The sequence below is a fragment of the Sus scrofa genome, chromosome 13, assembly GCF_000003025.6.
Source record: "Sus scrofa isolate TJ Tabasco breed Duroc chromosome 13, Sscrofa11.1, whole genome shotgun sequence".
NCBI classification, from domain to species: Eukaryota; Metazoa; Chordata; class Mammalia; order Artiodactyla; family Suidae; genus Sus; species Sus scrofa.
Window position 1 is genome coordinate 179,806,561 of NC_010455.5, and position 144,179 is coordinate 179,950,739.

At 37.9% G+C, this 144,179-nt stretch overlaps 1 protein-coding gene across 4 annotated transcripts; it reads right to left on the reverse strand.

Moving 5' to 3' along the window:
- Positions 16,171 to 109,666, reverse strand: NRIP1 (nuclear receptor interacting protein 1). Of its 4 annotated transcripts, XM_021070818.1 has the most exons (4): positions 108,324 to 109,666; positions 89,580 to 89,661; positions 35,958 to 36,149; positions 16,171 to 24,629 (listed from the first exon to the last, which is right to left on the reverse strand). In XM_021070818.1, the coding sequence occupies exon 4, from the start codon at positions 24,315 to 24,317 to the stop codon at positions 20,847 to 20,849; it is 3,471 nt and encodes a 1,156-aa protein (XP_020926477.1). In that variant the 5' UTR covers positions 24,318 to 24,629; positions 35,958 to 36,149; positions 89,580 to 89,661; positions 108,324 to 109,666; the 3' UTR covers positions 16,171 to 20,846. The 4 variants fall into 4 exon arrangements, with proteins under 4 accessions (XP_020926477.1, XP_020926478.1, XP_013837989.2 ...); XM_021070819.1 differs by lacking the exon at positions 35,958 to 36,149; XM_013982535.2 differs by lacking the exons at positions 35,958 to 36,149; positions 108,324 to 109,666 and adding an exon at positions 107,330 to 107,658.

Below are 144,179 nucleotides of genomic sequence, written 5' to 3' on the forward strand. Positions count from 1 at the left end.
CTGTACTTCCCCATGGAAGATAGTTAAGGAACAGAGTTTGGGGCATTAACAGAAACTCTTTTGTGTTTCATGTATTTCCTAGGCGGCAACTAGTGATATATAATTTTCCCAGAGCTGCTGTAACAAATCACCACAAACTTTGTGGTCTGAATTTGCAGTAATTTACTTTCTCACTGTTCTGGAAACCAGAAGTCCAAAATCAGTTTCACTGGGCCAGAATTAGGGTGGGAGAACCACAGTCCCTTCAGAGGCTTGAGGGGAGAATCTGCTCCTTGCTCCTTCCAGCACCCAGTAGCTGCTGGCATACCTTGGCTTGTGGCTCCATCACTCTAAATCCTGCCTCCTCAGTCACATTGCCTTTTCTTCTTTCTGCATCAAGTTTCGCCTCAGGCTCTCACTTGTAAGCACTCTTGTGATTGTATTTCATATCCCTTTGGATAATCTGTGATAATCTTCCCATCTCAAATACCTCAATTTGACCGTATCTGAAAATTCTATTTTTGCCAGATAAGTGAACATTCATAGTTTCCAGGGATTAAAATAGATGGATATAGGGGGCTATATTTAGCCTACCATAAGTGGTGAATGCATTGCTTTCTTGGAAACACATTTCTTCTGGTGTACAGGGGAAATCAAAGGTGAGAGGTGTAAACTGTAACAGAAAGAACCATTCTAAAAAAAAAACTTATGCTGACTCTGTGATTCAGAAGTCAAGGCAGAAAGAGGCGGTTCTGTAAAGTTTGGATCTTGGAACACTTTTCCATAAAAACAATGAAGCTTAAGACAGTCTTGATAGCAGTGAACGACATAAAGATAATTCAGTGTAACTGAGGCAACTTGAGGTTTACTTTTATCTTCTTAAAATCTACTCTATGGAAATCATAGGAAAAGTAAAACTCAAAATATGTGTGCAAAGATGTTTTTTGGCAACATTATATATCATAGCATGACAAAAAGTTTTGAGGATGAGTTCTCTTGTAGCACAGTGGGAATCCAGCACTGTCATTGCCCTGGCTTGGGTTGCTGCTGTGGGGCTGATTTGACTCCTGCAGCCACCAAAAAAAAAAAAAAAAAAAAAAAAAGGAAAAGAAAAGAAAAGAAAAAGAGGTTTGGAGAAAGAACCTTAAATAAGCAACAATATAGATGGATTTTTGTAAGTTAGAGAATAGCTACATAATGGAATGCCATTTAGACATATTATGTTGATGTAAAAATTGGTAAAGACATGAGAAAATGTGCATATGGAATTTAAGCAAAATAAATCATGACAACCCATGTTTTGCTTGTGCACCTGTAATTTGTGCAGGTCTCATTTCGGAAAGCTTCCCTCTATTCCACTTGGCATTGGCTGTAGCAGCTCAGAGACGGGAATCATCCAAAGGTTCACTTACTCATATGTTCAACAATCGATGCACTTGTTCAGAACACCTACACATAGGCTCTCCGTGTGACTGAGGCTTCCCCTCCTGGGTTCCCAGGGCCAGTGTCCTAAAAATGAGAGCCAGGCAGAAGCTGTATCATCATTTATACTCCTAGAAGCCATGTGACATCCTTTTCACCACAGTCTATTGATCAAGGCAGTTGTAAGCCCTGGCCCATGATAGGTGGAGGGAGAATAAGACTCTATGTGTTGATGGAGAGGCAAGGTTCTGGCGCTAGAAAATATTTGGGACCATTTAGGGAAATATAGTCTGCCACATAAAGACATAAACTCTGTACAGAACCTAATCCCAACAATGTTAAATGTTAAGCACAGATACATAATTATTAGCAGATTAGAAGACAGTACTAATAGCATTTCATGTTCATAGAGATAACTAACAGTATTTACATCTTGGTGGTAGAATTACAGGTGATTTTTTTTCTTTGTGTATTTTGAGTTCCCCATAAATTGTATGAGTAGGTATAATTGTTATGATTGAAAATATCAACAGATGTACGTTTTAGAAAAGAGAGTTTGTGAATAGCACTTTACACAATATTTTCATATATAATAAATCATGAAATTCTAGCAATAATCCAGTGGGCAAGGAGTACTAAACAAATTTTCAGGCCAAAAATAGGAGACTAATACAAATTCATGCTAGTTGGTGGTGGATCTGTATTTCATATTCTAGGCTTTTGACTCCAAAGTCTTGTTTCCACTGTACCATAGTTCCCATGGTTTCTCCTTTAAAATAAGTTCAAAATTGGAGTTCCCGTCGTGGCACAATGGTTAATGAATCCGACTAGGAACCATGAGGTTGCGGGTCCATCCCTGGCCTTGCTCAGTGGGTTGGGGATCCGGCGTTGCCGTGAGCTGTGGTGTGGGTCGCAGACTCGGCTTGGATCCCGCGTTGCTGTGGCTCCGGCAAAGGCCGGCAGCTACAGCTCCGATTCAGCCCCTAGCCTGGGAACCTCCATATGCCGAGGGTGCAGCCCTAGAAAAGGCAAAAAGACAAAAATAAATAAATAAACAAAATAAAATAAAATGAGTTCAAAATTGCAGTTAGTATACTTATAACCTCTAGAGGAGGATCTCTTGGACCATTTTCGGGCCTCTCATGGCCACAGTGATAAAAAGATGGTTCCTCCTTGTCCTCTCTAGGCCATTTTTTTTTTCCTTCTTTTTCGGCCATGTTTATGTCATGCAGAAGTTCCTGGTCCAGGGATCAAAGCCATGCCACAGCAGTGACAATGCTGGATCCTTAACTACTGAGCCACCAGGGAACTCCTGTTTGCCATCTCTTGTGCTCTAGAGGTAAGTATTAGGAAGAGACAATTTTTTTTTTAATGTAATGTGGTCATTATTTTACTTAATCATTGATTTTAAAGTTGGTGGTAAGTTTAAATTCATATTGCATGGGAGTTCCCACTGTGGCTCAATGGTTAACAAACCCGACTAGGATCCATGAGGATGCAGGTTCAATCCCTGGCCTCGCTCAGTGGGTTAAGGATCCGGCTTTGCCATGAGCTGTGGTGTAGATCTCAGACACGGCTCGGATCCTGCCTTGTTGTGGCTGTTGGTGTAGCCTGGCAGCTATAGCTCCGATTCAGACCCTAGCTTGGGAACTTCCATATGCCACAGGTGTGGCACTAAAAAGCAAAATAAACAATTAAATAAAAATAAATTTACATTGTAAATATACCATTTTTAATTTTCATTTGAATTATAGTAAATAAATCTATAAGGGCCCAGACACCAGTATTATAATGAACACATTTACACGTGTGGATGGTGACATATCTGCAAGTCAATTTGACCACAGAGTCCCTAGAATACATAGGCAGAAGTATATTTTCTTACATTAGAAGATAGTAAACTGTGGTCCTGGAAGGATGGATGCATATGCCAGGCCTCTGAGACTCTTGCTACCCACCCAAATCATTTGCCCTATGAAAGAGGCCTGGCTATCACATTGGCATGCATTGACCACACAAATTTATCCCAGTGGGGCTGTGCACAGCGGGCCCTTTTTCAGTACAGAAGGCTAATATTATCTCATTGTTAACGGTCAGGAAGAGGTAAAATTAAAAGCCCTTGAGAAGCTTCTGAAAACTTTAAGAGAAAAAAGAAAGGGGAAGGCAGGGGTTGGGATGGGGACTTGCAAGAATTCTCCTGCAGTAGGAAACATAAGCAGGACTACAGGGAAGATTTTGGATCCTGTTGCCTGCAGGCTCAGATAGCACAGATAGAGACTGGCTGTGTCTTGATCTTCGCCGTGGTGATGCTGAAACCAGACAGATGAGAGGAAAAGAAGCCGGAATGAATTTTCCAAGGACATCAGTCTCTGAAAGGAAGAGGAAGAGTTCCTGGGGATGGACGAATAAAGGAATACCTGGTTCTAAGAGCAGGTCATAAATAACCAAAGGATTTTAATAAAGTGGGTGCTGCTAACCCAAATCTGGGGAAGGAAGCTGTCCATTTAGCAAAGAATTCAAGAGCGATTAAATCAATTTGGAATAATCTAAACCAAAATTGTCTTCTCAGTTGAAATTTGTTTTAGGATGTGTTTAGGAGTTCCCTGCTTAGCTCAGTGGTTAACAAATTTGACTAGTATTCGTGAGGATGCAGGTTCGATCCCTGCCCTCGGTCAGTGGATTAAGGATCCTCTTTGCCATGAGCAGTGGTATAGGTTCCAGATACGGCTCAGATCCTGCACTGTTGTGGCTGTGGCATAGGCCGGCAGCTACAGCTCCCATTAGATCCCTAGCCTGGGAATGTCCAAGTGCCACAGGTGGAGCTCTAAAAAGACAAAGAAAAAAATGTGTTTAGGTTCAAATGGAATAATCAATTTTGGTAAGAGAAAAGCTTTAAACATATAAACAAACTAAAACAATGAAAGTCAATAAATATTACATGGATAGTTGTTACTTAACACCACAAGTGAACATCTCCCTGTTGTTATACTGAGCTGATGTGAAAAAAATCTCACCCTTTTTTTCTTTGTCTTTTTTTTGTCTTTTCTGGGGCTGCACCCATGGCATGTGGAGGTTCCCAGGCTAGGGGTCGAATTGGAGCTGTAGCTGCTGGCCTATGCCAGCAACACAGGATCCGAGCCTCATCTGAGACCTACACCACAGATCACAGCAACGCCAGATCCTTAACCCACTGAGCAAGGCCAGGGATTGAACCCACAACCTCATGGTTCCTAGTCAGACTTGTTTCCACTGCACCAGGATGGGAACTCCTCATCCTTTTTCTTTTTGAATCCTTCAGGATCAGCAATGCCAACTCTACCAGCACATATTAGGCTTCATGTTCAGACTCCAATCATCTTCCTAGAGTAAGCTTGTAGAGCTTGTTGTAAATCTAAACCTTTCTCCTCAGACTAGTAAATATTGTTTGAGCCCTTAAGGTTTCATTAATTTTAGCTTCTAGCCTATGGTCCATAGTCTGAGGAGGAAAAGAAAACATTAAAATATAATCAAATTAAAGTTAGTGATCAGAAGATCTATACTTAGGCAAATTGAATATTAAAAGTAGATAATACTGGAGTTCCCCTTGTGGCTCAGTGGTTAACGAACCTGACTAGTAACCATGAGGACACAGGTTTGATTCCTGGCCTTGTTCAGTAGGTTAAGGATCTGGCGTTGCTCTGAAGTGTGGTGTAGGTCACATATGGGGCTTAGATCCAGCATTGCTGAGGCTGTGGTGTAGGCCGGCAATTGTAGCTCCAATTCCACCCCTAGCCTGGGAACCTCCATATGCTTCAGGTGTGGCCCTAAAAGCACAAAGGACCACAAAAACAAAGTAAATATTACTGAATGTTCATCAATGATTCTGATTCTTTTTTTCCTAGGTATACCATACACGTAGTTAAATTTCTCACTCTCTTGAGACTCTCTTGAAGTTAAGCAGACCAATGCTTTTGTGGTTTTAATGTAAGGAGGCATTAAGTCTTTTAAAAGCCAGTGTTGGAGTTCCCATCGTGGCTCAGTGGAAACAAATCTGACTAGTATCCATGAGGATGCAGGTTCAATCCCTGGCCTTGCTCAGTGGGTTAAGGATCTGGCGTTGCTGTGAGCTGTGGCGTAGGTCACAGATGAGGCTCAGATCTGGTGTTGCTGTGGCTGTGGTGTAGGCAAGCAGCTCCAGCTCCAATTCGACCCATAGCCTGGGAAGGTCCATATGCCACGAGTGTGGCCCTAAAAAGCAAAAAAAAAAAAAAAAAGCCAGTGTTCAACTCACCATGTTCTTTCCCCTCTCCCAAGGAGACCAGTGACACTGCCAGGTAGTAGAGGCACCAGCACTCTGGATGAGCAATGACCATGAACACAGCCCACTGCCAAGTGAAGCTGGATATATAGCAAGAATACGAAACAAACCTCTGTGGTTTTCGGTCATTGAGAGTTTAGGGTTGTTTGATAACTGCAACATAAGGTGACCTAACCTGTTTAATACATCCAATGAAATTGATGGGCTTGAAATTGATGATAAAGAATTTCTTAAGCACGAGAGTTGTGAGAAACATAAGTTACTAGAAGAGTAAGCTCTGCCCTCTGAAAAAAATATATCCAAAAAAAAAAAAAAAAAAAAGAAAGAAAGAAAGGGAGTTCTCACTGTGGCTCAGTGGATTACGAACCTGACTAGGATCCAAGAGAATGCAAGTTTGATCCCTGGCCTCACTCAATGGGTTAAGGATCTGGCGTTGCTATGAGTTGTGGTGTAGGTCACAGACATGGCTTGGATCTGGCGTTGCTGTGGCTCTGGTGTAGGCTGGCAGCTGTAACTCCAACCCCTTGCTTGGGAACTTCCATATGCAACAGGTGCAGCCCTAAAAAGAAAAAATAAAAAAAGAAGTAAGAAATAAAATGAAAAGGATCATATAAAAGTATATCCAAATCCAGAGTTCCTGCCGTTGGCACAGTGGGTTAAGAATCCAACTGCAGCAGCTGGTTTGTGTTCTTGGGGAGCTGCAGGTTCGATCCCCAGCTTGGTGCAGTGGGGCAGTAGGTTAAAGGATCCGGCATTACTGCAGCTGCGGCTCAGGACACAACTATGGCTCAGACTCAGTTTCTGGCCTGGGAACTTCCATCTGCTACAGGTGTGACCTTAAAAAAAAATCAAAATTGTAGTTCCCCTATAATTCAGAAGGTTAAGGATCCAGTATTGTCACTGCCGTGGCACCAGTTCAATCCCTGGCCCAGGAGCTTCCACATGCTGCAGATGGTCCCCCCAAATTAAAATTAATTGAAATATATATCCAAATTTTAAAAATTTTAATAAAAGAAAAAAATGAAAAGAAAAATTTCACATAAAAACCATCACACTGAGTTCCCATTGTGGCTCACTGGTTAACGAACCCTACTAGTATCCACGGGGACGCAGGTTCGATCCCTGGCCTTGCTCCGTGGGTTAAGGATCCTGCATGGCCGTGAGCTGTGATGTAGGTTGTAGATGCAGCTTGGATGCAGCTCATATCCTGCCTTGCTGTGGCTGTGGCATAGGCTGGTGGCTACAGCTCAGATTTGACCCCTAGCCCGGGAACCTCCATGTGCTGCCAGTGTGCCCCTAAAAATACAAAAAGACAAGAAAAAAAACCCTCACGCGAATGTTTATAGCAGCTTTATTCATAATAATCAAAACCTGAAAGCAACCAAGATGTCTTTCAATAGGTGACTTGATAAACAAAATGTGATACATACACACACAATGGACTATTACTTAGTGATAAAAAGAAATTCGCTATCAAGCTTCAGAGAGATATAAACCTTAAATTTTATTGCTAAGTGAAAGAAGCCAATCCGAAAAGACTACAAACATGCCTTATGGTTCCAATTATGTGACATTTTGGAAAGGGAAAAACTGTGGCAACAAACTGATCAGTGGTTGCCAGGAGCTGGAAAGAGGTAGGGGTGAGAGCAGAGCTGGACGAAAGGGATGAATAGGAACTCAGGGAATTTTTAGGGCAGTAAATCTATTATGAGATTCTCATTGTGGATACATGTTATTACACATTTGCCAAAACTCATATAGTGCAAAGAACGAAGCTCCATATAAACTAGGGACTTTAGTTAAAATAATGTATCAATATTGGTTCATCAAGTGTAAGAAATGTACTGCACTAATGCAAGATGCTAATAATGTGGGAGGAGAGTGGGGTGATGTGGAGATGTATGGGGGAGCTCTGTTCTTTCTACTCAATTTTTCTATAAATCTGAAGCTAATCAAAAAATTAATTAAAAAAAGCATAAGAAAAAACAAAGAATAATTTTCCTAGGTTAAATACCAAAGAGCCATTTCAAATTTTACAAACTGAATAAGTGGTGGCAAGTTTTGCATTGAGATTGGTCTGTCTGTTGTGTTAACTGTGAAGCATTTGATGGCAAGAGGGGATGTGAGTCAAAATATTATCCCAGGGAGGATATGAAAAAAAATTACACAATACTCCTGGAGAAAAGAAAATAGGTTACAGAGTTCCCATCACGGCTCAGCTGTTAATGTAACTGATTAATATCCATGAGGACATGGGTTTGATCGCTGGCCTTGCTCAGTGGGTTAAGGATCTGGTATTGCCATGAGCTGTAGTGAAGGTCACAGAAGGGGCTGGGATCTTGTATTGCTGTGGCTGTGGTGTAGACTGGTGGATGGCAGCTGCAGATCTGATTCAGCCCCTAGCCTGGGAAGCTTCATATGCTGCAGGTGCAGCCCTTAAAAAAAAAAAAAAAAAAAAAAAAAGAGAGAGAGAAAGAAAAGAAAATAGATTTAGGTAAATTAAGTTGTATAGGAAGGAAGAAAAGAGTCTTTCAAAATAGCATGAAATTTAGTTTACAGGGCCAAAAATATGTCATCTGATGGTTAGAAATGATGCAGCACACTGTTACTTAAGCAGGTGGGCCTGAAGGAATGTGGCTTTGAGTCCATTTATTTGTTGATCAGAAATAAGTAGGAGGGATCCATTTTGGGAATGGCAGCATGAATCTCAGCAGAACCACTCCCCGGCAGAACAACTAACTAGCAAAATTATTTTAAAAAATACTCTGAAAATATTCCTCAAGGCACACAGCAAATGAAGAAAGACTATGTAAGAAAACCTATTAAATCTTGCTAGGAAGAGGGAGAGTCTGTGGCATTTGAGGCATGGCCCACTTACTCCTTCTCCTACCACCAAAGCTTAGTATGAGGGAAGGTCCATTCAGGTTGGATGTGGCTGAGAAAATGAGGATCCCTGTTCCCAGAATCCACTTCAGGGTGTCAGTATCTCCTTGGAAGGACCAAATCAGCAGCTTTTCTCATCCTCTGCAAAGCCTGTGCAACAGAGGCTACAGTTGACTGAAAAATATGCACAACCTAAAAACTGAGAATTATGTCTTATTCAGTGGGCTTGCTGAGGACATGGGCCTGGGAGGCAGCCCCTCAGATAGCTCTGAGGAACTGGTCTGAAGAGGTAAGGGAGTGGATATATAGGTGTTTTTGCAAAAAGACCAGGGAGTTGGAACATTAAAAAGGTTAGTGTTGATGAAAGAAAACTAGATATCTCAAGGTAATGAATTTAGTGATTTGCTAGGAATAGGAAGATGCAAGAATCTGGGCTCATTTAAATTGTTCCTTTGATATATCCCTTAATTCTCTAGGGCAGGATCCTGTTTTTCTCCATCCTGAATCCCCCCAGCAGTGGCTGCCAGCTTGATGGCTGCAGGCTGCAAAATCCTTTGATTACCGAAATGGCAGGCAATATTTTTTGTCCACATTACACTCCAGGAGAGTGCCACAGAAAGACAAGGGCTTTCTTCCTTTACTGAGCTTCCTGTCTAAGGGAAGATAATCCATCGATCCCAAGTGTGGCAGAGAATATTGGGCTTTGATTACTCTGGCCCCAGCTCATTCACACGGTAGAGTTTCTCCACTGGGAATGATAAACTGAGAAGACCCAAATCTATCACCCCACCCAGTACTTGGCTTGTAGGGAAAAAAAAAAAAAAAAGAAAGAAAGAAAAACAGGGGCTAGAGCAATGCAGCAGTGGCTCAGAAATTTTGCCCAGAGGATGAGACAGTCCATAACAACAGAGAGCTCTGAAGCTTTGCCTTCTTTTAGAACAAGGTGTGAGGAATTTTAAAGCTAGAATGTTCTTGGAAACAACAAAGATCTTGGTGAGAAGCATGTGAGTGGAGGATGGTAACCCCATGAGAACAGTATGCTAAACCACAGGTCAGCTAGTTTACTAGAGGAACCCAAAAAAGAGCTAAGGGCCCTCCTGGGAACAGAGCAAATCTCAATGACTGGCCTCAAAAACTACTCTTGCAAAAGGGTCCAAATTATTGGGTCAGACTGTGGGAATATTTATGTCCAGGGCATTATTAAAAAAAAAAAAAGGTAACGAGCAGACGATTAGTGGAGCCTAAGAGCTGGGTGTGACACCAAAACAGGCAGACAGCTTACCAGAAAATCAAGGAAAGAGAGAGCCGAAGAGGGCCCTGCTAAAACCAATGCTGTCCCAGGGTGACTGTGTTGGAAGAAATTAAAGAAGACCTAACTACAAGGAAAGACACTACATTCACAGATTGGAAGATTTCTTTTTGTTGAAATGGCAATACCCAGCCCCAGCAAATCTACACAAATTCAACATAATCCCAATCAAGATCCTAGCAATCATTTCTGCAGAAACTGATGACCTTACTCTAAAAGTAAATTTAAGAAACAATATACAAACCAATCTTGAAAAAGAAAAAGAAATTTAGAAGACTACACTTCCTGATTTCAAAAATGTCTACAAAGCTATAGTAATCAAGATGGTATGGTATTGGCTAGGATAATCATATATATCTAGGGGAGAAAATTGACAGTCCGGAAATGAATCCTCTTACCTACAATCAATTGACTTTATATCCTCATAATGCAGGTGTAGCAATATCTAAACCAAATTTTATTTTATTTTTTTATTTTTTATTTTTATTTTTTTGTCTTTTTGCCTTTTCTAGGCCCGCTCCCACAGCATATGGAGGTTCCCAGGCTAGGGGTCTAATCGGAGCTGTAGTCGCCGGCCTACGCCAGAGCCACAGCAACGCGGGATCCGAGCCATTTCTGCAACCTACACCACAGCTCATGGCAACGCCGGATTCTTAACCCACTGAGTAAGGCCAGGGATCGAACCCACAACCTCATGGTTCCTCGTCGGATTCGTTAACCACTGAGCCACGACGGGAACTCCCAAACCAAATTTTAATTGGCTGTCCATCCTGTTTTTGCTGAATGATCACAACTACAGAGTTCATAGCACAATTATTCGTAACAGTGAAGAACGAAAGCAACCCAAATATCCATCAACTGGGAAAACATGTTGTACAAAAATGATGGGAAATTATTCAGCAAAAAGAAAGAAATGGTCCATGCTACAACATGGATGAACCTTGAAAACATTAAGGTAAAATAAATAAAACCATTCCCCAAAAATGACATATTGCAAGATTTTATTATATTAAATGTCCAGAATATGTAAATCTATAAACAGAAACAATATTAGTTATCCAGTGACTCCATGAATAAGTTGAGAAATAAAATACTTCCAGCCACCTTTGAAGGTGAGCTGACCTGGTGAGCCCTGAGGGAACCCAGGAAGGAAACAAGGAACACTTACCATCCTGTAGCCATCCGACTGCAACTGCAACCACTGCCTATGAGCCCTAAGGATGTGAAAGCACAGGATACTGGGCCCAGATAGCTAAGGTGCATATCACAGAATGATTTCAGTGAGCCCAGACCTTGGCATCTTACCGTACATAGAAAAGCACTGAATTCCTTAACTTGAGATAACCTCTGCTGCAAAACTCCTATATATCCTAGCTCCCCCCTCTTGCCTCCCTGGAGAAGTTTCCTTGGAATTACTTCAGATGCCACCTCCAGGGCTTGAAGTCCTAAAAATGTCTGCCAATTAAAACATAACTCTCAACTTTTAGGTTGTGAATATTTTTTTTAGTCCACAATACTAAAAACCACTGCATTTGTACACCTTAGATAAGTTTTACATTATGTGAATTATTACTCCATAAATCTATTTTGTTAAGAAAAAGAAAGAATGAAAGAGAGAGAGAAGAAAGAGGAAAAGGACGATGGAAGGAAGGGAGGGAGGATGAAATAAAGGAAGAAAGAGGAGAGAAAGCCAGCAATCTTGTAAGCAGGGTAATGTGTTTGTGCCCTGATTTCACTCAGTGGTGACCCGAAACAGCCACGAAGTACTATATGGTCCCATTCGCCTAATGGCATCAGTGCCACTGCTATTTCGGAAAGTTATGCTTTGACTATTCAAGACCCTTGGCTTCTGGAAACTTTTCTTGCATTACTATCAGTTACAATTTGGAGCAGAAGCGAGTCCTGGAATACAACTCTTGCATGATCAGCTCAGCATTAATACTGTTGTGTTCATTTAAGGCCAGTGGGTAAATGAGCATGACGTTTTGATGGTGTGTGAGGTTGCTATTTGTTTAGGTTTTAGGGGAAATGGCGTCTAATCACTCTGTAATGTTTCATATCCCAGATCTATAAGTCTACAACCTTCCCCACAGAGAAAGAGATGCTAGAAAACAAACAAACACAAACCTCATTTTAAATGTCCAGACGATGGAGTTCCCATTGTGGCTCAGCGGTAACAGCCTAACTAGTATTCAGGAGGATGCAGGTTCAATCCCTGGCTGCACTCAGTAGGTTAAGGATCCAGCATTGCATTGTGGTGTTGGTCACAGATACGGCTGGGATTCTGCGTTGCTGTGGCTGTGGCTGTGGCCAGTAGCTATAGCTCTGATTTGAACCCTAGCTTGGGAACTTTCAGATGTCACAGGTGAGGCCCTAAAAAGCAAAATATAAAAATAAAAAATCCAGACTTACAAGAAACTCCTTACCTGTGATGAGGGTACTGTGTATGATTATTTTCTATTAATGTATCTAAGGTTAGAAGCCTTGATTTGCTTAGGCTAGAAAGGAGCTCATTGGAAGAGAACAGCCTAGGGAGGGCTCTCTCTTCCCTTGCAAAACTAGGGACACTGTGCTTCAGACTTCTCGGTCTTCCTTGTGTATGTATCTAGCTCTTTCCACCATCTCTCTAATTACATGTTTTATGTGATTAAATGTCCCCTTTATTTGAGAAAGACAGCCTTGAAGCCAGAGGCTTCCATCTGTTTCTTCCCCATGGCCTTAGATCAGGCAGAAATCATGAGTCATGTTTATCAGTCTTACTTGGCTGGAGAAAGGAACCATTCCTTCCCCACTGAAATTAATCTCCTCATCCTGAATATGCTCTATATTTGGTTTTTCCACTGCCATTTGGGCATACAATAAGAGCAATCTCATCTAAGACTTTATTCTTTCCCTTGGGGGTTGGGAACAGGAAATGTGTTTTTTTCTGGACAAAAAAAAAAAAAAAAATGCAATGGTTAAAAAAAGGTTTATTAGATTATTTTTGTTATCAGATTAAAATGAAATTATATCTCTCAGCCCAGTTCCACACATATGAGATGAGCTTCTGTAATCATATCGATTGAACACACTTCTATTATATACCAGTTGAATCCCTGAACATTTGTATTACTTTTCTGATACTCTTAGAAACTGGTGATTTAGTCTTCTGAATAAGTAGCCACTCTTCAAAACCCGCTGATGAAAGTGACTACACGTGCCAGTGGACTAGTTCGTATGCAGCACTGGTCTCTTGCAATTCCACACCCACAGAGACCCAGATTTCCTTAAGGATTGAAATAGCCTAATGCTAATCCTGCTCCTACCCTGGTGAGGGTCTTATCATCAAGGAGTTGTGCCATACTCACCAAAAGAACATGTTCTGCCTGGCTTTGAATCTAGCTGGTTGAGAAGAACATATTCCTGATGGGCAGGAGAGGCCATGGGTTCTTGCCTCCAGCCTATCTCTGCCAGGTAGTGTTTGGGAAGGTTGGTAGCTTCCTTCCAAAGGCAAAAGTTCTAAGATGCTCCTTGTATTTGTAGGAAGATATGGTACAAGTAATCAGACCTTCATTGGCAAAACCCATAAAGTTTCTTGTCATTCTGAAGAACTAGCTCCTCTTATCAGGAATTTCTCAGTTGATAGCATCTCTGTAGGATATTAGCGATACATACAGATGGGAGAATGCCTGGGTTGGTCTACAGAGAGCCCTAGGGCTAGAGGTGGCCTGGGAGAATGGGGATTGCCTCAGGGAAATGGATGTGTCCCTAACCTTGTAAGCTACTTTATTTCCCAGACCAGGAAAAGGGAGGCAGCCTTTCATTTTTTGTGTATGGAGAAATCACCTTTCATTTATTCCTTGATTGGGTGTACCTGTACTGAGTAACTGCACACACACACACACACACACCCGTGTGTGTGTGTGTGTGTGTGTGTGTGTATCAGGGTTTGGACACACATTTCTCAGCTTTAGAAGGAATACAAGGTATGTTGTTAACCACTTTAAAGAGTGCAATAACAGAGGTCTATGCAAAGCATGGTGGGCCTGGCCGAGGACTGAAGAACACACTGCCTGGAGGAATCCAGGAGAGAGGGTTTCTTTGAGAAGGTAATACTTGTTAGGTTTGAAAGATAAATACAAGTTTACAAGGCTAAGAATGGGCATGAGAGGGCACGAGAAGGAAGAAGTATTTAAGGCAGAGAATGTCACATGGTTGAAGGCACCGATGCCAAGAAGGCAGATGTGCTCAGGAGACTGTGAATTCTTACTGGGAAGATTTGAACACTAGAATGATCGGTGGTGATGGGCAGAAAGGTGTTAGATGGTAGGAGAACACGTCAAAAATGGGAGAATGCTTCAAAAATGTGAAAACGCAGGAAGGGCCAGAAATCAAAGGGTACACTAGGCTAGCTGCCACATCCAACCCCGTGCTCTGAGGATTTGCAGCTTATGGAAGCATTAGCTACAATGGCTGCTAGAGGAACCTTCTCAGACTTCAGGGAAATCTGTAGTTTTCTAATTACAAGAAAGTCATCTCACTGTTCTATCCTTCCCATTTCAAATCAATTAGCTAAGGGAAAGTACCATCTCAGACGATACACCTACACTGAAGGTCTATTCTGGGGCCCTCTCGGTGTAGCTTTCAAAAACTACAGGCTATGAAACCCACACAGTGCTAGACCGTTTCTTCTTCCAGATGTGATCTCAGAAAGTGAGCACATTATCAGCAAAAGGTTGCAAAATGGACAGTACAAAAAGATTGCAAACTTTTCTTAGAGTTGAGAGGACCTACCGAACGATGTTTGTCAAAAGCAAAGGCTGGAAAATAGAAGGTTGTCGAGGTCTTTGTTAGTAAAAAGGCTGTAAAAAGACTGGAATGACTACAGAAGTGCACTATTTTAAAATTTGGTTGTTGCTAGAAAGGTTTATGTAGTCACTTTTAGACACAAATGTGGGCATCACAGGTACAGCAGGACTTCTCAAGTTATGGGATTTTAGTTTTATTTCCAATTATTCTGCTATCAGCTAAAGAGTACAGTAACTCTTTTTTTCAGGGCAGGGTTCTTTGACTTACTTATGAAGATGGCTTCTTTTAAAATGTTGTAAATATAATTGTGCCACCCATTTAGAGAAAAGTTGTAGTAAATTAATGTTAAATGATGCCAATAGATTCCTCTACCCAACATTTAAAAGCTGCATCAGAAACTTCTCCAAGTTCGATGGAACAAATGAAAATGGCATGCTTAACTTTTAAAAACTATTTTCTATAACCAAACATATCACAGTTTACTGATAGCAGTGGCAGGAATTTTTTTTTTTTTTCAAAATTCTTTGTAAAGGAGATTCCCACATTAACACACTTGAAATAGGACTTGGCATAGCATAGGTGATCATAATCTGACTTGATTAAAGACTTTCCATATTAAAGACATTGGCATTAACTTAGAGTCAGGAAGAATTACTAACTGGTGGTTTTCTTCTTAAAAGTCCCTCAGACAATTTATTACATGATATGCTTGCTATGCTATTTTTCACCATATAAATGACAAACAAAACACAATGTGGCTGTGCCTTACGGTTCTGATAAGGGTCTATACAGACAGCACGGCATAGCTTTTCAATATTTTCATCATGTAGAACAGCTGTATGTATTTCTATCACCTGGAATTTTTTTAGACAATGTTTATAAACTTGTTAGGAGAGAAACTGCAAAGATTTCAGACTTTAATTTGAAATGTTAACAGGCCTATTTTATTATTTATTTACTTATTTTCTTTGTAGTGCACCCACGGCTCATGGAGGTTCCCAGACTAGGCGTCGAATCGGAGCTGTAGTGCCGGCCTATACCACAGTCACAGCAACGCCAGATCCTTAACCCACTGAGTGAGGCCAGGGATCGAACCTGCGTCCTCATGGATGCTAGTCAGATTTGTTTCCTCTGGGCCACAACGGGAACTCCAACAGGCCTGTTTTAATAGCAGAAAACAAACTGATCTTCCCACTAAATTACTATTCATATATATTTGTAAAAATAAAATCCCCCAGGCCATCAGTTCACAAGGATGGAGTTTTTTTTTTTTTTTTTCCTTTTTCTAAATAAATTGGTCTCTATTACTTACTACGTATGCTCATTGCTTATCCTTCTCAACTACTCATTACCTACACGTGTTTAGCATATATTTACACACACACATTCATTTTTGCAAAATGATTGAAGATCTTTGTTCCTTTATTTAAAAGAAATTTAATACCCATTGAAACTTGGATTAAAACCTAATAAAATCTTATCTTAAAACAAGTTTATATCAAACCGACTTTATTTTTGAACACTGTACAAACTTTTTCCCATTTAAAAAATCCGTAATTATTAACGAAATGCAAATTAAAACTACAATGAGGTATCACCTCACACGGGTCAGAATGGCCATCATCAAAAGGTCTATGAACAATAAATGCTGGAGAGGGTGTGGAGAAAAGGCAATCCTCCTACACTGTTGGTGGGAATGTAAATTGGTACAATCACTATGGGAAACGTATGGAGGTTCCTCAAAAAACTAAAAACAGAACTACTATATGATCCATCAATCCCAACCCTGGGCATATATCCTGAAAAAAATCATAATTTGAAAAGATACATGCACCCCCATGTTCACTGCAGCACTATTTACAACAGCCAAGACATGGAAGCTATCTAAATGTCCATCCACAGAGGAATGGATAAAGATGAGGTGTATATATATATGAATACTAGCCCAAAAAAGAAATAATGCCATTTGTAGCAACATAGACTTAAGAGATTATCACACTAAATCAGTCAGACTGAAGGACAAATATCACATGGTATCACTTGTATGTGGAATCTAAAAAAAAAAAAAAAAAAAGATACAAATAAACTTATTTACAAAACAGAAACAGACTCACAGACTTTTTTAAAGACAACCTTATAGTTACCAAAGGGAAAGGCTGGGGCGAGAGGAATGGATTGGGAGTTTGGGATTGGCACATGCACAGTATTGCCTATTGAATGGAGGGATGGCCAACAGGGACTGGTGTACAGCATAGGAAACTGTACTTAATATTCAATAATAACCTACATCTGAAAAAGAATGGATACGTGCTTATTTATAAGTGAATTACTTTGTTGTACAACAGAAACCAACACAACATTGCAGATCAACTATACTTCAACAAAATTTTTAAAAAAGAAAAAAAAAAAAAACCCATGAGGACCACAGCATCATGTATCCATGTGTAAAAATCCATGTTACACACCAAGCAACAGAATCAGGGCTACATAGGACAGGCTGTCTTTGAGCCATGTGTCAGTTGCCCTGCTCCATGAAACACTAACGCACTAGCCACCTTCTTTTTTCATCTTTTTGAGAAGGGCAAGGCACTCTTGAAGACTTGTTATTTGCATGACCAGAGGCTTTTATGTTTATGAAAACCTGAAAACAGGAGGCCCACAAAATAACAGTCATTTCAAACCAGAGATGATGCATTTTTTTTCCTCATTTATTCAAATTCACTGCAGGAAGTAAACACTAAAAGATTAAAAAACAAAACAAAAAATTCACACTGCAGTATGTACAGTTTCATGACATCACATGAAGAAATTAAATTTCTAATAAAAATGACAAATTATATTACTGAGCAGATCGCATCAAAATTGGTTGTGTAAACCCCAGAATTCATACCATGAATGGTAATGCGCCTCTATTCCAGGATACTGGAATACTCCTGGTATATTATTATGTTTCCAATGGGAGTAAAAAATTCATGAAAGTAGTTGTGTGAACCCTTTATGTTGAAAAGTGGTTGACTTGATTTAAAAAGTTTTAAGACCCTTGAATTCAAAGCACATTCTTTCACAAAGCTTAAACCACAGAAGTCATGTCCAGAAATGGAATACTGTTGTGTTGGGATGAACATCTGATCTGACTTAAGACATTTTGCCAAATGCACAGATGCACAGGGTCCCCCATGCACTTTTCATGCAGCAGGTAATCACAACTTAAATAAAAGGTTTATTCTATACATTTGTCCAGACTTGCAACTGTATACATACATGCACAATTTTTAAACCTGTCCGATTATATTTACACTTATACATGGAATATACACAAACCAAAGAGATTAAAAGGCTTTTCTGTTGTATTAGAACAATACAAAATATGTGTTTTTTTTCATTAAGGAAATCACTATTTACATCACCTTTAAAAACCAATTTTAACATCTTCATGTAACAAGTCAATATATATATATATATACATATTATATATATATATATAAAATATATACTCTCACCAGTTTACTCCTCTGTAAGATGCAGCAGAGAATAAACAGGTAATGCTACCTTACTGATGTCAATGAGAGCTGTAGTACCCTTTCACAAATGACTTTCTTAGGAAGAAATTGTCTAGATATCTAAAATAGTCTTGAAAATGTGTATATGTGCATCCTTGTATCTACATACGCATAAATGAAGTGAATTTATGGATGTATGCCCTTTCTCACCGCTCTTCTTTAAAACTGTACTAAATCCAAATTGGGGACACTCTCTAGTAAGTCAGAACAGCTGTCTTTGTGGTCATGTTTATTTACGTATGGCATAGCTTCATTTCTTTAACAGTGGACAACAATAACAACAAAAACAACCAACTGACCAAAGAAACAAAAAGATAGTAATGCTGGCCCTTAATGTTCTTTTTCCTGACCTAAAGTTCACTTCCATGTAAAGGCCCATAATCCCCTAACTGAGGGGGAGATATCACTACTTTTAACCTAGGATATTCCTAAGACTCCAGACCTTTCACAATGGCAGAAAAAAAAAAAAAATGCCTTGTTTAAAAGCTTCTTTATTTAGTGTAGACAGTAAGATTGTCACAGAGTAAAGATGAGAGGGAGGTGAATTTCTTCACTGGCCAGTGGAATTTTCATTTCAAAATCAGCATATGCCTTCATCTCTTCAGGATGTAGCATGATATTCACTCCTATTATTTTATAATATGTCCAGTCACTATTTACAAATCATTTTGAGAAAAAATAATGATTCCGGGTTTTAGATCATATTAGGAAATAACACCCATTTTCAATATAAAAATCTTAGAAACAACTTCAAGTAGAACAATTTCAAATAGATTTCCTTCTAATTAATAGTTGATTATACAACAATTTTTTGATAGGTCAGTTGCTAACCTGGTTTACAGTTAAAACCAAAAACATCTGGTGAATGAACTGTGGATTGTAAAAACTGAACTGAAAAACTTGATCTTGTTTCAACATAAAAACATCATGTGGCTCAATAGCATATTAAGTTTTTCCAAGAAAAACCAATGGTTATTTTTAATCACTATTTCAAAATCACAGATCCGATGGAGTGACTGTGTATAATTCTGTCATGTATATGTGCCCTCTGTATTTGTTTGTTTAGTTGAGTTTAGTGTCTTTCTTGGGTTTGAAATAAATGTTTTCATCTTTGTCAGCACTGTTCTGAGGACAAGGATTTTAATAGAAGTTAAGGATGTATTCGGGAGGAGTTTCCAAACCATCCTGGAATCACCTGAGTTTGGTAAGTGGCCCTGTTAGTCCATCCCTAAGGCTAATTAAGTAGATGTTACTCATTAGAACACATAAATAATCACAGATTTTCCTGAGATGTTGAGCCAGGTATGAAAGTTGTCCCCTTCACCCAATTTTTTTTTTTGTCATAAAAAGTATTCTGAACCCGATTTCCAAAGACATAACAGTAATATACGAAGTACAATATTGCAAATTTTGAGTTGATGTGTGACTATACTGGGGAAAATATAGGCATCAAATAGTTTGTTTACAATCCTGTGTTCTGAGAAAAGTCAGGCAATGGTTTTCAAATTTCAGAGTGCAGAAGAAACACCTAGGGAGTGTGTTAAGATGCAGAAGGAAGATTCCCAGGTCCACTTAGCAGAGATTCTTGTTCTGTGTAGATCTGAGATGCTGCCTAGGAATCTGCATTTTAAAACTAGTGCTCCAGATGATTCTAACGCAGGTAGTCTGAGTCCAGCTTTATTAAGAAACCCTGGTCACAAGACTCACAGGTACCACAGAAATGGTGAGAAGTAGCTTTTATAAGAGATGGTGAAAACTGTCCAAAGAAAAGCCATTTTGCTTCTGTTAAAAACAACTTATTTCTACTATTCAGGAAACCACCTGAAGATAAATGCTAACTCTCCTAATTCTGCAAAAGGAGGAATATTAATTTAGTAAAGTAGTTAAAATACAAAAATGGAAATCTGCCTTTTTTTAAGATCTATCAAACTTCCATCAATTGTAATCAATTTTTTACTAAGTAGTACAAGGTTTAAAGAAATATAGTGTATTGAAAAGGACTGGGGTGGAGCAGACACATTAGGGAATCATAAAACCCCTTCCAAGAGTTAAAAATAATTTTTTCTTTAGCAAAAGTGAAAAATGTAAGCATATTTTTCCTAATTTATGTTTGAACTGAATTGAGAAATAAATCCGAACTAGGTTTTTTAATTGAACTAGGTTCAACAATTATCTTTAAAGAGTTATTATTTAATAAATTGGCCTTAAAAAAAAATGTGTTGTGTAGGCTGACTTCTGAAAAGCAAAATAAAATACCCTAATAAAGGCAGCAATGCATTAATCCACTGTGGATGAAGATTTACATTTTAATGTATGCCTGTTATCTGTGATTAAAAAAAGGATATCATTCATAGGCTACTCACAGTTGTTGTCTGATGCATACAAAGTGTTAAACAACCACTGGCTAGTTCAGCAGCTTCCTCATGACATCTAACGTAAAGCAAAAAGTAGTATGCATATTTAAACATCACCAGGAACCAAGACTTTTCAAAATGAGAAAGTTTCAATTATACCATGCTTTTCTCAAATCATGCGCTTATTTATACAGATCTCAAGTTCAAACTCATTTAGTTTTTAAAAAGATCCAAAGATGGACGGCAGGTACATTTTATTCTGATTCCTTTTTTATTGTTAGCATGTTTCCCAGAAGTCCATAAACTTCTCCATTTGCGCTGTGTGGGCGAGAGGCATTATTTCCCATATGGCTATTATAAGGGCTTCTTAAATTAAAGAAAGAAGCTTTAGTTTCTGCAGCAGGGAGTAACTCTTCTTTGATTGTAACCTGTGAGATGTTTTCAGCAGAGGAAGGCTCCCTCCAAACGTCCTTGTCTTGTGTTTCTCGACTGGTAACAGAATTGCCTCCTTTCTGGAGCATGTAATACAGTATTGGGTTAGTTTTGGTCAGTCTTGGAGAGTCTTTTTCATACTCATTCTTTTCCGCGTCTGTGATAACCCACTTAATGGGTCTCTTCTCACTGGGCATGGAACACCCGTTCACAAGCCCAGATTCTGGTCTGGACCCTGTGCAGCCCAAGTGCTCAGGGAAAGGAGGACTCAGGGGAGTTTTGACTCCTCCTGGGTATGGAAATGTCCTGCTGTCCATGCAACTGCTGGGCTGAGCGGCACTGTACATCAGTCCATTTAAAGAAGAAATGCTGAATTCAGGCTTGCTGTTGGTCACACTGTTTTTGCATCCTTTCTTTTTACTGTCACCGACAGAGTTACTCCGATGCTGGGACAAATCTCTCACACAGTTTTCTGAGAGAAGCAGCTGTTTCAAAACGTTGAAGCTTTTGCTCTCTCTGGCCCAACTCCTGTGTTCACTTTCGCTGGGTGAACTATGACTGCCAGGGTATTTCAAGTCAAGCTCATTTCTGCTAAGCTTCAGCTCTTGCTGGTTAAGCAAGGACCCATACAGCACCTCCGGAGCACTGTGACTGCCTGCAGCATCGACTATGTTATTTTTCATCTTTTTAAATGGATTTTCTAACGGCTCAGTATAAAGCTTCCTTTTCTTAGGGACCATGCAAAGATTCTTTGATTCCAAAAGTGTCAGTTCACTGTTTCTGTGACTGCCGTCCAGGTCATCAGCCGGGTAGCTCTCTTGATTTTGTCTCAGCAAGCGACTTAGCAGACCGTTCTTTGAGAAAGAAAAATCCTGAGGTGAAGCGGGCTCCGATTTCAAGTCCTCGGGAGCTGGTAAGGCAGCTGCGCCTCTCTGCACGGGAGGAGCCATCCCTAAGAATGGGGCGCCCTGAGCATCGGGGCTCGAGTGCACATCCGGGGTGTGCGCGTGGAAGTCGTCGCAAGGCTCAGATTTTATTTTCACCATCAATATTTGTTCACTTAAAGCTCGGTCTGTATGTTCCTGAGTACTTCCCTCCCTTAAGGGAATCTTCTCTTTCTTCTCCATCTTCCCTTTGTTGGAGTTTCCCAGCAGCAACTGGAGGACAGTGCGCCTTTCAAGCAGATTTTCTATTTCGGAACCAGAAAGTCCGGGCTCAGGGCCGGCTGAGTGGCTGCCGAATGCTTTATTTTCTTCAGCTGGGTTTGTTTTATTTGCGAGCAGAGGGCTACCGAGTCTCTCCATCACACCTGTAGGTTTATCCGTGTTGACGCTTAGCAGCTGTTTACTGGGTCTCTGCTCTTCCCCTGACATGGAAGACTGCATGCCACACTGCGCTAAATTTTTTAACAGCTTGCTGGCACTGAACGTGGCAGAGTTTTGTGCACCTTCGTTTTGGACTGGTTTCTCTCCTTGCAAGTCTTTGCTCTTTGTAAGGTCCATCAAGCGGTTGGAGGTGGCATTTGTTGGCTTTTCAGACGGAGGGCCACAGGCATACGGTGGGGAATTCCATCTAATGACCAAAGAATGCTGGGAAAGGTTGATGGGAGACTCGGCTTTGGCCGATGCAAGTAGGGGTGGAGTGCTCACTGGCGTCGTCCTGTTGGTACCCGGGCTTTCAATGACAGAGGTCCGAGCATAGTTCTGTGTGCTGAACTTTGTCACATCACTGTGGACTTCCTGAGGGCTGTTGTTTCTTTCTACATTTTCTTCATTCTTATGGCCGAGGAGCAGCTGAAGAAGGGTCACTTTCTGGTGTGAATTTAGCCTAGAATTCTTTGAGGTATCTTGATCTTCTTTGTTATCTACTTCGGGGACTTTGGGATCCCAAGTGTTTAGTAAGGACTGAGTTAAGTTATCTAGAGAAACAGGCTGGTCAGGTTCTGGCTTTTCGGTTCGGTGCTTGCAAGACAAGTCTATGGGCACACAGTTGGAATAAGAGCTTTCATCACCACTGCTATCATCTGTAAAACTGGGATTGTTATCTGAGTAGTCATCAATAGTTGTAGGTGTACTGCTCTCCTCAAAAATGCTTCCTCTCTCACTGTGACTGTGTCCGTTCATTGGCTTAGGTATGGTCTGGCTTTTAAGAAGATGTAAAAGCAAACTATTATTAGCAGCTTGTTTGATATTGTTTCTTTCCAGTGAATTCTTATAGCCTGCATTTTTGGGGGAAGAAGGAACGAGACCCATTGGACTTTGAAATGTTGTACTTTTGCTAGCCATTAATTTGTTTGATGATGTTCTTGCCTGGCCATTAAGATGGCCTGACACTCCTTTGGAGACCTGGAAACTGCCCACATCCTTCTGGCCATTTTCCTGTAATCTGGCCATAGCAGCAAGTCTTTCACTCGCTGCCTGATTTGCATTTTGTGTTTTTAAAGCATGTTCTCGAGAATACTGCTGTAAATGGGCTTCGCTTGAAAGGAGTAATGCTAATTGGCTACAAGCAACACTGGGTTTGGGTGAAGTGGCAGGACTAGCCCTTTTTTCCACCATGCTTGCAACAGCTTGTAATCTTGCAGCGCATGACAAAGGTTCACTCAGGACCTTTGTTCCACTTTGTCCAACATGATGAGGTGACTCTACGAACCTCTCTCTGATGAGGTTTTTAGTTACGTCAGGGAGATTTGTATCAGGCTTTTGATCTTTAGCTTTACTTTTCTTCAACAATGTTTTTAAGTGACTTGACGCAACACCGTAGCACCTTAAATCTTTCTCCACTTTTAAAGAATCATGACTGAGGGCATACCCTTGCTCCTTGAGGCTCTGCCTAATTTGTTGTGACAGAGCAACAGTCTGCAGCCTAGAGCTGAATGACTGAAGCAAAGAGGCCAGTAATGTGCTATCCTGTTTGCCTTTAGGCACATTGTCAACCATGCCAGCCAGCAAAGCCTCCTTCTTTACGTTTAAATTGACGATGGAATCAGACAGCCTCTTCCGCTTCGCTGCATTCCAGTCCTCAGAAGACTGCAATAGCCTGGCTTTTTTGAGATGCAGCATGCCAGATCCCTGATATGTGTGTGTATTGAGAACTGGACCATTACTTTGACAGGTGGGAAATGCATTACCGGAAATGTTAAAGTTCTGATCTTCTTCATTACGCCCAGCAGACTTTTTGTCGACGGCAGTACCTGATCCCTCTGCTGCCTGATGCATTAGTAATCCTTCTAGGTAAGTTAAAACAATAGAATCCTGGTGCACATCAGAGCCAAGCTCTTCTCCATGAGTCATGTTCAATAGAAGTGTTCACAAGGGCTTGGTTTCTATTCACTTTGAAGAATGGTTTTTTTTTTGGGTGAATGAGATGTAATGTTAATAAGTGAGTGTCAGTTTATCACCTTCCATAGTAATTAGACAGAGGTGTACTGTTACATTCCGACCAGGATTCCTGCTGGCAGTGGCGAGATAAATGGCAGGCCGACCCCAGTGCAGTCCGACCATAGAGCTGATCAACTCCCAAGTAAGAAGCAGCAGCAGAATCCTTAGTGAATACACTGCTTCTTCTTCATCTTTTGTTCCCCAATAAATGCAAATATCAGTGTTCTAGAAAAATTAAAGAAAAAAATAGTTAAGGAGGTGAAGAATTAGAATTGTACTCTGATATGTGAAAGCAAAACAATCTAGCGCTTGTAAGCTGATATGCGTATATATACCCACATGCAATGTACATATTTATGCATTATAGATGCTTCTTCAGTAATTTATTTTATTGCCATTCCTATTAAATTGGAAATCTCTACTGGAAATCTTATGGATTAATTAATTTCATATCGTGAAAAGGATCCAATCAGAGAAAATACTTTAATGTTATACAACTGTCTTCCAAAGCCCATTAAGTTTTTGAATTTTCATAAACATCTTTCTGCAAAGTGATGTGATGCTAAGTCGTCTCCCTATAGCACTGCAGCTGTACAAGGGGCTAGTTCTAGCTTCCTTACATTACTCAGAGCTTATGAAGGAACAAGAGGAAAAAGGAGAAGAGATCCATGTGACATGGACTCATCTAATGAGTTGGATGTGAGGTTGAGGCCGACACAACGCTTCTGACATCATCCTCTAAACATCAGCCATCCCCAAAAGAATTTGGAGAATTTCTGTTTTCAAAGAATTGGAAGCCCTAACAAGTGTAAGATTCTTCTGAAGGGGCATGCAAACTGTGATAGTCTTAGTTAATACACATTTACATAAAATCACAGGCTTATTCACCCATAGTTCTTACCGAGACTTATTAAAAACAAAACCCATTTAGGTCGAGCAAAGTTTGAATGCGTCTGTCTTAAAATTCTTACATCTGTGCTCCATGTAGAACTTGTAAAATAAGGTGCACTCCTAGCAGATGCAGAATACAGGTTACAGATAAGCCTACCATCCTAAGTTTCTAGAATGTTCCTAATATAAAATACTCCTCCCCCTGCCCATGCTATTTCTTTGAGTATGACCTTGTTATCAATAATTACAGATAAATTAAAATATTATGTGATTTGAAAAAAATTTAAAGGATTTAAAAATAAAAGTCATTATTTAAAAAATGTTTTTGGGTACTGCATTAATTTTTGGTTTAGAAAATGTGGTTAGTATAGAGCACATAAAACTATAATAGCAGAAACTGACAGAACATTATAAATCAACTATAATAGAAGTAAAATCTTAAAAAAACCTATAACTATACATATATATATATATATACACACACACACATACTAAGTCATCATATCATCCTGTAGAAAAGTTGGCAAGAAACAAATTTAGAAGAGATTTGAAGAGAAATTCAAAGTTCAAATGGTTATTTCTCATTAACCTCTTTGAAAAGAATATTCTATAAACAAAACCAATTATATGAGGCAAGAAAGAGCTTTTCATAGAAACTCTTTTTTTTTTTTTTTTTTTTTTTTGTCTTTTTGCCTTTTCTAGGGCTGCTCCTGTAGCATATGGAGGTTCTGAGGCTAGGGGTCTAATCAGAGCTGTAGGTGCCGGCCTACACCAGAGCCACAGCAACTCGGGCTACGAGCTTCATCTGCAACCTACACCACAGCTCACGGCAATGCTGGATCCTCAACCCACTGAGCAAGGCCAGGGATCGAACCCAAAACCTCATGGTTCCTCGTCGGGTTCGTTAACCACTGAGCCATGACGGGAACTCCGAAACTCATTTTTTAATAAGATCAACCTGTAACTCAAAGATAGTAGTTACTGAAAAGCTATTCTAGGTGCACTCCCCTGGGGTGCAGGTAGGCAACACCTACCACCATTCTAGCAGAAAATTGGAATACCTCAGAAAGCAGAAATTCCGAGACTACTTAAGGCTGGAATTCACTCAGACTCTACTATTACAAACTCTTCAGGGAACTAGGTGTGCCAAATTTCCTCAGGTAACTTCCTTTACTGTTTCTTAAACAACTAATGTGGGAGAAATCACTAACAATTCTTCCTATCTCTCTTGCTTTTTCAGTTCTATAGTACAGAATTTAACTGAGAGATTTAGGGGGGGAAAAAAAGAAAAGAAAAAGAGACATAATACTTGGATATGGTACAGCTCACTGGAACCTACAGGTATTAGTGCATAATGTAAAATGTTACCATTGCTTAATAGAGGCTTTTTAGGGTTAAACTCATTTGATTTGAAGCTAGTATTAACCTGACTCATTTTCTTTTAGTGGAAAGACAACCACATTATTTTTGAATCACCAACATATAGTTGGCTGACTTGATTTTAAATACTTACTACTTAAGAATGTTATCGGGCGTTGCCTACTACCTGAGCACAGTCCATTACAAATCCTAAATGCCAACATACAGTTAAGAATTAGGCTTCTTATCTATACATAGAACATCCATATGACCCCATAATCCCACTCTTGGGCATATATCCGGACAAAACTCTACTTAAAAGAGACACATGCACCTGCATGTTCATTGCAGCACTATTCACAATAGCCAGGACATGGAAATAACCCAAATGTCCATCAACAGATGATTGGATTCGGAAGATGTGGTATATATACACAATGGAATACTACTCAGCCATAAAAAGAATGACATAATGCCATTTGCAGCAACATGGATGGAACTAGAGACTTTCATACTGAGTGAAATGAGCCAGAAAGACAAAGACAAATACCATATGATATCACTTATAACTGGAATCTAATATCCAGCACAAATGAACATCTCCACAGAAAAGGAAATCATGGACTTGGAAAATAAACTTGTGGATGCCTAATGGGAGAGGGAGGGAGTGGGAGGGATCAGGAGCTTGGGGTTATCAGACACAACTTAGAATAGATTTACAAGGAGATCCTGCTGAGTAGCATTGAGAACTATGTCTAGATACTCATGTTGCAAGAGAACAAAGGGTGGGGAAAAAAAAATGTAATGTATACATGTAAGGATAACTTGATCCCCTTGCTGTACAGTGGGAAAAAAAAAAAAAAAAAAAAAAAGGGTGGTAACAACAATAAAAAAAAAAAAAGAATTAGGCTTCTTTAGAGATCTGCAAGCAATATATTTAAAAACTGGAATATTTTATAAAATACTCTGGTTCACTGGCTTGTCAGTGAATTTACTGGTTTATTTGTAACTTCAACAATGATTTTGTTAGAGCTTGTATATACATGTCTATTTAAACATACTCAACATTCTCTTCAAAAACAAAATAAGGAAGAGACTTGACTTGTATGCAAATACTTATTAAGTGACTTCTCTGGAAAGAGAACAGAATTATACCAAAATATGTAAGGGGAACCAAAGGGGAGGTAAAAGTACTGAGGAGGAAGGAAAAAAAAAAAAAAAGGAAAGAAAAAAAAACGCAAGTGAACGCCTTACAAATTTTACAACTCTCATGAGGTTTAGAAGCAAAAATTTGGTTTAGAAACTAAAATACATTATATTAGGAGATTCTGCTGTGCAGCAGGTTAAGGAGTCAGTTGTCTCTGCAGTAGCTCAGGATCAATCATTGGCCCAGTGAAATGGGTTAAGGATCTGGTGTTGCTGCAGCTGTGGGTCAGAAGTAAGCCCTGGCCCAGGAACTTCCATATAAATATGAATGAATGAATGAGGAAAAAAAAAAAAAAAACCTACCCGGTGATAAAATAAAAATTGAGCAATGTTTATTTCCAGTTAGTTGTCATTTTTATAGGGTGATTCCACAAAATTCTTAGAAAAAAATTTTCTGATTTGAACAAAAATTTAGTGTAACATTTATTATACCAAGAAATGACTTGAATTTGCTTTTGATATTATCATTCTAATTCAAAATCAGCTCTTTATAATTTTAATGAATTCACTTAACTCTCAGTATACCAAGAAAAACAGCCACCATCATTTACCACCTGGGTCCAATGAACATTTATTATCATTTAAGTCAACTTATTCATACATAATAATTTATGAATAATAACAATTTGCATAATAATAAAGGGATAATGTAAAATATCTTCACTAGAATTTTTAGTAAGAATTTACACATAGCAAACCCAATTCTTTCTTTTCTTTTCTTTTTTTTGGCTTTTTAGGGCTGCACCTGCGGCTTATGGAGGTTCTCAGTTCTCAGGCTAAGGGCTGAATCAGAGCTGTAGCTGCTGGCCTAGTGGGATCCGAGCCAAGCCCTGTCTGCGACCTACACCACAGCTCACGGCAACACCGGATCCTTAAACTCACTGAGCAAGGCCAGGGATGGAACCTGCATCCTCATGTATACTAGTCAGATTCAGTTCTTCAGCACCACAACAGGAACTCTGCAAACCCAATTCTGAATTCCATATTTCCCTGGTTTTGAAGGACAACACACCTGAAATGGTCAGGGCACTCTGGAACTGAGAGTTTAACTACTGGAAATACCTTGTAAATACCAATTCCAGATTTCAAGTACATATCTAAGAGGTTCTAGCTTAATCATCACTTTTAAGTTTTCTTTTTGCGGCTGTAGAAATCAAAATGTATTACTTTGCAAAACTTTGACAGCTCAAAATTATATTGAAGAAAGAAGGACAGAAATCTTCCTTGTTACATAACTACAAAGTATTTTTTACTTTTAGATTTATTAATGCCCACTGCAGTGATCAATCTAATGAATTATTTCCATGTCATCTGTTTTCTTCTAATGCCTTCTATTACACACCAGCATACAGTATTCTGTCCACTTATGAACTGTTTCAAAAAAATTGGGGGGTGTCAACATCATAAAAGAAGAAAGAACACTGTCATATATTCTTTGAGCAAAACAGGGCAGGCAAATTTCTTGTCACAAAATACTGAGTGATAAAGTACTTCCTATTAAGCAACTGGAGCAAAATAGTCTATCTCCTTCGTGCCTTTAAAACTATAAAGTTACGATAACTATATGAAGTGATGGATATGTGAAATAACCTTACCTTGGTAATCATTTTGCAAATCACATCATCATATTATACATTGTAAACTTAGTGTTACATGTCAATTACATCTCAATTAGGCTGGGTGAAAAAGAACTATGTTTTCCGATTACTGGTTCTTGAGCTTGAAAAATTCATCTAGGATATTGTCATCTGATGACAATGGTCTGAGGTGTTGCTTGCACAATCAATGTCATCATCATCAATCCTATCTAGAATGCTACTATCAGTCTCTGCATTTATCTGCTGATTCATCTAACTGAAGCATCTTCCAATGCCAACTTTCTTCTCTTTATTTTTATGGATGCACCTGTGGCATATGGAAGTTCCTGGGTCAGGGACTGAATCCAAGCCACAGCTGTGACCTATCCCACAGCTGCGGCAACATAAGATCCTTTTTAATCCACTGTACTGGGTATGGACCCCTTGCCTCCTCGGTGACCCAAGCTGCTCCAGTGGGATTCTTATCCCACTGTGTCACAGCGGGAACTCTGTCTTCTCTTTAACATTAGGGGTGGAAAATAAAAAATACTGAATTCTCTACCATGTTTACTAAAAACTTAAAACAAAATAGAAAGACTATTGTCTCCAGACATTTTCTTTTTACATTCTTGAAAGATAATACCAGTATTTATGGGTTATGATATTAGGAAACTTAAGATGATACAATAATGATGACTTATTTCACTACTGCATTATCCTCCTAGGCACTTTCATTATCTTCCTCTGGCTTATTCTTTTCATCTTTAATTTACGCAGTTGGAAATAAATGATTAATTAATTCCAAAAAAGTGATAAAGGGCAAAATGGTGAAAAGATACAGAAAAATAAGATCACTAAGATTCCATAATGTATGTTTGATTTATAAAAAGTTCCAATGATCACATATGGTAATAGCAAGACACAATGCTTTTTTCAATTAAAAATACATTCATTGAAACTTTAAAAAAGAATAAAAGTCATGTAACATCCTTTCTAAAAAACAAAACTGGGTCCAAAGAATCCTGACAGTATATCAAGGATCAATGCATTTCAGGTTAATTTAATAAAATTCATGGACAAACACTTTACAGTTAATTATAGATGAAGTCTTCCTTTTATTAATTTAAAATTGTTTATAACCATAAAATTATTGTTTAAATTTGATAAAATTGAGATTTTCCTTGTCTAATACCATGTAATAAAAAATTATTGCTGTGGCAGGAAAGAATTATTAAAAATAATAATAAAATTAAATTAAACCATAAAAGAATTCTGTAGAATCTTGACCATATGCATAGATTTGGGCTAAGATTCAAGATTCAATACACAATCTAGTTTAATATCTGGTAAAATGCTTGAATTAGAATATATATTCTAATAATATATATATTCATATAATATAAATACATAAAACATTTTCTAAGAATTTATAAAATAAAAATATCAACATAATTTCATAACTTTAATTTAGAGCTTTAATCATAAAAGACAGTTGTGAATAATTCACATTATTAACACAGTTCCCAACCAGGTGTTACTATTTCCATTGCATTGTGTTTTACACTCCCTAGATGGTAATAGTTTATTAAGCAAAGGGAAAGTTCACTGAATTTTTAAACACTTTTAAAAATTTTTAGCTGTGCCTGGGGTATGCGGATATTCCCGGGCCAGGGATTGAACCCACATCACAGCAGCGACCTGAGGCACAGCAGTGACAACACAGGATCCTTAACCTGCTGTGCCATCAGGGAACTTCCTTTAAATGCTTTTGAAAATGGTAAAATCTTGGATAAATGAAGGATGTATCTAACAGGATTCTTATATGTAGGATTACATCTGGTTGAAAATAGATAAATAATGAGAAGGTCTTGGCTGTTTTTAAGGAAAAGATCTTAAAATCAAATTCTCCATTAAAAACATTTCAATGACTAAACATTATTAAGTCCCTTTGTATGCCATTTAAATGATGTCTAATGAATACCTCATGACTTCCAACTGCTTCCATGAAATTCCCAATTTCTCCTGCATTATCAAGTAATGCTTGAGTACCGAATTTAAATTAAATGTATTTCTGAATCGGCACTTTGGATTCTTGGCTCTGGTCAGTCAAAACAGCAGAAGTTAACTGAAAGGCTACTCCTATTGGACAATATTATCTACATTTTTCTGTAGATGACTGGGGGGGTGCTTTTCATGCAAAAGGAAAGACAAACATTTAAGATGTTTCAGTAAGCATTCAAAGAAAATTCCAAAGTCCTAATTATTGAAACTTTTACTTAAGCAATACAAATCCAAGTAAATAATTCAGAGAACTTGTTGTTCTCTTAGGTGAGACTCTGAAAGTTTTAAGAGTTGAAAAGGGAATAAAAACCCAAGAAAAATTTATCAAGAAAATATAACATCAAACATTTATGCAAATGGATGAGATTAGCTTTCGAAACCAAGGGCCAGTGAAAAATTAGAATATATAAAACCCAATGCTTAATGTCACAGAACAAAAAAGGAAAAGTGAAATTTCAGGTAACAGTCCTGGGGCTTCATTGAAAAGTGAAGACTACAATGATTCCTCCATTAAAAGTTAGTTTTTGAAAAAAAATTAACCATTCAATTGTTGCCACTTCATAGCTGGGAATAATATAAGCACAGTAAAGGAGGAGCCTTAGGATTTCATTTATTAGAAAATATTTCCAACTACTTGAAAAAAAATAAGTATATGTACTTTGATATAATTTAAATTCCAAGATATTAATTTTCTTTGCAGTTTTATCTATCAAAAGATGGATGTATGGTTGTATCATTTGATGGGTGCCAAGAAAATAAACTTACCTAAAAAAACAATGCTCAATGGAGAGCCTCAACATTTAAAATTAGACCACAAGAGCTTCTTGCTCTCTCCCAAGGGTTCTCATTTTAGATGTAAATACTCTTAAGAGATGGGTAGCAGAAGCTACTGACATTGCAGCAAGTAAAACAGCTGCCCAGACTGTTCTCCACTGCGACCTGAGGGACTTACACATTTTTGCCCAAGGCCAAATTTTCTCCTACCTTCCAGGTCCATCAGCTTTAACTTGCTGTCAGCTGCTTCCACAGGAGTAAGAGTTTCACTCACATTCCCAAGCAAGAGACTCACTAGGAGACACGAGTGCTTGACGGACTGAGCGTTCAACAGAAGGACATAGGTATCTGAGGACCTCTTCAACTCTAACACTTTATTTCTATGATTCCAAGTAACTTATAAAATTGTAGTTGATAAAAACGACAAGCATTTTAACCAAAAAGATGATATGCTGTCACAAAGGTGTGGAGATATCCCTGACCAATATATTTTATAGTCTTCTTACTGAATTCTAGGGGAAGGAAATTATTTTTAAACAGCCATACAACCTACCCATCCATTCCCCCAAAGTTATTTTATCTTCACTACTTTCATTACTGGAGTCACAAAATTTCAAACAGATGTTTACTTAAAAGCTAAATAGAAGCTTATATTCAAACTGGAGCTTTTGCTTATCTCTTGATGACTGTATACCAAACACAATGGGAGAGTAAAGACTTCAAACCCTTGATAACACAGATCAATGCATGAGAAAGGTAAAATAATTGTCCCCTATAAATGATTCAGGGAAGTGAAGAGCCCCTCTGTTCTGAATTATCCTCACGAGGCTTATGTCTATGAATCAGATTCAACAAATCCACTATTCATTTTCTTCTGTCTCCATAGTTTATATAAAAATTTAATTTATAATCAAAATTAAGATTATAACTTAAGAGATTTTAAATTAAAAACATTCACCAAATCAAAGCAGCTAGAGAAAGAGCTTAACTGACAATATCTGTTCCAAAATAGAAGCCCTCCATGGACGCTGTACTGTATTATCTTGAAAACATAGAAACTAGAATTTTTTTTTTTTTTTGTCTTTTTCGTCTTTTCTAGAGCCACACCCACAGCATATGGAGGTTCCCAGGATAGGGGTCTAATTGGAGCTATAGCCGCCAGCCTACACCAGAGCCACAGCAACGTGGGATCCGAGACGCATCTGCGACCTACACCACAGGTCATGTCAACGCCAGATCCTTAACCCCCAGTTGAGGCCAGGGATCAAACCTGCAACCCCATGGATCCTAGTCGGACTTGCTAACCACTAAGCCACGATGGGAACTCTTTGAAACTAGAATATTTTTAAGTAAAATTAATTCTAACTAATTTTTTAAAATTCAGGAAGATAGTTATTATATGTTAAAGAGTACATGTGATATTTATTGAACATTAATATTAATGTCTGCTCACTCTTTCAGTTAAACAATAGTTTCTCTGGAGAAACATAAAACTAACATTATTTGGTGGCACATAAGTGTGGAAAGAAAGGTCTAAGTATAAAACCCACAGTATAGCTTCTCCTAACTTTTCCAATAGCTCTTCAAAGTAACTGGTGCTTTCTATCAGTCTTGAGAAGCATAATATTTTCCAATCTCCATATATTTTCATATTCCAAACTATGAAATATAATGGAGAATGGCACTTTCTTCTCCTGGAATTGTTGGAATATCTATAGTACGTGTGTGTGTGTATGTGTGTGTATGCATATATATATATATATATGAACATCCTTTGAGACTGGAGTATAAATCCTATTAAATCCAACTACGTTTTTCCCATCCCCAAAATAGATTTGACATACAGACCTAAGCACAAGGTCAAGGTCACAGATCACTAAAAAAGATTACCAACAGAACTGATGAAACAGCTGGCATTAGATCAAAGCTCCTGGGGTTTTTAGTATACTTACTAGACACACTGCATTTACTCACAGGGTACACCCTGTTCTTAAAATGTTCCCCATCTTTGAGGACAAGATCTTCATGTACTTTTTTTTACAAAGTACGTTCTATTAAGAATGTTGCATTAGATCAAAGAGTAGGATAGAAAATCAGTGTATATATGTTTCAGAATCATGAGTTGTGTATGTCTGTAGGCCTGCATATTTATTTATTCATTTGTTCTAACTGATCCTTGCCAAGTGACAATTCTGAAATCAATTTAACTTGCAGGTTCCTGACTCAACCATGCTCCCCAACACTTCCAAGCCTTTGTACCACTTAAAATAGGAATTGTCTATTTTTTAGTATCTTGGGTCACTTCTTCCCAAATCCATAGATTTAAGTGCTAAAAATAGGTTGAATCAGAAAAATTTTACAATGCATCCTAATCTTCTGCAATAATTTTCAAAGTATACATATAGGAAGAAACTCTGCTTATCAATAAGAGCAACAAAGTGATTCTTAATGGAGTTTATTATTCAACAGTGTAATTATCTAACAAAACCATGCCTTTTGTTTCAGCTGTTCAAACAATATATTGAATTTATCTTAAATTACGTTTATAAAGTCAAGAGTTATGTGGTGAATGTCCTTACTGAAGCATTCTGACCAAGAAATTATTTTTAAGGATACATAAAATACTGTTGGGGTAAATGTGTAATATAAAAGCTTTCCTTGTTAAATCAAGCATCACACCTGCTGTAGCTTTATATAATTTTCAAATTATGATACATGTATATGCACCCATTATCAGTTTTTCATTTTGCAAAATTATTTTTGATCACTTAAATAGGTTTGAATGAAATACCAGAATTGTCCTATCCTAGAATGTCCACTAATTTCTCAATTACCAAGGAAAAGGGAAAAACAAATAAATTAAGTATCAGTGAAAACTGAACTTCCACAATTCTCTGGTGGTCTGGTGGGTTAAGGATCTGGCATCAGTGCTGTGGCTTGGGTCAGTGCTGTGGCTTGGGTCAGTGCTGTGGTGGGACTTAGATCCCTGGCCTGGGAAACTTGCACATGCTGTGGGCGTGCCTCCCCCTCCCCCAGCCAAAAAAAAAAGGGGGAAGAAAAGGAACTTTTTTTACCAGGCAGAAGCAGACCATGAGTATAACAAAATTATCAGTAATGGGCATCAATTCATACATCAAACTTTGATCACAAAACCTATAGATATATTTTCTATTTTAAACAGAATTACTTATAAAATATATTTTATATACAAAGTCTATTTAGAGGAATCATTTATCACTTAATTAATAATTATGTTCTTTAGGTGCTGCCTAGGTAAAAGTGCTGCCTTGCTTTGTGAACTCTGACTTGACTTGCCAAAAATGGTAAAATTATCATGACATCATGCTTCCTGGAACAGCCCAGAACACAAAGCTTTCTAGATTGAGGATTTTAGTCAGTCTGTGGCAGAGAATATCACTTACAGACCCTATCCATGGACAGAGAGAAGAGTGGTCACAGTGTAAAGGGAAGAAGCCAAGGAACCCCATTGGTTCCCACCCCAAGGGATTAATGAGCAAAACAATAAGAAAATGCACACTGTACCTGAAGAATTTCTATGTCTTCAAATAGTAACATGTAACATTAAAATACATTTTTCAACTAGGGAGATGAAGCTACTGGCACACCACTGGTAGGCTACTCACTTTAAATGGTTTCATTTTGACTGTGAAACTGCCACCCATACCTCTCTATAACGTCTCCTTTGCTCATCAGTATACACGGCAAATGTCTGAAGTAAAAACCTCAGGAACTGTAGCCAGTAACTGCCCATCTGAGACAGGCTGTGCTGCTGTCCAGGTCTCGGGCATACTCAGTCCAGGAGCAGGGAGAGTCCGCGTGATTTGCCTCGGCACCTGATACTCAGATACAGATTGGGCTGCGGGGTAGAAAGGAGGCTTTAGAAGAGGCTCTATGGGCTGGAGAAGAAGCAGGAAGAACAGTGCTGGTAACATAGGTCAGTGTCTTTCTGACTTCACTTTACTGGACTAAAAATGCTTCCGGGTAATTTTTACTTTGGCAACTGAGATCATTAGAAACAACTACTACTACCTACTATGAACGTTATTTAATAAAATTAAAACATTTTAACATCAAAAATTTAAATACTTTAGCTTTGTGAGAATCTCCGTTATATACATCATTCCTTCTCTCCTTCTCTCTCCCTTTCTCTCTTTCTCTCCTTTTCTCTCCCTTCTCTCTCCCTTCTTCTCTTCCTTTCTTTCTTTCTGTTTTTCTTTCTTTCTTTCTTTCTTTCTTTCTTTCTTTCTTTCTTTCTTTCTTTCTTTCTTTCTTCCTTCCTTCCTTCCTTCCTTTCTTTCCTTTCTTTCTCTTTTCCTTCCCTTTCCTCTTTCCTTTCCTTTTTAGATAAAAAAGATATAGGGACTGGCACATATATGCCATACCTCTCTGTTTGTTCAATTCCACCATCACTTAAGTTCTTATATCAATATTTACTCTATATTTTGCTTTATTATTTTGGTACTTACTGTGCTTTCAATTATAGCATTTATATAAAATGAATAATGTGTTTTATATTTAAATCCTTGCCATTACACATGAGGATATGACTAAGACATAACCATGGGAAAAATAATGTGACGTAGAATAAAAAGAATAAAAAGTTCTTGACAGAACTTTCTGCTCAGTGTCCTTCTCCCCTTTCACCCACACAATCCTTACCATCATCATCACTTGATAAAATATATCAGAGTTAAAAATGCATCATATAACAATGCTCCATTTGCTGATAATCAAGCTCAAGGAATAAAATCTTTTACAGTCTGTAAGTCTCAGCTGAGGACTCACCCCTTCCCTCCTTGGGCAGCCTTCCCTGAACTATGCAGGCTGGGGACCTGCAGGACTCCCCAGCACTACTCAGTACATCTTTCAATCATCTCATTACAAAACTGCATTTTGCGCCGTTTATGCGTGGCCCTCAACTAGAGTGTAAAGCTCTTCTGGGCAAGGAGTCCACCTCTGTTGTCTTATATCCCAGCACCTGGCAGGGATCACATTCCCAGTAAAACATGCAACAAGTCAAACACTTAGAGGTTCAGACAATGAGGGGTAAGCTGTCATAATTCTAAGGTACCTTAAGATTTAAAACAATATGATAGTGCCATTTGTAATGTTTGGTTTCAAATCTAAGACCTCCTTTGTCCCTCTAAATATAAACTCACAAAAAAATTACAAAATCAAAGAGTAATAAAGTATTTTATCCTACACAGGAAGTTCTCTGGATTTGAAAAACATGTGACTAGTATTCCCGTTAGAAAAACACAAGATTTTATAGCATTCTTGCATTTTTCTAACAGAATACCTGTCACACATGCAATAAAATTGGGTCATGATGATTGTTGTACAACTATAAATTTTGTAATAAAATTCATTGAGTAATAAAAAAAGAAAAACACAAGATTTAAATACTTTCAAGAAGATCTTTATTTTAACATCTCTTTGTTAAAACGTGATCATTTTTCACTTAATTTCCTCTGATCAGTGTCTTCCTGGCCAAGGTTTTAAGATGTAATATGCTTATGGACTATAGATAAGAATGAGCAAAGGTTTCAAAATGCTGGTATCATAAAGCTTTCCACCATATCCCTCTCTCAAACTACTCACTCTATAGGAAGTTGAATAAAACCTATTTAACATTAAAATATTTCATTGTTAAATTTTCTTATGATGGAGCTGTATTTAAGAAATGAGGTAGCACATTGAAAGATTTAATCCCTAAGATCAGACAAATCAAATTCATCCTTAAAAGGCTTTAGGAATTAACTTTGAAATGTACAGTAATCACAGCTGAGAAATTATTTCTCAATGTCCATTTGAAAAAAAAAAAAAAGTCAATCACTGAAGTAGATAATAATCATTTACCAAGCAACTTGAACCCTTTAAGTTGTGTGATAAAGATGAAAGCAAATTGGTCAAAGCTATCCTTAGGGTGATCTTTTTCCTGTGAACCTCTATTTGCTGAAGAGCGTCAAGTATGAGCTTTCACTGTGTTTGGCTAAATAAAAACAATCTCCTGCCATAAAGTGATTCTATTAGAATGTGTAAAAGTGATCAAATTACTTTTAAAAGCCTTTAAACCTGAAAATCTGAAAACCAATTCAACAAAAACAAACATTATCCAAGCAGGTCTTGAATACTGATGTGGAAGAGTCAGCATGCCATTGTCCTGGCTGTCCTGCTTCCACGTCTGCAGCCGCTGTTTGGAGCAATAATATCAAGGAGATGTACTCCTCTGACCTGCACTGAACTGAAAGCTAAGCTTCAGGTTCCCTCTTGTTTTACAGCAGGGTATCAAACCTAAATAATGTTTCTCAGGTCTGAGGGGCTAAGAGGTCATGTGGGTCCAGAAAATAGCTAACTTTGATAAAATTTTTAAAACATTTTTCTAAAATATACAGTAAGACACTCTTCAACATTTGTTAAAAACACATCATACTATACTCCAAAAGCTATTCAGGCATTTATTTTAAAGGTATTACACTACCAAATCGAATGTCCTTGTCTTTCATAAAATGTTGTGGGGTTTTGGGACATTTTATTCACTTGGACTAATGACTTTTTTTGAAAGCAAAACTAACAAATATTCTTGCCTCCATCATACTGGGAAGGTAAATTTATAGAACTTATGTAAAAGTGGTAAAGCAGCTGGTTTTTATGAAGGGAAACTTATTTTTCTATAATGATTCTATGACTAGCTATCACTTTCCTAATAGCAAATAGAGTCTATAAACATAATAGGACCAATTTAAGGTTAGGAGAGAGTTGAAAGGTCATCTGCCTAACCAATCATCCCATCTGATGCTTAAACGTCTTTAATAACCTATTTGCTAACACTGGTTGTCTAGTTTATTTCTCAAAACCTCTGGTAACTATGTATTATAGGAATCAGATGGCTCTGGGTTCAATTTCTGGCTCTTTCACTTACCAACCGTTTGACTTTGGGCAAGTTAACCACTTTTGAAAGTTTTATTCGTAAATGTTCAAGAACCAATACCTAGTTCACAGAGCCACTGTGAGGAATAACAATGAAAATGTCACAGTCCTCATATGGCACTTGGCACAAAGCGGGTGCTCAAGAAAGATTAGTCGTTATTCAGATAATCATTCTGTGTTTACACAACTGCAATAGTAAGAAATTCTTCCCAGCACTGGGCTATAATCTGTCTCCTTTATTCTGATCATTTGTCTTTTTGGGGGGGCCAAAAAAAACAAGGCTAATCCCTCAACTATCCTTCAAACACTAGAAACATTATTCCACTAAGTCTATCACCTTGTTAAGGTCTGGATAAGACAGTGACCTTCCATGGTTGAAGGAGTCTAGCGAAGGGCAAACAAAGGAAGACACATGCATGTGGGTGCCAGTCTACAAAGAGGCAGTTCTTCACATATTCTTGACTGGCCAAGGTAGTGTATGTAAGCTCCTGGGAGCTCTCCACCACAGACCGTTGACTGCTACTGAGTTTACTACACGTTAAAAAGGGCCAGCTTTTCCCCAGGTGCTTTCAGCCATATGTCCTCCTCAAATGAAATATCACTATATATTTTTTTTTGTTGCTTTTTTTTTTTTCTTTTTGATTCTCCTTCTGGGGTTGGCTAATACTCTATTACCTCACAAAGGTTCACATTTTAACAAACAAGCAATTGAGCGACTGGTTAACTGGCCAGTTAAGTGGCTCATCCGAAACCAATTTAGGGTCTTCCGAGTTCCAGCCATTCCTATTAGTTTAAATAACAGGTAAGCAAACACTTCTGTAGCACCTGGAGAACTCTGGCTTACTTTGCCTACTCTAAAAACCTCTATCTGTTGTCTTTTATTTTTCCTAGAAAGGTCACAGAGCATACTAGTTAGAAGAACAGTCTTTGGATTCCTGACTCTGCAATCTGTCAGTGGGTGACTCTGATCAAGCTACATTTTCTGGGGCTCTGTTTCTTTAGCTGCAAACTTGAAATCATAATTGTATCTACCTCATCAAGCTATTGTATTAAATGAATTATGCCTGGCATTTTCTTAATGTTAACTATTCTATAGACAGAGAACCAGACTAGAGGAGTTTCTCAAAAAATTTTTCTTCACTTTCCAGTCACTCTGCATAAAGCTCCTTGAGAGCAGGGATTGTCTTTGGTTTTTGTGTCTCTATACCTGATAGTTTAGAGGCACTCAAAATTATCTGTTAAATGTTCAACGTGTTCTATATATAGCCTGAAAAACTAAACAAACAAACAAAAAACAAAAAAAAAAACCCTCTGGATCTGCAGTTTAATAACTTAGCTAATTATTGAATTTTCTAAGATATGTTTACTTAAACCAAAGAGTAATTTCATGTACAAAAGATGCCCATCATTTTTTCCTTCCTTAGACTTTCTTCATAAAGAATCTGTTCCCTGATCACTAGCCTAAGGGGAATGGAGCACTTCGGGAATTTGACCAAACTGGACCAATTCATTTCCTCTCCTGGGGTATGTGATTCAAAGAGACTGAAAACCTTCATTTCCAGGTTGTCTTAATGAGGCCACATTTCACAGATTAATATACAGAGGAGTGAGTATCCTGAGAGGAAGGAATGAAGTAGGTGCAGAGAGAGAGGCAGTGATGAGAAAGGCAAAAAAGGAAGAGAGAGAGGAGACAGCAAAGGGCTGATGAATGGTTTTCCAGTTTCAAGGAAATGCAATGCACTCCTACCACTGGGTCCTGAAGCACCTGCTACATGCCTCTAATAAATCTTCCTGCACTTGAGCTTTGTGGAATAGGCTTATAACCTATGCAACTGTAGCATCGATAAGATACTGCAGAAACACCCTGTAAGACAAACTATACCTTTAAATCCCGGTTTAAAGACCTCTGCAAATATCAACACTTTTTCGTCACTTTTCCTACAGTACCTCCACCTCATACATGGTCCACGTCCAACACATATCTCCAATTTTCAAATGGGCAAAGCTATTGACACAGAGGTAAAGACGACGTTCAAGGTCATGCCCAGAGTTTGAAGGGGATGAGCTGATAAGAGAATTTCAGATTTCTTATTCCCAGGAGCCTGAACTAACCAATAAACCGGCCACCTCCCTTGATGGAACTCAAGTATGCCAATTATCCAAACTGTGTAGGAAACATTGACCAAAACAGGGGTTAATTGGACGTTGGTTGTTTTAATTCCATAATCAGCTCTTTCCCTGAGCTACCCTGGGAGTGAATAACATATCTTTTGCAGGAATGGGAAGGAGGCCAGCACAGGCCATCTGGCTGAACGCGTCCTTTCGTCAAGTCATCCCTACAGCTGTGTGAAACTTACTGATGTTGAAGAACTTTACAGTTTAATTTGTGTTATCATTTTCCCTACTCCTTTGAATTTAAAAGAAGACAAATCTTTATTTTCATATTAGGCCAAGCGGTTTAACTCACCCTGAAGTGGCTGAACCTACCTGAACGTATATATTCTATAGGTATGTGTAGGCAGAGGAGACTGAAATTGTCTGATGTTAAGAACAATTTCTCATACTCAAGAAGAGAGCAATTCATTTAGACAAAGACTGATGGAAAAGAAATAAAGATTCAGTTTCCTTTTCACATGAAAAGCAAAAAAAAATATTGATCTTCTTCTCAACCAAGGAAAGAAGAAACCAGGTAAGAGCACAGGTGGTCCATTTCCTTGTCCTTCTCCTGACTTCTTCCACTTTGTAATTTTGCTAAGATGAGAACAAATCTGGGAGTTCCCATTATGGCTCAGTGGAAATGAACCCAACTAGTATCCATGAGGATGCAGGTTCGATCCTTGGCCTCGATCAGTGGGTCAATGATCTGGCATTGCCGTGAGCTGTGGTGTAGGTCACAGATGTGGCTCAGATCCCGCGTTGCTGTGGCTGTGGCGTAGTTCGGCAGCTGTAGCTGTTTCAACCTCTAGTCTGGGAACTTCCATGTGCCTCACCCGTGGCCCTGAAAGAAAAAAAAGACAACAAATCTGGACTATTAAATTCAAAAGCACTTCCTACGACTGCAGAGTGAGAACCTACCAACTGGGTTCAACTCAGGACTCCAGTCCCACTAGCCAAGGGCAACAGTCGAGAGTTGTTTCACCCCTTAAGCATGTTTTTCCTCCTGTCTTTTCTTTCTTCCTGCCTTCCTCTCCCTCTCCCAACCTCTCAAATGGTTTACTTCGTCTAATTCTTCTTTCCATCTTTTAATTCTCAAATCTTAAGCTAATTCTACCTGGCTTATGATGCTGCTGGCATTCAGAACTACAAAGGCTCCTGATACTGACATGAAGACTGTATTCCCTATTTTGGGAAATGTGATTAAGGTGGAATGGAGTGGATTATTAATACTTAATAATACAGGTATTAATGCTCAACTGTGGGTCAGACTAGGATTGTCCCAGCCCTAGAGGAAGAGCCTTGAGCAAGGTTCAAGACCTTGAGAATATAGGGATGAGAGAAAGGTGAGCTTAGAGGGAATACCTTTACCAAATATACAGCCTAGGTACTATGCCTGTTAATCTGAAGAGAGTAAGGCTCCATGCCAGTGAGCTATATAGCAGGAACCAGGTAAGAGACAAGAAAATCTTAAGGGATATGTTGGTATTCAAGCTCTATGTACGAGCAGACTGGAAAATGAATCCTTGAAGTGGAACCTAGCACAGAGGCAGGTGGATGGGTTATACCGAAGTTGGCAAGGAAATAAAGACCAGATGGCTCTGGCTCAGAGGGCCAAATAGCAAAATATCACATAAAGGGGATCATAATTCAGCCTCCTCTACTCATCTCTAGCAAAATATGTCCCTAAATGGGCATGGCAGCTAAAATCAAGCAGCTTTACACTCTTCTAGTGCCTGCAGTCAAAGCCTATTAGTGAAGTGGGGTGGGTGGGAAGCAGGGTTACCCTGCGTCAGATAAGGCCAGGTAAGACCTAAGGGTTCCAGGTGCTTCTTTTATTTCATTTGCTGCTGTAAACTACTGGGTTTCCATCTGCCTCCAATTCTTCTTAAATAAACTCTGGCGGCTCCTGGTTCTAGATAACAGCCTTGGCCCCAAATGTTCCACCAAGTGCCCAAAGGAAGGAATCAGAAATAACAATTACTCCAAGGTGGAATAAACAACAAAAAGAGGCAGAAGGTTCCACGGCTACAGTTCTCCAACTACATCTCACTCAATGCCTTCCTTCATAAGATGTAAAATGCTTCTGCCTTTCAATAGGATGTGGGTGGGACCAACAAAGGGAAGATCTGAATCAGGCCATATGGACCAAGTCCCAGAGTTCTGGGGCTAGGAGAGATACTGAAAAAAGAAAAAAAGTGACCATGTGTTACCATCTTTTTGGGGGCCTCACTTTACTGATTTAAAAGCATGAGGCGCAACAAGGTCCTCTTTAAGATTCTACTGCACCTCCCCTACTCTGGCTTTTTTAGCTCTTTCCTTCTTGAGAATGTCCTTAGTACAGCTAAGTGTAATCACTCTGCCTCTCTCTTCATCATTTAGGACTGATGCTCCTTTCAGGAGGAAGTATACAGTCCCACTCTAGATAGAATAAAAGGCCTTCTTTCATCCTCTCTCTTACCCACAAAAAGAAGACTTTTTAAAAGCGTCACTCCAAATTTCTTGCAGTTGAGCTTTAGAGATAATTTCATGGAAATCAAAAGGAAGTAAAAATACTTGCATGAATGGTACCACATTTTCAAAAAGGAAACAGAATAAAGAAATTAATATACTCTTTATGAGAAGGAAGAAATCAGAGAAAACATGGTACTCACTGTTCCATTTACTTTCCCACAGTAACTGTAGAGCCCAAGCATATGACAGAGTTGCCAAAACACTCCCAGTATTAAAGTTGCAGATGACTAATACCATTGTCCCTTTACATATGAGATGGTCAGATTAAAAGCTGGCTTTTCCTTTAAGAATTTTCCCCTTTTCTCTGACCAATGTTTTCTCCTCTGTTCTGAATATCTTATAGAGCTAAAGGAATTCAGCCTATTTTGAAATAAATTACAGTTGGCAAAGATACCACTTAAACATTGAACCTACAAATCTGAGTGAGTTTTGAGGTTCTTGATATACTGATGTGGTTTATAAACTTCTGTATTCTATGTGCATAGAAGAATAGCATTCAAATGTCCTAAGTCAAAAACTTGGCATCTTCCCCCCAAAAGTCTAACTGTAAACATAGGTTTGCTACAACAAAATTATTACTGAAGTTGATTTACCGAGTAAGGTGTCTCTTCCACCCACTCCCCCCAAAATAATAAACACACTGAAGGAATATTCAGAAGGAGTGACACAAAGGGGAGAAGAAAACTCCTTCAATCTATTAAAAACGTCTATAGTGTACTAAAAAAAAAAAAAATCCCCAAATTTAGCAATAAATTGTCCTAGATCTATTATTCAGTAGCATAAACACTGTGAAGTAGAAATGGTTAGAATACCTGTTTGGAAATAAAAGAGCCAGGTGGAGTTCTGTATAACTAGCAAAATGGAAGAACAAAATTATACACTGAAAACTGCATATTGGAACAAAACAAAGGATGTACTTTGAATCTCTACTTTTAAGAAAAATGGGCACCAAGAAGTTGCTACTAGTCAATCTTATTTGTAAAATTCTGTCTGAGAAGGGATAAAAATGGTTAAACCTTCTTAAAATCTGCTCAATAGTCAGTTTTGGTTATCTAAAAGGACTGCCAATAGGAAAAGCACTTGTACAATTACAGGGGGTAATCTTTGCATTTGCCATGTTAAGACCTTTAGCCTTTGTGTTATCAGTGATGGGCCTGGGGATAAAAGATGACTGGAAGTAACCAACTAAAATCGAGACCAGTAACAACAAAAAAACTAGGACTGAGAAACTTGACTTCACAAACTATTTTATGGTACTGTATTGGCTACGCACAGGACTAGACACAACTTCAATCTGCCAGCTGTCAATCGCCAACAATTTAAGATGAAAAAAACCTGATTCAGATTTTCCACAGCTCACTTCTAAAGGATCTTTTTTTTACACCTTCCAACAATCTGTATAGTAAAAAATTCCTGCCAGTTTCCATTTCCAAAGGATACCATGAAATTTAAAAATAAAAACACTGGGGCTCATCTACTAGCTCTATAACTGGGTAAATCTGTATGAGCCTCAGTTTAATGTATATGATACCAACTTATCTGATAGGGCAGTTGAGAAGATTAAATTATATACATAAAACATCCAATAGAGCAAGTCCTCAAGAAATGCTACTATTTCACCTTTTATGCTCCTTATAACTCTAGTAGATATTGATAATAATTTACATAATTGTTTTAATATTATTTTAAACTAATTAGGCAAAATCTATCCAAAATCAAATGCTATAATGGAATCTAAAGTTAAATAGTACTTCAAGGCAAATGTTTTGGATACTCAGGTATTTTAAACAATCTTTTATAACATAATATTACAAACCAAGTAGATTCCTGGTTCTAATTCCTAACTAGCAGAATCTGCAATTTAAAGAAAACTGTAAGTATTTTACTATGACTTGATACTCTAAATTACATGACAACTCTTAGTAGTAATATGCCTACTGATTCCACTATCCTATCGTACATAAGATCATCCAGTAAAAGAAAACTGCCAGATTTTTATGCTGCACAGCAAGCTTCCTTGAGTGCTACATATCATTTTTTTTTCCACTTCTTTTCTTTTTTTTTTTTTTTTTTAGGGCCACACCCATGGCATATGGAGGTTCCCAGGCTAGGGGTCTAATTGGAGCAGCAGCTGCCAACCTAAGCCACAGCCACAGCGACACAGGATCTGAGCCATGTCTGCGATCTACACCACAGCTCACGGCAATGCCCGATCCTTAACCCTCGGATTTGAGGCCAGGGATCGAACCCGAAATCTTATGGTTACTAGTCGGAGTCGCTTCTGCTGCACCACAACAGGAACTCCATTTTTCACTTATTTTCATTAACCAGGGGAAATAAAACTATTAGTTTATCAAAAAGTATCAGTCTTGTCAGTGATGACATATCGATTTCAATTCTGCTAAAGAAATATGATTTTTAAAAATCTCAAAAATTTTCACTTGAATTCAAATGATCTTTGGTTTTTACAGGAAAAATACTGTTGATAGTGTAAATGGTCATAAGAGGGATACTGTGAAGATACTTAATTTCAAAGATACCTAAAAAGTGGGTAACACACTAAAGCGAAGAGTTCAGACTTTGAATCTCAGTTCAGATACTAACTTAATTTTTGGGAGATTCTGGGTATAATGTTACCTCACCCACAGAGGTGTAAAAAAGATTTAATGATTTAATGATTTATTACCCTAAGTACTCATAAGTGGAAGCAGATTCTATAGCAAATAAATTTCCCTCTAAAGCAAAAAACCGAGAACGATTCAGAAAAATAACCCACTAAACTATATTGCCATGTCTTGCATTTTTTTTACTACTATGAAAAATAACCCTAAACCTACACCATCGGAGTAATATAAATTACAGTAAAAAGCCAAAGACTAAGAATTATTCCAATATTATATAAATTAAACTGTGGTACTACAATGATAGTTTCTGAGCCAAATAAAATATGGCAAATCGAATTCACCAAATACAACATGGCCAATCTAATTCATAGTCATGCATACAAACACCCCCCCCCCACTACATAAAAGGAGCACTTAGGTAAGAGGAAATCACAACATATACACGGGAGAGCTAAGTTTTAGAATAGCCTGTCACTTACTCCCCTATAACCTTAACAACTTGCTTAATTTCTCTAAGTCTCTCAGGCTTACTTACAAAAGAAGAACGAGCCGTATCACAGAGAATTATAGACCTGTGATATCAGTAGCTTCCATCAAACCATTCAACAATTACTCCAAATACAAAATACTAAGAAACATTATGGGTTTGCCAAAGTTTTCGAAAATCTTTAAAGCCATAAATGACTTTAAAGAATTACTATTTCCATAAATTACAGTGTTCTGGTAGGGTGGTAGAAATTTAATTTTGCAAGAATTTTAATGTTTCATGAACATGGATGAAAGATTATTCTTCCTATACATGTAAACCCTAAACCAATACACTGATAGCTTAAGAAAATCCATCAGACTGAAAAACTCATGGATGATTAGAGATACTATTTTTTTGCTTTTTAGGGCCACACCTGCAGCAGCACATGGAGGTTCCCAGGCCAGCAGTCAAAAGGAGGTGCAGCTGCCAGCCTACACCACAGCCACAGCAACACCAACATGGGATCCGAGCCTTATCTGCAATCTACACCACAGCTCACAGCAACGCTGGATCCTTAACCCACTGAGTGAGGTCAGGGATAGAATCCTCCTTTTCATGGATACTGGTCAGTTTCGTAACCCACTGAGCCACGATGGGAACTCCTAGAGATACTATTTTTTTTATATAACACTATCTGAGAGCTGTTGTGATAACGGTTTAGCTCTGAGTGTCTGTGTATTAGCTTCCTAATTGGCCCTCCTCCAATACATTCTCCACACTGTAGCCAATGCTCTTTGTAAAAGATAAATCCCTTTGACTAAAAACCCATAATGGTTTCCTGTTTCACTTCAAATAAAGTCTGAATTCCTCTCTATGGTGCATAATCTGGCTCCAGAGAATCTAACCAGTCTTACCTCATGCCATTTAGTCCCTTGCTCATTACACTTGAGTCAGGCGCTGTCCAGCAGAAACGTAATGTGAACCACAAATGTAATTTTACATTTTCTAGTGGCCATAATTTTTAGAGTTTAAAAAAAGGTAAAATTAATTCGTATTTTATTTAACCCAATATATGCAAAATAATATTGGGTTAATCAATATGAGAGCAATACAAAATTCTTATGATATTTCACATCATTTTTGTCATACTAAGCCTTCTAAATTGGAGTGTAATTTGCTCTTAGAGTACACCTCAATTTGCACAAGTCACTTGTGACCCAAGGCTACCAAAGTGGAGAGCATAACTCCAACCACATGGGCTTCCTTCCATCTCAGAACAGACATCACTTTCTGGCCCTTCAGAATCTCCATGCGTGGGTCCCTCTTCCAGGGAGACACTTTCTTCCTACAGCTGCTCCTTTGCCGTGCTCTACAACATGGCTTAAATGTCACATCCTAAGACAATATTTTCCCAGTGGCTTTAGGTAAAAAGGTATCCCATTCATTCCCTAGTAGAGCACCCAGGAGATCAGCTGTCTTAGGACTTCTCTCATTTTGTAATATTTTTTAGCTTGCTTTTCCTTATCTTTCTAATACTTGTTTGTTGCTTGTCTTCTACCACTACACTGTAATCACTGCTCCATGAGGATAAGGATTGGTTTTACTCTGTTTGCCAAAGGCATGTCTGAGACACTGAGTTTTTGCTGAGTAAGAGATGCCTGTACATATTCTTAGTTTCTTCTGATCACTTAATTGTATACGTAATACTGAAAAGCAACTGGCAGCATAGGAAATACATATATACATATTTATCTATTTTATATATGTTTTATATATTTATATATAATTACTTAAATTTCTCAGGTAAGCCAAGTAAAGATGATTACAAGGTTTAGCTTTAAAAAATCCTTCTGATTTTCAAGTAATACACTTTTATAAAAATCAAAAGAAAGAATTCATTTAAAATTACAAGTATTATCTAATGAAAAAGTAAAATTTTATTTAAACTGAGATCAAATCTTGAGCAATTTCTAATATTCCTCTATTCTGTGCATTCCAGAGAAAAGTAACGTAAGTTGCTTTTTATTTGGCACTTAACATTTGTTGACTCAGATCACCCTAGTCTCCTAAAGATCTACAAAAGTCTATAATTGCTAAGTAATTTCTATAATTAAAGAGGGTAAACAGAAGTCTAGAAACTATGAAAGGCACTTGAAGAAAGCTAAACATTTTAGCTAAGATTTAAACAAATTAAACTTTACCTTATCTGCTCTGGGTTCTCATTTTCCAAATTATTTCTGTAATTCTAAATTGAGATCCATGATTCACTTATATATCTTACATGGTTAGAGGGAAAGACGGTCACTGAAAATTATGCACAGTTTTTGATACATATTTTGATAAAGTCAATACAAATAAAAATCACGTAACTGATCAAGACAAAATATATAATTTGTGGGAGTGAATCATTAAAATTATAGGCTATTTTTTCTTTTAGTTTGAAATATGAAATAATAGTTTACAGTCAGCTTCATCACGCTGCATACTGAAGATAAAAAGACTGTATCTTTCATTTTGAGATACCCAAGTAGCTCTACTATATCATATTAAGGTTACCTAGTCAAGTCCTCTGTTATTAACAGTTGTGTAAAGCATACATATGGCTATCTTATACTTAGACACAAACATCCACAAACAAATAATTATCAGATGTATATAATGGTCCAGGTATACAAATGTGTCTTCTCATTTAATCTTCCCTACAACTTAAAGAGGTTGATATGATAATAATCCTTATTTTGAAAATGGGCAAACTGAACTTTTGAGAGGTTAAACAGTATGTCTCTAAACCTTGCTCTGCCCAATCATTGAAGGGAAAAGCTAGGTGTGAAGTTTAGTTTAGTTTCATTAATTAATTTATAATCTACTAAGGGGATGGAAAGGCTTAGAAACAGTGGCCATCCTTGCCACTTACACGCTTTATATAAACTTACTTGTGAGCATGAGATAGCCAAGTGCCTAAACCCCACCTCCACTACCTTCTACTCTCCCCACTACCCCTACGTGTGGTCAATTTGATTTTCTGACAGCACCTCTAGTTGCTTGTTCCTTGTTCATTTCTGCACTGGAAATAAAACCGGTTCAGGTAGAGGAAGGCAGGTCTAGTCTTGCCAGGCACTGATTTTGGGAAGGACCTTCTCAGTCTTTAACTTGGAGACCCATCTGACAGGTACAGCAGGGACCTATTTGCAAACCTCAACTCTACCCCCTGGAGTCTAATCTTTCCATGAACAATCTGAACTGGAATGTTTCTTGAATTTGGCAATTTGACATTTAATTGTGCTTGAAGGAGGCCATGCCTGACTAGTATCCCTCCTCGGAGGTTCCTGCCCAGCAAGAGTCTCAGGTGGCTGCCTACTTTCTCTGCCCAGCCTTATTACACTATTAAAATGTTAAATATTAATAGACTCTATGGCTCAGGTCATTGCTGTGGTACAGGTTTGATCCCTGGCTCAGGAACCTCTCCACACTGTGGGCAGGGCCAAAAAATTAATAGACTAGAATGTATTATTTAAAATTATACTCTTCACAAATTTATTCTAATACAGATATTATAATTGTATATATTTTCTTAGTTTTTAATATCTTTATTAAGTGATACTCATTCTTTATGGTATAAGAGTACTGGTAGAAAAAAAAAAAAAAAAAGGAAAAAAGACCACACTGGATCCAAACTTATTGGGGACAATAAATAAGTGTGTATGTGTATAATTCATAACCAAATAGATTGTAAATTAAAGCAAATTGAACCTATATCACTATAAATATATATAATGATTCGGTGTCAGTTTGCTTTAATTTATAGTCCATTTTATTATGAATTAAACTTTACTGTGGTTACAGGTATAAGACTTGGCGAGTATCAACATATCAATTATTATTTTAGAAGGATAAAATCAAAGAGCTGATATCATGTCAAAAAGTCATCACTTTTGGAGTTCCCGTCGTGGCACAGTGGTTAACGAATCCAACTAGGAACCATGAGGTTGCGAGTTCGATCCCTGCCCTTGCTCAGTGGGTTAACGATCCGGAGTTGCCGTGAGCTGTGGTGTAGGTTGCAGACGCGGCTCGGATCCCGCGTCGCTGTGGCTCTGGCATAGGCCGGTGGCTATGGCTCCGATTCGACTCCTAGCCTGGGAACCTCCATATGCCGCAGGAGTGGCCCAAGAAATAGCAAAAAAGACAAAAAAAAAAAAAAAAAAAAAAAAAAAGTCATCACTTTTTATAAAAAGATAGGCAATTTGTATTTTAGCCACAGTTCAGCTACTATTTTTATAAGAGTGACCAAGCCTAAAAGAGACTTGCCTAAAAGTGACGTGACTAAAAGCCCAGTTTCCTCATCTGTTAAATCTACTCTTTATATTAACTGATTTGTAAGGTTCTACTATTCAAAAACTGCGGTCTAAGCCTAGCTAATGTTGAACACCTAACAATAAAAACATCTGCTCATTAACTGAGCTTAGAGAAGTTATCACCCACATATTAAAGCTGTCTTCATGACTGACTTTCATTTCATGGCTTAGAGTAGTGATCATAATAACAAGCCCAAGGTTTGTTTTCTCCACAGATTTAATGTACCTAGATCTGTCTGACCACTGTTACCATGTAGTTTTCTCGGATGTTTCAAAATAATGTTGATATTGGTTAGCAGACCTAACGTACCTTAGACTCATGAATGAATCTAAGAAGAAACAGATTTCACCATTTAAAAACTTCCACATCCCAGCAAGCCAGCATAGGAGGAAAAAGGATGGAGGCACTCTGAGGTGAAGAAGATCTCTAAGCATGTTTGTCTACAGGTGCCTTTTTATGTTCTGAGGAGGAACAATTGAGGGGGCAGTCAGTCACCTGAGCCACTAGGACTGCCAACAATTCTGCAAACACGGTTCCTAGTCTGGTTCTGAAACACTGAATTCCCCTTCCTTCAACACCTAGAATGCTTTCAGAAGAGAAGCAGATGCTAAAAATTACTACCAGGAGAACCCTTGAAACTGTTAACAGAGGGGAGGGACAACAAAGGGTGCATGTAGAGGGGAAGGGAGACTGACTGAGTGTTCTTTATTCATTTGACTAACAAGTATTTATTGAGCAGATACTAGGTGCCAGAAGAAGTGTTAAGCATTGTGGATATTTTGGTAAACAAAGAATGCAGCTTCTGTCTGTAAAAAACAATCTCCTACTCCATCAAAAAGAACAACAACCCCCACGACAAGAAAACATCAATTTCCTCTACTTGGTATTCCCTCCATTATCTTCCCAATCTGAGTTGCTTGAATATTAAATACATGTATTTCATGCCTTTCTTCTGTAGGGGTAAAAACAAAGTTTTCAACATTTCTAAGGTAATTACAAAGTTAAAAACTAAAATTAGACCTAGAAAGAGTTTAGAATGTGTTTTATTCGGGAAAATAAAATATTCTGCTTCTTAGTTCTAAGGTTTATTTTCCTCTACATTTTCTCAATGAACCCTTTTTCAAAAAAAAAAACAAAAAACCTTTCACAAAACAAAGTGTATAAGAATACAATACTAATAATTTTGATGGCTGTTATCCAACTGAAAACATATTTAATAGCCGTAATTTTGCCACTCAGTTAAAAAGTTATTTCAAAACGTCTCTTTTCCTTAATAAATAACAGGACTGTGAAGAATTAATTTTAATCAATGTTTTATGCTAGAATCTAGTATTTGCTATTTAACAAATAATTTAAAATGCTTCTCTATTCCCACATTTCTGGGAATAAATGGAGACCAACATCCACAGCCTCTGATTACACAAACCTTCAGTATCAGAGTGTTTTTACAATGTATAATTAGCAAATATAGAACAACTATTCACATATTTAAAGGGAAGTGAAATGCAATCTAAAAAATGTAAAGCTACTTACTAATTGTAAGAACATAAAAGTAAACAACAGAAAAACCACCTTAATTCCATCAGTGAACTAGTTTGCTTCCTCGCTCTCCTAAAGCGAGCACTATGATTATAACGGAAAGATCAGGACAGGGCCAGAGGAGGCAAAGGGCAGTTGCAGTTCACATGTGGCAAGAATCTTAGACAAGAGGAACTTGTCCTCTCCCCCCACAGTACAGATTTTCACATAATGTAAAGAGTGCAGCTCCGGCAATAGCTCAAGAATGCCTGAGAATGGCAAGGGATCAAATCCCAGCTATTTCCGTCATTTTGTGAAATACTAAAACATTCATTCAACTCATATTAAGCAATCTCAAATTTTAAACGATAAGTGTCTACCTGAAAAACAGTCACAGAATTAATATACATTTTAAAAGACTGGAAGAAACCTTGCAGTTTCCTTTCCCACAGCAGAATCAAGCAGTGCAATGTCTATACAAATGAAATGGGTAAAAGAATAAAGTAAATATATTTCTTAATTTCCTTAACACGGTTTCAGGTGGTATGGTGGCTACCTCTTTTTTATTTTTAATGAAAATCTCCGTCCGACTCTTTGCATCATGTTATGTAGGTCCTTTAACAATATGTACTGGAAAATAATTAAAAATCATCTCTTAAACTAATTAGGTCCATAACCACCTCCCTGACTTCTCCCATTTATCTTGTGTTGAAAATCCTCCAATATTAGCTTGAATTTCATCTCTGCCTTACACGTTGCAAGCAGTGAAACAGATTAGTGCCTCAGAACACTTTATAGGGTTTCGTTATCAATCAGGTTATGTTCCCAGTGACGCTTTCAGCAAAATTATTTTATTGGAATGAACTCTCATGGGCTGAAGTAAACAAAGCTGTAGCCCACTGTTCTTGCATACTTTCCATTCATTTATTTCCTTTTTTTTGTTTGTTTGTTTTTACTTAGACTTATAGCACGTGTCATAGAAAGAGCGCGAGTTAAATATTCCTGGAGTGTCACAATATGTAATACAATAAAACAGATTACAACCCTACCTTTCTCTCACAGCAGTGGTGCCAAGCACAGGTACAACGGAGCAATCAATTTGTTCTGCAGACAGTAAGGCTTTCATGGAATACTAATGTAAAATCTCTTTTCTCTCTCCTCTGCCTTGACTCCCCAATGCCCAGGTCCCGACCAATTCAAGGAGGGGGCGGTGTGTCTTCTGCTGAGATAACCACAACTACTAATCAAGTCTACGTGTACAAGGACACAGGATTAAACCTCTACCAAGCTTGAGTTAGGGGTTTGAGAGCAGCTAAACACATGCACAGCACAGGCAAAATTAAACACACACACACACACACTCATACGCATGCACAAGCCATGAAAATACAGATGTATCTACTTCAGTGAACTAATTCATCACACTTTTTCCACTGATAGTTTTCTATCTCAGGGGCATAAAATTTTCTCCTGTTGAACTAAGGGCTTAGATCTCTAACAGTACTCAACAACAATTAATTTTCTCCAGAAAATGAGAATCATGATCATTATTCTTTGCATTAAACTGTTCACTGTTCTTAAAAAGAGGCATTTTTCTAAACTGGACTATTCAGTACCGTGTACATGGGCTACTCTTTCAAGTGTTCATATAGGGTTAATAGACTCAGCAAGGATTCTTAAGATTTTGCACTTAAAAAGGGTACTATACTAGCTCACAACCACTTCTCCAAGAAAAGCATGTGTACTCCTAATAACAAAAAGCTATCTGAAAGATTTTCATTTATCTTTTATTTTTACATTAAATACAATCCCAAGGCATTTAGAAAATATTTTCAGGTCTCAAAAATTATTTAAAAGACGTCTTGAGCACTTTATAATAATTATGATAGCATGGTGGTATTTTTGAGCTCGTAAATCCAGAGTTTGAGGTTCCTTTCAATTAAGCATTTTCACTTAGCTTATTATTTTTTTTTCAAAATATGACAAGGTATGCCAATCATTGAATAGGGTGATGACAGAAATTGTTAAATATTTTTTAACAACATACATTACCTCATTTTAATCTGCCTGCCTTAATTTTCAAGTAACTCCTGAAAAGTACTGACAGCCAAGAGACTGTAAACTAAACAATAATTACAAGCAAAATACTCTAGATGGCTGGAAAAACTTAGGAGGAGGCTTTCTAAACCAGCTCTATTTTCATGTCAACAATTGCTTTTAACCCTGCTAAAATACCTGTGTCTTATTCTGCACTCTTCCTTTTTCTTAAAAAAAAAAAAAAAAAAAATCAGCAGAACAATTAAGAAATACTAGGCCTTCCATGAAGTATTGCAATAATGTTTAACCAATACTGATGCATTTGTCCTTGACACACTGACCGTGTCATCAGGCTACTGTCATGTGATATCATGTCATTTCCCCACCTGGCTAGTGACCTTGTCCTCTAAATGACCTAAAGCTTCCCTCAAGTAGCAGGAGGCCCCTCCCCGCTGTCTCAGCAAGGTCGAATGGGTCAGCGTGTCCTCATCTATAATCCACCACCATTTGTCAGCAGGGAGGCTGGAGGAGGCAGGCTTGCTACAAGGGGAGAATGCCCAATTAGGCAGCTGTCACACAAAGCATAGGCTGCAAAATTATCCCCTGTCAAAAGAAAGAGCAGCTGCGGGTGCCAATTACAGCAACCTTTCAACCCTTTAGGTACTGGAAACTACACAGAAGTAAATGAAGAACAATTAGTGATAACAAATCGATGAATTAGGACAGTAAATTAGAAATTACTAGCAGGTGAGCGTGGGTCATACATGACATAAGGGCACAGCAGACTCCAGGCAAGGGCAGGGCTGCACAGAATCACACTACCCAGTTCCTCGCATAGAGATTTCCCCTCCAGAATTTTCTTTTTGCAAACCTAAAATCCTTTACAACAGCCATAACCTAAAAGTGTGCATACCTTTTTACTCTTCCTGGAAGACTCAAATACATTGTGTCTAGTTGGAGGAAAATCATCCAGAATATATCTAGTTAACTCTAAATTGTTTTTCTTATACAATCCATCACATTGTATCCCTTCAAACTTAGTCAACTTGTGGCCCACAAAGTCCAAGATACCAATTCAAATAATCACACTTAAAATATTATGCCCATCTTCCTAAAGCATGTGCCCTGGTTCTACTTTAGTCACACTTATAGGAAAATATCTTCATTAAGAAGGCAACAACCGAGTTCTGAGAAAACTTACATTAGTATCATAAAGCTGAAGTTTTATGACGTTATTTTATATATAAACAACTTCAAGATGTGCTTCTCTACATGATATACACAAAAAAGCATAAAGTATAAAGTTACTCTCAGATTATTCTGCTCTAATGCTAAAGAGGTGATAGGCATCAAGTCTCAAGCTTAGAAAACCAATTCACTTGGACTCTATATCCTTCTGACTACTGTCTGGTACTTAGCACTCACAGGAAACAAAGGAGAAACAAAACAAAGAAACAAGGCCCACGAAGGAGGAGTCCAATATGGCTATTGAGTGCAACGGACAAGGTTTCATTGCGCCTTGAAAAGGTCATGCATGTTCACAAGCAACTTTCTTAAAGTCCATTTTAAACTGAAATTACTTTTTGTCCCCTAAGGAAAAACACATGTGTCTTTTCACACCAATTCTTTGAAAGCTGTGAAACATGAATGCTATGCGCTATATTTTCTAAAGACTCAGGGTAAACTGATTTACTAAAATTCCAAATCACAAATGGGTCAAAGTGAGGAATAAAAGGTGAGATAATAAAGAAGCATTTTATTCATCCCTCTCCAACATATTATAAATACATCACAGCTGCCAGCAGAAAAAGTTTGTAATTCCTAGTTCCTAAATTGAGTCATTTGATAAAAATTCCAGGAGACAAATGTCGTGGGGAGGAAACTTCTCCACTTAAAGTTTATCCGAGAATTTGATTTATAAGTCATGTTTCACCCTTTAAAAAAAATGGTCATTTATAAATTTTCTTAAGTTTAGAATGCAACCTTCTAAAGCCAGACATAAGAAATTCAAAGTGAGGGCAAGTGGACAGGAACGAAGGAGTTAATTCCTTTAGAATTCAGCTTCCATCATACATGGGTGACTATCTCTTTAAATAATTTAAATCCTCTCCATCAACTACAAAGCTGTTTTGAAGCCATTTAGCTTTGTTCTTTACATGTGTTCTAATTAAGAAATGACCTTGTCATCACACACATCAGAAATCCAGGATTATTTCCTACAGCAAAAATTTTGAGCCCCCAAAAAAAGAAAAAGAGGGGAAAAAAAAAGACTTCTTCCTCAGTTCCTCACTAAAGGAAGTTGTTGGTTGGCTGAACGCTGAAGCAGTTTCACCACATAATTTTTTGTTGTTGTTGAATGTCACAGGGCGGGTTAGTGTGACCTTGAGCTGCATCAGCAGCACAGCAAGGGTCGAGATGCCTGCAGGCGCCCTTGTACTGGATTTGCAAGACAAAAACCTTCAAACTGGCTGAAGGACATCTTAAATCTCTTCAAAGGTTTTCCGAACTAATCTGGGCTGCTCTTAGCAGGATCTGTGCCAGTGTGAGAAGCAAAATTAAAAACAAGGTCTCTGACAGGATGTTGTCTCCTCTTAACCCTTCCCAAGCAGAAGAGAACAAATCACAAATATTCTGGAGAGATGGTTTCCCTAAAAGCTTTCTTTCATAACAAATTATGTAAGCGAGCAATCACCAAGGATGAGGCAGCTATTAGTCCTTAAAACTAAACCCTCCCATTGTGATTAAATAATTTGGCTCCTTTTTTTTTTTTTTTTTTCCTAGATCATGTTTTAGTGTAGCAAATATAAAACTTAAAGCTCTATTTGTTATCTTTCAGATTTGGAGCAAGTGATAGGTTAAGATTTAGGAGGTATTTCCATCAACATTAATTTCTCGAATTTTTTTTTAAAGAAAAAGCTTTCAGCTGGTAAAGTCATAAACTTTGTGCATATTGCATATAGTTACTAGAATTAAAACAGGTTAAAAATTATATCATATATTTTCTATTCCTTACTCCTAACATGATGAATACACAGGTAAGAGGAAGAAAACAAATCAGAAGAGTGAAAGTGAACATAAGTAAAACAAGATAAGGCAATCTCAGTCTTGTTGTAAGAAATTAGCCTGACATATTGTTATTGTAACATTGTAGTATTTCCAGTGCAGGCCAAAAAAGAAGGTATTATTACTGGCAGAGCATGTGAGTCTTGTCTGGAATACCCTTTAAGTTTAATTTAGTAGCTATAGCTCTTAAGAAATAATCTGGGGGAACAAATAGTTATAATAAAAATCAGTGTATTTCCATCTATGACACATTAGTTTCTCACTGGCAGATATACCTCGATTAGTTGTATAGAATATTTACTGTAGGGTATAAAATGTATTGAGGTCTAATAGATTGCAAATGATGCCCTAAAAAAAAAAAAAAGAAACAGACTGAGTTCAAGATTATGCTGAATGACAGCTGCACTTTCACTCACTTGAATTCAGATATGCTTTTACAAATGGGGTAGGAAAAGGTTAAAGTAATTCGTAGAAGTATATAACACGAGAGTGAACAGTACATGTGAATTTTCCTTTAGTCACTATGCAAAAGAAAGACAGAGTGTATGTGCTAAATGCTATGGCTGCGGTTTATAAAAAGTGCTCTGGGAACAAAGTGGGCTATAACTAAGTTTTCACTTTATGTGTGTCTGCACCCTAAGTGGTGGTCGGTGATGGTTAAAAAAATGAATAAAGGCTTGCCAGGCAGAAGAGAGTGGCAGCCACACTAGGTTACCAAAAGAGCACTCAAAAGGAGTTTCCGTTGGGGCTCAGTGGTAACGAACTCGACTAGTATCCAAGAGGACTCAGGTTCAAATCTCACCAAGGACTAGTATCTATGAGGATCCCTGACCTCACTCAGTGGCTTAAGGATCTGGTGCTGCCTTGAGCTGCAGTGTAGGTTGCAGACGTGGCTGGAAATTGGTGTTGCTCTGGCTGTGGTGTAGGTCAGCGGCTTCAGCTCCCAATTTGACTTGACCCCTAGCCTGGGAACCTCCATGTGCCATGGATGCGGCCCTTAAAAAAAAAAAAAAAAGAAAAACCAAAACAAAACAAAAACACAGCACTCAAAGGAAGGGAACTGCTGAGTGTGATACAGGAAGAAGTGGTCCAATGTGACTAGAGATTAGGCTGAAAACACAACTGGGACCAAGGACTCTGAATCAAGGTCATGCCAAGGAGCTGGCCTTTATCTGGCAAGCACTGGAAGGTTTACAGGCAATGGTATGATTTAAATTCATGTTAAAATGCAACAACAAAAACAGAAGCAGGAGAGTTGTTGATGGCTTACAGGGAAAAAAAAATTAAAATTAGTGCAGAGAAGAAAACATAGTCAAAATAAGGCAGGGGCAGGAGAATTAAAGAAAAAAGACAGCTCTGAAAAACAATGAAGCCTGGTTTAAGTATTTAGATAGCAATGTGTATAACAAAACAGACCTATAAAATAGAGTAACTTTAATATCAAGTTCATTAAATCAAAAAAAGAAGAAAATAATTAAGGTGTCTCAAGCCTAGGTTTGCAAAATACCTTGGTAGTATGACCTATACAAAGTTTCAAGAAAACTAAGAACTTCTGCAGAGGTGTTTAACAAAGAGTCAGAAGTAGATTCTGTTGAGATTTGAATTTGTACATTTCAAATAACCATCTTCATTAAGTATCAGTAAGGATTTTGCTTATTAAGGCAGCAACATGTACTTTTTCAGAACAGTGTGAGGGCATAGTTTCCTTGGGTATAAGAGAGAGAGGCCTGGCTTAAAGCGTAATGTCGTTGGAGCTCACAGTTTCATCAACACTAATGAAAATAAAATTAACTCGGCAAACATTTATTGACTGCCTACTATGTTTAGGACACAGAATTAAAAAATAAAACGTCCCTAACATTCTATCAGCTTTGTGCTTCTAGTTTATCACTGACAACGATAAATCCCCAAATTGCAGCTCACGCCATGACACCATCACACAATAAAAAGATAAGTAAACAGAATATTGCGCTGTCAGTGAATTAATGAGTCTAAACCAGCAGCCCTCTTGGTATTCCCATGCAGCTGACAGGTACATATGACGCATTCTCAGAACTCTCAGGAAGACCCAGTACCCATTTAATTTGAAGAGAGTCGTCAAATACTCTAGGAGACTGACTGTCCTGCTAAGACCTCAGAAAGAATTTAACAGAGTATCAGCCAAGGTAAGAGGGTAGGAGTGAAAAAACACAGGAGTCACTGGGGCCAAGTAACTATCTGCCAGAGAGCAGACTGTACTCTCAGAAAAGGAGAGCCAGCATCAGGGATCAGGTTGAGGCAAGTGGAGGGAAAGGTCAGACAAAGGAGAGAAGGGAAGATTTTGAAGGTAGAGACTTCTCACTCCCTCAAAGAAGTATAAATTTGACTTTGTGGAATAATTAAGAAAGTGACCAAACCCTCTGGAGTACAGAGAACCACCACAGAAGTATTTGGTGGTTTATACATCATAAAAAGGGCTAGAACTTGAAAGCCAGGGTACTGACAGGGCATAACTAGGAATGACCTTACTGAGTATCCACAAATAAAATGACATCTCCTTGAGTAAGCATCTCCGTCTTAGAGCTGCCAAGCCAACACTGGTAATAGGTTCCAGCACATTCTATGTCTAGACATTAATAGAAGAGTGGGTAATATGATAGACCCTGCAGATATTAAAAAAAAAAAAATTCTAATCCACAAACACAAAAGCTAGGTTACAACTTTATTGAAATAAAAATACAGATTATTCTGTTGGCAATTAGACAAGTGAATTGTCTATCAAGCAGCTGTTCTCCAAGTGTGGTCCAGGGACTCCAGGGTACCCATGCTTGATTCAGGAGGCACATGAGGTCAAAATTACTTTTCATGAAACTGAACTGTTATCTGCTTTCCGTTTCTTTCTCCCACAAGTCGACAGTGGAGCTGTCGGTGGCTACGTGCTGTGTGGCACTGTGTTGATGGCTACTGGAATGCATCCTTGTGTATACTTGTGCTTTAGAATTTTTCTCAGTTTAAATTTCTCATATGGTAAATACTGGTTGATACAGATCTCATAAACAAAAACTCCCTGGGGTCTTCAGTATTTTAAGAGTACAAAAGGGTCCTGAGACCAAGAAATTTGAGAACTGCTGCTAGTCTACTAAAGAAGTACTTCTTAAGAAGTACAATCTTGATTTTAATCTTCAAATGAAGTCTCTGCTTTCTAATTTTCACGAATTTACATTATAACTATGACAGATAAATACCGTTCTCTGTACAGAAATGTTTCCAAAATTCTGGTGGGAAAAGAAAAGAATGGCCTTTTCAAAAAGAAGATTAGTAGGCTAACAGGGATATGAAATATCTCCCACCTTTGGACAGTCACTGCTGTTCTGAATTTACCATACAAGAAGTAACAACTCCACAAATATATATAGAGAAGTTGTTGTGCGTTGAGAATTGAAGAAGGATAACTAATCGATAAACCAGCCTTAAGTAGACCCACAACTTGTCAGGAAAAAATACAATTAGCAACATAATGAGATACTACTATAAGAGAAGGCATGAACAAAGTGGGAAAAAAGCATGAAGGGCAAATATGGACTTTTTTTTTTAGTGAAGGCACTCCCTAGAGATGGCATCTGAATTGCTTTTTTTTTTAGGTCCGCACCTGAGGCATATGAATTGAAGCTACAGCTGCTGGCCATAGCCACAGCCACAGCCAGATGGGATCCAAGCCGAGTCTGTGACCTACACCACAGCTCTTGGCAATGCTGGATCCCTGACTCACTGAGCGAGGCAGGGATCAAGGATCAAACCCAAATCCTCATGGATACTAGTTGGATCCACTGAACCACAACGGGATCTCAGCAAATTGATTCTAACAAGTAAGACTTTGCCAATTAGGCTAAAAGCATCCTTTGGGCAGTGGGAGGAGCATCAGTCCCAGCAGGGAAGTACACAGTATGTTCTAGAAAGTAGGTAATCCACTTAAAGAGAAAAATTTGCAAGTAATTAGGAAACTTTTACACAACTAGACAGATATCTTGAATTTAATGATGAAAGATTTGGACTAAAATTTGTATGTCTGTTTCTTAATTTCCAATATGCCACAGAAGAAGCTTTTAAAAAATACAATAAAAATGATTTAGTAGGAATTCCCACTGTGGTGCAGTGGATTAAGGATCTGGTGTTGTCTCCCTGGCAATGTGGGTTCAAACCCTGGCCCAGTTCAGTGGGTTAAGGATTTGGCATTGCTGCAACCGTGACACAGGTCACAGCTGCTTGGTTGGATTCGCTCCCAGGCCCAGGAACCTTTTCATATGCTGCAGGTGTGGCCAAAAAAAAAAAAAAAAAATTTGACTACAATAATTCAGTGATGACAACCGAAGGAAAACTGGTCCTTCACCACAAATATTTTGAGAAATTCAGCATACAAGCTGCAAGATGACAAGGATGAGTAGTAGTAATAGCAGGAGATAAAAGCTTCAAGCTAGGAACTTGCATAGATTATACTATCAACAATCTCTCTATAAGAAAATAAAAAAAATAGGGTTTGAAAATTACCAGTGAATCTTTAGAATGAGGAAATTTTAATTATCTAAATAAAGTGCATAATAAGCTCTACTGCTACAATCACATCAATTTCAGATGTGCAAACCAGAGGTGGCATGGCTAAAGGGCAAATGTACCAGAGATTCCAGGCAAAAATCAGGTTCAAAACAGTTAATTTAAGCAAAAAAGACCAGGGTCTGTGTAAGAAGAGAAAATGAATTGATACTTTAATCAACACATTTTAAAATTATTTTAATTACTTCATTTGAAACCTTTCATGGGAGAGGGAAAAAACCTTAGCTGACACAGAGGCTTGGGAATTTTCCTCCCAAAATTGATGTTAGTTATATCAATTAAAGTATTAAGTAAAAGACTTATGGAAAATCAATTCTTTAAAGACATCAAATTTAGAAAAATGCTAATTATATTAATGTCTCCCACTGTAACGGTAAAATTAGGACTGATTAAAGAGGTCTGTTACTTTTCTCTGGTCATTTACTACTGGGATGGTTGAATTATTTTGATGAAAGAGTAACAAAGCAAAGTGGAATTTGGGAATATGTAGCAGCTGTGAGATGGGGCAAGGACATCAGTATGGAGGTTTAATAGCATAAGAGCTCCATGTGAGAAAAGAACTCTGAACCACGATGCTGGCCATGGAAAAGGAAAGAGTGGGTGGAAGCTGTGTGAGAACCTAACGATGCTTCATTTGAGCTGAACATCCAAATTGTCTTGCTCAGTTGTCCACGAAACAAAGGAAATATCAGTAAGATAGCCAAGTTAGTTTATGGCAATTAATCCAAACTAAAATGACTCAGCCAGACTCTGGATTGATCTTGGTTTCACAGGACCATGTTCTCACTGATATGTAGAAGTTTAAAACTTTTCTAAAATACTATTTCTTAAATTAAAAGCCTTATTTTGAGGGGAGTTTATAAAGACTTCCCATGTTGACAATTAGCCTCACTTTATCAATCTGGTAACTTAGTCTGTTGTTAGAACCAGCTAAATCACTGGCCCATATTTTCAACTCTTCATATAGACACTATATCTGACATAAAACTTTTCAACACTTAAGGCATTTGTTGATATAATGATCAACAATTTAACTGAACTAGGGAAGAAAAAGGTACAAAAAAGACTCTTCCCATTGAGAAATCATGGGACACAACAATAAAAACTCCACTTAGTGGGAAAAAGATATTGAAGTGTTTTAAACTATACTGATTTACAGCTGATTATCTAATTTTACCCAAGATACTTTCTGTATTATCAATACTTGTCAAAATTAGCTAATAAATGTTACACAACTGAGACAAACAGAGCACAGAAAGTACATGAGGCCCTTTAAAATACAAGAACGGGTGATTTTATTTTGTTACTTATAGGGGGTGACTATTCCTTTCCAAAAAGGGAGCAATCAAGTGAGTAAGGGAAATCTTGGTCTAAGACACTGAGAAGCTTTATAAGTACTTCATGTTTCATATGGTTTTCAATTTCTTATTTTTTTATTTTTTAAATTTTTTTGTCGTTTTAGGGCTGCACCACAGCTCACGGCAACACTGGATCCTAACCTACTAAGTGAGGCCAGGGATCGAACCTGCGTCCTCATGGATACTGGTCAGATTTTTTCCCACTGAGCCACAATAGGAACTCCCTGGTTTGCAAATTCAATTAATGAAAATCTTTTCCTTTTTTCCGAATCATGTTCTTTGGCCTCTCATTTAAGACATTACTCTACTTAAAAATATAACATGACTGGTTTCAAAGTGTAGCTGTACGACAGGCAAACTATAGTAAGACCTCATGAAATACATTAGTTTAGAGTCTTCAACTGTATTCTGTCATGTACTAGTCATATTCAAGGTTTTCCTTTTGGAGACTGACGGTCCAATGCTAATGGAAGGCCTAGTGAGCAGTCTGTAGGACCATGATTCGACATCTCCCAAACTTACTTGACCATCAGTTCCACATTCAAATGGAAAAACTATTTAACAACATACATTTTAGGAAAAGCACACTTGACATATTCGTTTTTAAATTCTTAAAAATTTAAATATATGTAAATGATAATCACTAATAATTCAACTTCAATTGCTGTCAGAGTTGTTCACTGTATATTCTAAGTAATCTGCCTTCTCTCTGAAAGATCTAAATTTGATCATTTTTCAAGGACAACTTACTGGCTACGTATATTTACCATCTGGCTGTCTGCAATTGATTTACCAACTGTCAAAAGTAGTTGCTGCTTACCACAAAAGAAGGGCGATGACAACCTAAGTATAACAACAGACAAGATATAGTTATATCTTGTGCGTCACAAGAATAAACATGGTTATGATTTTAACAAAATTAAAAATTGGGGTTCAATATCAACCATGATTCAACAAAAATAAAAACAGATTTAAGACTATCCAACAGACATTAACACAGAATTATACCTGAGTAAAAGAAATTTTAATATGTACAAAAAAAATTTTGGTTGATTTAAAAATCTCAATTTAGAGGAAAAAAAATAGTATGTGAATATTTGAAGAATGACTAGAAAGCAGTGATTACTGATTTTATCATCTGTTTAATAACATAATGTTTTAAAGGTTTTTTTGGCTGAAATTCTAAGAATAAAAAATAATTAAAAGGTAAGGAGAATGATTAAAATAAAAAAATCATCACTAGGTTTTCTGAATTATAATCAGAACAGTGAAGGAAAAGGAGTCAGTATTATTGCTGTGCCAAGCGTATTAGGCAGCCCAGTAAAGAACAAATTTGGTTAAGAATTGCCGCCTCCCCTTCTGAAATATCATGACCTATTAAAACATCATAAATTTTAGGATAGTTTATTTGCTTTCTCTTCTGACTGGAGTTTTCAGTTAACTGAACTCTTCATAACTAATTATGAGCACAGTAATCAATCACTGCGCCTTTTCTCAGTTTACTTGTAGTTCTGTGCAGGTATATGCAGCATAAGGCTTATGGCATGACAAATGCAGTTAGGATGTTGCTGCACTAGAAAACAAAAACACTAATCTAAGTAGAATTAGCTACTCATCTCTTTCTGTCACACTGCCCACCTGCCTATGATAATTTAATAGGATTTTTAGATCATTTCTCAGAAATGCTGATATACCGTTTGCCTTTTAAGGGGGAACCATTTTATATAATTCAAAAGTAATCACTGACTTATACTACTTACACTATAGTAAACCCACAATACCAAACATACTTCTACTTTTCCTCCAAACAACAATTAACTTTTTATCTTGGATCAGATAGCTATTTTAAGTTTTGAATTAACTGTCCATTTCCCTGGTTTTTGGTAAACAAATTAAGTATCATCGACAAAAATATTACCCTTCTTTCAAGCATCTCAATCCCTCTCTCCAGAAGTAATCTACCCTTCTAAATTCTCAAGAATGTCATTTGTGTCTTGCTTATGGCATTTAACTTCTTCCTCCTGTTTGACTGTATTTATCTATACTTATTCTTTCTCTGTAAGTTTCTTAGCTGTCAGAGAGATTTGCATTTTATTCACTTAAAAAAAATACAAAAAACCACACTGCCTAATGAAATAATTTGCACAGATAAAGCATAAAATACAAATATGGTGATTATAAGCTAATTTATAATTAAGAAAGGATTATCTGAAATATATTTTTTGTAGAGCTCTTTCACCATTTTGTTTTCTTTATTCATCTTTATTTTAAAAATATTTTTTTAGTTTTGATTTTTATTTTTTCCATTATAGTTGGTTAACAATATTGTCAATTTTCTACTGTACAGCAAAGTGACCCAGTCACACACACACACACACACACACACACACATATATATGTATACCTTCTTTTTCTCATACTATCCTCCATCGTGCTTCATCATAAGTGACCTGATATAGTTCCCAGTGCTATACAGCAAGATCTCATTGCTTATCAATTCAAAAGGCAATAGGTTGAAATATATTAAAGTCACAATGGTTAAGCCTTATGAACTCAGGATAAATATTCTCACCGTCCACCTCCAAGGCTTGAATCTCTGCTTTTTGAGAAAGGAAACGGAGAAGGCTGTTGAAAAGTAGCTCTGATGATGTCATCTGGAGCCTTCAGATTCCCACTCCTCCTTCAATCTAGTGTGTATCTTAAGAATAGGAAAAAGGTAGTTTGGCATCTATTCTAAACTAGATTCTAGAATATCTTTAGTGGAAGTTCTGTAAACTTTTCTCAATATCTTTTCTTGTTCAAGTTCAATGAAGAGTCATTGACAGGGAAATACGGATTGTTTATGAAATATAAATTGATCACTAAAGGAAAAGCAATAGATTTTTGCTTTCTAAACAATATGATTACTTGATAAAAGCAGATGCTTCAAGAAAATAAATTGTGAAACAGGTTTATAAGTTGTTAGGATGCACTTATGAAACTCTGTTAATTTCAAATTTCTATCAAATTAATTCAATTCAGTTACATCTAAAGATTCTAAATCCTCCTAAGGTATATTTCCAAAACCTTAAAAAAAGAAGAAAAAATGAGCTGTTTTCTTTCATATTAAGTGTTTTCTGTTTTAAAACACTATCTATGTAACCTTCCCAGCACAAAATTTGATAATAAATATCATACATTTTATGTCCACAGAAAGACTTGTACACCAATGTCCAAAGCAGTTTTATTTTTGATAGCAAAAAACTGAAAACAATTCATATGCATATCAATAGGCGAATAAATTATGATACACCCATACAATGGAATATTTACTGCCCATAAACAAAAAAAGGATATTAATCTTGATATAAACATGGATGAATTTCAAAATAATTATGCTAAATGCAAGAAAACCCAGCCTAAAAGAAATACATGGTGTGTGATTCCATTTGCATAAAAATGTAGAAAATGCAAATTAATCTACAGGGAGATTAAACAGAACAGTGGTTGCCTGGGGATAGTCAAGTGGGATGGTACAAAAAGGAAGGACTAGAGAACAGTGTTATCTTAATTGTGGTGATGGTTTCATGGGTGTATACATATGTCAAAACTTATCATCAAACTGTACACCTTGAATATATGTAGTTTATTATATGTCAACTGAATCTCAATAAAGTTAAAAAAAATCATTTCTTAAAATGTTGTATGCTCCCTGATGTAGCAATTTCAGGTACAGGATGCACCCTGATGAAAAAAAAAAATGAGACTATGTACAAATATTTAGCCATGAGCATGTCATTACATACTATGTAGCCATTAAAATATTATATAAATTTCACGGAATAACATACTATATTATATATTAAGTGATAAAAACAGGAAATAGAACATTATGTCCAGTATAAATGAATTTTTGTTTTAAAATTATATAAAAATAAATATAATAATGATTTCTGTAGTTAGAGGTAATCTTTATTTTTCCTTTTTGCTCGTATGTTTTCTAGTTTCTTTACAATAAACTTGTATTACTTTTGTAATAAGTAAAACAAGTTAAAGGATGAAAACAGCACTTGTCTACCACTGTCCTCTCCCTCGTACATGTACCAAACAAGCACTCCTAAGAGGTACCGCGCATTATAGAGTTCTGGGTTATCATGTCACCCCGGGTTTTCACGTCACCCTCACTAGTGACCTACCAAACAGTAGGGAGAAAATGGCAGGCCTGACAGGATGAACTGGAGTCACAGTTAGTAAGCTACATGCTTTACCAGTTACAAAGCCCTTTCAGGGACATGACCTCATTTGAGCTTCATAACTCAGTGAAACAAGCAGAGAAAGCATTATCCCATTTTATGGAGGAGAAACAAACTATGAGCAGGGCTGTTTAAGTGTCATGCCCCAAATTATAGATCTTGGACTCAAACTGAGCCTTGACTATAAATTCTGATAGGAATTCTAGAGAGTAGGGAAAGATCACTTCTGATAATTCATAACTACAAGGCAGTACTTCACACACGAACTTAAAATGATATATTTACAATCAATTTAGTATTCCTATTAGAATGCACCAGGGGCCTTGGAAATTTCCTAAATTCTTAATCTCCAACCTCAGAAGCCATACCCAAGACAACCCCATCTTGCCACTTACCAACATTATCTACTATGCTCAATTTTTAGTCTCATTTCTTTCCTTCGTAGGGAAAAAAAAAATGTATTGTCTTTTGTTTTAAAGTTGGAAAAGAAAGTAACCATAACTATATTTATGAATGCTGAGAACAGCAGCCTACAGGTTGATGTCAAAAGGTCTAACCTAATGGTACTTTAAAACACCTCTTACCGGCTATATCTTTTTTTGGCACGTGGGCAGATAAGAAATAGTCTCTAAACCAGCATGTTTGGTGAAGAAAATGACCAATTCCTGGCAAGTGTAAAAGTAAACACCTTCAGAGGAACATTATTAAGGAGCTGGCTGGTATCTGCTGACAAGGCATAAGGAAATCTTCCAGCTACCACTCTTACCAGCACCCCCAGGACCATGAGACTTAGGTAATGACAGCTTTCATTCACTGGACAGTTACTATGTATCAGACTCTGCACTAAGCCCTTTTATACAACTCTATGACATGATCATCATCCTCATTTTATAGATAAGGGAACGGAGTTTAAGTTATCCCAAATCATAAAACTAGTAAGACCTTTTAAAATGGAATTCAAACTCTGGTATATTTTACTTGAAAACAAGACAGGGCCTTGGCAGTTCTTTAGAACATAATTCCTGACTTCTTTCTAGCACTACTCACTTCCCAGGGTCTCAATTCGGGTAGTGCAAAGCACCTGGTAACAGTGCACCAAGTTTATGACTCTACATTTTTCCATGTAGAAAGGAAAAAATATTTAGACCCACCGTTTATGCCTGCTATTTCGCCACATTCTAGAATTGTTTGTTTTAATGTTTGGTCTCTATTAAAGCATTATCATAATCCTTTTGAGCTGAACATACGACCACATAAAAGATAAATTAAAAGAATATTTAAATAAAAATTAGCAAAAATGAGAGAAAATAAACCACTATCATATATTATTAATAAATGGGAAAATTAGGCTTAAATCTAAATCAGTGCAACAATATGCCCATATGTATGAAGAAAGCACATCTATGAATAATAAAACATTCAAGTAACTTTCTTATGATTCTATTACAGAATATTATGCAATTATTAAAATATGTTTCCCAAGAATACTTAATGACATGGTAAAATGATTGGAATATGACAACTGCCAAGAAAGCAAGATACTAAACTATCTCTTTGTTATGTGAACAAGTTTCGGGACGAGGCACTGTGCAAGGCATTGGAATTACAAAGTGAACATGACAAGTGCAAGCCCGAGTGCTGAAGGACTCTTCATTCTAGATGTGATTAGGGTCTTCAAGTTGTTTGGATATTAGCTTATATGTCATTTCCTCAGAGAAGCTTTTCCTCATCACTAAAAAGTAGATTCCTTCTTCTCTCTTAGTTTGTTTAAATTCCTTATTTTGCTTTCTGTTTCCTTGATTTCTTTTTTGTCTGCATCTATTGAGGTAATCATGCAGTTCTGTCCTACATTCTATTAATAAGGTGTATTACATTAGTTGATTGTTTCAATGTGAAACTACTCTTCCTTTCTGGTACAAAGGCCTAAAACCGATACCTACTTATTGGTAAAAGACTGACTGCCTTCCCTCTGTAACACAGGGGAAAAGTCAAGGATGACTGCTCCGGCTACTACTATTCAACACTCTACCAGAGAATCTACTCTGGGCCATCAGGCAAGAAACATAAAGACATACAGATTGGCAAAGAAGAAGATGAAACTGTCTTTATTTGTAGGCAACATGATCCTATAGCTAATTAATATCCTAAGGAATCCAAAAAAAGCTATTAAAGTTAAGAAAGTTTTGAAAGATTATAGGATACAAGATTCATATATAAAAATTAATTGCAGGAGTTCCTGTTTTGTTGTAATGGCATCGGTGGTGTCTTGGGAGCTCTGGGAAACAGGTTCAATCGTTGGCCCAGCACAGTGGGTTAAGGATCCAGCGTTGCCACAGCTGTGGCTTAAGTCGCGACTGTGGCTTGGATCTGATCCCTGGCCCAGGAACTCCATATGCTTTGGGGTGGCCAAAAATGAAAAAAAGAAAATAATACATTTAATTGGATTTTTTTACATACTAGCAACAAAAAATTCATAAATGAAATTTTAAAACTCCACTCACAATAATAGCAGAAAGAAGGAAAGACTTAAGAATACATTTACGTAAATAAATGCAAAACCTGTACATTTAAAATATAAAATACTGCTAAGAGAAATTAAAGATATAAATAAACAGAAATCCATTCCATGTTCATGGATTGGAAGACTCAATATTATTAGGATGGCAATTCCCTCCAAATTGATCTATTAAAATCCTATCATGCTTTCTATTTTGTAGAAATCCATCCTAAAATATGTATGATAGTATAAAGGACCGAAAATATCCAAATGCTATCAAAAAAGAAAACTAAGGTTGCCTGATTTAAACCACCTAATTTCAAAACTTACATAAAGCTCTAATAACTAATACAGTGCAATACCAGCATGGAAATAGACATTTGGACAATGAAAACAGGATAGACAGACAAATCAGAATAAACTCTCACACTCTCAACAAATGTGTCATGCAAATTCAATGGGGAAAAGTCTTTTTAATAAATAGTGCAAGAACAGCTGAATATTCACATACAAAAATAAATGGATAGCAAGTATAAGCATTTACCTTACAACATACAAAAATAGTACCTCAAAATAGATCACAGTTCAAATTCAAAGCCCTAAAACTATAAAACTTTTAGGAAAAAATAGGGGGAAAAAAATCTTGTGATCTTAGGTCAGGGAAAGATTTCTTAAATACGACAATAAAAGTTTAATCCATTAAAAAATGTACTGAATCAAATTATTCAAAAGATGTAGCTTAGATAAAAGACAAGCCCCATAATGGGAAAAAATATTTGTAAACAGTACAGATAATAAAGACACGCTATCTAGCATAATCATACTAAAGCCCTTATACCTCAAGAATAAAATGCTAAATCAATTTTTAAAAGTAGACTAGAGATTTGAAGATATTTCACCAAAGATATGTGAACATTTAATAAACACATAAAAAGATGCTCATTATCATTACCCTTCAGAGGAAGGCAAATAAAACTGCAATGAGATTTCATTATATACCCACTATAATGATAGATATATATTTTAAAAAGACTGGAAAATTCAAAGGTTGGGGAGGACAGGGAGGAACTGACATCTTCATACAGTGCTGATGAGATGTCAAATAGCACAGCCTCTTAAGAAAACAGTTTGGCAGCTCCCTAAAAAGTTAAACATAGAGTACTACATAACCCAGAAATTCTTACTCCTAGGTATAGAGAGAAGGGAAAAGAAAACGTACGTCCACACAATGACCTATTTATGCATGCTTACAACAACATTATTCAAAACAGCCTGAAATTTTAAACAATCTATGTGTCTACCAACCAATGAATGATAAAATGTGATATATTCAACACAAAGGAATATTATTCAGCCATAAAAAGGAATAAACTACTGATTCATGCCACAATATAGATCAATCTTGGAAATTATTATGCTTAGTGAAAGAAGATAGTCACACAAAAAAACACCCATGTATTATACGATTCCATTTATGTGAAATGTCCAGAGAACAGGCAAATTCAAAGACAGGAAGTGGATTCATAATTACCTAGGGCTGGGAACAGGGGAGGATAAGAATGGGAGTAACTGTTAATGGGTATGGGATTCCTTTTAGGGTCACGAAAATGTTTGAAAATTCGCTAGTGGTGTTGGTTGGACACCTGCATGGCCATAAAGAACACTTTGAATAGGTGAATTTTATGCTGTTTAAAAAAAAAAAAAAAAGATCTACCGACCTAGTACTTATTAAAACATCAAAACTTATTTCAGAGTAAAAACTTGGACTTCTAAACTTACTTATTTGCTTTTGAACATGTCTGACGTTTAATCCGAACAGGTTTTAGTATTCAATTCATTGCAACTAAATATTAATCACATAAAAAAATCAACTGTGTTTTTAAATACCAGTAACCCACAGAAAATAACATTTAAAAAATATCCAATAAGAAATGTACCTAAATAATAAAAGTAACTTGCAAATATTGCAAGTTCTACATGGAGAAAATACTGAAAGACATTAAATACAACCTAAATAAACAGAATGACATACCATGTTCCTGACAGAAAGATTTAACATAAAATAACAATTCTTCTCAAACTCAACCAACACACTGAATGCAATGACAAGCGAAATCCAAAGGATTTATAAGTTGACTCTAAAATTTACAATAGGACAGCAAAAGCCCGTAACAGACAAGCCATCCAACCAGAAAAAGAATACAGTAGGGAACTTGTTCTACCAATACAGAGACATATTACAAAGCTCTACCCATTAAGTCAGTGTGCTTCTGGGAGAGACAAACTGAACACTGGAGAAGAAACAGACCTTCACACATCAGGAAAATATTTAATGCAAGTTGCCCTGAAGATCACTGAAGTAAGGATGAATCATTTAACAGTGCTGAAACAGCTGGTTATTTATTTGGGGGAGAAAAGGAAATTGGATCCCTACTGTATAACATATAAAAAATTCCAGAGGGATTAAAGTTTTGAGTAGAGAAGAGGCAAGTCTCTAATATTTTAAAAATAAAATGTAAGAGAATATCTTTATGAACTCAGAGTAGGGAAGGTTTTCTTAAGACATAGAAAGAGTTAACTCTGTATGATCAATAAATAATACATTATAATCAAAAATTTCCATTCATCATTAAATACAATAAAGAAATGTGAAGAGATGAACTACACCACCACAAAACACATCGCCAAAAAAAGATGCTGGTATCCAGAATATGCATCTATGTTTGTAGGTACGTATTTGTCTCTGTGTACATTTTATAAAATTTGAATTTAAAATGGGCAAAATGCAAAGGGGTTATCCCTAATAAGAGGTGTCCAAGCCCAAGTAGGGTGAGGCAGGTGTCCATGGTGGAATGAAGAGAACAATGTGGTACAGGAGTCAGAGCCCAAGCTCTGGAAGGGTGGTTTGGGGTGAGCAGAACCTTGTAGGACATGGTCCAATACTGAGTGTCAATGCCCGAGCTGGGTGTTCATAAAAAGATGCACCATGCTAGGGAATGTAGTAACTCAAGTAGGGGTCTTCCACATAGGTGCCTCTGACGCTCAAAGAGAATTGCAGGCTGGCAGAGGGTTGATGGAAATAGCAGATTTATCACATACAGGGAGACTGATCGAATCAGCAAATAAATTTAGGAAAAGAGGCAAGTTTCTCACTGAAACTTAGAAGGTACAAAAAAGGGAGAAAATGTGATTTAACTCTATAAAATGGGAATGAAATTGGAGGTAGCAGTATGGTTGAGGAATGACATGTCAAAAAGACACAGAAGCCAACTGGAAGGGGATCCCACTGGCTAAATAAGGGTGAGATAAGCTTCAAAATAAGTAACAACAGTAATGGATTATAGCTCACTGAATAAAATACAGAAGCATAAACTCATAGTGATACAAATAAGGTTTGACCAAGAAAGGGATATTTATAGTTTCAAAGCACCTCCACACAAAATAATTATTAAGGACAGAGGAAAAATGAGTAATTTCAAAGTAGAGACACCGGGCCAAGACTCTGAGTCAAGTAATCCACATGAACTTTAAGAGCAGGTCAAAATGAAACCATGTGCCACCTTACAAGAGGAAGAGAGAAGACACAGAGTAAACATGTGCGATCTTCCTGCCAAATATTCACAGCCTACATCTAATCATGAGGTAACAGCGGACAAACCTAAAGAAAAAGACATTCTACAAAATAACCGGCCTACATGGTCTTTAAAAGTGCCAAGGTCTTGAAAGTCAAACAAAGACGGAAGAACTCTTTTTGATTGAAAAAGGCTAAAGAAATGTGACAAGTAAAATGTAAGGTGTGAATCTAAACTGGATCCTTTTACTATAAAGGACATTACTGGGACAACTTGAGAAAATTGAATGAGATCTGAGGATTAGCTAGTAGTAATGCATCAATGTTAATTTCCTGATTTTGACGGCTTTATTGTGGTTTCTAAGACACTCCTCTTGTTTGTAGGAAAGACACACTCATTTATTTAGTGGTGATGGGACATCAAAACAAATCTTCAGGGGAAAAAATTATCTTTTTTGTACTTGCAACTTTTCCATAAGTGTGCTATTATTTCAAAAATTTAAAAGGTAAAAAAATAAATGCAATTTAATGCACAGCTTTAAGAATGTAATGGACAAAAGATACGAACAAACATCCTACGTAAGAAGAATACCAATGGTATTTTCACATGACAAGATGTTCAGTCTCACTATCAATCAGAGAAAAGCAAATTAGGACCATAGTAAGATACCACTTTGTAGCCACAAAGTTAAGAATCCTGAGAATTCAAAGTTTTGGCAATGATTTGGCCCAATGTGGGGTTCTGACATATTACTGGTGGAATATAATTTGGCCCAAAGACGTCAGAAAACAATTCAGCATTATTTCATATAACTGAACATTCTCTATCCTTCTACTCTTGCATACATATTCTCAAGTCTTGCACATGTACACCAGTACACATAAAAATGATCACTGATATTAGCAATGCTTATAATATACATACCTACACATACATCTGTATCAAGGTACAGACACATGAATATAGACATACCAAAAACAAACAAAACAAGTAAACAAGACTCCCAACAACAATAACCCAGATGTCCACCAACAGGATAATAAATAAAGTCATACAATCAAATATTACTCAGCAGTGAAATAAATGAACTACAACTACCTTCAACGATACAGGTTTCGAATAAACAAAATAAATTAAAAAAAGTCTCATAAGACTATATACAGAATGCTACCAATTTTTCGAAACTTAACAAAACGTAAAATTTAACAGTATATTATTTAAGGATAAAACCAGTATTATTAAAAGAAGTAAAAGATTAACACAAAGATGAAGAGTAGCTAGGGGTCAGGGAGGGAAGTAAGGGTCAAGGCAGAGGCAAGGAGAGGCACAAGTTGATAAAATTTTTTTTTTCTTTTTTTCTTCTGTCTTTTTAGGGCTATGCTCGCAGCATCTGGAAGTACCCAGGCTAGGAGTGAAATCAGAGCTATAGCTGCCAGCCTATACCACAGCCACAGCAATGTGGGATCTGAGCCGCATCTGTGACCTACACCACAGCTCAAGACATTTCTGGATCCTTAACCCTCTGAGCGAGACCAGGGATCGAACCTGCATCTTCATGGATACTAGTCAGGTGCATTACCACTGAGCTATGACAGGAACTCCCAAGTAAAGTTCTGATCCCACTGGGTCCTCACAAAATCATTCTGATACTGTGCTTCATGATTTAAATATATTCCTTGTTTACCTCATTCATGTTCACATAATAAAAAAGCAAGCTGCTATATCTGGCAAATCAGAGTTTGATAAGAATCTTGTTTAGGTAAGCACCTTAGTAATTTGCACACATGAACAAATGCTAACTAACAGGCAATGGATTTTCCTAACTCTCCTTTAAAAAAAAAAAAAAAAAGGAATATATAAAGAAATACACTCCAAAGAACTTACAGGCAAATATGCAGATAAAAATTGATGGTGTGCTCAATGAAACAACGAGGATAATTCATATCTACTGTCAATTTGGTTTCAAATAAAAGTAACATAAATGCTTGCTTAATTACTAGAGATCTGCAGAACTCTCTCACGAGATAGCCTCATGGGTCACAGAGGCCAACATTCGCCATGACTGGCCAAAAGTGCAATGAGAAAAGCCTAATTAATCTTAAAGAGCAAAATTTCTTTGCCTAATAAATAATTTTTTATATTTATTACATTGTACTTTATCTGACAAAATTATAATTCAGTTTTCTCAACTACCTTACATTATAGCTAGGACACATTTTATCAAATAATATCTACTTCTTGGACAATTTTTAAAAGCTTTTAAATAAATTAGAAATAGTGTTCTAAATCAAATTTTCTACCAACGTATTTCGTGAGTACGTATAATATGAAGGGTACTTCACAAGGTACTTCTCAGCATTTTATGTGATACACATAGACTGAAAATCTTAGCTGTGTGTAGCATTCTGTTAAATACAAATAAGTGCAATAATCTGGTGAAAAGACATCTTGGACTCATTCCTTTTCAAAAGAAAAGCCACAGCATCCCGATAAACTCACCTAGAATATACTGTACTGATCTTTCTCCTGACCTGGATCACCACTGAATGATATGCCTGAGCATTAACTATCGGCTGCACAAGACTGACGAAGCTGGGGGAGGATAACCTATTTATTAATAACACGTCTTTAGTCTTTAGAAGGATAACTAACCACATCATGTTCAGAGGAAAGAGACATGCACTAAATCCATTATCAATGGATTCTGTGGTGTATTTCTTTTTTTAATGTCTATTTTTAATAAAACATAGAGCTTCAAAATTCAGGCACTAACTCAAAGAATAAATATATTTAATATGCAATTTTTGAAACTAAAATACAGTGGGCATTAATATGTAATTTTTGAAACTAAAATACAGTGGGCATTACATCAATGTATAAATGCTTCTTTGAATACTCTCTTAAAATTTATTCCAGTCTTTTGCCATATTTGTTCAATGGAACACAAAATATCCACTCCCCTCCCAAAATAAACTTTGTTTCCACATTTTGTATTCTCTCCTTGTTGTTTTCTGAATGTATGTATTAAAAAAGCCATTTCCTGTTATTAATGGCCAAAGTAATCCTTTAAAAATATATATACTGATCTGTCTTCAAGAACTATTTATATACATGTTTATCTGACATCTCAAATTTAATATGGGAATAACTGAGTCCCTGTTCTTGCAAATCTCAAATAAATCAACTCCATTCTTTTAATTGTTCAGGTCCAAAATCCTGGTTGCCATCCTAGATGCCTCTCCTCCTCTCATATCCAATTCTTCAGCACATGCTGTGGGCTTTGCCTTAGAAATATCCAGAATCCTACTACTTGTTGCTGCTCCCGTTCACGTCACCATCATTTCTCCTCAATTATTACAACAGCTTCCTAACCTAGACTTCTCTGCCTGTTAGGTCCATTTGACACAACTGTCAAAGTGATTCTGTGCCAATATTACAGAGACATTGTAAAAAACTGTCTGGTGGCTTCTTCCCCCTCTGACCTCACTTCCTGTGACCCTGCCTTATTGACCCCACTCCAGCCACAGGGTCTTGGACTAGAATACTCTTCTCCCCAGCGAGCTGCATCACCAGCTCCACACCAACTAAGCCTTTACTCAAGGCACCTTCTAGATGAGACCTTCCCAGGACATAATCTGAAATTTCATGCACAGCCTAACCCAGAATTGCCATGCTCCAATCTTTGTTTTAATTTTTATTTAGCACTTGCTAATAAGATATCATCAAATTGAACTTTATATTTTTGTTTCTCTCACCAATAAAGTGTAAGGTTCTTCTCTCTCGGTTACTGCTCTATCCTCAGGGCCAAGATGAACTGGAATACAGTAGGCATGCATTAAACATATATTGAATCAATCAAGGCACAACTGACCTATATTTTGTGATCTCATAAGAAAACTTACAGCAATTAACAAAACCGTGAACTCCCTTAGCTGTGTCAGTTACGTGGCGACCTTCTGAAAGACAAACCTCCCTCTTTCTTACTTGATGGCAGAATGTTCATGCTTTTTATACCCTTAGGAGGTGAATGTCCATTAGGTCAAAACACTTAAGACAAATAATGTTTATTTGGCCAGAAAGGGGTTTAGGCACAGGCATATGATGAAATTAAAGCCAATGAAGTCTAGTAGAAAATGTTTTCCCCACTTAAAAAAAAAAAAAAAAAAAAAAAAGCATGGAAAAATAGCTATCTTACAATCACAAAGTGACATTGTCAAAACACTCGGATGGCAGAGAATATGGAAAATACTGTATGGGTCCTTGATAACATCATTATGACAATTAATTAACCACCAGTACTCTAAATTCCCTGTTGGGTGAGATACACTCTTTATTGATATACTCTTTATTGTTTAAGCTATTTTAGTAATGCTTTCTATTACTTATATCTTGATAACACAGGAACATTTTTCAAATATTCAGTTTCACGAAATGTGTTAAGTCAAATTAAAATGAAGATAGATGTCCGGTGGTTTCCCCTTTTTCTATCCTGAATGCTTAGAGAACACATCATATGACAATAAACAAGATCTTTCAATGTGATCAGTTTTTCTCATAGGAATAACTATACAAACACTGCGTTTGTTCTTAACTAAGAACTGAAAATAAATATATGACCAAAGCCAAGGCATTCCAAACACAGAGCTTCAAAATACTTCAAATAATAAAATGATATGCCTAACAAGATTCTGCAAAATGATCGGTAGTCACCCAAAGAAGGAGAGAGAGAAAATTAGGTGGTAAGAAGGGAGGTGGGGAGGTTTTCAAGGTCAAATCAAATCAGATGGAGATGTAAGTAAAATAATTCTGTTTGCTTTGTGTGGGTACAAGGCAGTTGTGGGACACTCCATTCCTCCCATTCATCGGGACGGACTGGAAGGGAAGGGGGTTGGGAGTCAGTAATGGTTTGAGTCCAAGGGCTAAGAGTCATCATGTTTTGATTTTTAACTATAAGCTAATCCATTAGTCCGTAACAAAGTCAAAACTATTTGAAACTTAACTCTTCATGTTCTCAATATAACAACCTACGAAACCACAGTGCCTTTTTATAAAAGTCTTTTACAGTGAAAATTCCTATAAAGTCAAGTCCCTCTGCCATTAAACATTTACTTCAGAACTAGTGGAACCAAAACAGAGGATATAAAAAACTAACTTTATATAGGATAAACTTTTCCCTATTCTTAATATAATACCTATAGTATATAATAACTATATGGTTAGCAATCTTTTATTAGTTGTCATTTTGATGAATTGCAGCTCTTTAAAAAAATTATAGAAAGCTGTTGAGAAAAGTAGAGATTTCTTTTAAAATCCTCTCACCCTGTTCCACAATAATGAACAAAAGAGGTAAAAATGATTCTGTTGGTCAAACTTCAAAAAAGTAGTCATGAATCAACTTAACTGAAAGCTTAGTCCAGAAAATAGATCCCATCATCCTAAGGCTGACTGCCTTTTGACCTCTGGTACAATCCTTGCCTCTCCCTACTCAACCCTGCTTCTTCTTTGGGTCACTCTACATACAGGAAATGAAGCAGGAAGGAAAGCAGATGCATGAATAAAGACTGGATTAAAAGTACAAAGCCCTGGGAAGATCAGGAAAATGAGCGTTGTCTTAAGCCATTCAGCCTGCCATAACAGAATACCATGGGGTAGGAGGATTAAAAGCAATAGAAATTTATTATAGTTTTGGAGTCTGGGAAGCCCAAGATCAAAGTGAGGGTAGATTGTCTGGGGAGGGCCTGCTACCTGGTTCACAGACAGCCAGCTTTTCACTATAACTTACTGGCAGAAGGGAAAAGGAATTTCTCTTGGGCCTTTTTATAAAAGCATTAAATCCATTCACAAGGGTTCCTCCTTCATGATCTAATTATCTCCTAGAGGCTCCACCTCGTAATACCATCATCTTGGTGGTAGTGGGGAGGTTAGAAGTTCTTTGGGGGGGGGGACATACATCAGGCAGGTGCAATGTAAACATCTATTTTTACAAAATATAAATTAGATGTTACTTTTACTACAAGAGATTCCAAGTATTTCAGTATTTTAATGTAAGTCAATTAGACATACATTATACAAATGAGGAGAAAAAAGCCTTTCCTCCCCAAATTCCACCATTAATCACTACATGAAAAAAATTCAGAACTATATTTCCCACAAGTACTCAAGGCCATGTGTAAAAGTTATCTATAAACCAAAAAAAAGAACTAAAAATTACTACAAACCCTGTGCCAGGAGCTGCACTGTACTTTCCACAGTTTAATTCCTTTAATTCTCAGAACAACCCTATAAAATCATCCCCATTTTACAGATGGGAACACTGAGCCTTAGGAAGCAAGATTGTTAGCCCAACATCCAGTCACTAATAAGTGGCAGAGTTAGGATTCGCACTTGTTCAAAACCACCATACCACAGTGCCTCAATCCCGTTAAATTCAATCCCACTTACATGGAAACACTGCTTTGAACATGGTTTCCTAAAGATTTGTTAAAAGCCTTAAATATATTTCTATACTTTAATGACTCTCAACGTGGCATGTACATTTTAATTTTTATTTATTTATTTAATTTTTTGGCTGCCTTGTGTCATGTGGAAGTTTTCAGGCCAGGGTTCAAACCTGCACCTCAGCAGAGACCCAAGCCGCTACAGTGACAATGCCAGATTCTTAACCCACCGCACCACACAAGAACTCTGGAATGCAAGTTTTTAAAGCAACTGTGGCATAAGGTGAGCGATATTTAACATGAAATTAATACTGTGTTAGTTTTCTTCCTGTTTTATAAGGTTTCAAAGAATTATACACCTGTCCACAAACATGAGTGTAATACTATATGCCATAAAGATTTTATAATGATTTATTCCTTAGTGTATAGGTTGGGCTACCGTGAAGCAATCATATTGATCACACTTGGCTACCATAAGGCAATCACACTGCTGCATCTTTGTTATCAATGCATGAACTGTTATACTAGTAAATAAGTATGAATTTTTCACTCTCTTTTCACATTTGATATCTAATGTTAATAATGCATATAATACCCACAGTGTTTTACCTCATATATGAGAATATTGATGTATGTACTGACAGACATAAATAATGTAAATGGATGATGTAAACTTATCATATGGATGAAGATAGTACAGTACAGTGCATTTTTGCTTCCTTATAATTTTCTTAATAGCATTTTCTTTTCCCTAGCTTCCCTTAATATAAGAATATAGTATATAATACATATAACTTACACAACGTGTTAATCGACTGTTTTAACAGTAAGGCTTCTGGTCAACTGTAGGCTCTTAAGTTCTGAGGAAGTCAAAAGTAATACACAAATTTTCAAATGCAAGAGGCTGGGGGTTGGTGCCCCAACTTCCATCTTGTTCAAGAGTCAACTGTGCATTGCTTTTGTCATAAGCATCCTGAATTTTCCTTCCTGGAATAATGCCCATTAAACCCTTCTGCAGGAAAATCTGTATGACTTTTTATCAAAAAGCTGAGGAATTGTTGATACTTTAAAATAAATCTTGACCCAGTAAGAACTGGCACTAGGCCTTTTATTTTCTTACAGTCAGCAAAACTACAAATCTATAAAAATTCAAATAGTTAAGGGCATGCATTTTAAAGTACTTACATATGTAGTGTGTCACTCCACAAACTCACACTTTTATACTAAAAAAATGTTTTTGTTATGTGAGCAGAAATCACTTTTTAAAACCTGTAATTGCTATACAAGGAAAGAAAAAGCAAGTCCACATGGGGTTTAACTAAAGTTATTACTGGGTCTATGCACCTTGCTTACAGTTCAGATGCATTCAGAAGCTGCTGTTTCTAACCCTGTACTAATCTAGATCTTTGGAAAAAAATCAAATGAAGGCTGATTTAATCACCTATCAAAGACAAGCAACTACGTAGGTGGAAGGCAGGGTTAGAGGAAGTAGAAAGAATGGGGTCGGTAGATAGCAGATGTTAACTAATTCAAACTTGAAAGATGTTCAAAAGTATAGACCAGAGTTTATGAAAACTCCTAAAGTAGAAAAGAAACAAAGAAAGGAAAATGTGAAGTGTGTGGAAGAAAAGGTCCTAATTTAGAGGGCATTCTGTTGAGTAAACAGTGGTCACTCCAAAATTTATTTTAAACTTTTGAAAAATAGAGAAATAACACTATTGTCAATAACATGTTATCTTTCTAAAATGTCACACTTGGTGACAACGAATTTTACTCTCTTTTATTTTCTGGAATAGTTCTGTGATGTAGGTCGTATCCTCATTTTACAGATCAGGAAACTGAGGCTTACATTAAGCAATTTGCTAACAGTCTGCATGGAGAGCTGTGGCTCAAATATAAATCTTACGATTCTAAGACCAGCATTTCCCTCATCATATATTGAACTGTGGCTGTAACTGTGGCTACTCTTAAGTGTCTGCACAAGGTGTGAAAGAGAAATATACCTTTTGGGTTAATTTTTTTTTTTTAAATAAAACAACTACTTCTGCCTTTTTTCAGGGGAAAGCAGGAATCCTCATCTTAATAAATGTTTTCTTTGAAAATACAAGCTTATAAGCTAATGACTAGTGAACATGTGATAAGCCTACCAGAAAAAAATCTAAATGCTAACACGAATGTTTTAAACAGTTCAGTATATTCATTTCAGACAATTCCGGTGATGAAAAAAGCATGATAATCCACATTTCACATTAATGACCAAGAGGAAGAGAGGTTACACAATTTTGCAGAAGGCTTTAAAGCTAAAATAATAGCATCCTGTGGTCACCAGACTAGATTTAAATTGTATGTGACTTTCTAATAAATACAGTAATGACGTTTTTTAACCCGTAATAGAAACTCCTGGGAGTACTTAAATAAAATGAAAATGTTACCCATTTCTTATTTCTTGAAGTTACTGTGAAAATGGCAAATTAGCATGAACTCAGTATTAACACAAAGCTCCACGCACATATTTTCAATTCACCTGTCAAAGTAACTTGAACAATATTCACTGTCAGGTTACATCCATTTCTATTAGAATAAACAGACTTTCTTTCAGAATTTTTGTCTATAATATAATAAAAGCAAAGAATTATTTAACCAAAAAAAAAAAAGACAATATTTTCTAGACGTTATAACCTCGGTAACAAAGTAAGGGTTCTCTGTACTGACGGCCTAAATACATCTGGGCGGCCAATACATTTGGGTTAACTTCCCAAACCTATTTAATTGCCAAAAGAGTATTATCCAAATTCTTATGAGTAAGGAAGACCCAGAAAGTACAATCATTCCCTCCTCCTCACAAATTCAGTCTCTGCCACCACTTTGTGTCACCAGCATCTGAGCATTTAAATACACAAGACCATAATGGGCCCATTATGTTCAGGGCCTATTTTACGCATGATGACAATATTCCTGGTTTAAGATGCTGGTCTTATGAAATTCATTTCTCCCTGAATCTCGACCTATCTCTTTCTTTAACTTACAGCTACCATTCAGGGATACGTGACACTCAGATTTTGTTCTTGAAGGGAGAAAGAAAAAAATCTCTGAAAGTCAGAAATTTGTTCTATTCCCAAACACTGTTCTTAGCCCTAGAACTGTACCCTAATCAAATTTAAAAACTTCGTCATCTTAAATTCAGTCCTGTTTAAAACCTGCACTAGCCAGGTAAGCTATTTAGTTTTAAATACTCCAAGGAAACAGAATTGACAGGGATGGGGTCACCTTTAAGAAATGAATGGAAATCTGTGAAATGATGCCCTTCAAAAAATGTAATTAACTCCAATGTAATTCAACATGAGGAATTAAGGATCGATTTTAAAAGTTAACAAAACTTTTAAATTCATTCACCTCCGAAACTGTTACATTTCCAACAGGAAATTCATGACTTTCACCAAAAGCCTCTGTATTTTCTTTCTTGTTTTAGATGAATAGTAAAGAGACTTACGAGAATAAACATTCAGCTACCATTAAACCAATCTTGCCATTATTCAGGTAAGAAACACTAAAACAACATTCTATATATTTCACATTAAGTTAAACCAAAGAAACTTATATACTCAACAAAATATAGTCTGGGTCTTATCACAAATGTGTGCAAAACTTTGGAACATACAAATTGCTGACACACATGCTACCATTTCACCTTCACGCAAATCGCAAGCAACAGCTATTGCACATAAGTTTAAAAAACTTGCATAACATAAAACAGGATGAAACTTTAAATCCTTTGTTTCTCAAGTTCTCAAATATAGCCTGGAGTTATTTTTTCATCAGCATTTCAATTTATCACTCTGCAAATGGGAAGCATCAGGCTGGGTGCTTTATAAGGTGTAATTTTGTAAAAGATATGATCCTTTCCCTTCAGAAGTTTACAATCCTGCTGAAAAGATCAATAAAATAACACTATGTGAATGGTACTCATCACCTACTAAGATTGAGTAGAAGAGGGCATATGTCCCTTGCTTTAGGGTGACCATACAAATCACAGGATGGGTAGCATTTTGGTAGTATTTTGGTAAAAGAAAACTAGAAGAAGATCACAACACATCTGAGATGAAGATGGCGAAAACTGGCAGTAAAAGAAACGTGCAGTTGACATGCTCAAGGATGAGGCAAATGCAATATGATGCAAGAACCAGATGGAAATAGGACTTGGCCTTTATCTTGTGGGCAAAGGTCTTTGTGTTCAGGGTAATGATTCTTTCCTCAGAAAGTTTTATTGTGCTGTAGTGTGTGGAACATATTGGATAATAAAAACTAAAGGTAAAAGACCAATTAGAAAACTACTATAGCAACTGCCTAACAGTCATGAAGTACTAAGGCTTGAATGTGGAAGATGGCAGTGGAAAAAGAAAGAAACTAAATCTCATATTTGCTCCTGTTCTAATGAAAATGATTATAGAAAGAGTCTTGCATATGGTTGCCTGCTACCATGTGTTGAATATATAAAGGCATAAGATAAGGCCAAAAATTTGCAAATAGACTTGCAGAAAAGACTTTGCTTAAATCATCTCATGAAGTTACCTATTCTCCTTTGAATGCATTCCAGTGTATCATATATCATTTCTTAATACTGTAAGTCTTTGATTACTATCATAGGTAACCTAAAATTTCAAAAAACTATAATTAGAAAATATCTGTATAAAATGGAAAGACAACCTATACTTTTATAGAAACTACTTCTTAAAAATGATCAAGGTCTGCCTGATTTCATACTGATTTTAAGATACCAAAATACAATGACTGTCTCTATATTTTATAAAAAAACATTGTATCTCTTATAAACATACTTCTCAAACTGATTATCAAAATGTTACGACCCAAATGGAAAAATACACACACATACACACACACACACACACACATATATACTCCAAAGATAAATTACCTGACCATAATAATACACCCTATTTTTAAAAACCTCATGACTACATATTACTTTTAATAGGGGTGTATATATACATATATGTGTGTATGTGTATATATATATGTTCAATGAATAAACTTTCAACTAATTCAAATCACCAAAATGTATTATTAGAAATGTAACTGAAGACTTTTTTCTTTTACAGCTGCACCTACAGCATATGGAAGTTCCCAGGCTAGGGGTCAAATCAGAGCTGCAGCTGCAGGCCTATGCCACAGCTTGTAGCACTGCCGGATCCTTAACCCACACAGCGAGGCAAGGGATCAAACTGGCATCCTCACAGAGACAATGTCGGATCCTTAATCTGCTGAGCCACAGTGGGAATTCCTAACTGAAGATTTTTGTTTTCTCTTCCTTTAAATATTTCCTGCCCCATAAAGTCCATAAAGGCAGATTTTCAAGAGCAAAAAATACTGTATCTTCTCCATACAGTCAAGACATATTTAGTCAATAACTACTTATGAGCAGCTTCTAGATGTTCAGAATTTTCTTAAACCACTTCATTGAGATATGATTTATAGCCAAAAAGCTGTACATATTCAATGTATACAACTTGCTGTGTTTGGAGGTAAGTATACACTCAGGAAAACATCACCATAACCTATGCCATAAACATATACAATCATGTTCAAGTTTCCACCCGCCTTTTTATTTTTGGTGTGATAAGAACACTTAACATGACTCTTAGCAAAATTTTAAGTATAAAATATGGTATTGCTAACTACAGGTACTATGATATATAGTAGATCTCTAGGATTTATTCATCGTGAATAAGAGAAAGTCTGTACCTTTTGACCAACAGCTGACTCCCCCTCCCCCACTTCTTGGTAACCATGGTTCTACTCTTAGCTTCTATGAGTCTGATTCCCTTAGATTCCATTTGTTATTCTGCATCTTGCTTATTTCACTTTAGGTAATCTTGGGGTTCATCCGTGTTGTCACAAATGACAGAATTTCTTTTTTTAAGGTTGAATACTATTCCAATGTATGTAAATACCACACTTTCTTTATCCATTCATATGTTATTGGACATGCTGTGCTGCTTTCAAGCCTTGGTTACTGTAAATAATGGTGCAAAAAACAGAACAATGCAAATAGCTATTCAAGATCCTGATTTTCACTTTCTTTGGATATATATACCTAGAACTAGAATTCCCAGTTCACAGGGTGTTTCATTTTTAAGTTTTTGAGGAAACTTCACACAGTTTTCCACAGTGCTTATACCAGCTGGTGCCCAGAATTATGCTAAGTTCTTCCCAACATACCAGTGACAAACACGACGGAAGATTCTTGATCTCAGAGAGCTTTCATTTCGGAACGAGAAAAGGATCAATACAAAATTAATTTTAAAAACATTCATAGTATTTTAAAAGTGGAAAGTGTTGTGGAAAAAGAAATCAGAGCAACCTAAGGAGGAAGGAGAGAGGAGGCTCCCAATTTGAGTGGAGTGGTCACCAGCACAGACCATGGAGAAAATGCCATGTCCGTATCAGCTAATGCAAGAACTTTAGCTTTACTACAACTGAGGTGAAGGCTTTTAAGCAGAGGAATGATTTCTCTCTTTCTCCAATGGCTAATAACATATGCTATTATAACTGAGTGTCAAAGAGTAGAGCTGATTCATTTAAAAGGGAGGAAGGAGTACTATTAAAACGTGTCAGTGAGGATGGCTATAAAACTACTACCTTATATCAGGAAACAAGAATAAGAGCAAACACAAGTGATTATGGCCAGTCTTGCTTAATAGGCTTTACCCCTCCTGGCAACCCTCTGGACATGACCATTTTCATACCGTATCCATATTCCAAATTCTGAACACAAAAAAGTTGAAAACAAACCAATCTGGTAGCAAAATCTGACCCAAGTTCATGTGACACAGCTTATGGTTCTTGATTCTCACTTGGCAAATATATACATAAAGAACATTAACCACCCAAATCTAGGTAACCTTTAAATATACTAATTAATGGAAAGTCATAGGTACATCTATTTGTATACATACAATCTTTTTTTAACTGCCCTATTTTACTCAGAAGATAGTGGAGTTACATCATATGTCACTTTATCACATTAAAATTAAACCAGCCACGCTTAAAAAAAAAAAAAAAAAAGAAAAAGAAAAAACAACTAAAATTCTATCTAGCATATAACCTAGATTACAATAGATGACATGGATCTGCTGTTACAGATTCTGATTTTACAGTTTAAAGATAATGTACTTTTCATACAAAATGCCCCCTAAATACTGGCTAATTGCTTTATGTGGTGTTCAACCAAAACCAAAAAATGCTATTTATTTCAACACTGAAGGAGAAAACGCCTGTTTGAGACCTACTGAAACATACTATATTAGCATCTGCATGGCATCTTTCCATCGACTTTTTTAGGATAATTTTAAATAGATATGAATTTGACTAAGGCACTGTCTTTAAAAAACTCAAGGTGTAACTTTATAACTATGCTGGCTAATACACACATGGCTACCGAGTAGTTTAAAACTGAGCAGTCTGAACTGTGATGGACTGTAAAGTAAAAATACATGCTGAATTTCAAAACCTTACTATGAGAGAAAAGAATGTAAAATATCTCATAATTTTATACCAATTAAGCAATGGAATAATATTTTGCAGATATTCAGATAAATAAAATATTTTATTAACTTCCCCGGTTTACTTTTCTGTTTTAAATGCGCCTACTAGAAAATTTAAAATTTGAGCAGCTCACCTTACACTTCTACAGAATAACTCTGCTCTCTACTAAAGACTGAGAAAAAGATTAATACAAAATTTCACAAGTACTTATGTTGTAGAATGAATAATTTCACTTTAAATCACTAGACTACTACGAACACAGATAAAAGTAGCAATAAATATTCATCGGAAATGCAGAAGTACTACTTGTGTTACTCATCCACATCCATGATTTTAGATATTCAAAGAGGTATCCAAACATCCAATAATAAAGCAAAAGTCTTCCTTATATGATAAGTCTCATTTGTTTTAAAACCCATTTTAAGATCATGACTATCCAGTTAATACAGAAATATGTACTTAAAGAGGTTGACCTATTCACTACAACTTTAACAAATACATTATTAAATGCATTGTGCATCCTTCCTTTATCTGTTTCTTTTCCAAGCAAGACAACTGGCAAGTTTTTAAAAAAGACAAACATGAGACTTAGGGAAGGTATAAAAGTGGACACCAAGAAGGAAAGGGTAGATTTGGCTGAAGGAACTGTGTTCGCCACTGACTTCAGCCAAATAGGCTGGTATATCCTCATGGGGTCTTGGGGTTGTAAAGAACAAAAACACAAGGCAGGGAAGTCTCACAAATGATGATCCTAATATCCTTCCTTCCTGGTAAGAGATCACATGTGCTGAGACGCAGGGTCTACAAGCAGATGAACTGTTATGCTGCATCAGTCTAGACAGATGTGATAATGCAGGGGGAACTCAGCAGATGATGTTCAGAAGCAGAGTCAGGTGACCCAGTTAAATGTGTCCACGGACCCTGACGAAAGACCGATGGAATCACAGAAGGCAGCTGGCTCCTACAATGGGAGGCAGAACTGCCATGGGCAGGAAGAACTTCAAGACTGCCTGAATGTTTAATGTATATTTCACATGGTCTTAGATTAATAGAAATCTTTTATAACTCATTTTCAAATTACAACATTCTTTAAAATCATACTATACTGAAATGGTAAAATGTAAATACCTCAGATGTTTAATAAAGACAAAACTGGTTCAGTCTAAACCAGATTTCTTTTTCCCATACAAAATTCAGAATTTACCAACACTAAAATATGTACCTCTTCTCTGTTACAAATGCCAAACAACTAGTTTATCAATCTCTGAAACTTAAGAAAAATAAACAATTAAAAATGGCATAATATTCTTTCTTTCCTACAACTGAAAAGGCTTAACTTTATTTTTTAAAAGTGGAGCAATGAGACAAAATACAATACCTTCTGGATGTGTTTCTCCCAAATGTTAAAATAATGGGTCCTGAGAACTGAGTCCTTAAATCGCTCACAATCCAAACACTCTCTGAAAATTAACAGAAATAAGTGTTACTTCAAGTGCATCTTAAAGAATTTCAATAGCATGTTTTACAATGAAATCTTAACTACAACTAAAATAAAATATTTGAAAAAAAATTCTTAATTATATATGTTTTCCTTGGGCATAGCTGTTGACCACATCTGATATAAATATGCTTCAGAAAATTATTTATACTAAAGCACACTACCTGTCTTTACACTGAATAAAGACTCTATCACCAGTTCTTAAATGTGTGAGAAGTTAATGTCAATAACCAAGAGGAATTCTGATCAAGGATCTTGGGAGAAAAAGTGTTAGAATCACTTGACAGTTAACATAAGAGTTGAAATACCTCATTTTTTCCCCAGCTCATTAGAAACAAAAAATGTTAATAGAACCATCCTAGATATAGAATGACATCAACATGCAGGAAAGTTTATACCTTCAAGAACAAAAGAGTGGGTGAAATGTTTTTTGGCCAGCAAGAGACATGCCCACACTTTAATACTGTGGTGGCTGAGGAAACTGTATACTGATCAATAGGCCAGTGGACAGTGCAACTAGCTGCTGATAAGGAAGGTATAGTACAAACTCCGAGATTTCACCACAGCAGCATTCCACTGTGTTTATGTCTGGGTTACATCTCTAGAATTCTCAATTCCCCCATCCCACAGACTATGATCAGTTCTCAAGGATAATAGCTGAGCCTTCAGATAAACCTATCCATCTAAACTTAAACTCCCAAAATAAAGTATTCTTCATTATCACTTCATTTTACCTGATACCCTTCAGTCTCCTTAAAACCCATACATAGATTATAAATGTCTGCGGGAGAGGTTCCCTTAACATCCTAGGGAAGTAGGCTCTTCAACCACTCTGCCTCTGGGTCACTTTCTTTGTATCCTGCTTACCGTTACTCTCCCTGCAACTGAGAGCCTTTCATTCATCTCTGAATCCCCCAGTACCTAGTATGGTGCAAGGCATAGAGCTGATGCTGAGCTAATGTCTGCTCATGTAAGACTTTATCAACTAATATCATTCTAAAGTTAAAAAAAAAAAAAAGAAATACAAATAAAGGAAAGAAGGTTGGTCATAAGCCAACCACAATGAAGAATACCTGCCTTTCTTTTAACTTCATGTCTCATACACCACACACTCAATTCTCAGTCTTTCTCCATACCCCCCACCTTTTCTCTCTCAGTTCTTCATTAGCAAGACTCTCCTACTATCTATGTCAACACTCCCTTAACCCCTAGAGACAGTCAGCTGGGCTGGGTGGCAGATCTCTTTTCTGCCCAGGTGAATTGGGGACTCTAGTCCTGCTGTCTGAGGTCCCGCCTCAGTTGGCATGGTGACTGGGCAAATCCTTTACACACATGCATCAGCAGCTCCTGAGCTATCCTCCAGCAGCAGCAGAGAATGCCATCTATATGTGTAAATGAAAGATACTTAGAACCACAACTAACGGCAGAATGTTCCTAAAATTGTATTAGTAGACAGTAGGCATCACCTTAAAACAGAAAACAAATGAAAAACCCTGAAGATACCGCCTAGTGATTAAAAAGAGAGAGAGAAAAAAAGAAAAGCATTATCATTTCCTACTAGGACACCATTTTTCAGCAGCTAAATAAAAACATTACCAAATCATTTTATATAATAAAATTTAACCTTATTTTGACCTTCCTCATAAAGCAAACAAACCTCTCTATCCAATAAAGTTCCATCTGAACTATGTAAGATGATAAGCAATACCTTAATTGCATTCATTTACATGACTTTGAAACTATTCTGGGCTGAAGTCACTGACTGCAAGGTCACAGAATACAAAAAAGTAAAATGTATGCAATTCACCAAGGAGGAATGGTGTACTCAGACACTGGGGTAGACCGTCCCCCTCCCTCATTAGGAGACACCAAATGCTTCATGCAATCAACAGGTGCAGCCATCCCTAACATCTCTATCTGATATCTAATATATCACACATATACACAATGATTTTATAAATATACATATAAAATGTCGTAAGAATATATATTTGATAAATCCATCATATATTACGGTTTTCTTACTAAAACCAATCTCCCTGAATAGAGGCAAAGGACAATCTATGCTTTAACTGCATTTAAAATCAAAACATGAAATAAGGGCTATTATTTTTTCCATTGTCTCACAAAAATTTATAACAACTAAAATTCAGATTATAAAGCTGTAACAATTTTTAGGACAAGCATTGCCACACAGGATGCTAAGTATATTAAGTGCTTCTGCTTTCAGTTTTCATAACCTAAACATTTATTCAACTGATTTGCTTAGAGGAGAGACTTTGACATGTCTTAGAGTCAATAATACCACATTAATAAAAGTAAAGGAATACAACTGATTGACAGAAATTGACTACCATAAATTATAAGGGACCATGTGTATTCTTCAAAACTTCAGATTGTATCCTAACACAAGAACAAGTTAGTCCTACAAGGTATTTCCCTTCAGTAATATTCTAATACAAACTAGATATAATTAGTCTTTGAACTTGCTGAAGAGAAGGAAACTAAAAGAATAGGATCTAGGGACCTTTAAAAATGTTTGTAACATTCGTATGAATGTAGAGCCTCACATATCTGTTCTAGGTTTAATACAACATCACCAGGAGCTTCATTTAAGAAGTTTCTGTCCATTAAATGAGATAAATCTCTCATATTTAATTTGCTACCAAAGCACTTTGATACTGCTCAAACCAAACTTTGGCAAGTTAAATATGATTTAGTGAATGAAAAGTAATGATATAAAATTTGGTCTTCTTCACCTTCTCTCCCTACACAGAAGGGCAGGAGTATTGCATGTAAATCTGTATTAGATCCAAATCATTTCAACTGATGCTACTCCACAAAGAATATAAGGATGAAAAACATTTATTTAAATACTATATTCCTAAATAAATCCCAATACCTTGATGTCACTTTGTCCTTTTTAAATGAGAAAAAAGACATCTCAATTTCTCTCTATAAGTTAGGCCAATTTGTTGTGGAATAGCTTAGTAGTAAAATAAATGCATACATATATTTTAAAAAGTACTAGCACTTTTTATGATCCACACATAACTCTCAGTGACCCTATTTTCTTTAGATATTTTAATTCTTTCTATAAGCAGTAATCCAGGGTTTAACATGATATAGATAATATGCATGATTGTATAATAAGCAATTTATGGTTCACATAGTTTGATAAGGACAAAAGGATTGAGCCCATCAGCGTCTTCTAATATTACTTCCAGTGTTCTTGGCCACATTTTTATTTGATTTCAAACCTCGGGCTCATGATAATTTTCTGATAAATAGGATAACTTTCTGCTATTTCTCAAATACTTCCCTCGGTCCATCCAAAAGACTGAGTACAGCTTTATGTCCCTAAAGCTCATTAATCATGATCACAATACCTAAAGTTCTATTTCATATACATAAAATTAGGACTCTCCTTTCCTTGGATATTAGAATATGTTAAAAGCAATTTTTAAAACCACAATCTAGCCTTTGTATCTTTATATGAACTACTTACAACCTTGAACTGAAAACAAAGTATATTAATGGCATCATTCTTACAGGTCTCAAAGTTGAAGAAAAAAGTCCAAGCCTGGGTTCTGACACGTGCATCTGAACAGCATGCAGCAATCTCAGGCGAGCTCAGTAAACACTACCCACGTAGCAGGTATGCGTGTGTGTGTGTGTGTGTGTGTGTGTGTGTGTGTGCGCGCACGCACGTGTGCACACACACGTGCCCTCCTCTTTCCATCTTCTCTTTTCCTTTCCCCTTCCTTCCCCAGGGAGGCCAATGATCAAAATATTACACTTAATATGGTATGGTATAGCATGGAGGTAAAAGATTCATCTTGTCTGAAAAAGAGGTGCCTAAAGAAATGTATCCATTCTGAATGCAAAGTTAAATCCTAGATGGACAGGATGCTCCTTAACCCAGAAAAGAACTTGACTCGAGTATAAGGAATAGACCAAAAACACTGCACAAGATGAAGTGTATCTAGGAGGCCATATCTCCATTGGAAACACTGGCTACAGCATATGTTAATTGACAATTCCTTCTAGGAAATATTTCTCTTCCTCTCTCACCTGTTCCCCCACCCATCTTGCCTTCAACTCCATAAACAGCAGTTATCCCCCATTATAAAACAGTTGACGGTTAAAACAATGAGCCAACGAAGAAAGTACAATATTCTATAACTGACATTTACTGCACTGGCCTTGGACTTCTAATCTTTACCAGACGGGCACACAAATCAATCCATCAGCTCATAAAGGTGTGCTTTTTTAACCTCTAAAACAGATGGGATTGGCCAGAAGTGTCTGGCATGTCAAACTGCTAATCACTGCTGCCCTTTGCACAAAATAACCCACTTAAGTTGAGGCATGGTTGCACTGTAACCGACATTAGTCTGTGGGAAACCCATTTAACTGTCACACACTCCTGCCACTCCTGCTCTCCCTTAATTAAGCCTAATGCCTTATGCTTTGACCTTTTGTTCTAGCCTATTAACCCTATCTAGTACAAGTTCAATTATGTTAAACTAAAAACTTTGCCATAAAATATTAAATGCCAAGCTCAAAAAATCATAAGGGACAGCCTCACAGCCCTTAGTTCTATGCACCCTGGAACTCCAACAGGAAAACCTGACTTTTGAAGTGATACTGATTACGATAGTGTCAAGAAGAAGCCAAATAATCATTCGGGTCCACCCCTCTTATTTTACAAACTGAGGCCAGAAAATATTAAATGACACACCCATTTCATAGCTGCAGCCCAATCTCACTGAAAAGAACCCAATCTCTGGCTCTGATCCTTTATTCTTCATGGTGTCTCTGATTAATAGTCAAACCACCTGGGAGTGTATTAAGGCGACTAATATTTTCACCACATTATTACTGTCACCACCTATGAAAACATATTACACAAACAGGCCTAAAGCAAAATGAATGAGGACGTCAACAGAATTTCGAGGTAAATTTTCCTTTCCTCCCTACACCAAAACTTGCCATCCACTCACTACTTCTTCTTTTTAAAGGAACGTATTGAGAAGTGCTAAATTCTGTAACGCTCACAAGGCAACAGGTACACATTTTTTTCTTTATTGATATTTTGTTTAGGTATTCAGCAGAGCAAGTGACTTAAGTTACAGAAAGCAACTACAACTTGCTACTCATCCGCAATAGAAAAAGCTGGCTATCTTTACAAATATCTTTTTACACCTAGATATACATGGATTGCTGTTCACAGTTACCAGAATCCCCCAAAATAAAAACAAAAAAGTTTAAAATTCACCATAAAATAAAATCAAACATAGTCTAAACTAACATGCTATCATCACAGGGGTATTTTAGTTGTGGTATATACAATAATGTGTGCTAATATTCCTCTTTCCACTTATTTCACACAACTAGAAAAACTGACCACTCCCACGGTGACACATGAAAACAAAGATCAATAACATCAAACAAAACTTGGATTTCTACCAATGACTCATGTGAGGAAACACAGATTAATTTTAGATTTTTGGAAGATTTAAGGTCAGATTTTAATCTTTTTTGTTGACTGCCCAAAGGCCTGCTTTTGTCTATTTTCAGTATTAAACAATCCTGTCATTTTTTGCCTTTAGCAACCTGGAACCTTATAGGTTAGCATAATATGCCAGTAAGTGGAACACAGAGTGATTTTCAAAAGAAAGATCACTCAAATTGTGGGAAAATGATAAATAACTCTAGTAACAGAACTTACTATTTTTCTTAAGGGGTAAAAAATAGAATGTGTACAAGAGTATAAAACTCAAAGGGAATGTGTTTATGGTATTAGAATAGTACCTTCAAAGGAAAGCATCTCTTGGCATCATCAGAAGGAATACACACAAGGATGGATGAGCAGGCAAAGGGAAAACAAACACTGGTAGCAGGAACAACCAGCAGAAAAATAATGATTCAGAGTCTCATGCACCTTTTTTACTGTAAAGGGTATTAAAGTTAATTTAAATGAGACATCGCACCTTAGCTATAAGAGTTGGTTCATAAAGATAGAAACTAAGTTTGGGTCTCAGACACTGCAGAATTCAAAAGTGGGCAATTTACACTAATGCATAGAACCCAAGCACTCTATAACATACTGACTGACAGTAACAACGAAAAGAGAGAGCAGTTAGATACTCAGAATCAGCAAATGTGAAAATACAAAGTAGAATCTATCACATTAATAGTAAATGTGCTAATGTTTCTACTCTCCCTTTGGACAATAGCCCGTTATCCTGCATATCTTCTTTTACTATGATTTATAAGCTTGTGAATAGAAATATATGTGAGCCATGAGAGATTATTTTTTTTCTGTTTACAAAAGACATCCACTTCCAAGTATGCACAAAGTTTAGTAAAAACATGTCTTCACAAGCAAGAAACTATGTTAAAGTTACTTTAAGAGCATTAGTTATATCTCAATGCTTTATATGTATACCCAAATAATCTACACATTTTCTTGAAGCACTTGCATATTTACTGCTAGTCTAGAAATTTATGTGCTCCATTTTAAAATAGTATTCTCTTCTGCCTTAACATTGTTAATCTAGTTGAAAATAATAATTCTCTAACAGTTAGAAAATTCACCTCTAGTGAAGAACAAATTCTAATTTTTAAAAAATAGCACAAAACTAAAGTCTTATAATTTACTAGGTTTTGAACCATCAAGTCATTTTTGATGCCTTCTAACTTTTAAGATTACTGAACACCAAAATTAATACTGGACATGAGATTCTAAGATCCCTCCAGTGTCCCAAGCGGTCAAATTCAATGCAATTAATTAAATGCGTCGTTGACCTGGTGGATCCTTATGACTACTGCAAGGGAAGCTAAGGAAACTGTCCATAAGGCTCTAAAAATATTGTTTCATTTCTTTAAAAATAACTAAATGCAGAGTTCCCATCGTGGCTCAGTTGTTAACAAACCCCCGACTAGTATCCATGAGGACGTGGGTTCGATCCCTGGCCTCGCTCAGTGGGTTAAGGTTCTGGCATTGCCGTGAGCTGTGGTATAGGTCACAGACACGGCTCGGACCCCGAATTGCTGTGGCTGTGGTGTAGGCCAGCAGCTGTAGCTCAGATTCAACCCCTAACCTGGGAACCTCCATGTGCCATAAGTTTGGCCCTAAAAAGACAAAAGATGAAATAAATAAATAAATAAAAATAATTAAATGTTGCCCCCAAAGATTTTGCTGTACATATTTTCTAATGTATTGTAAACTGTGTATTTTTGAAGAAACTTAGCATTACAAAACAATTTCAAGTGCCAAGTAATTATAATGTCACTAACAGTTAGTTTCACTTATTCCTTCATAATTAATATGCCTGGAAAGAAGATGATAAATTTTAAGGCAGAAAGATTACTCCTTTTAGAAGTTCTAATTTAAAGAGACTAAAGAAAAAGTGTACAACAGCAGCTATTATGCATAAGTTATTCAGAATAATTAGCAGCTGCGAGGTTTAAATACACAAAGGCTACATTCCTAACCACGAAACAGCCAGATTTTACCAATACTCAGGATGGCCTCCTAGGTGCCAGCCACCTACAATACTGACAGTACACTCACGAATATGCTCCTATTCACGGCACTTACAGTCCACTGAGGAGGACAGACATTAAACAAGTGTGACTTGTTACAATCAGGGGTACAAAGAACTGAGAGACACATCTGCTCTTGTTAGAGGCTTGGAGACAGTAATGCACATCTACACTCTCTTGCCCACTGCCCCGTGAGTGAGAATATTCCTTTCCAATTTGCTTCACTGAGGTCAGAAGTGTGGCTGCTCGGTGGGTCTGTGGCCCACATCAATGGCTACTATTAGGTTTCTTTTCTCTTGCTGTCTTTCTAGAGGGGTGGACATGGATGTGCTTGGTGCAGGGCACTGAGCACCATGGGTCTTACACAGTGCCCTCTTGTCTGAGCTGGTACCTTTTCACAGCTGAATACAGAAATGGGGTCCATAACCTCTGTATGATGTTTCCAGTTGAACCAACAGATCTAACCACGTCTACTGATGGTTTTACACTATTACTCTCGGGTAGTCGTAGGGCTGGCCTGTGAGTGTTCTGATCATACTAGTCAACTAAAGCTACCTGACTCTGTTAATCTACAAATAGTAGTTCCCCTCCTGAGTTTTATATAGGCTTCAAGTGTACATAACATGTAGAAACAAAGTACTGCATGAACAGATGTGCACCTGCTCTGTAAAGCTCTGTAAAGCTTTTCTTTTTAAACTCTCACCCGAGTTCCAAGTTCAAGAATATCAACTGAATCATAAGACTGTTCTGAAGACCATATTTTAAGAGCATGAGAAGAAAACAGGCTACAAAAGACAAGGGTGACATAGCTGGCCCTGCTCACACCACTTCTCAAGACCCAGACCTTCTGATTACCACAGATCCTTCCATGAGGTTGGCTAAGACCTAGGTACTCTGCTGAGCCCATCACCAAAGGTTAACAACCACCCATTAACACCTAGTACAAAAGCTCCTCTTTCTGAGACTGCCTTAGCACAAACAAGTGTGAAAGAAATCAAGACTTAATGGCTCACCCTGGGTTTACCCAGCTGTGACCTACTGGTTCAAGTTCTTAGGTGCTCAGCGTCCTCCTCTGTAAAATGTGGACAAGAAATATTTTGGAAATTTTAAATTAACAACAATGCCAAAGATGTTGGGAAAAGAGTAATCATTTACTCTATTGCAGCACATGATTCGCCTAGCAATTAAAAAAAAAAAAAAAGGGAAATTAGGGAAAAAAGGGGGGGGGGACGAGAAAAAAGGAAACAAACAAAAAAACAGAGGAGGATAATCCAGAGAAAAAGAAAAAGTATATACGAGTTAAATAGTAGCACTTATCACTGATTAGCAGTCCACGCCAACCACCTATCCAATGCGCTGTTCTATTCAGCAAGGTGTCTCTATAGACACCTTGTTTGAAAATGAGGAAGTAGAACAGGGACCTCTGGGACAAGTGCACTTAAACCCAGAAATTCCACAGCTTCTATCAAACTCCCTTCCCACCTGAAAATCTCAGGATTCTATGAAATTACCTCAATTTGTGAAAGCCCAAACAAAAGAAATTAAAAACAAACAAACAAAAAACCCAGATGAAAACACTGATTAGGGTCAATCGAGGATTATCAGGATAGATAAGAGTAATGTTTTACTAACAGAGTGAACAATGCATCGCTTTGAGGCTTGCCTCAATAACATGGAACCTCCAGATACTGGGAAAAAAACAGGTGGTGAATAAAAAACTTCCATCTTCAATCCCTGGCTTTGCGCACAGCCTATTTCAATTGTTTTAAAAAGGCGTAGATGGATTAGGGAAATAATATAAATCCGTAAGTGAACTCCAGAAAGATTTTCTTCCCCAGACTGTCCACTTACACTGGTTCTCTCTTATTTGGCCAGATAACCCTGTATCATCTTAATAAAAGATCACAGTAAAACATTTCTTTGCAGCTTTTATACAGGCCCTTTTGTTTATCCAACATTTCCTTGGCAACTTAAAATCCAAAGCATGAAAATATTATGTATATGAGCCTTATTACTCATCCTTGTGTCTCCAATACAGTTTCAACGTGACTACCTTCTAGTGGAGAGGGAACCACTTGGCTTGATTCTTTTGGGTTCAAAATTCCATAAATTTTAAATGAGGCGAGTAAAAAGAGGTGGAGAGGTTTATAACTCCATTTCTCACGGCTCCAACAATAAAAGAACATGCCTGATATGTACTTAAAAATACATGACGTGCCACAAACCTCCCTAAGTCTAAAATCTCTCCTGACCATGGTCTATTCCCAAAATGAAGCCAAATGCCCTCCATCTCTGGATTCCTGCCTCCTTCTAGTCAATTCATACATACACTGTCAATGTCCTCTTCGTATTAGGGAGACTAGATGACTAGCATCGCATAGTCTTTAAAATTACTGGGGATGAACAGAGCACAATAAAAATAAAAATCGTGTTAAGAAGTGAAAGTCAAGAGTTTAACTTTTCAACAGGAAAAACTATGGCTCTGAATTTGCTACAGCTGCTTCTTGAAGTGGACAAACATAATGAGCCTTAGGAATACCTGAATTAAGACCATGACAAGCTATTTTAATAAATCATATCAAGGAACACAGTGGCTTTCTCCGCCTCAAAGGACACTGTGGTAATTCTGCGGTCCACCTTACAGGAGCTAGGAGCCCACACGCTGCCCTGAGTGACCCATCCCCTCCTGGAAGCACAGGGAGCAGGACATCAGCTGAGAACCAAGAGCAAAGGCTGCAGGAACATCTCCTGGAAACAGTGCACCTTACCAGGCTGACTGGTCTTCCAGAAGCCAGACTGGGTGGCTACTGCCTGAGTCCTGCGGCTATCAGGGATTTTTTTTGTTTTTCAGGTTTTTTGTATGGCTTTCTAAAAATCAGATGGAGACTGGTTTTCTCTTCAAAAGATGGCATATTCTCATGGACAAGCAAATTATTATCGATGAAATTAGCTGTGTGACCTCAGGCAAGTTACTCAGGTATCTCTTAGAATAGGGCTCTTTAAAATTTCTCTGTAAAATAGAGAAAAAGATACCTACCTGCCGCAGGGGGACTGTAAAGCAGCCAGCACTGGGCCTGGCATGAGCAGGAGCAGGTGCCCCCCAAATCCTCTCCCTTTCTCTATTCCTCTCCCCAGTGAAAAAGTAAAAGGCAGAAAGACAAGTAACTAGATAGGTGTTTTATATTTCAAGTTTTGACCCAATCAACTCTACTCTTCTCCCAACTACAACCTTAAAATCTTTACTATTTACTGGCAACAACAGCATATATTGATGTATAATCAGAATTGCAGAATTCAGACATGCAATCTAACCTTCTTGTTCTACAGATGTTGCCCAGGGAGACAAAAGGACTTTCCTTTTATCGGTACCATACATTGATGTAGTAGAAGAACCCTAAGCTGGAAAATAATAAAACAGGAACACTTCTTTAAAAATATGCTTTGCAAAAATCAAACCTGAGCCTACATGACCCACTGTACAAATATTCCCTTTAGGGAAAAAACTGCAACTGTCATTAATTCCATTTTGAGGGTCTTTCTTACATCCCATTTGGGAGTGTTTCACGTGTTTTCAAATTCATTTTCTTTAGGTTCTCGCCCTTCTTCTGGCCTCCTTCCTCCCTTTGATTTGTTTCTTCTTCAGGGTATAAATCTGTTGTACTCTACTGTAGATTACTACAAATTCATAAATGCAGGAATCAAAAAAACTTCTTAAAAAGTGTGCTTTGCCAAAACCACTTATCCCTTAAACACTTCTCAATTTCTAGACAGAGTCTTCAAAACAGAAGTCTCTTTTTTATTTTAAACTTCTAAACTTTGTGTCCTGTTACATGTCAGGCTTTCTTATCCACGTTATGTCATTAAATCACCACAATTAAAATACTACTCTTATTCTAAGACTGCATATAAACAATTTCCTCTTACCATCACAATACAAAATTACCTTTTTAAACACAGTAATATAGTTAACGTGTTCACATGTTATGTACAATACAATATAGGCAAATTCAACAACTGAAAGCACACAACTACAAGGAGGAGCTAGCTTAGCCACTAAGTGACTTGGGTGACTTAGCTTTTCTCTTATTTAAAGCCAAGCACCTTACTTTTACCCTCACATACCCGGTCAAGTGGTGTAAAAGTAAAATGATCAAAGTAGCTGCCAAAAAAAAAAAAAAAAAAGTTGCAAACTCCTTAGTTCCTGAGCTATCCTCGATCCATTAGCCAAGTATAGATCTGAAAACAAGGAGCAGCCCTGTTATTTAAGAGATGACTGAAAAATGACTTTGTTAATTAGAAGTTCAAGGGTGAGAGACTCCTCTCCACCAAAGCTCTACATAAACACAACTTCAGGTCAATCAGGCAGCAGTCCTGGTCCGAGTGGTGTCTTAAGCTGATGACTCAAATTCCCAGCAGGCTTCTAGTTTAATATTTCTTGAAACTCTAGGCTTAGTCACACAGAGACCTGGAATTTAAAGCAAATAAGGGTCTTTGCCTTCCATCCTTAAGGATATTTTTGCTAAATGACACCAAGGTAAAGAGGCAGGATGGGTTTTAATTTAGAGTTTTTACTCTCTAAGGTTTTACCAAGTTAAAAAATTTTCTGAGGTGCGTGAACCATGCAAGCTTTGAATTTCAAACACAACTATGAACCCTGCCCGGGAAACAAGTCCATTTCAAACAAGTTCTTAACAAAATGCTTTTTTTCATTTTTTAACCCCAGCCCCATTTATATAAGAGGAAGGAAAGAAGGATGGAGGTTGGGAGGGAAGATGGAAGGTGGAGAGGGAGAGTGGGAGAGGATGGCTGGTTGGATGGATGGATGGACAGACAGACGGATGGAGGGACGTGATAAGCACCTTCAGACATCCTGGAGTTCTTGAATTTATTTTGACCAAAAAACATATAATTTAACAGGTAATTATCCATACATTGTCTTCAATAACTATCTTAAAATCTGACGTAACCATAAAAAAAAAAAACTTAGTACTATTAAATAGAGTGGAGTCATTTTTTTTTTTCATAGCTCCAGAGTAATTTTTTCTACATTCTGAGCTACCAGTCTTCTAAATTCCTCAGCTCTGCTTCTCATTACAATACTTCTAGAGTTCTAGGCTAAATGTTACCCGTAGCATGGTTCAATGTATTAATTTTCACAAAATCCTAATATAATGGTAAAATGTTATCACAGGCATTTTTCTCCTCGTTCTTGTTCTCAATGTTTCATGAATTTAAGAAAAACTACCTGTTTCAGGTGTACTGAAATCCTAAAATACCATGAGTTTTGTAATTCTTTATTTGTAATATTTGCAAGGTAATGTAGAATCTGAATTCTAAGGTCCATAATGCACAGTATGCAATATAACACACACAGTGACGACAATTAGTCTATCTTCCTACTCATCTCAATACCTATATTTACTATGAAAAATCAAAATTACTCTTCATACCTGGAGCAAAACAAAAGTTTATTTATTCTAAATAAATTCTCACTTTTAGAATCCTAAATATTCAATATTCATCAAATTGAACATTAAACTTCAAGGAACAACAACGACAAAAAAAAAAAAAAAAAAAAACCCAGAGGGGCATCTATATTACAGCTTGCAAAGAAACTCTGATAAGATTTCAGACATCTCATTGGTCCCAATTTTCCCCCACCCTTGAATCGAAAGATAATGTGCTTAAAGAAAGCATTCTTTCATGGTTATTTACATCAAGTTATCAGAAATCTCATGAAAGAGTTCTTCAGTTCACCACCAAAAACCTCAGCACTCTGTTTTCCATGTTCAATAAGACCCTGGGAAAACACCAGGTCTCAAGAGAATAAAGAAAAGATGGACTAATATAAATTCATTTCCTCCCAAATAAACTGTAACTCCCTATCTCCCAGTTCTATGCTGGTACCCAATTATGACCTTCCACCTTAAATTTAGGAGATATTCAAAAACAGTACACATGCACAAGTGGGGAACTTGTCATTTCTCTCCCTCAAACCATCTCTATATAACACTGCTGCCTTCATAAGAGGGACTCCATTACCATCAGCAATTCATGTCTCTGCTTCAGCATCAGATGCAAACAAGATACGGAAACTAGATCTCTCTCCTCCATTTACTTTTTGTTCATTCCAACCTCTGGATATAATCCTCAGGTCCATTCCATTGGCCTGCTTCATCACCTGACACTCTTGATTTTTACCTTCTCAAGTCTTAGTGAGCATCCTGGTGTTATATTTCTCTGACTGTTGTGTTCATTTAAATATTACAGACTGAGTTTGTTTATTTCTCCCCTAGACAGTGCCCACCTGCCCCCATATTCTGTTCAAACTGTTTCTTTGACTTTCCAATAGTAAGCAAAAGTTGCTTTTCATAAAAATATTTCTCTAGTTGCAAAGGCGGGTACAAAAGGCTTTGTTAGAACAGCAAATGCTTTTTTTCCCTCAGTCTTCATCCATGTAACAGTAAATCACTATTTAAAGCAAACCAAAACAAAACCCACCCTCATTATGTCAGCCACGTGAAGGGACATATGGAAAAGGCACAAGAGTACAGAACCTTCATCCCAGCACAGCCAAGGGAAGCTATAAATGAAGGCAATTTTCATGAAAGAAAACATCCAAAGATATAGAAGCTGTTTATTTTAGAAAAGGGGACAAAAGAGCAGTAAGGAAAGAGAGAGGTGGAGTGTAGACAGAAAAAACTGAAACTCCTCTTTTTCTCTGTTAAGCTACAATTTTGAAAACTGTCTCCAGCAATCTAAAGTTTGAAAAGCAAAACTAACTGTATCAGTGTAAACAATTTTTTCTTGATAAAAATGAGATGTTATGAATATATTTGCAGCAGAATTATTTTTAACCTGATACACAGAGCTATCATCGCTTATTCAGAACATTTAAAAATGAGCCTTTAAGTTTCTTACAATCTTAAAGTTTTAAAATGAAAAACCTCATCCTTGTAACATCATATATCCTAAGCTACTCTGATTTAAATTTACTTCTCTGCCACCCTCTTCTAGCACTGGTTTGCAGGGGAACCTGTACAATTAATAACCTTCTTCCTTCTCATCTTTCTAAGGAGCCAAGAATGACATATCCCCTTATCTCCCTATTTGTGCCTTTAGATTGACATATTTTGCCTCATCTGTCACCTTCCATAAAACTCTGCTTTCAGATATGAGTTAATTCATTTTTAGTTGTCCTCGATGTTCTAAAATAGTGACGTTTGACAGAATTAATACAGTGCTCTAGTTCTCTCTGTGCAACCAGTATTTAATTAAAGGATCTTGGAGGCCATCTTTCTCTCGGGTTACACCATTTAAAGAAGGATGTTACTTCCTCCCTGGACAATGTGCTAAGCCACATGGCAACAAAGCTGCCATCCTAAGGTCTCCCATTGAACAGATTACTCTGTGCAAACTATCGGCAAGACATTACCACTTTATTTCACATTGCCTTTACTTTTCACATCTCTGAACCAGAACATTCTCTTACCTGCAGAGTTTCCAAAATTTCTCAAGTAGTAATGCTCCCTTATATTTTTATTTGATCATTCTTTTGTTTCACCTGGACCTCAAACACTCCTAATGGTATTTAATTCGAAGATTTTTTTGAACCTCTGGTAACAATGCAGAAAATCTTTAAGCAATTAGAGCTACCTTGGAGCACAAACTGAAACTGTCTTAAGTTCTTTTGAATTAATGTTTTTTGGCCAATAGCCCACTCAACTTGGTATGTCATAATTTTCAATTCTAAAGGTAGCATGGATGGATTTAAATTGGCACTTGCCATTTATGACACAAAGAATTGTTCTCCTGGATGGCCTTTTAAAAGCTAGACCTTCTTAATAATTTTTTGGCTATACTGGAACCACAGGAAACATGTCAATTTAAGGAAACTTCAGGAGCAATAAACTAACAAACAGACTCTAGGTGGTGGTATAGGTTATTTTTTATCATGATGTTTTCCTCTTAAAACTTTAAGAGTCAGAGAAGCCGTTAGCCTCTTATAGACACTTTTTTAAAATTGCAAACTTAAAATATTTTAGAGTGTCAAATTAACAGAATCCAAGTTCTACAGAGTTTCGAGATGCATGCAGGACATGGGTCCAGGCATTAAACCTGCTTCTCAAAGACCTCAAAGGCACTGTAGAGAGCGCACCGGAGTAAAACCAACAATGAGTAGTCCTCTTTTTCGTTTGTTTTTAATAAATATTTTACTCACACTCCTAGGGCCTTTTCAGGATAAGTATGGAAAGAGGTCTCTCCCCACCAGAGTGGAGGAAACAGGCTAAAGTAACACTCACATAAGCATGAAGGACAGTGGCTGTTCCATTGACTGAATCTTCTTCTTTGTCTCTAGAAACTAATTCCAGGCAGAGAAAAGTTACTACCGGTGATGAAGGCACTACTCTCTGAACCAGTTCAACTTGATGCACGTTACCAAACCGCTGGGCAAAACCAGACCAACTTACTTCAAAGGTGAAAGACATTTCAAGAAACTCCAGACAGCAACCCACACTTAGGTGCCAGGCAGCTGAAGCACCCTTTGTGCAAAAAGTCCACTAATTTCAGTGTCTCTTCAACAAAGGTGGCAAACTAGTGACTAAACATTGAATAATCACATCAGGAAGATGCCACCCACTCGCTAAATCCATGATTCACTAATAAGCAGGTTCAATGCAATTCATAACTTTAAAGAATGAATTACCAAAGCTTCACAACCCCCCCCCCCCCCCCAGATGTAAAGCTGCAATGTAAAAAGCAAACATTACTTATAACCCGACAAGCATTTTTACTTTGGACACCTATGGATAGTCAGTCTCTCTTCCTCTAAAATCAATCCCCCCCCCACCCCCGCACAATCTCACCTTGAATCATTTACATGCCCGAAGACAAACTCCAACTCAGTTCCACAAACTGAGTGAAAAGTCCTTGGAGCTAGGAACGTATTAATTCTTTTCCAATGTAAAAATGCGCTATTAAAAAAAAAAAAAAAAGCAAACAAACAAAAACTTCAAACGCTAAAGTACTGCTCCTTCGGTTCTTCTAACATCTCCAAAACTCAATTCAATCCCCAATGAGATAGAAGGTAGAAACTCGAATAATGCTTCAGAGAAAGATCAACATGTGTCACAGATTCCCTCCCAGCTTGTTCGCCTCTAAGGCAGTTGATTCCTTTGTTCCTTCAGACTGAACACCAACTCTTGATTAAAATTTGGAAACTACTTTGGAAAGGATGTGATGGTCTGTAAATATTTCCAGGGCAACCCTTCATAAAATAACAACATTCACTAGTAGTAGGAAGAGGACGCAGGTAGAAGAGAAAAAAGAAGCCTCCTAAAGCTTCCCAGGACCTGCACCGGGCTCCCCCTAAATGCGAACCCCGTTTCTGACCCAGAGGTAAAGTGATGGTTGAGGCCTGGGGTCCAAGGGGCCTCGCCCTCTGCAGGGGAAGGACAAGCACCGACGGGCCGGGCCCTGGGGTCTGCCTGGAGCCAGGGCGCTCCGGCACCTTTTCCTTTTCACTTTCCCCGGTCCGGGATCCAGCGAGCACCGAGCAGGGAGGCACCCGAGCGAGAGGCGGGGAGCTGCGCCCGGCGCCGCCCAGAACGCCCGGGGCGGCGAGACCCAGAGCTGCAAGGCGAGAAGGGCTCCGGGCCGAGAGAGCAGCCGAGCAGGGCACGACCCTGGCCCGGACCCCCAGTATCCGGCCCGGCTCCGGGGCCACCAGGCGGCCGCCCCACGGCCCAGGACCCGCACGGACCCGCCAGTGAGCCCGGAGCCAACTCCCCAACTTGCGGCCCCGCTGCCCGGGCCCCCCGAGTTCCCGGGGAGATTCGAACACCGCAGGAGAGGCAGGATTTCCCCGGAAACCACCCCCACACATCGCCCGGCCGCCGAGCCCACCGTGCTGTCCGCGTCCGTTCCCGCAGCAGGCAGCCCCGGCCCGACGCCCCGACGCCCCCGCGGCCCTGCCTGCCAACGCCGCCGCCGCCGCCGCGGGCCGCGCTCCCGGGTCGTTTCCGGCGGCGCCAGCGGCCGCTCCTCTGAGCCCCCCGGCCGCGGCCGCCACTCACCCGAGGCCGCCGCGGCTCCAAGCCCCGGGCTCCGGCAAGCTCACTCCGCCTAGGCGCCCCGCCGCCCGGTCCTCCCCCGGCGCCCCGGCGAGCTCTTTCCTCCGACCAGCAGCGCTGCTGAGCGCAGCAGCAGACGCGAGGCCACTGGCTGGCGCGCGGGCGTGGGGCCGGATCGTCCCTCCGCCTCGGCCGCCTTCTCCTCCTCCTCCTCCTCCTCCGCCGCCACGGCCGCCGCCGCCTCCCGAGTTCGGGGCTCTGCTGCAATGTCTGCGAGGCTGACTTTGAGCGCCTCGCTCGCCGCCCGCCCGCAGCCGCGCTCCTCCCTCCGCCGCCGAGTCCGCCGCGGCCCAGTCCCTCCCCTCGCCGCTCCACGCCATTCAGCTCTTCAGCCAAGTTTCTTAACCCTTTTCTCCCCCTCTTTCCCATTGTGGCCGGGGCGGGAGGCAGGAGCCCGGGTCCCGGCAGCACGCGGGAGCCGAGGAGCCCCCCTCGGTTGGCTGTTTTCCTCCTAGCCCGCCCTTCGGACTGTCGGGCGGGGGCTGCGGGGACCCGCGGCTGCGGGAGGATCGCGGTGGCGGGGAGAGGTAGCTGCTCCACGCGCTCGCGCAGTCCCCCGCGGCTCCCGGCTCTGTCCAGCCGCCCCCACCGCCGAAGGCGCCGGGACAGCTCGTCCCAGGGGCCCGGGGCATCGAGCTCATTCCACAGGGCAAATGCTCGCCTTGGGGGGCACAGCCCGGGGACCCGAACGCCCGGGGTCCCCTCCTGGGTGCTGACGCCTCAGGAGCCCCCTCCTTCCATTTCACCCCAGGACACGCGTCCCCTTGGCCCCTTCTCGCCACCCCCAACTTCCACCACCTTGTAATCTGTGTGTCTTGCTTTAATCTTGGGGGACAGGGGCACTAACTGCAGGTCACTTGGACCCCACGCCCAGCACGTAGGAGGCACCCAGGGATTAAATGCGGAGTGACTCCCAGAGGAAAACTGGGAAGGAGACCTGAGGAGTGCTCCGTTCGGCTCCCCAGACGGACGGAGGACCCAGGAGCAGGGTTTTTCTTCAGCTGCTTTGTCACTGCGAAGTCTCCAGCGGAGTCCGTCAGCGAATCTACATCATCCCCGGGAAGAATCTGACCCGACCAGACAAGGCAAAAGGCACAGGGCTGCCACTTCTTCAGCAGCTCTCCCTGGTTCAAGCTCCGAATAAGAAATAACAATTACATCACGAGGCTGGGGCGGCAGCGCGGTGGAGCCTCTTGGTTTCCTGCAGCCAGATCTCGCTGAACCCGCCTCTAAATTGAGGGGGATAAGGATTGGTGAAGAGAGAAAGTGGAGGGAGGAGAGAGTCATACGAAACCGTAATTTCCCCTTTCTCCCTGTATTTGCTGTTTTAAAATCTTATCCTCAGCGCTCCCCAGACATCTAACTAGAACTATTAACACCCCCTCAACACCTCCCCAGATGTCAGGTTTCTTTTTGACTACTAGCATCTAGCATTTAGTAACTCGCCATGAAAAACAAAATTACCGGGGGAAATGAGTACCGTTGCTGAAATTGTTTTTGCTTGCTCCGAAACGCTAAAGTGCAGCTTAGCCTCCCTTTAAACTCCGAAATGGCATGCCTGTTTTAAAACACTTATTACACAAAACAAGTGAGTGGATGAGGCATTCCATTCTTCTATGTAGGAAACCTTGTGAATTCCATAGCATTTGAAAATAGAGTTGCTGGTGCACTTAAAAAAAAGAACTATCCAAGTCATAAACAGTATTCTATGCCTGTTATGTAATGGCTGTGCTGTGCATTTAAAATGTCATTTAACCTTTACAAATATGAATGAGAGTTCTGGAATACCTTCACAATCTGAAAAGTGAAAGCAATTTTTCAAATTAATTCTTAAATCCAGCCCGTAGCACAGTGCTGGGTACATGGTAGGTTTATTTTGCTCCATGGTGATACTGCATTTTAGAACAATTCTTTTACATCACTCTGGTGGTTGATTCAACTGTGCAGTCTGTCGCCCTCTTATACAGTTTAGACCTCTTATGATAGTTTGTTATTTGCATATACCACTGTTTGAAATCTGTTCAAGACAACTTGGTAAAGTCTGCTGTTCTATAGCATAACATTAACCCAGGATTGATGCAAAGCCAAGTCTTCCAATTAAGTGATGATCAGCATAATTGGAGCTTGGCTCTTTAAGGAGTCAAACTTGTTTAAAAATAAAAAAAGTCAAACTTGTTTTAACTCTTGTACAAATGTTTTCTATGTATTATAAATATTTCTGTTTTCTAAAACAGTTTGGCTTTTTGTCGAAATTCTGGGTTAATTTTATTTAAAGTGTTTATTATATAGTAGGTTATAGTGGATTTAGCAACTACGTCCAGTTCCTGTTCTTTATCAGGCTTCTTCCAAGGTGTTAAGGCTGCTCCCAGGAGGTATATAAGCCATCAGTCTCTGCCCTGAAAGACTCTGGGATACTGGGACTGAGTGATTATCTCTGCCCGTTGTAGTTTCTCTCCCCCTTCTCTAACTGACAATCTGGTGTCTTTTCTCTCTTTTGCCAGCATGCCTGCCTCCAACATTCTCCTCCTCTTCTGATTGGCAGCTGCTAGTCTGGTGAGGTCTGAGAATCCAGATAGCCTCACTTGTCACAATACAGTCTAAAGTAAAACTGAGTGGGTTCCCTGGAAGGAACTAATGTGCTCACCAAGGAGTAAAGCACATGAACCTTAGTGCATAGATTCTGTGACACATTTGGACCGCTCAACTGTTGCTCTGAAAATATTCTTTTTGCTTCTTAGCAAGAGTTTTAGATGATTGCAGTTGGTAGATAAACAACTTCCTAAGTCAGGTTATATCAAGTTTTGGTCTTGCCCTCCAACACTAGTGTTAAAAAAGTCTGCTGCAATATGTTAGGTGACTTAACAAAGCTGCTCACCTCATTATTAAGCTCTCTTCTCAACCTCACAGAACTCCAATCATTGAAATCCTGAACTCTTTTTGGTAGTGCATTAGTGTTAAGTAAATTGCACACCTTTTGCAGAATTCATTTTTACTTAATCATTCTAATTGTGTTGGGGCTATTTTGTTGTTCTTTGTTTTTTTTTTTTTTTTTTGAAAAAATCAATACCTAAGTTTCCTGGCTAAGAGAGTCATTGCAAGGATACTGGGGCATATATGTAATATAAGAATGCCTATTCAGTAATTTGTGTAGTGAAGACAACTCTCATATAACCAATCGTGATGTGAAAAAGACACCCTTGAGCTTATATACTTAAACACACAAGTAGGTTTACAAACCCTGGGGTTCCTGTGGGCTCAGAGACTTACAGTTCGGGCTCAATATGTTCATCCCCCACAAAGAAGGCATCTGGGAGAGGCGTGCTTATGATGTGCTCCCTGAGTCTGTCCTGCTAGAGCATTGTTCACACCAGTTGGTGACAGGATGTTTAACCATTCTAAGTTCAAGTACTACAGCCCCAGGGGCCATATCCCTCTCGTTCACATTTGGGTACCTCCATCACTTATCCCTGGCACACTGTGTGTGCCAGCGGTAGCCATCCGGTAGATATTGGACAAGATACTGTCATAGCCACAGGACAGAGTCTTTAATTCTACTTGGGGTTCAGGTGTGGGGTAAGGCAATTCAGGGAAAGTTTTACAGAGAACAGAGTGCTTCAGCTGGCCATTCATAGGTAAGAAGAATTTGCCAAGTAGGCAAAGTGGAAAGCGGTTCTCAGAAAAGGAAAAGACTCTTTAAGTAGCAAAGTGTGAAGAAAACAAAAATGGACATTGAGAAGTATTGAGCCCACTTTCTACACCATGAACTAGTGACTAGTGAACTATGACAGCTGACAAAAACATTCAAATGGGATCTCAATGTAGTTAGGTTGTTATGTCTCTCAGTCTCTTAGAGAAGCACTGTCCAATAAAAATACAAAGCTAGCCATAAATGTGAGTTACAAAGGCACTTTAAAATTTTCTGATAGCCAATTTTTTTAAATACAAAGAAACAGGTAAAATTAATTTTAATAATATATTTCACCTATAATATCAAAAATATCATTCTGTGTGTACACACATAAAATTATTCATTAGATATTTTACATTCTTTCACGCTAAGTTTTTAATATCCAGTGTGGTTTTTACACTCCTAACCTATCTGGATTTGGACTAGTCACCCTCAAGTGCTTAACAGCCACATGTGGCCAGTGGCTACCACGTGGACAGTGCAGCTCTAGGGGACAAATGAAGTCTTTAATAGTACAGTTAAAGGAAGATTTAAGATGAAAATCTAAATCTTGTGAAATCTGTGATTTTATTTGTGTTGATTACAGGTGTTTAGCTATGTTACAAAGATCACTTTCTTGTGTCTAAGCTTTTATGCCAATTAGAGAATCAGCAAAGTTTACATTTTATGTACTGTGTCTTCATTAACCATACTGTAGTTACAGCTACTTCTAGTTCTAATAACTCTGGTGGTAGACTGTCAGTGTAAACTGGCTTTATAGCAGGAATAAAACTCTATAAATTTGGGGTTGAATAAACTTTAAAAAAATCTTCCTTAGAACACAGAACTACCCCTACGCTCTTACTGTCAAGCATCTTCCTGGCAATAGAAGCCTAAGATTTTGCCCTTCAATTCTTCCATTCCCAGTTACTTGTAGAGTATAAATGTACCCCAGTCTTTGTTTGAGGCAGTGACCTGCTGGAAGCTGCAGCAGTAAGGATGTGCTGCAGTGCCCTGAGTACTGAGAAAGGTCTGAAGAGCTAAGATGAAGATGTTTAAACACCCTGTCTGCAGGTTACTGTGCAGTTTTCCCTAATGAGCCTGGAGCCCTTTTACTTTCAGTGGGGCATGAGTGCCAAGGACTGGCAAAATGAGGACACTCAGATTCTACAATAAAATGAATCCTGAAAGCTGGATCTTTTTTTTTTTTTTTTTTTTTTTTTGGCTTTTTAGGGCTGTACCTGCGGCATATGAAAGTTCCCAGGCCAGGGGTCAAATTGGAGCTGCAGCTGCTGGCCACAGCCACGGCCACAGCAATGCAGGATCTGTGACCTACACTACAGCTCCTGGCAACACCAGATCCTTAACTCACTGAGCAAGGTCAGGGTTCAAATCTGCATCCTCATGGATTCTAGTTGGGTTCGTTAACTGTTGAGCCACGAAGGGAACTCCAAAAAGCTAGATCTTAAAAACAAAACAAAACAAAAAACCCTGACAGTGATTGCATACAAGCATTTAAAAGTGTGTAAGGAAAGGGCAGATACTTTAATGGAAGGCAAACATGGATGCTCCCCAAACAAGAAATGTCTGGTATAGTTAAGCAGTCCAAAAAGCTAATAAATCCCAATGAAACTAAGAAAAACCTGCCAATTTTGATGCCATAGCAACTTAATAAAATTTACAACTGAAAGTAAATATTGCTATAACTGGATCACCTTGCTCTATACCTGAAATTAACACAACATTGTAAATCAAATGTATTTCAATTAAAAAAATAAAAATTAAGAAAAGAAAGCAAATATAACATGGAATCCTATCCTTTCACATAGAAATGGGTCAAGTAGATCTCATTAAGCATTCTTACCATAAATGAACACAAAATTTATTTTTGGGATTTCACAAATATACATTTGTATAATAATAAATCATTTGGGTAAAACATAATCTCATCCCTTTTAAGTAATTTTATTCAGATAACCTTCAACTAAAGCAGAGTACATAAATTCAGCCCTCCATATCTATAGATTCAACTAACCACGGAAGGAAAATATTCTTTAAAAAATTCCAGCAATTTTCAAAAACCAAAAGCCAGCATCTATTTACACAGCACTTAACATTGTGTTTACAACTATTTACATAGTATTTACTTTGTATTAGCTGTTATAAGTAATCTAGAGATTAAAGTATATGGGAGAATGTTTCTCAGTTATATGCAAACACTACTGCCAATTTATATAAGAGACTTGAGCATCTAAGGATTTTGGTTTTTGTGGGAGGTCCTGGAACCAATCCCCTGCAGATACCAGGGACAACTATATGTGTTTTTCCAAATTATTAAGGATTCTCTAGGAAAGAAAGCGATAAAACATGATATAACTGAGAATAACCAGGAAAAAAAAAAAGAAAACATGATTTATCCTTACCATTTATGCAGATGTTTGACCCTCAAAAGACATAGACATAGACTGACCAATATGTTTTAGATTTGTTTAGTTTGAGAAACATGAAATTCTTTTTTTTTTTTTTTTTTGTCTTTTTGCCTTTTCTAGGGCTGCTCCTGTGGCATATGGAGGTTCCCAGGCTAGGGGTCTAATCAGAGCTGTACCAGAGCCACAGCAATGCAGGATCTGTGACCTACACCACAGCTCACGGCAATGCCAGGTCCTTAACCCACTGAGCAAGGCCAGGGATCGAACCCACAACCTCATGGTTCCTAGTCAGATTCTTTAACCACTGAGCCATGATAGGAACTCCCATAAAATTCTTATATAGTTTATTTTTCCACAAAACCAAACTAAAATTACCCTCACCCTCAAATATACACACACATGCACACATACACCCACACTCCCTAAGATTTCACACAATTCAATGCAAAAAGAATAGTCTTTTCAATAAAAGGGGTTGGGACAACTGGATGTCCATATAGGAGAGAATTAAATCTGACCATTTATTTACACCATACACAAAAATCAACTCAAAATGGATCATAGACCTAAATGTAAGAACTAAACTACAAAACTCTTAGAAGGAAATATAGCAATAAATCTTCATGAATTTAGTTGGGCAAAGCCTTCTTAGATATGACACAAAAAAAACATAAGTTACAAAAGGAAAAAGAAGGATATTAGATTTAAATCAAATTAAAATCCTTTGTGCTTCAATGGACACTATCTGGAAAACAAAAATGAAAAGAAAGCCCACAGAATAGGCAAAAAATTTTGCAAATCATATATCCGTAAGAGACTTCTATCTAGAATATGTAAATAACACTTACAACTCAATAATAAGACTAATACCTTCATAGTTTTAAAAGAATGAAGGCCTTGAATGGACATTTCTTCAAAGAATATATACATTAAGCACATGGGAAAATGCTCCATATGGTTAGCCATCAGGGAAATGCAAATCAAAACCACAGATTGATATCTTTTCGCACTCACTAAGAATGGCTGTAATAATATTTTAAAAAACAACAGATAAGAACAAGAGTTCATGAGACTGTAAAATAATTGAAACCCTCAGACACTGCTGGTGAAAATTTTAAATGTTGCAAGCACTTTGGAAGTAAGTCAGGCTGTTCATCAAAAGGTTAAACGTAGAATTACGTATGATCCAGCACTTCTACCCCTAATTATATACTCTAGAGAAATGAAAACTTTATACCCACACAAATACTTGTACATTAATGTTTATACCAGTACTCTTCATTATATAAAAAACAGGAAACACCCAAATATCCATCAACTAATGAACAGATAAATAAAGTGTAGTACAGCCTTATGATGAAATGTTACTCTGCAATAAAAAGGGAGTGAAGGACCAATATATGCTTCAACATGAATGAACTTGAAAAGATTATGCTGAGTAAAAGAATCCAGGAACAAAAGGCCATATGCTGCATGATTCCACTTATATGAAATATTCATAATATGCAAACCTATAGAGACGAAAAGTAGAGTAGTGATTACCTAGATCTAGGGAGGGATTTGGGAAGAAATGGGGATTAACTGCCAATAGAATATCTTTTTGGAGTGACAAAAGTGTTCAAAATTGGCTGTCATGATGTTTGTACAACTCTGTTGACATACTAAAAATCATTGAATTATACACTTTAAATGGGTAAGTTGCATGGTATGTAAATGATATCTAAATAAAGTTTTTAAAATTTTTTTTTAAAACCAAAATAAACATTTAGTTCCCATTGTGGCTCAGTGGTTAACGAATCCAACTAGGAACCAAGAGATTGAGGGTTCGCTAAGTGGGTTAAGGATCTGGCATTACTGTGAGCTGTGGTGTAGGTCACAGATGAAGCTCAGATCTGGGGTTGCTGTGGCTGTGGCGTAGGCAGGCAGCTGTAGCTCCAATTAGACCCCTAGCCTAGGAACCTCCATATGCCTTGGGAGCAACCCTAGAAAAGACAAAAAACAAATAAACCAAAAAAACCCACTAAAGAACCTATCTTCTCATTTTGAAAAAAAGAACTTTGATGTTATCAAAAAATTAGTCTGCAAATGTTTTTTAAAAATACTACAATTCAAGGTAACTTTGCTTGATATGATTTGCCGAAAATCGGGAAAATTACTTGTTGGAAATTAACTTTGTGGCTGCTTTATGACTCTTAAATGACTTAGTATAGTAAGGGTGAAAGATGTTTTATCTGGACAACTTAAGTGTCAGTAATTTCTTATGCCCCATACAAGAGGTGTGTGAGTGTGTTCGTCCATCAGTGCTAATATGGAATTCCAGATGTGAACTAGGAAGAGAATCCTGGATAAACAGCATATACCATCCATGTCCCAGGAAGGTGGACTTATACCAGCTACATAGCTCAATAATTTACAGTAGTAACTACTCTTACAAAGCTAAATGATTTATCCTGTTAGGTAGTTCAGTGTATTATATTTCCTAAAAGCCAGATATATGAGAAATCTAATTCCAATTTCTATCCACTTGTAACCATATATGGCTGATAGTTAGAGAGACAAGAGCTAACAGTTAACTTCTAGAAGCTGATTTTTCACCAATGTAAGAAAAGTCCCCAAATGCATTCTGGGGGGATGGTTTGATGATACCAATATCACTAAGCACCCAGATTACTTCTATGCTGTCATTGTTAGCTCTTGACTTTCATCCTAAAGGCTGCCTCCTGATGTTAGCTGGCTACTGGTGTTCTAGCCATCAAATCTGCATTCCAGGTAGGAAGAATGTAGATGGTTTACCTCCTTTTAAAGGAATTTTCCTGAAAGGTCCATCCAACGACTCCTGCTAACATCTCATTGGATGTATCCATTGGGAGTGCATGGTATACAGCATTTTAGCTAAAAGTAATGGTCAAATAAAATCAAGATATTTTTCCGAGGAAGAAGATGAGAATTGCTATTGAGTGGGTATAGTAGTTACCTCATGCTGCATAAGAAATCACCACAAAAATTAATAACTTAAAACAAGAAACACTATAACCTCAAAGTTTCTTGTAGGTAAAGAATTCAGGAACAGCTTAGCTGGATTGTTTTGAGCCAAGGTATCTCATGTGGTTGCCATCAGGATATTGGCAGGGTCTGCAGTCATCTGAAGTCTTGCCTGGAGGTGGAAGATCCAATTTCAAGAAGACTCCCTCACAAGGCTGTTGGCAGGAGGCCTCAGCTCCTCACATGGCTGTTGGCTGGAGGCCTCAGGTCGGCCACATGAACCTCTCTACAAGCTGCTTGAGTAGCCCAATGATGTGGCGGCTACCTCCCCCCAGAGCGAGCTATCCAGGAGAAAGCAATGATGAAGTCAGTGTCCTTTATGACCTGATTTCCTAAGTGACACCGAATACTTCCACTTTATTCTATTAATTAGAAGTGAGTCACTAAGTTAATTCCATGCATAAGGGGAAAGTCATCTTGACGGGACAAGTATCAAATAATTGCAGACAAAGTTTAGAACCTCCATAGTAGGCTGTTAGCAATTTTCTGTCATAGTCTGCCTTTTGGGTTTTTCAACCCACCATGGACCCCTTTGTTTTCATAAATAGAATGATCTTAGTTTCTCTCCAAGGGATTGAAACACAAGTCTCTTTCTGTTACTAGTGTTTCAGAAACAGATATGCAACTGTCTCTAAGAGGCTCAGAGGTGACTCAAAGACTGGCAACCAATAAACTAAAGACATGTTTTCAGCTACCAGCATACATAAGTTTTCAGTGATGGAGGAGAGATGGATCATTGAATAAATGTCTCTATTTGTAAAAGGGAGGAATGAGAACCATACATTAATCACATTCCATAGTAATAATCAAAACCTTCTGAGCTGGATAACCAGGACTCTCTGCCCTAGCACTGCAGGAAGTTCTTTTGTTGACCAACCGGGAAACTCTTAGTTCTTTCTTTTGAATGTTATCCTTCGTGCTTTGTCCTCTGTTGCTCCTGGATCTGCCCCTGGGAGGTTCATCCTTGTTAATTCTCTTCAACATATATATTTTTGGAGGGCAAAGGGGAGGATGCCCCTCTTGAGGTTTTGTGAACTTTGAAATATTAGAGCACAGGGATTATTTTAAAGTTTTAACAATCACAGACTGTTGTAGACCAAGTTTGGGGTTTCTTTGAGAAGATAATTCCTCCAAACACTTAGCAGACTTGATTTGTTTCCATTCTATTCCATGTACAAACTGCCATAGCCAAAAGTCTTGTCCATACATGGTTTTTGAGCCTATAGACTCTCATCTTTTATTTACTGGGCTCTGTTCTCTCCCCATCACTTTGGCCCTTAAATTAATGGTAGCTACCTTGAAAGCCTCTGAAATAATAGGCTTAGATGGGGAAGCAATGCAATTCATCATCTCTTGCCAGCAATATCGCTGCTGCTTTATGACAAAGCGAGAGACTTACCTCCTGCTAAGACTATAGCTTCATGGCTACAACTTAAAATTTCTTCAAGTTCAGATATAAAAGTAGATGAGTTTTTCAACATTGCAAGTTCTAAATCACTGGACTCTCCATCAATGTGGTTAGTGGGCATGGGCAGAGAATGCCTCCCTTAGCAAATCTTTTCTTCATTCTACCTCTCCTTCCAAAAGAAGGTTCTAGTTTGAGCTCATCTAACTCATAAGATTTTGCTAAAAATAGCAAAAACAAACCACCTACCAATACTACCAATTAGTTCTACTATTTGCCTGAACGTATAGCCTCAGTCACTAGACATCCTGCTTTTTAAGGTAAGCAGATGATTGATAGATTAACCAAATATTTGGCTCCCAGATTCAAACTAGACCCTCACCATTCATCCATTACCCAATTGCTTCTACTAAATCGGTGTTACTTGTAGTTTTCGGCACCTTGTTTCTGGTACCAGTTACTACTTAGGCCATGGTTCTTGGTTTCAGAAAACAAAATTAACTTTTTCTCGTTTAAGCAGAAAAGGATTTATTACAATGTAATAGACAATTTACAATGTTTTTGCTGGGATCTAGGACCAGGTTTGGATGATCGTAGAAGAGATGTCCAGCTGTACAAAGGGATGGCCAAATGGAAATTCCACTCATCATCTGCCACTTAAAAACTAATGAAGATACAGACTAAATCCTAGATCCTCCATTACAGTTCTGTAGAAGAACCAAACACTTCAAACCTTTTAGTTGCTAAAACAGCCCCATAGATTCTGTCTCGTGATGTTCATATTCACCTTTCTTGTCTTATAGAGGTGCATCTGGTTGCTGGAAACCAGGTCGCATGTGAAACTCTAGCTTCACCTGAGCCTGAGAAATGTCTATAACATTTAGCTTTCCAGAATTTGGTAACCAGGAAAGCATGCTAGAAAGAGATGGAGAAGTATTTAGGGTCATTCTGCAGTATTTACCAGTAGACAAAGGGCTATTTCTGAGTTTCGAGTACATTTTAATTAACAAACTTAAATTTGAGGAAATTCTTAACCATATATACAATAAACAACATGAATTATGTTGACCCAGTATGGTTTCCATTTGTTTTAGGGTTCTTTCCTTGTTTGCTTTGTTTTTGTTTTTGTTTTTGTTTTTTTGTTATTGTACATGGACCTACCTTTCTACTTTAAAGTCAGTAATAACATTTCAAAAGTATTTGATATACATCCCTTTATGCAGATGAATCAATAACTGCTCACTCTCCCACCCTTTTATATTTTAATAATGTGCACTTCTTTGTTACCCCAGTGGGGTAACAGCAAAGCTGATATGAATGCCTGAGGAATAGGACTGTGTGGTGGTAAGAAAAAAAATCTCACCTGGAGCTGAAAATGAGTTCAAATCAAGGGAGAAGGCGAAGTGAAGTATCCAGTAGAGAGCAAGACCCAAAGTTTCTGAAGCACAGAAGTATTCTAGGTTGTTAAAATCAATGATAACATCCAATGATCATTAAATTAGGGTGAATTTTGTATTAATTATATGTCATTGTACAGTTGATCACCACTATTAACCAGTATACTATATCAAGTTTATGTTGGGATACAGAAAATGTACTTGCTCTTGGAAAGAGCATTTTTGGTTTTAAGGAAGAAGGATCTATGCAATTAACCTGAGAGAAAAGGAACTTCTAAGGTGTAACTGTGGAATCTAAGAAGATGTCCCCCCAACAATCCTCGGGAGAACAGTACCTTTGATCCTGATGCTCCACCCATAATGTGCTTTTGTTCTCCACTTGTTCAGACTCTCTATTGGTTCAGTTCTCCAAAGAGAAAGATTAAGTTTCGACCCCACCAGAGGATCCCTCCTGTTATGGACAAGTTTCCACCCCTGGTCTATCAGCCAGAGCTAAGAAATGAAGGTGAGGGAAAAGTTCACCTTGTTCAAAGGATTGACATTCCCAAGACTGTGAATAGGGCTGATAAAACTAGAAGGGGGAAATGGGGTGTGGTAGATCAATAAACTGATGTTTCTAGGGCAGTCATTATCTTTTACACCTTGTAAATTAAAACTCGTAGCATTGTAATAGCATCATTAATCTTATTTACAAACTGTGTTCACAAATTAATGTGTATGATTCTTATATACGAAATACATTAAACATATTCAGTCTTTCACCAATAATTTATTGATTTCCTCGTTAGTACCCAGTGTTACACTATATCAAGTTCTCTTGATACCAGTTGAGCAAACCATAGTTACTAGCTTTGTGATACTCAAAGCAGGAAACAGCTAACTTTTAGTTTGATATGTTCTTTAATAAAGGTATGGTTAAGATGTGTGTTATAGGGAAAAGAGGCAGTCATTCATAGTTTGGGGGTTCAAGGAAAAGTTTCTTCCTTTGAGAAGTGATTCTTGAACTTGATCTTGAGTGATGAATTTACAGACATGCTCCCCCCTCCCATGGTCATTAACTGATTAGATTTTATAAAGCTACTTACTCTATGATCCTGTCATCAAATCCTATTTTGTAGGTGTTGTTGCCCTTCAGGGAGCTTCACTGATTGTCAATGTGTCAATATTTAGGGCTAAAATGGTATTTTATCAATTAGAAGCAGATTCAGATTCCTCCCATGGGGTAAAATTTGTTTTGCTAATGCCAGATGGCTTGCATGCACATCAGAACTTTTCAGGTCTCTTTGTAGCGGTTGTCATTTCCATGATCTCTTCCTTGGTATCAAGCCAGCTTTAAACAAAGTCATAAAATATGTCAACCTTACCTTTGGTACCAATAAATGTTCTTTTTCTAACTCAATTCCAGTGCAACTTCATTTTAACATTGAATATTTACCTACCAATTTTCTTTCCAATATACCATCAATTGTCTCATGTGCTACTAAGACAGAAGATTGCAAATGAATAATAACACAATGTTTTCTTACAGCATGGAATTTTAATCTTCTATTTATTGGAAGAACGATTTTAAACTTAATTATACATGGATTTCAAGAATCTTTTATCATTCTTTTTTACAGATAAAAGCGAAATATAAGTGAAATACATTCTTCAAGATATTCCTAAAATGTTTTCACATTGAATCTGTCTCCTGAGAGTCACTCTGGGACTCAAATCACTCAATCAGTGATTGATACATCACTCAATCACTGATGTCTATTTTTTTTTTTAATGCGGTTTAACGTCATTTTACAAGTGAAGTACTGGATGTCCCCAAAATTTAATAACTTGTCCCAATGACAGAAGGCTAATAAGGAGTAGAGTTGGTACTATGTCTGGTAGAGTTGGGGCATTTTATTCATAATCCAAGTCTTTTTCCACTATTTCATGCTGCTTATCATCATGTTTCTTAGATATTCATAGACCTATTCCATTATTCTCAGTCTGCTACCTATCACTTATTCTTAACTGTCAAAAAGTTTAATCCAACAGTTCACAAACTTTTCTCTAGAAAAATACCATATCAAGATTTTCTACCTTTCAAAATCAAATAATAGTCTTTTCCCTGTATTCAAGTGAAAAAAAAATCAGCTATCAGATAGTGTTCTAAATAAAAATTTTCTGATTTTTTTCTTTAAACCTAGTTTCTGCTACCATTTAACCATATTAGAATCTTGTTTCATAGGGTATTGAATTTGCACAAAACATAGTCATTTTCAGTTTACTATAGCAACATTTCAGGGTGTTATAAAAATATCTTTGCCACGAGTGTTTCATTCCTTGAACAAATATAAAAACCTCCAGTTTCATTCATTCTCCTAAAAGTCTGCCCTCTTCCAGAGACATAGATATACCAATGGCTCAGATACACTAATTCCTATCAATACATTGGCAAATTACTTGTTGAACTCCTTAGAGGAGCTCTTAGAAAATTCGCAAGTAGTGAATTGAAAAACAGGAATTCGAGACACTCCATAGGGCAAGGAAGGGGTTATTTTTTTTTGCGAGTTCAGCCATTTTCAGATTTCTTCAATTATGTAATGTGAACAAGGCATTCTAATTTTAGGATAGCCTTACCTGTGATCAACACTTTTTTCCAGCCCCTTTCGAGAGAAGTAGCTCAATCCTGCATCAAAGAACCAAATTTACAGTTTCTTTCTACCCAGGAAAAAGCTGATGCACTTAATTAATCTTTCCAGGAAGCCAGGCAGACTCTCACTACTTCATTGCATTGTATGTTCAAAGCATGTATAATTTAATCCTGTTTGAATGATGTGTGAAAGAGAATTGACATAAAATAGCAAGAAAGCTCTGAAGTGAACTGAGCTATATAATTTGGGCAGCAGCATTCTTAATATCACCTTTAAAGAAACTTGAAATATATTTGATGGTGGGAGAAATTTTAGTATAGGTTTGAAAACTATCAAACAGCATCTGTTGCCGTCTCCATTTTGATTAAAACATGCTCACAGGGAAAATAGTGGTTTGTCTGTTGAGTCAAACACTAATGAAACATTTGCTACAATAATCTCTTTAATTTGGACAACATTTGGCAATAAAATGCACTCATTGGATCATTTGCCTGTATTTTGATCCTCTGGAGTTAACTGAGCACAGCTAAGTCTAATATGGTAATGGGCTTTTTGTTAAAACCTGGGCATATGCATTTCTCATGCTCTATTGTGTTCTACTCTGGTGAAGAGAGATAAGAAATGTTATTGTGATGGCATTAAAGGTTTCTCATTGGCATATCTAAATACCATGAGCCTGAACTGTCTCATTTGGTCACGGCCTATTTCCATATATCTTATGGATCAAAGGCACCATGACTATAAAGCTCAGGTGAGTAATAAGGATTATCGATATTAATCAAGCCATCACAAAAAGAGTTGATCATTAATATTCAAATACAAGGTACATGCTTTTTGAATTAGCCTATGGTAGTTAAAGTGAAAACACAAAACTTATGGCATGTGAAACAAAATAAATCCAGTTGCAGTTACTAGTATAAAATAGAAATAACACACATTGGTACTAACACAGTGATTTTATAGAAATTTGACTGATCGTTTTAGAATTTGAGTTGGTTCTTGTTTCTAAATCATTGTTTTACATGTGATGCATATGCGTGTTTGAATATACATATGCATACTCATCACCCCCCCCCCACACACACACACAAATACACAAACATATTATGATGGGCTTTGGGTTAACATCTACCATTGCAATAAACTGGGTAAGTAACTAATGAACAAAAATAAAAACAAAATGGCTATCCTTTCAGCTTCCGGCCCCTTGAGAAACCAGAAGTGCCATTCACATATGCATACTTGAAAATACTGACCTGTCCATGCCCTTCCAGAAGATAAAAGTGGCTAGATCCTAATGTTGAAAGCCTTTGTTGGTTTCGGGGTTTTGTACTATTAAAAGAACAGCAAAGTGATGACCTTTTTAGTGGCTTATGCCATTACTATAGCCTGAGATGGTCTTCCTTTTATTTTTGTTTATCAAAAGACAGAGTCAGCTCAAATACATACTCTTTACATAAAACTTTCCTTTCTCTGTAAGGTATTTCTTATACTTCTTTGTTAGTATTGACTTCATCCAGGCTTGAATATGGCCAAATTTCCAAATGCCCTATACCCTGTTAGACTGTGAGCTCCTGGAAGGCAGAGACTTTGTCAGATCTGGGAGCAGCTAGAGGTAATGTCATTGGGAATAATGAAGATGACACGATATGTGGCAAGGGTGGCAAAGAAAAAGTTGTCGGCAGCTGTGACAGTGGCAGTTGTTGAAGAATCAGAGAAGATGTGATGGAAGTGGAGCCAGAGGAGAAGTCAGTGAGATTGGCCTTTGGTCTGTCCATCAAGAGCAGACTCAGATGCTGGGATGTTATTCCCATGTCGCTTCGCACATCACGGCTACCACTTAGAATTATTATCATTTTTTTGTCTTCTTTTTTTAGGGCTGCACCCTTGGCATATGGAGGTTCCCAGGCTAGGGGTGGAGTTGGAGCTGTAGCTGCTGGCCTATGCCACAGCCAGGACAACACAGTATCCAAGCCGTGTCTGCTATCTACAATGCAGTTCACAGTGATGCTAGATTCTTAACCCACTGAGAAAGGCCAGGGATTGAACCTGCATACTCATGGAAGCTACTCAAATTCGTTTCCGCTGAGCCACGACAGGAGCTCCTAGAATTCAATTTTTGTTAGTAACATGTAATTACATATTTTTAGAACACATTCTTTTATGTTGCACAAGTTATTAAAACTTACCTCTTAATATTATTTCTCTGGAGGAACCTTTATCATTCTAACACTGGGTGCCAGATACACGGCTTCCCAAGGATCATCTTAGCTGTGGGTCAGCAACTGAAGCACACTAGTTTTAGACAATTAACTTGTCAGAGATGCTACTTGTACAGCAGTTGATTGTTAAGAATCTAATTCTCTCTTTTTAGCCACCTATTCCTAGGGATTAGCACAGTACCTGCACATATGTAGGGCTCAAAAATTTTTGTTAATTGAGTGAATAACAATAAATAATATTTATTTGGGGTTTATGTATGTCAGACATGGTGCAAAATACTATACAAACACCATGTACCATTTAATGGTAGTTCCTGTTATTCCTATTTTACGGCTGAGCAAACTGAAACTTGAGAGATTAAATAACTTGTTCAAAGTTATGCAACTAGTAAGAGGTGAAATTGGGTCTGAACCAAAGAAACCTACAGACAATATATTACACTTCCCTATGCTAAGAGCATGCATAGATGAATGACTGTTCCACATAAGAGACATAAGACATCACCATCATTCTCTTGGTTAGTGATGATCCAAGAGTACCAAATTGCTTATCGCAACTGCAAAGGCTTAGGACATAAGCGTTTGCTTATGAAACCATGACTAATTTTTGCTTATTTTTTACATGAACTTGGATGGAATGCTCAATCAAAAACTTCCAACTTTATTTTTAAACTTAACACATCTACATGATAAAAAGAAACTTAAGATGACAACTATTTCAGCAAAGAATGATAAGCGAAAGACCAGATGCTACATATTTTCAGCTGCAAAAATATCACGAGAAGCCAGCTGTATCTTCTAAAATTTCATGATGTCATCATATGGCTTCGGGATCTATTTAGTTGGTTCGTAATCTTATTAGCTTATCTCTGTTTCCAGTCATGGCCTAGGATTTAATTGCATAGGTTTGTTTATAACATTGTTAGAATTAGAGTTCTGGTCTCATATTTCATGCAGGAAGCATCTTCCAGGATGGCGCACTAAAACTTGCCACCCTGCACAGCACCTAGCGACCCGCTGCAAACTGATGTCACTGCCCCATTTTTCTGGAGAGGTCATCGCTTCCTGGCATCAAGATATCACACAAATGACTCAGAGTTTTGATCTTGTTCAACTTTTCCCAAAAGTCCAAGTCCAGGGTGATGATTTCAAAGTATGATGGAAGCAAAGTGTTTCAGTTCAGCAAGTTTCAATGTCACAGTGAAATTTACCATATATTCCAGCCATCAGTTACACTGCCAGGTTCAGGGAGATTTCAGTTACATCAGGGATGGAAATAACTTTGCACTCCCACACCCCTACTGTAAGTTTCACTATCCCATCTCCTTGTCCCTCAGTTTTATTCATTTTTTTTTTATGCAGTCTCCAAACTACATTCTTTCACAGGTCCATATTTTCCTATTAGATAAACCAATGTTGGATATTTTCTGAGACTCCACATTGGGGTTAACTACTTTCAAAATGTTTGAATGTGAAATCACTAGCATTTATTATTGTCTATTAGAAAAGCCTGCCTCTCATGGCCCCACTAGAGCTTGGTTTCTAGGGAATGAATGGCAAGTTAGCTCTATTAGACCAGACCCACCTGTGTCTTACTGGTTAGTCAGACAAAAATGACACCATCTTTCTTTCCTTCAGCAACTTATATGAGTAAAACCAATTATTTAGGACTCTTTTCTCTACAATGAAAACTCAATTCAAACCTATATATGGGGGAAAACTGAAATTGATTAGCTTTCATGTAACTGAGCAGCCCAGGAGTAGGGATGTGTTCAGGTCAGGCTGGTTTAGGCAAGAGCTCAAGCAATGTCCCGTGGGTCCTGATTTCTTTCTATCCTCAGGGCAGGATGCGGCTATCCACTCCTGGTATGTTTGCTTCATTCTCATCTTCATTCTCATCTTCATTCACAGACACAAGATGGTAAAAACATCTTCTAACCTTCAAATTCCCCAAATTCCTAGTCCAGTAGAAAAGGACAAGTCTGACTCCTCAAAAGAGTAATTTGAATTCCCCCAAATCAGTGTTTTTGGCTTTGATTGGCCCAGCTGGGGCCATGGGATCCACTGGGAACAAATGACTGTTGCCAGGAAGATGAGGTGCTTTGATTGGCCCGTCCTGGATCACTTGCCACCTCTAGAGTCAAGGTAGCATTTTTCTGATTAGAGACCATAAGGGAGACTGGAGAGAGAACAGATTAAATGGAAAATAGTTACCAAAATAGGATGGACAGATATTGGGCTTCTACGAAACGGTATCCACTCATGATAGTAGCATTTCAGTTTTCCATTCTACTACTTCTTATCTTTGCATGTTTTTCATTTCTTTCTTTTCCCAGTTCTTTTAACAAACACATTAAACAGTTGGTGTCTGATTTTTAGGGGGTGCTCTTTGCTTCTGAGCAGTCATCTTATATCAGGCCTTTCTGTATTCATTCTTTGGTCATGCACACTCCCCTTGACTTTGTTTTATGTATTACTACATTTTTGTTGTTTTTTTCTTTGCTTACTATTCTGAAACATCTTATTTCAATACCTGCTACTGTATTTGTTTCTGGACATTATAATGCTCAGATTTGGGGATAAATTGTGGATGTTGAATAAGTGGCCAGCAGATTTTTATGCAGACAATATCTTTTGATATCAAAAGAGAAAAAAAAAACACTGCTTCATAGTGAGTAGACTGCAAAGATGTGAAAGAATTAAGAATAACAAGAAAAAATAAATTAAAATGACTAAAATATCTCATTTTAATCACTAAACTCAACCTTTGCCTCATAAAGCCTTTTCATATGTACAATTAAGAATAACAAATAAATTTATTGGAGTTTTGCCTCCCCTTTATGACTATGCCCACTCGAGCTGTTAATGAGCAGGAAAATAATTAAGAGGCAGGTGGCAGAGGAGCTAAGGATATGAATCAAAGAGACTAGATAATGCACAAGCTCAACAGTGAGTGCTAAATAATTGATATCTGGGTGGAGACAATACATAAACAGAGGACATGGACATACAGAGCAAAATATGATCGTTATTAAAGGTCTTTGGTTGCCAACTACCATACAGCAAGAATGACTTTTTATATGCAATTCTTACAATGACGCAATACATGCTTTTGAGCAGATTCTAAACAAAATCTCCTAGAGGCCCTTGAATACATCTTTTTCATTGGGTAAAATAGCCATGAGATTGTAGGTTGGGTACTAAAGTCTGCCATGTATTTACTTCCACAAGGCCATCATATATTCCTATTTATTGACTATTTTCTTTCTTCCTTTCTTTCCTTCTTTCTTTCTTTCTTTGTTTCTTCCTTCCTTTCATCTTTTTAGGGTCACACCCACAGCACACGGAAGTTCCCAGGCTAAGGGTCCAATCAGACCTGTAGCCACTGGTCTATACCACAGTCACAGCATTGTCAGATCCGAGCTGTGTCTGTGACCTACACCTCAGCTCACAGCAATGCCAGATCCTTAACCTGCTGAGCAAGGCCAGGGATCGAACCCTTGGCCTCATGGATACTAGTCATGGCTGAGCCACAATGGGAACTCCCCTAATGACTTCTTAGTAGAGTGCAATGTTTAAAACTGATAATATTTGCCTAAGGAACTAAATTCAAAAGATAAAGGATTCAGGAAAAGTAAGTGTCTCCCTGTCCCTCAGATGCCCAGTTCCTCTCCGGTAAAACCCATTATTACCAGTTTCTTATGTATTTTACTACAGGCAATCTAAGCATCTGCAAACACAGGTACCTCTCCAAACATAAATGTATTATTATGCATACATTTATAAACGTATTACTATGCACCTTACTTTTCCCCTTATAAATATATGTTACAAATTTCTGATGATTAAATTACTAACAAAGATGTTGAAGACCAAGTTTCTAATATGAATTCTACCATTTGGAAAAATAGTATAACTGCCATGATAGTAGGCATGAAATAACTAAACCAAAATACCTTGACCAACAAGCACATGAAAATAAATACAAAATATGAAGCAAATGAGAAAATCCTCTTACCTGTTTGAGTAAACAAATAATAATAACAACCAGGAGTTCCTTTCATGGCACAGTGGAAACAAATCTGACTAGGAACCATGAGGTTTTGGGTTTGATCCCTGGCCTCACTCAGTGTGTTAAGGATCCTGCATTGCTGTGAGCTGTGGTGTAGGTTGCAGACGCGGCTCGGGTCTGGTGTTGCTGTGGCTGTGGAGTAGGCCAGCAGCTGGAGATCTGGTTAGATCCCTAGCCTGGGAACATCCATATGCTGTAGATGCAGCCCTCAGAAGACAAAAAAGACAAAAAAAAAAAAAGAAAAAAAAAAGCAAAACCATAATTTATAGTAATAATAAGGTATTATTACTTACAGTAATAATAAAGTCTATAATGCCTATTGTCAATTGCTGAAGCCAGAAACCTGGGAATGTTTTCTGATTTCTTTCTCTACTTCATCCACATTTAATCTTTTACTAAGGCCTGCCTTGTCATCCTCTAAGATATACATATTAAATATCTTCAGGATATAACTAAATTGTAAACAGATTCTTGACCCACATAAACCGTAAGATAATAAATATCTGTTGTTTTCTTTAAACATTTTTTTTTTTTGTCTTTTGTCTTTTTAGGGCCACACCTGTGGCATATAGAGGTTCTCAGGCTAGGGGTCTAACCAGATCTACAGCTGCTGGCCTACGCCAGAGCCACAGCAATGACAGATCCGAGCCGCATCTGTGACCTACACCACAGCTCACAGCAACGAAGGATCCTTAACCCACTGAGTGAGGCCAGGGATCGAACCCAAAACTTCATGGTTCTTAGTCAGATTCGTTTCCGCTGTGCCACTACAGGAACTCCAATGTCTGTTGTTTTAAACCATGATGGTTTGGGGATAATTTGTTCGACATGGATATTTAACCAATACACATCTAATAGCACCTTGTTTTTATAGTCATGGTGCTTTTTAAACTTTGTAATTGATTATTGTGATTTTTTTTAAGTTTATTATCTTCTCTTTTAAACTGCATAACCAGGATAGTAAGGTCTTTGTATGTTTGGTCCCAAAAGTTTGATAAAGTGGCATTTATCATAGTTCATGAAATTTATTTGTTGAACAAAAAAATGAATACATGCATTGACATTCCATTGTGCTGCTGAAGGGGGAGTGCAAACTGGTATATGCCTGTAATCAGTAGGTGAGTTTATCATGTTACATCAAATGTCTTAGCTATGCAAATTCTTTGACCCAGTATTCTAATGTTAGGAATTTATCTTGGAATATAAAAATTTAACTGGAAGGAGTTTCCATCGTGGCTCAGTGGTTAACAAACATGACTAGGAACCTTGAGGATGCTGGTTTGATCCTTGGCCTTGCTCAGGGGGTTAAGGATCTGGCATTGCCATGAGCTGCAGTGTAGGTCACAGATATGGCTGGATTCTGCATTGCTGTGGCTCTGGCATAGGCCAGCAGCTATAGCTCCAACTGGATCCCTAGCCTGGGAACCTCCTTATGCCACGAGTGCAGCCCTAAAAAAGACAAAAAGACAAAAAAAAAATTTTTTAACTAGAATAATGTCTATTGTAGCTGGGATTCTAACAGCAAAATAGTGTAAATAAAAGATTACAGTATGGCACATCCCCTGTATCTATTAAAAATGACATATAGAGAAAGATTGTAAACATGGAGCATATTCATGATAGTTTGATGAATGATACAAATCAGAGATATAATGCCAGTTTGTGTTTATCGGATGTTTAGTGTGTGCCAACCATTATGATATACACCTTTCATGTATGATCTAATACGAGCATATATATGCAGAATGTGTGTGTGTGTGTGTGTGTGTGTGTGTGTGTGTGTGTGTGTGTGTGTGTGTACTAACAGACCTGGAAAACATCTGGAAGGACATACCACTAAAATGCTTATAGTGGTCAAGTCTGAAAGGAAAGATGGGGCTCTTATTTTTGCTTCTTGTTTCTTTCTCTTGTTTTTCTATAATGAAAAGTAAATCACGGCCAAAAAAACCACCAAAAGGACAATTGCCAAATGATAAGGGTCACAGAGACCAAAACTCAAAAATGCAGCCAGATAGACAAAGAGCAGAGCTCTAGATCAGGGTTTAGGCAGGGATCCAGGATGTGCCTAGAATAAGGAGCTATTGTTAATAGTGCTGCTGGACTATGCTGCCACTTTCCCAGGATAATAGGGATCCTGTAAATTCTGGGAAAGACTCTGGGTAGTGCCTGGGCTAGGTGCTGACCTGATCAGGCATTTGCATTCTGTCCAAACTGAGCTGACTTGGTCAATTATATTTTGGTGTCAATGCACAGAAGGTTCCCAGGTCAGAGGGGCTTTAAGTGAGATGTCTAATCTAAGTCCTGCTGGTTTATGTAACCTGTATCTGCTTGGTGCCAACTGCCCAAGTTTTAGATGTTGTACAGGTTGAAACATCTAAGAAGATAGCCATGTCACCTGTCTATTCTGATTGCCTCAGCTTTTCTAGGCTGCAGTGTTCAGACGTCTTGTCATCATTTGCCAGGAGACCAAACTCAAACTTGGCATCCATGGCCAGAATTTTCTTTTCCGTAAGCAGTGTGGATTTCAGGCAGGACTAGGATTCTAAAGATATGAGCATTGAGAGTCCTCTTGCTAGGATACTCTTAGCTGCAGTGATGGTGGAAGGTTAGGGGGTATTTGGAAAAGGGTCATAGCTTTTGACTGCTGGTTTGCAGAAGGCTCATCCATGGGCCAGATCACCCATTTCAGTTCCTGAGGAGGTCTTTGTTAGGATGGTCAGAGTAAAAAGGTAGGGCACGAACAACTGTATCTGGAAAACTGCAGGGATGATTGGACATTCCTGATTGTCCTTCCCCTTCATAATTAATGATATTTGTGAGGTTCTGTTCTACTTCCAAACTTCTCAGGATGTTATTGGTATTAATACAGAGATGGTATGTTCACATTATAATTAGAACCTTCTTAATTGGGAACCGGTGGAAAGGATCTCAAAGATACATATCAGGATGTCAACATTTATAATTTCGTCTGGTCCAGAATCCTTAGAATTGACTATTGGGACACTTAATGGGAATAACAGTACATTACAGTTTGGAAAACTGTCTTCCATTTGCCATCCTCACAGATCGAAGATTCAGCTTGCCGACCTAGGAGTCAGTGGCATGAGATGATTCCCACCTTTATAGAGTTGGCTTAAGTACAGGTAAGTATTCCAAAAGGCAGTCACGCTAAGCCTATGACAGATGCTTATCCATGAGGGGGAAACCCCAGACTTTTCCTCTTCTTTTCCGAAAGGGATGCCATGGGGTTTAATGAGCTTTAAATACATGTCTCTGTCTATGTGACTTTGAATACGTACCAAGTGAATGTACTTGCTGAGCAGAAATTTGCATGATGGACAGACGCAGCTGCACAAAATAGTCTCCCACGCCTAGTTTGCGCAACCACATTTCCCAGCTTGGAGTCCCCATGGCACTGCCTGGTTCCTTGGGAATAAGTTTGTTTTAGGAATTACTGGTCCACTGGATCAGTGTGTAGATTAAATGACTGTCTGATGCCTCTGCATCTATCAAAGATTACAATTAGATGTGGCTCCTTTCCAGCTTTAAATCTAAGAGGTACAGAACCTTTGCCTCTCCTCCCTACCCAGGGTGTGATGAGGGTATGAAACCAGGCCTGCCCTGCTTCCTTCTTCAGTGGGTTGGTGACACTGGGAATGGGCACTTGCACATGAACTAGTCCATTATCACAGCTTTATCACTTCTAGCCTAGGCAGTAAATGCAGCCTATGGGCACTCTCTAGCTTTTAAATCCTGTCCTCTTGTAACATAGTCCCTAGGTACCAGACAGGAAGATTGGCTCCAACCTCAGGCAACTTGCTTGTAGAATGGGAAGGAGAAGGAAAGGGTAAGTCAGCAAGTTTCCGTGGCCTTGAACAGACAGGGTAATGATGCTCACACAGGACTGGCAAAGATATTTAACCAAATGGCCCATAGAAGTGTTGCTTATATCAACAGGAAGTTGCTCATTAATCCATTCAGTACAAGTCTTTCAACTCATTCAGGAGAAAGTGTTAATCTCATGTATGGACTAAAGACCCACACATACAATTTATATGGGTCAACAGATGCCCTGGATAATTGATTTTAATCCAAGCACAAACTAGGAGTAAAAAAAAAATGTATAAATACAAGTCTTTTTTAAAGGAAGTGTAACTTTTTTCGTAAACATAATTGGTATCTAAAAATAGTTTATTTGTAAAGCAATTAAAATTAAATGATTATTCCACAGAAAATCAGTGTATGAGAATTAGACCTGAAACTAAATCCCCAAATATCTAATATTGAGACTTCTACCTGGCTAAATTATTGAACACAACATAGTTTAAATTTGTATTATTGATCTAGCAAGATGAAAAGAGATGAGATTTCCTGGAAAAAGGATGGCTACTTCTTTAGTATCAATATTTTTATTTGACATCTGTCAAGTTAAACCCACATCTGTTTTTAGTCATGCAAAGTTAAAAAAAACTATTGTTTTATGCTAACCTTTTGGAATGCAATACCATCGATCTTTCTGGAAAAATTACAATATAGCATATGTGATCACCCTTCCCCATGATCCAACTCTATCCATCTTGGGGGAAAAAATTCCTATAAAAAAGATCTAGGTCATTATCAAGAAAAATGGTTCTTCAAAGCTCTATTGATTGCCAAAAAAACTATTACTGTGAAAAAAGAAATCTTCAACTACTCCTAAAATAATTGACTGGACATATGTTATGTGTGACCCAATGGCACTAAGAAGAATTTCATTTAATCAACAAAATAGATCTTTCACATAAAAATTGGCCTCCTATAATGACATACAATAATCACCAATTTTATAGTGGACTCCAATATTAAAAAAAGCCCTTCTGAAAGCAATTGGCTTTTAAGTCATCTTTTTTTTTTTTTTTTTTTTTTTACATCATCAGATTCACCTGCTGTCCAAACTAAATTGTCTTGGTCAGCTGCAGTATGGTCTATATGGGCACAAGGTCCCCAGGTCAGAGGAGCTTTCAAAGAGGCATCTGTTCCACTAAACCCTGCTGGTTTATGTGACATGGCACTGCTTGGTGCTGACTGCCCAGGATTAAGACAGTGTGCAACTTGAACTAAAGGATGACCACATGCAACTATTCAGAATTTTATTTATTTATTTTTTAAGTAGACTGAGATTTAGGAAACTTTGGCTACAATCTTAGTAGGTCACCTTTTAATTCTGGCTCTAGTTTTCCTATCTAAAAAAAATGAGTGAATTGAATTGGATAATGTCTAATTCCCTTTCACCCCTAAGATGCTGGGATTTTATTAACACAAGCTAATGCTCGTTAATGTCAGTGGATATCAGTGTGTTTATATGTGTCCTTTTGTTGAAGCATTTTCATTTTCACCCAAGGTGAGATCCTTCTTATTATGTCTTTCGACCTGTTTTATTTTATGAATAACTCTTTCCATTTGGTCTTAGCTGGCCTAGTCTTTCATTTAAAGTGATCGGAAATTGAAATTTTGTGAGCAAAAATGATTTAAACAGCAATAATAGTAAAGAGATATGGGAAAATCACATCCCTCCTGCTCACAGAACATTTTCTAAGAACATGGCATTCCTGACCCAGCTGAGATTTCTGGTTGTTTGGGAAGTGAGAGAGGAAGAAGGGATGGATGCCGTGTCCTCTGAAGGATGGGCAGTCTGAAACCATTCAGAAGTGAAGAAATGAAATTAAAACCACAAAAGCTGCCAAAATGGAAACTATAAATACATGTCTGCCATCAAGCACTATAAATAAATAGTCAGTTGAAAATAATTAGAGTAATTTCTGTATTGAAAATCAGGATTATCTATTATTCTTCCCGAGCATATTTGAGTAAGTTTTACAAAACATGTTTACTTTGATTTTCTCATTATCTTGACCCTGAAATTGCTTCTGTGTTTACATGTGGCTATTAGATCAATTACTTTTAGTTGAATCTCCTTTTTTTTTCCTCCTCCCCATGTTGGAGACTCAGTTATGCTCAGTTGATCACGTTGGTAACTTATTCAACCTGATTCAGTGAAAAGACCATGGAAATCATGAAATCAGCTGTTCTACAAATAGCTCTTCCTTCATAAGAACAAGGACAAAAGTTCATGTTGCTTCTAGTCATTTAATTTATCAACATTTTTTGAGTTACACGATGGCAGACCATGGAGCTCTCAGGTAAGTGGGTCTCTTCACAGATTGTCAAAGGAATACATAATTGCCTTTACTATTGAATTAAGCTCAACCTATCTCTGATTTCACTTCTTTTTTACATAGACACATGTTATATAAAGAAATACTTGCATGACTTACTAGAAAATTTGGAAAAATGAAAGAAAAACAAAATTTATTGCCCCCAACAAAATCCTATTACCCCCAAACTATAAATATTTTCATTTGTTTTGTTTCTAAGACAAACACAAACACACACAACACAACTATATGTATCCTAGTCTTGTTTCCAAGACAAACACAAATACACACACAAAAATATAATATTATCTCTATATATCCGTGTCTATCTCTTTACGTTTATGGATATGTTAGTACAGACGTATGGATCATACTATACATGCAATTATTGTTTTCCTTTTTTATTCCTTTTCAAAAAATTCAACACTGTGTTGTGAGCATGTCCCCATTAAGTAGTCTTCAAAAACACAATTTTATAGCCTGCATAATATGTCTTCAAAATAGTGGCCATATTTAATTTACATATTTATTATTATTATTATTATTATTTTTAGGGCCACTCCCATGGCATATGAAGATTCCCAGGCTAGGGGTCCAATTGGAGCTGTGGCCACCAGCCTACGCCACAGCCATAGCAACGCCAGATCCAAGCCACATCTGCGACCTACACTACAGCTCAAGGCAACACCACAGCTCACGGCAATGCCAGAGCCTTAACCCACTGAGCAAGGCCAGGGATCGAACCCACAACCTCGTGGTTCCTAGTCAGATGCGTTTCTGCTGTGCCATGATAGGAACTCCCATATTTATTATTACTGAACTTATCACTTCGTTCAGAATTTATTTCATTTTTGAGGCCTGTTCCAGATTCGCATTTCTGTTAAGTCTGCTGCCTTAACCAACAGCTTCTGTCCCAATCTTCATATTTATTATATCAAATGGCTGTACTGTCTTTGACCATAGTCACCTGGTCAGGATCAGGCTGAAGGTGTTTCCTACTGTCATTTCCTTTGCTGATGCCACATGTCAGTAAAAAGATGACTCTTCTAAATAAACAGTTCTTTTCTCTTTAGTAGCCAACTGACTGTCTTCGACTCTATAAATGAGAAGAAATCTGATTGACCCAGAAAAGGAAAAAAAAAAAAAAACCTTAGTTTCCTTTGACTCTTACTTGGTTTCTAGAAGGCCTACACCAACTCAAGACTGTGCTTATCTCCGAGGAGGAAGGGAGGGAAGGGAATAAAATGAGGAGTGATATAAAGGGGTTTTAATAATGTCTCTAAAATTCTGTTTCTTAAAAAAAATATATCAGAAGCACATACATTCAGCAAAAATTACTCTTTGTTATACCTGGGTGGTGGGTAGAAGAGCATTTGATATATTAACCTCAGTACTTCTCCGTACTTTTCAAATGTTTCATAATTTTAAAACTCCTTAAAAATATGCTCTAAAGTGTTGCAGTAAAATGTCATCCAGGGGAGAATGAAGTGTTTGCTTTGGGGTGGGGATGGGGTTTGGGGGTGGGGACTGAGAAGACTTGATGAATAGATGGTTGGGGAGGCTGGGTAAATCTGACTGAAGGTCATAGGAAACTGCCCTGGAAGGGAGGAGCAGCTGCCCAGGAGTGCTGAGTGGGTGGCTAGCCATGGGATGCTGGGAGGGCACTGGGTCAATGTCAGCCTCTTGCCGTGCAATGATCCCTTGAAAGAGAACTTCCTGTTGCCTGCCTCACGCCATATGACAAGTGATACTCTTCCTAGGACTAGAGAGGACTTATGCTCTGACGCTTTCCTTGTGATAAGCCAGGAGTGAATTACACAGACTTTGCGTGGTCCTGTATGATCATGCCAGATGGACATCTCCCACAGTGGCCCGGATGGCCAGAAATAGAAGGGCCTTGTCATTGAATGAAAATGTGATTGGAAAGTACATACATCCACCCCACTCTCTTTTCCCCATTCTTCCTCCAATTCCCCTTGCACCCTAATGTTCTTGTCTTAAACCTGCTACCTCTGAGATGCATGTCTTCTAAACTTAGCAAAGAATCCAATACAAGAGCTATTTGTTAGCAAAAAGAAGTTGTTTATCTGATGCACAGTGTTGGCACTGATAGTGAACCTGGCATTTTTCTCAGTGCTGGTGGGGTTGCAATTTGGGATGATTTGCCAGTAAGTGTCATGAGCCTTAAAAGCAGTATGCTTTCTGACATAGTGATTCCATACCCTAAGAAAAAATGAGAAACGTGAACAAGTTTTTCCTCAGCAGTGCAGTTCATAACATAAACTGCTAGAAACTGCTGAAATGTCCAATAATAGTGAAATGGAGAAATTAGTGTCATTAGATTCACACAATGGAACATTCCTCAACCATTAAAACTAACAGAATTAAAATCATTCATAAAAATGATGTAAAACGATAGTAAGGAAGCATATTTATTTGCAAGAGAAAAAGATTCACGGTATATTTTTCTCAAGGAAGAGAACAGGATGCAACACAAGATGTACATATTAATTCCAATTTTATAAAATATATATGCATATTTATATATATAAATGACAGAGGAAATTTTCAAAATATTATTACCTAATGATTTTAACTGATTCTTCATTTGTTCCCATTTTGTGAATGCCCTACAATAAACACATTTTAATTTCCATGATAAGAAATAAACTTTAGAGAAAAACATAAGCATATTCTACATTTTCCAATTCACTTTTATAATAGACATTTCATACAGAAAGAAAATTGCTTTAGGTATCAAAAGACTAGAAGTTAACTTGTAATATTTGCTTCATGTGTCTCTCTGGTGCCAGATTTGCCACCTGTAAAGCTGGGTGATGATACAAACCTCAGCTAGTGAGTCTGTCTGCAGAATCAATGCTCAGCATTTGGGCCCTCAAAATCTGTCCCCCTTTTTTCGGTTTTAGTTTTCTTTCCTTTCACTCCCTGATAGCACCCTATTGGCCCTTCTCCTTTGAACCTCACTCACACACCCATCCTTACCAACCCTCCTCTCATTCAGTTTAGAAAGTGTGGCTTCCGGAGTTCCCGTCGTGGCGCAGTGGCTAACGAATCCGACTAGGAACCGTGAGGTTGCGGGTTCGGTCCCTGCCCTTGCTCAGTGGGTTAACGATCCGGCGTTGCCGTGAGCTGTGGTGTAGGTTGCAGACGCGGCTCGGATCCCGCGTTGCTGTGGCTCTGGCGTAGGCCGGTGGCTACAGCTCCGATTCAACCCCTAGCCTGGGAACCTCCATATGCCGCGGGAGCGGCCCAAGAAATAGCAACAACAACAACAACAAAAGACAAAAAGACAAAAGACAAAAAAAAAAAAAGAAAGTGTGGCTTCCTCTTCCTGCATTTCCACATGGTCCTGCCATTATTTCTATCACCCCAGAGTCTGTGAACATCTTGAGGTCAGTTCTAATGTTGGTATTCGCCTTTATCATTAGTGCCCAGCACAAGGCCTGACATACTGTCAAGAAATACGTGTCTGGAGTGGATAAAGGAGAATATCTATTGTTGAAGCAACTTGCAAACTGCCAAGCTATAAAGTATGCTCTACTTTATATATGCAGAATTCTTAACATTAAGTGTCTGTTAGCGAAACAATGCAAGAGGTAGAAATTGAATAACAAACTCAAGATGATATTGGCCAAGATAAATTTGACTGAATACTCTGGAGCTTTTAAAATGAACGAGAACTTCTGCTAGCCCAAACCAGAAGAAAAAGTCAAAACAAAGTTTATATATATACATATATATAGTCTTTTTATGGCCGAACCTGTGGCATATGTAGGTTCCCAGGCTAGGGAGTCAAATCACAGCTGTAGCTGCTGGCCTACACCACAGCCACAGCAATGCAGGATCCGAGCCTCATCTGTGATCTACACCTCAGCTCCCAGCAATGCCGGATCCATAACCCACTGAGCGAAGCCAGGGATTGAACCCGAAACCTCATGGTTCCTAGTCAGATTCATTTCCACTGTGCCATGATGGGAACTCCACAAAATTAATATTTTTGAAATGCAGTTGAAAAGAAACCACAGGATCCACTAGAAATAGCATATAATGGGAAACACGTGACAGAAAAAAAAAATGAGCAATATTAATACTTGGTGAGAAAAGTTCAGCTGATGCCATGCTCACAAGATCATGGTTGTTAGACACATTCACAATTCAGGAGTGCTAATTAGAGTGAGCCACAGAGGGGGTCATTGGTGCCCATCTATTTTTATGAAAGTTATTATAACATGGGGACATACTTGCATATACCACAAAGCATAAAATGCTGTGGTGGCCAGCAAACCATCTAGAAGCTCAGACTAAGCCAGACCCACAGAAGGCTTTGTCCCATTTGGGGCATTATATTTTTTAAGTGATTGGGAAAGTTGGAAATGAACCAGAGAAGAGCAACAAAAATAATTAGTGTTGGCAAATGGACCTACGGGGAACAAAAGGGAAAAGAACTTGGAATTATTTGAGCTGGAGAAGAAATTGCTGCAGGGTGACCTCATAATCATTTTCAACTGATGAAAGGGTATTATAAGGATAATAGGTGTTGGGGATGGAGGATGCCAATGAATTATTTTCCTTTTCACTTCCGGTTTCCAAATTTCCATAACCAAATTGAGAACAGATGCAGCAGTCAAGTGAGCATTCAAGGGTAGAATGAGCTTTATTACCCTGAACTGTCAGGGTTCTTTTTATTGGAACGTGTAGCTTGAACCTGAGATCCAAGCAAGGTGTTCTATCACTTTGCTTCTCACTCAATTTCCATGACTCAACTCCACAAATCTAAACTCAAGACACAGTCAAGGTCTGAGTTGGGACTGCAAAGCAAAATGCTTACCCACAGGTCCATACCCACAGGTCCATGGAGGTTTACAGTCTACCTCACCTTTAGTTCAAGGAAAGAAGAGACCCAAGAGACCAGGCTATACCAGAGCAATGATTCTGCCCCAATTTCACCAAAAAGAAAAACCGTAACTGAGATGGAGAGAGATAGAAAATGTCTTCCTCCTGTGCTTCTTCCAGGGGGAGGGCTCGAGTGGTCTCCCTGCTAGAGACAGTGAGGAGCTGAGTAACAAGCATTATTTCCCCCTTAACAATAGAAGCCAAGGACCCAATTTTGAATACAGAGACCCACTTACCAAAAGAAGATTCCTCTTGACTCAAGAAAAATGCTGGATGTTTCTGAATGATGTGGCTCTCTAAAGGACAGTTTAAAATTCCTTTGGAGATCTTCTGGCAGTTGTAATCATCTGATCAAGGTTATCCAAAGTGTGTTTCCTTCCGTGTAACAGTGGTTTCGTGAGGTGTTAACAGGGAGGGATTATAAGAAAAATGTTTACAATCAAATCCATTTGAGAAATACTAGGTTGAACCAAATTAAATCATATTTTATACTGAAGGTCATAAGAAAGCTGTTAACTTTTAATAGTATAATATTTACTGTGAATCTCTGTTTTCCAGAATCTTTCTTTGTCTTTCTCTCTCTTTTTTGGCAGAGTATATAGCTTGGCTTGTGTTTCATGAAATGTGCTTCAGAAAATGTAGCCTTAGATTGTTTCATTAACTTAACGTGGAGACAGACAAAAAAGTTGGATCTTGTCTACGAGCCTCTTCTAGCTCTACTATTTCATGACTAAGTTTGGTGCCGTGACTCATCTTATTACAAACTGTAATCACAACCTTTCACCAAGCTTAAACCTACGAGTGCAGGTTTTCATGGAGATGGGACTTGGACCAGACCTGGCTGACTATCTCTTATTGGTAGACAATACGGCTTTGTATCAACATTGTATATGGACAAGCATGGAAAAACACATAACCCCAATTCATGTACAAATGTTTTCTTTGTTTATCTGTATTTAGCAGCAACACGTTGTTGTTCAGATGTTGCAGTAAGGTGCTAATGAGCTTAAGTGCAATACTGGACAGTATAATTTTATTTCATTGCCTTTAACAGTTGTATTATGCCTTGACTTAGGAGAGGCCCAGCAACAGTGCAGCTAGAACAGGGAAAATTCTTGGTTACTTCTGCCTAATAAATCATGATGTGGCTTTCCCTATAGTCACATCATTCTGCTCTAGAGAAGGGAAGAAAATTTCCCAGAGCTCCCGCCTAGCTCAGGTGAAACTAATCTAACTAGTATCCATGAGGATGCAGGTTTGTTCGATCCCTGGCTTTGCTCAGTGGGTAAAGGATCTGGCATTGCCGTGAGCTGTGGTGTAGGTCACAGACGTGGCTCAGATCTGGTGTTGCTGTGGCGTAGGCTGTGGTGTAGGCTGGTAGTTACAGCTCTGATTCAACCCCTAGTCTGGGAAACTCCATATGCTGTGGGTGAGGCCCTAAGAAGACCAAAAAAAAAAAAAAAAAAAAAAAAATCCCCTCACAAGGAAAGATTATTAACCCCAAAGGGCCTGTGGAATCTTTTGTTTTCAGAAGAACTTGTGACAATTTTCAGATCCTGAAAATATTCCCTTTCAAGTTTTCTGTTCTTCTGGGTAATGAAGTGGCATCTGAAACAACATACTCCATTCAGATGGGTGCTTTGGCAGGAAGTGGAGGACAGAAATTGCTTCCATAGGCAGGGAATTCCGCTGAGGCTGCAGGACAGCGGTGGAAGGAAGGCTCTCTCAGCTGCTTTCAGGGTTTTGCAGCTTGGTTGGTTAGTCCAGAGGATGGTAATTAAAAGATCCCTTCAAGGGAAAGAATTGCTTCAAGAAAAGCAAGATTTATGAGTAAATTAGGAGAGCTCCACAACTGGGGAGCCACACGCTCCCTGTAGCCTGGAGTGCAGACTGTTCCCTGACTCCGGAGCCTACCTGAGCACCGCTGAGGGGACCCGGAATCTCATTTTATTTCTCACACAGAGCTCCAAGTTTCTGAAAAGTTGCCCTGCTGTCAGCATATGTGTGTACCACCTTTTATAAGAGAGCAGCGAGAGAAAGCATATTATATTTCCAGCTCTGACGTCCTTGTCCTGGCTATATTGTTTGGAATCTGCCATTTAGACGGAAGATTTATCAGCCACTTGGTTAGTTCTGTCAGTAAGGAACTGGATCTGAGGCCTGTCTTGGATGAAGTGATGAGAATGAGGTATCTGACAGGTAAATAAAAAGTCAAATATGATTCTGAGCCTAGGTAAAAGCTGGCCACACGTTTGTAGGAGCCAAGACGGCCAGGTCTGTGCTCTGAAGTTGGCCAGAACTAACAGAGCAAAATATGCACATATTTCTGTTGTCTACTAACCCTCAAGCCTTCACCTACTTTGCTGAGAAACTTAATGCTTTCAAACAAAGCTACAGTCCTGAAGCATAAGCCATATCTACGCAAAGACTAGACCTTCTACAGAACTAGAATTCATCTGGTTACCAATGACCTGGAATAAATGAAAGGAACTGGGTCATGCAATGTCCTCTTCGCAGCATATTTGCAAATAACAGCACCGAAGACCACCAACCAGCCCAGGCAGGGGATGTTTCAAAGAAATATTTACAGTCTATTCTGGGACTTTAGGGAAAGAAATAATTTTTTTTTTATGTTGTGCTATAAATAGATACCCAGAGAACTAAGAAATAAAATGTTTTTTTAAAAAATCACAAATTATTATTTTCTTCCCCTCCCTGAAAACTTATAATCTATTCATAACAATTGGTACATAGCAATATTCTCCAAATCCAAGGAGCATATAAATCATTTTCACCCAAACAAGCTCTCCCAGGAGGAAGGTCTTCAGGAGTCTCGGAGAAAGAGTAAACATGGTTAAGGAGACAGCAGTTGGCCAACTGTGCCACATGTAAGGAGAAATGAGAATGCAGGGTAATGTCAGGAAGGACAAACATGGGGATCACAGTATCTTCTGGGCTCTTCAAACAAATATCATTGTGATTTTTAAGGGTTATGTAAAATAAAGACAGCTTAGGGAGTTCCCGTTGTGGCTCAGTGGTAACAAGCTCGACTAGGAACTATGAGGATGTGGGTTTGATTCCTGGCCTCACTCAGTGGGTTAAGGATCAGGCCTTGTAGGTGACAGACGCTGCTCAGTTCTGGAGTTGTTGTGGCTGTGGTGTGGGCCGGCAGCTGTATCTCCAATTCGACCCCTAGCCTGGGAATGTCCATACGCCACAGGTGCAACCCTACAAAGCAAAAAAAGCAAAAAAAAAAAAAAAAAAAAAAAAAAAGGTAAAAAACAATTGGTTTATGTAGCTTGTTGGATTGTAGGGAAAAAGGACATCCTTAGGCATTGCTGTAAACATCTGTGCTGTCTAGGCTATCTTGGGATGTGCTTTGGCAAAATCTACTAACATCGAATATATATACCTGTGTATACTACCCATTTGATCTTCTGGATCAACAATCCTACTTTGAAACACTATTCTATGAAAATAAAAGCACCAACATATAAAGATGTGCATAACATCATTGTCTGTGATAGCAACAAAACTTGGAACAGGAGTTCCCTTTGTGGCTCAGCAGGTTAAGGACTCAACGTAGTCTCTTTGGGGACGTGGGCTCGATTGCTGGTCTCCCTCAGTGGGTTAAGGATCCAGCGCTGTTTTAAGCTGTGGCATAGGACTTACCTGCAGCTCCGACTGGACCCCTAGCCTGGGAACTTCCATATGCCACAGGTACGGCTGGAAACAAACAAACAAAAAACCTTGAAACAATCTGAATATTCATAAATAGGTGAATAACTGGGTAAATGGCGACATGTTTATTCTAGGGTTTATTGCATAACCATTAAAAAGAAAAGTGTTTAGGAGTTCCCATCGTGGCTCAGTAGGTTAAGGACCTGATTGTCTCTGTGAGGATGCTGATTCTATCCCTGGCCTCACTCTGTGCATTAAGGATCTGGTGTTGCCACAGCTGTGGCACAGGTTGCAGATGCATCTTGGATCTGCTGTTGCCCTGGCTGTGGTGTAGCTGCAGCTTCAGCTCTGATTTGACACCTGACCCAGGAACTTCCATATACTTCAGTGCAGCCATAAAAAGAAAAGAAATGTGTTCATTTTATCCCAGTTGCTTTTGAAAGATTTTGACAATATGTGGCTAGGTGGGAAAAGCAACACACAGGAAAGTATACGGAATATGAGTTCATTTTGGCATAAAATATCAAATACTTTATGTAATACATTTGCATATGATTGATTAGAGGAAACATGTGGGTGGAAGGAGGAAAGAAAAAAAAGTGGAGGTAAATAATTTATAAAAAATAAAGTGTGAGGAGTTCCCGTTGTGGCTCAGTGGTTAATGAATCTGACTAGGAACCATGAGGTTGTGGGTTCAATCCCTGGCCTTGCTCAGTGCGTGAAGGATCAGGCGTTGCCGTGAGCTGTGGTGTGGGTCGCAGACGCGGCTCGGATCCCCCATTGCTGTGGCTGTGGTGTAGGCCGGTGGCTACAGCTCTGATTAGACCCCTGGCTGGGAACCTCCATATGCCACGGGAACGGCCCTAGAAAAAGACAATAAATAAAAATAAAAATAAAAATAAATATATTTGTATATATACATATGCAGAGATGTTAAATGGTGGTCACTGAAATGTTAACGGGTTTCTAAGAGGTGGGACTTCCAGTAAATTTTAGTCTTTTCCTTATATGTGTCTGTATTTTTTTACAATGAGCATGTATTATTTTTTATTAGAAAAATAAACATGTTTTCAATCTGATAAAAACTTTAGCATAAAATCTCACTATTGTTTCCAGAAAATGTCTCATCAAGATTAGCAT

Bases quoted from the DNA above. Each gene is read 5' to 3' on its own strand.
- NRIP1 (XM_021070819.1), bottom strand. From the start codon at position 24,317: ATGACTCATGGAGAAGAGCTTGGCTCTGATGTGCACCAGGATTCTATT.